General features: G+C 44.1%; 1 protein-coding gene across 1 annotated transcript; it reads left to right on the top strand.

Annotated features, from left to right (window-relative positions):
• Positions 1 to 8,209: 8,209 nt before the first annotated feature.
• On the top strand, positions 8,210 to 104,260 carry Rpsa2 (ribosomal protein SA 2). Its single transcript, XM_060366327.1, is given in 7 exon segments — positions 8,210 to 8,618; positions 14,393 to 14,459; positions 103,412 to 103,563; positions 103,566 to 103,703; positions 103,706 to 103,786; positions 103,789 to 104,055; positions 104,058 to 104,260. Coding segments are annotated over 7 exon segments (1,317 nt in total).
• Positions 104,261 to 144,179: the final 39,919 nt, after the last annotated feature.

A 144,179-nucleotide genomic window follows, 5' to 3' on the forward strand; every position in this document is an offset into this window, starting at 1 on the left:
CCATTAAACACATACCACCCAGGCCTCCATCCTGGACTTCAGGTGTTGCCTGCAGCTGCTGGAGAAAGTGGAGCTCCCAAAGGCAGCTCCATGTTGCTGAGAAGGTGACAAAGATGCAACAAATCTGACAGAGGTGGAGAAAATACAGGAAGAATATGTTCTCAGTGAAGATGCCAGCATGTCAGTTGAAACATTGCCTCTGTACTCTTTATGTTGCTGGAGCCTCAGTTGGGAGAGTCCTGGGCCCCAGCTATCTCATCAGCTTCATTTTAACAGATTGGATGGAGACTTGAAGAGCTGATTTGATTGCCAGTAGACTAATGACTTGCTCCCAAATCCCAGTGAGCCAGATAAGAAATTCTCAGGAGACTCTTTTTTTTTTTTTCCCCTGGGAAGACAGGAAGTGCCACCATATTGGATGGTTAGACATTTCTGTGCAATATACGAGCATCCCATATATGCTTCAGAGGTACAAACAAGTCCCCAATTTTGCTTCTCAATCTGGAGTTAAAGGGTCCGTCACCACAGAAGGTACAGATGAAGTCAGATGTGTGAGTATATATACAGGCTTTCTGCCAGAGTTCAGAGTTCAACAGGTGTAAAGGAACTGAACAACCACTCAAGATAATTACAGTCAGAGTCTGCTCTGGGGGTGATGGTGCTGGCTTGCAAGTTGTTAGCATCAACCCAGAGACTGTGAAACATTTGGGTAACTGAAGTAGAAAGAGTTGTCATTATGGATAGAATCTTTCTTCCCAGTCACAGGACACTTTGCTCTGGGGCAATAGATGCAGGTAAATTCATCAGTGAGAGGCTTTGTAGCATCATAGGGACATTGTCCAAGCTTAATTACCAGTGGGTTTAATGGAGAGCTCTCACCCAGTGCTCTGACAGGTGATGGAGTAACTGGGCCAGTATCAGTCAGACTTTATTTTCTGTAGGATTGGGCAATTTGATTGCCAGCAACTGAGAGCTAGGAAGGAACTGGCTCCATTCCCTGGCTGAGGGATCTAAAGACTGGGTAAACATTCATGCAGCCACCAAAGCTGAGCCATGGTCTTTTTTCTTTTTGATATAAAGTTATTTTGTAAAGTGGACAAGAGTATATATTCTGCAATAAGTAATATTTTGCTGGGTGCGTTGGTTTTATGACATACGGCCTCTGTGGGAACACATACTCACGTGGGACCTGCCCATGTGAGGACTGAACTAGAGGCATCAAGATCTGACTTGTCTGGGCTCCAGTTAAATTGAGATCATTCTCTCATTTATAGCCAGTTGGGACCAGTGTCTAAGAGGTGGCCTGAGAACCATGAAGAACCAGAAGCATCATTCAACATCAGTACGTCCCTTATCTCTTACATAGCTGCAGGCAAGTGTAGGGGTAGAATGGACCATCTTTATTGGTCCAAAATCTGAATTAACTAATGCTTATTGGATGGTGAATTATAACAGAAACTGTTAATGTGTGGGAGAGCCACATGAATATCAAACAAATTCATTATGATCGGTGCTATTACAGTGAATACCAAATGAGCTCATAATGATGGGACAATGAAAGTGTTACCAATAGATTTTATTTCTGTAACAAATCCTCCATGTAAAAGCCCCTCCTGTAGTGTTAATTCTAAGATAAGTTTGCATCTGAATATTAGCCTCATCCAGGAAACTATGGGTTTCAATAGCCACACCATAATGCCCAAGGATGTGCTTGGTTTTTTTCCACTTCCGTGGTCACTCAGAAGACTCACATCTTACTTCGAATGGTCAATCATTTGAAATCCATTCAGTATTCATGCTAAGAACTGTCATGCAACAGGACAAGGTGAGAAGTCTCATTCATCCATACAGGTGGGGCATACACTTCTGAGAGTGTCCTTTTCGCCCATCAGACCTGTAGCCCAATTTAACAGACACACAAAATAAAGCCTCCCTGGAAATGAAGGCTTGAATTCTCCTGAAAGACATTTGGAATCTTGTGAGGTTACAGGTTTTAAATCCAGTTTTTCCAGTCAGTCTTAAAAGGGGTGCAGAGGTGTCCCCTAGTGCTGCTCTGGGCCACAGCATGGCAGATGCAATTGATTACAAAGGTCATGGTAGCAGGAAGGGCAAGATAAAGCGTGTGGTGAAGAGTCTCTGGAGTTCTAAGAGACTTAGGTGGGTTAGAAGCTGGAGAGAGACACAGACTCAGAGATAGAGATAGCAAGACAGAGACAGAAAGGGAGGGGGTAAGGGAAGAGAGAGGTAGGTAGGGAGGGAGAGAGAGAAAATGAGAGAGAGAGAGAGAGAGAGAGAGAGAGAGAGAGGAGAATCCATAGCTAGCTTACAGTTGAACCCTGGAAGGATCAGGGACAGAGAGGTGATTCATTCAATTTCTTACAAGCAGATCATGGAAGAACCAAGAATTCAGGGCTGTCACTAACCCACACTAAAATTGTAGATTCCCTCTCAGATTGCAGCCAAGTTCAAGTTCTCAATAAATATTTGAATGAATGCATTTATTTTATTTTTGTATATATTTTATTTGCTCTTTCCAGGGACCAAATGTTGGAGCCCAGAGATTAACAAGGCTTGTATTGCCTTGCTTCTTCCTGCCTCCCATTCCACCAGGATGCTCATTCACTCTCAGAGAGGTAATGAAGAATCTTTTAGTGCTCCCAAGCAGCCCCTGAAGAATCCTGCAGACCCTTTGTGTCAGGGTGGTTAGCACCGAAAACAACCCACTTGGTTCGCTGTTGCTTGTACGCCGAACGCCTTATGAAGGACAGAGCAACTTAGCAGAGTCCTCATTAAAAGGCATGACTTAGTTTCTCTCTGGTAAAAACAGGAGTGCCATGTAGTCTCACCTTCAGAGTGCTCTAGATGGATCACAAATGCTTGTGAGCATGCAAGCACACACACACACACACACACACACACACACACACACACACGGGTGCTTTCCCACACATACCATCTTAAACCAAATTTCCAACTGGCTGATTCCCAGGCTTACAGTTAGCTCTCTATCAAGAATTAATGCAACATCATGCACACACCATTACTGAAAAATTCTACGCTGTTTTTTGCCAAGTGTCCCTATATAATAGTTTTATCACAAGTCTGACAGCCTCCATAAAAATTCCAGGCATTCTATATCAACAGCCCTCTTTGTACTAAGTTATTAAACATTAAATTTTTATTCGTCATTTGTATTCTGTTATGCAAAATAAGCTCCTTGATAAGATGTGTCTTCTTAATTGGGCCCTTGATGCTTCTTGGATCGGAGTTGTCAGATTAGCTGGAAGAAGAGGCACTGCATTGAGCCAGCGAGCTACCAGGAGACCAATAGCTTTGTAACAACGATATTAAGTTAGAGGGGCCAAGTGGAGGGCAGCACCAGGCTCAGGTGAGGGTTTGCATCTGTGCATGTCTTATGCTCAAGCACTTTTCTCCTGGCATCAGCAGGGCTGATGGAAATAGATTTGTTTGTTGTTTACAGCATGCAGCTGTGGGCAATGCTGCACGGGAGTTGTATAAGATTGAAGCAAATTTGTACTGAGACTAAAATATTGAGCTTTGCTCCCGTCAGCAGTCTCTGGAATCTTATTGTCGAAAACTTTATCTAGTTGTAACCTTCCCCAGGGTGATTTTCATTTGCAGCTGCCCTGTTCTGTCTCTCATCTCCTGTCCCTCCCCCCCCCTCCCCGACCCAACTGCCACTGTAGCTTTAGTACTTAGCCGGAGCCAGCCAGCCCTAGGCCTGAGCACAGGCTCTTCCTGACAGGACCACACAGAAGGACCTGGTGACACGGCCGCCATTTTCTCTCTTAAGCCAGGCTTCATGCTGCCTCATGCAGCTGGCGCCTGCTGCCTCTGGTCAGCAACCTCTTTGCCCTTCTGGATGCTGGCTAGATGGGCTGTGGCCGTCTAGAGGGTCACTCACCGGCCAGTCTAGCCTAGGGTATTCGGGCAGAAGGGAGGGCAGCTGATAAAATGTTTGTGTGCCTTTGAAAAAAATATTTTGCTTTTACCATGTGATGTCTATTTTGGCACCTGCAAGTTTCTCTTTGTCTCAGATGATGTGGGGAAGAAAAGAAAAAAGATTTCCCCACCTCTGCCACAGCCCAAAAGAGACAAAATCCAAAGCCCAAATTTTCAGGGATCGTGGGACAATGCCAATTGGATGAGGTGGGGTTATTTGCCTCCGTGGTCAGGTACAGATGACCTGGGAACAAGATGAGCTGATTTTTTTTTAAGAGATCTCCTTTGTGTCTTTGAAAAGCAGTATGTGTGTGTACATACATGTATAAGTTAGTCTTTATGTATGCCTGTGTGTATGTTCTTATGCATATATCTGCATATATCTGTTTTCAGGTATGTGTATGTACGTGAGTTCACTTATGTCTGCATGTATATGTGTGTCTATGTATGTTTATGTACATGTGTATTTATATATGTATGCAAATTTGTGTATCTCTGAAACTGTGTTTTTGTGTATGTCTCTGTATGTATCTGTCTGTGATTCTGTGTTTCTGTATGTGTGCATATCTATCTATCTATACGTGTGTCTGTCTGTATGAATAAATGTATGTATATGTATATGTTTGTATGCAATTTATGTGTCTATATGTTGTTATTTGTGAATGCCCCTCTATGTGTACACGTATATATGTGTATCATTAGGTATACACATGTATGTGTCTGTGTGTGATTCTCTGTCTCTGTGTACAAGTATGCTAGCAATCTCTGATGCCCCGGAACATGGTATTTTTAGCTTATGCCATGATACTCAAGATGTCTTTGGGGATTGGCTAAGTCCTCTGTGGCTGACACTCCTTGGCCTGGCAGGACAGAAACTCTCTGGCTGAAGGAAGCTTCCACTTGTGCCGAGATGAGCCCTGCCCCTCAGACCCCACAGGAGGACAGTGGTACTCGGCCATTTGTGCTTCCTCAAAGAAGTAGGGGGTGTGGCCACTGCGGCTCAGTGGTCCACAGCTCCCTGAATGGAGACTTCAGCTCTGTCTGAGCTTCTGCATAGAGTAGGCTCTGCTTCCTGGCCACCCATGCTGGCCCTGCAGAGGACCTTCGGCTTAGGCTGGGGTGCCTATAGCTTATTTTGGCTCATAATTTCTGAAGTTTCTAACCATGGCCAGCTGTTGTCACTGCATTTGGGTCCAAGGTGGCGAGAATGAGCTGGAACAAAACAGTTTCTCTCATGGTGGCTACAGAGAAGGCAAGAAGGGACAAAGAACAGATTCTCAGATTGCCTATTTCCTCAAACTAGGTTGGTTTTTGGTTTTTTGTTTTTTAAACTAGGTTTTGTCTTTGGAACTTGACACCATCTCCCGATAATGCCCCCCCCCAAATCATTAATGGGCTAAGACATTAACTAGCTCAGAGTTCTCAGAAGCCAAACATCTGTCCATGGGTGGATTCACTAGGTCAGCATCCCAAATTCCTGTTTTTCTAATCAGAGTATCAGTAAATTACCCCTGGAATCAATGTGGTGAAAATGGGATTATAAAATTCTATGCCCTCCTATAAGTCAAATACTTTGAGGTTTCAAGAGATAGAAATTCAGTACCCAACACACATGACACAGACCCAGACAGAACACCACACCTGGTTGAAACAGCAACTGACCGCTGGTGGGGTGCCCAGCCCTAAAGGATATATTTATAGCATAACCATACATCTGAGTGCCAGAGAAGACCACAGACAAGGGCAAAGAAAGACTGTAAGAACCAGAGGACCAGAGTGTCTCCCGCAAGATAGTGACGTCCATACATAACACGGAAGCTGCACCCATTACTTCTCAACAGTATGATTACCTGAACAAGACCTGTGCAGCCACAGCACGAGCTGACAGGCCAACATGGATGTGGGAGAAATAATGGGAACCCACGCCTAGATAAAGAGCTACAGGCAGTTAACCGTGGCCGAGGGAGGGAGGACAGGCTGTTTCATGTGATGGGCACTGAAATCGGTTATCTGATGTCCAGGGGTCAGCCCTAAAGACACATGTATACAACTAACGCTGAACGGATTTGGCAGGGGTTGCATTTATACATTTTTTTATGTATGTAGACCTGTAACAATAAAAAAATCCAAGAAAGAGAAAAAAGAAAAAAGACACCAAGTTAGAAGGAAGTCAGTGAGGTATGGGGAGGGGATCTTGGACAAGTTGTTATAAAAATACATTGTAAGAAATTCTCAAAGAATGAATGAAATATATTTTTTCTTTTATTTATTTATTTATTTATTTTAATTTTTATTAATTACACTTTATTCAGCTTGTATATCCTCGTGGCCCCCTATGTCCCCCCCTTCCAATCTGACCCTCCCTCCCCCTTCTCTATACATGTCCCTCCCCAAGTCCACTGATGGGGAGGTCTTCCTTTCTTTCCTTCTGATCCTACTCTATCAGGTCTCATCAGGAGTAGCTGCACTGTCTTCCTCTGTGGCCTGGGAAGGTTGCTCCCCCTCAGGGGGAGGTGATCAAAGAGCAGGCCAATCAGTTCATGTCAGAGACAGCCCCTGTTCCCATTACTATGGAACCCACTTGGACACTGAACTGCCATGGGCAACATCTGTGCAGGGGTTCTAGTTTATCTCCATCAATGGTCCTTGGTTACAGTATCAGTCTCAGAAAAGACCCCTGTGCCCAGATTTTTTTTGTTCTGTTGTTCTCCTTGTGGAGCTCCTGTCCTCTCCAGGTCTTATTATTTCCTACTTCTTTCATGAAATTCCCTGCACGAAAAATAATATTTTTAAAAAATAGAAAATAAACTGAAATTTGTTTTAACTAACACAAAGAAAATCCCACTAGTGCCATATCCAGGTATAGGGACACTGGCTTCAGGAATGGCTGGGTCCAGCGAGTATCTCTCTGCTGCTCTTCCCCATGCTGCAGTGTCACATCTGTGAGTCAGCTCTCCCACTACAGCAAGCACCAAGATGGCCACCAGCAGGACTCTAGCTGAGATCTCACGTTTGGATCACCATAACTCAAGGGTGGCTATAGAATCTCACTGTGGGACCAGACTCCAGAACATACAGAGAGTGATAGAGGACTAAGATAATCATGGCATGGATAGGAAGAAGGAAGACAGAGCTGTTGTGACATTTGGCATCCTCAAGCCTTGAGGTGAAGCTCCTGCCATTCTGCCTGTGTTCTGGGACTTTTCAGAGTCATTCTCTCACCTTCCTTCACCAGACAACAGTATGAACCAGGCCCTTGGGACCCCATTCCATCTCCTGAATGTATTATGTCATTTTAGGTTACGAATGTCTGTCCGTGCGGGTCTGCTGACATGTAAACTCCTGCCTGTCCATGGCTCCCACTATGTCATTTTTTTTTTTTTTTTTGGCCAATCCCCAACCCTGGCTATCCTTAGAAGCCACAGACAGCCTACCCTCAAAATACCCAGCTGGAGAGTGCCTCAAATTCACCATTCTTCTGCCTCAATCTCTTGACTCCTGGGACTACAAGCCTTTTTCACCATGCCCAACTTCCCCACCTTCAGTGATAAGAGGGGCCACTGCTGCCCTCTGCACACTGTGGATTCCCGCACACGCACACACACCATTGAATTCAGCATCACTTGAGCAGCATAAAAAATCACACAGACTAAAAACTCAGCCAAATAGATGGTGTGTCCCTAACCACTCATCTCTGAGCTAGCTTGAGTGGAAAGGAAATAAGAGGAGCATCCAGAAGACTCAAGACCTTCAGCCTTTTCCTTCTCTGATAATATGACAAGATAGGGGTGGCTAGCATACTTGCAAAATTAAGAGCCCCAAATTGCCACCAAGGACAAAGAGATTCTGTGGCTTGCATTATTAGCTCCCACCCAGGTCCAGAGTCGCTGGGGAAATGTGAAGCCTTCATTCTGCAGGTCTCCCTGCACAGAGACTACGAGAGTGATAAAAAGACAGACATTATCTACATTCTAAATACATATAGGTTAATGAAAAGATCACTATATTCTGGTAATCCATAATTCTCCCAAGATAAAGGACTCCCTCCTGTATATTCGAGAGCCAATAGCCACTTGGTTTGGAGTGGCCTTAGTTTCAGCTCCTGGCTGTGTTTTGACATTTCAAATTTGTAGAGGTCATGTGTGCAGCGGGAATGGCTTGCTAGAACACTGATGATAATATTCCTGGCAGGCGCAGGCTCTGGAAATTCCGGTTTCACGATATCTCATTATCTGCAGGTGCCATAATGGGAAAGGGAATGCAGAGCTGTCAATCACGGAGGAACGTTTGGAAACGCCGCAGCCGCATAAAAGCTTTCCATGACTTCGCCCCTCTGCTCAGTGAAGGCGCTCAGAAAGAGCGCCTTGCAAGCAGCCAGGCTGCATCGAGCAAATTGGCACGAGCACGGTCATCTGATGGAGCTGGTACCACTAAAAGCCCCACTTGTCCCCACGTCAGGAAGATGCCTCTGTCTGCAGAGGGAGTGCAGGTTCCCTACACCATGCCGACCGCTGACATCTCCCTGCTAAGGCCATTACATGAGGCGTTGTCTGTGACCCACTACCAAAAGCCTAGAAGCTGTTTAGCGTTCCCTGAAGTCTCTGAGAACTCGTGTGAAATAGCAGGGCCTGAGACAGGACACTTGAGAATGAAAGGTATTTATAGTTTTGGGGCACTTGCAAGTTAGGTACCAGCAAAGGTGAGATTAAGGGGAGCTGGGAGCCTGGGATGAGGCCAGGATGCTTGGACTGTTACACCTTCTGATCTCTTCCAGAGATTAGTTTGGGTGAGTTTCAAAAATTCTCAAAAGACGGGGTAGAGATGGTTTGGTGGTGAAGAGCACTGGATGCCCTTGCTGAGGACCTGGGTTCGATTCCCAGCCAGCACACAGTGGCCCACAACTATCTGTAACTCCAGTTCTAGGGGATGTGACCCTGTCCAGTCTCCACAGGCATATGTGTACATCCGGTATACACAGGCATTCACGAAGGTACAGGCAGAACACACATACGCCTAAACAAAAATTTTTTAAAAACTCAAAAACCAATTACAAGAGGTTTTTCTTAAAACATAATTAGATGTGAACAATTATTTTAAAAATCGTTTTAAAATTAGTGTTCAGGGCTGGAGATATAGTTAAGAGTATAAACTGCCTTGAAGAAGACCCAGGTTCAGGTCCTAGCATCCCTGCTTAGTGGTGCACAATCTCATGGAGTGCCAGCTCCAGAGGGGCCAATGACTCTGGCCTCCTTGGGCATCTTCACTCACATGCATATCCTCACCCGGGCACACATATACTCAATTAAAAAAAAATCTTTTAAACAACGAAAATAGATCAGTATCCAGCCAGACATGTTGACCTGTGCCTGTAGGGCCGGCACTCCGGAGTCTGAGGCAGGAGGATTATGAACTCCAAACTTGCTGTGCTGTATAGCATGACCCTACCTCAGTGTCTAGACAGGAAGCTGCTAAGTGGAGCACCACAGCGTAGGCATTCAAGGCTTCCCCAGCGTCTCTCTATGTGGTGGGCTGGCGCGCTGCTCTGTTCCCTCGGGGACACGAAGGACAAGACGCAGAGTTCAGGAGTCTCCTCAAAGGATGCATTTATCAAAACGTGGATGAATGCACAGGGCTCATGGCGACAGAGAGCAGGGGCTGTGGACACACACAGCACCCAAGAAGGACAGGGCTCCCGCAAAAAAGCAGAGAGCTGAGTGGGGGCCCTGTGAGTGGAAAGGGGTGTTTGTTCCTCCCTCCCTCCTCTCTTCAAGTAGCAGCTGCATTCAGCTCCAGTGAGATTTCAGCAGGAGGAAATGGCTGGCAAGACTGGCTAGCTTTGTTGCAAAGTTGGACATTCACACTTTCGTTTTCAAACTCTACACACAGTCCCTGGCTCCCTGTGAAGACTCATGTGTACATATGGCTCATCCTGATCATATTGACCCCCCACAAGGCTTTTCATTTTAAATCATTCTGGCAACTTATTTAGATTTTCAGGAACAACACAAGAAAACTTTGTGTCTTGGTTGTCCAATTGACAAGGTCTCCAGAGACAAGTAGAAGCCTTTCTCTGACAGCAGGACATCAGGAGGCAATGTTCAGAACTTGTCAGAACCACATGACAAAGCTTTATTTTTGTCTACAGTGGGAGAACTTTACTTATGGGATTAATTTTCCTTTCTTACAGAATGAATCCTTTTGTTCTCAATAGAGTCTGGTCTCTTTCCTCCCCACTTCCTCCTCTCTTTTCTTCCTCCCTCCCATCTTTTTCTCTTCTCCTATCCTCCCCTCCTTCTCTCCCTCTTACTTCTCTGTCCAGACCTTTCCTTTGGGTTGAGGGCTTCAGCTATGGCTTTGTGCTCTGCTGAATGGTGCTGGGACAACACTAAAGCTAACCAGTCTTAAAAGCCTTCTTCAAGATCCCACCTGTGGGAGACATTTCCTAGATAGGAAGAGCAGCTGCCATACTCACAGGAGCCCCCTTTTATCCCGGTGGTTAGTGGGTAGGGGTTGTTGCAGATGGCATCTGCCCTTACCAAGACTATCTATTCTTGCCTGATGTCAGAATAGCCAGGAAGTAGCCACCATGGAAAATGATGGAAGATGCACAAATGGCTTCCCTCAGCAGTGATGTGCTTAGGACAAGGTCTCTGACTGTAGGGCAGGGGAGGGATAGAGGTGAGTAGGGACAGGAGATGGGAGTGGCCATGTCACCCTTCTTCACTTGATGATGCAGAGGTAGGGGTGGCAAAACCAGATCAGTGCTCAGCCAAGTGAATGGAGGACAACAGACGCAGGATGACACTTCAGACCCAACACTGAATTGTCTTTAGGCCTCAGTTTCCTCCATTGTAGAATCATCTTAATCATCCAGTCTGGCAGAGTGAAGTCCTAATTGGCAGAGATAATATAATAATACATGGAGGACTTAGTCCAGCCAGGAAATGTCAAAATTATTCAATGAAGAAGAAATAGAAAATTCTTTGTGTTAAGTCCCAAACCTAACATCTGGGGGTTGGAGAGATGTTTCAGTGGTTAAGAGCATTTACTGCTCTTCCGGAGGACCCAGGTTTGGCTCCCAGCATCTTCATGGTGACTCACAACCACCTTTAACTCCAGTCCCAGGAGACACAATGCCCTTTTAGGGCCCCCACAGCCTCCTGTATAAATGTGGCGCACACGAACTCCCACAGGCAAAAGCATACACATGAATAAAATATAAATCTTTAGAAAATAGAAGAGCTGTCTAAACAGGACCTGACATGTATCAGGAAGTAGTGAGTTCTCTGCTCTCAGAAGTGAACAAGCGGAGAGGAAGTGGCTAGCTGTCAGGGTGTCAGTGTCTTGGTGACTTTTCTATTACTGTTATTGACACCATGACCTAGAGAAGACAAGCTACAGAAGAGTTAATTGGGACTTACGCTTTCAAAGAGTTAGAGTCTATGACTGTCATCGTGAGGCCATGGCAGTGGCAGGCAGGCATGGCACTGGAGCTGTAGCTGAGAGCTCATACCTTCTCCACAAAGGTGAGGCAGAGAGAACAGACAGGGAATGGCATGGCATGAGCTTTTGAATTTTCGGGCCTACTCCCAGCCGAGAGACGTACCTTCTACTGCAAGGTCTCCCCTCCTAATCCTTCCCAAACCAACTGGGTTCCGAGTATTGAAACACGCAGGCCTCTGGAACCATTCTCATTCAAACCAACACAGTCAGAACCCCTTTGTGCTAGACCTGGGCCTAAAGAGCATCTATGTAACTTCATTCTCATTCCATACCGGGCTACCAGCGTGCTTACTACAGGCTCAGGCCCTGCAGATGTCATGTTGCAAGTGTGTGTTGGTGCCTCTGGGTGTGTACACGTGCCCCTGCTAGTGCACAGATGCATTCCTGAACAAAACAGCCAGTGGTATTTCTGACAATTACGGGTTGTGTGAATAAAATGAATCCGGGAGTAAAAGTGTTACCATCATCATCACCATCATCATCATTCTTATTATTAGTTGTTGTTGTGCTAGTGAGGGAACCCAGGGCTTTGTATGTGCTAAACTACCTTCCTAGCCCGATAATGTCATCTTAAAATCCAGTATCACAGAGGCCGGACTCCATAAATGGGCAGCACAGGAAGCACCTGAGCCCCCATTCTCAAGCGTAGCAGCACAAGGCCAAGGATGCCACACTTGTGTCTCCGTTTCTCTGTGGGCAATTTTACCCAGAGTGTGAATCCCTGAAAGTGGCTGGCATGGGTGCCATTTTGGATCACTTCATGGTGAACCATGGGTGAACATGGTGAATGTGATTACTTTTATTGGAGAGAGAGGTGGTGTCAAACATGCTCCTTTATTTATTTTTAGAACGGATACTTACTTATTTCAGTCGTGTGTGTGTGTGTGTGTGTGTGTGTGTGTGTGCACCTGAGTGCATACTTGTGCTCTGAGTACCTGCAGGAGCCCTCAAAGGCCTGAAGGGGAAGTACGCCTCCTTGAAGTGGAAGAGGTGGTTGTGAGCCTCCGTGGAGGTGTGATGGGAATGGAGCCCAGGCCCTCTGGGAGAGCAGAATGTACTCTTCACCACCGAGCCATCTCTCCAGCCTCTTTAGACATGTGCTTGACTCGCCCGTCTCCAGTTTCTTAAGCTCTTTGTCTCTTTTTTATTTTTCCCTTGAATCTGGACTGTCCTCCAACAGCCCCAGTATCAAAGATGTGGTGCCCAGTTTTTGTGCTACTAGGGGGTGGTGCCAGCTTTAAGAGGTGGAGCCTATTGGGGGCCATTTCTTAACATCTCAGGGGTTCAGGGCTTCACAGAGGATTATGCAGCACGGGCCCCTCCCTCCTTGTTTTGCTTCTTAGCCTGGAAGCAAACAAACTTTGCTTTCTCTCACTATCCTGCCTTGCAAGATATTCTGCCTGACCACACAGGCCTAAAAACAATCAAGCCAATGGGCTTTAGGCAGAGAGTGCCCCTCAAGCTGCAAGCTGAGGTAAACCTTTCTCTTTACAAGTTGACCCTCTGGGATTGTTGGTCCTCATTTTCAGGAATGCGAAGCTGACCGTACCCTCACTTACCTGGTCCTACTGTCCAGCCTTGGGAAACACATTACCTCCTCTCAGCGTCTATGAAAGAGTGTTGGGCCTCAGTCCTAACCCATGGATCTTTGCTGGCTCATCAGAAGTCAGAGACAGCAAGGATCTTCTGAAGCTCCGAACCTGCCCCGTTCTTACAGACAGCTGTTGGGTTTGCCACACACAAGCATCTGAGTTCCTAGGAAACCAAATAAGAAAGTACTTATTGCTTTTTCACCCTGTTGGTTGGCTTTGACTCCGAATTTCAAGCAAGCATCCTTCTGCTTCAAGCTGTATATACAGTTTGGTCTTAGATTTATTAGCTAACTTTTATCCAAGAAGAACCATCCTAGGGACCACCTTAGATGTTTGGCCCACATGAAAGTTTAGGGCATGGTTCCCCGCACCCTGACCCATCCATCCTGTCCCAGCCTGCTTTTGCTGCTGATCCCACAGCTGCAGCCCCTTTTTTCCCTTGCTCTGCTCCTTAACTTCACTGGAAAAAATTTAAAAGCTTTCCATGGCTAAAGATAATGTTTCTACTTTTACTTCATTGTTTTTATTTTCTTACTTAGGTATTTTTTAAATCTTTGACAGGCTGCGTGTTCCTAAGACAGTCACTGAACTTTTCTCCACTCCTTCCCTTCCTTTCTCTTTTCCCTTTCCATCTTCCTTCCCGACCTTCCTTCCTTTCTTTATCTCTCTTTTTCTTCCTTTAAAGAAGAATGGAAAAGAGCAAGGTAGATGGCCTAGCAGTTAATATAACTTGGTCTTAGGGTATAAAGTATGGATCCCAGCAGCCCTGGAAAAGAGCTATATGTCCCCAAATCTCCTGGAACACCAGCTCCAAGAGATCTCACACCCTCTTCTAACTTGGGTGCACGCACCAGCACACACGTATGCACATACATTCATGAAGACACACAAACACAACAAGAATGAACAAAATAAACCTTTAAAAAGAAAGAATGTGAAACTCCATTGTCAGTCAGAGAAACAAGACCAACTGCTCCCTTTCCTTCACCCTGTGTCAGAAAGAACAGCTTCTGGAAAGCGAGATGGGGCAGCTGGAAGTGACTCTGTCAATTCTCACTCAGGCTTCCCACATCCCAATGCCTCCAGGCACTGGCCTAGTCTTCCTTTGCTGTCCTCCCCCTAAGGGCATTCACACCTCAGGGGGAAATCCCATGTCTTACTTCCACTGGGGATCAGGGAAACTCCCCACATTATGAAAACCTCCCCATGGGGACCAACTGACACATATTTTACTTTTAAATGTTTAAGCTGATTGATTCTTTCTGACAACGTTTTCTTACAGGCTTTCTCCACCTAATGAATCTGAGCCTTTGCGAATGGCGTGTGATTGACAGAGCCACAAACTGACAGCTTCGAGTTTCCTCAGAAGACTGGGGTTGATGGCAGCCTGTTTGGGCCCAGGTGAGGAATGAGGGAATGAGGGAGGACCGTGCTTCCATTTCAGAGCATGGCCTTGATTGCTAGTTGAATCTCCCTTAAAATCACTGCAGACTCTTGTGTATTCAATAAACATTTCTTGAGTCTCCAAGACTTGTTCCTGGGCTAGGCCAAGATACTCCATGAGTTGAGTATGCTTTTTTGCTATCTTGGAGTTCTTGAGTGCAAGGATGGGGAAAAGGGAGGCCTGGTTCCCCAGGTCACTAGATGCAACTATCCCTGGGCTTGACTGCAGCAGAGGAGCTGCTAACCAGAGGAGCTGCTAACCAGAGTAACCCCCAAAACAACAAGACCACAAGCAGGGAAGAGTGGTAGGCGGTGAAAGGTACTGGCTCTCATTTATGATTTTCCCATGAGGACCCCCCACTCAAAGTCAAGTGTTCTGCCATGGATGAAGGTCAAAGAATATAACTATGATGCTGAGACTGGATGACCACTGAGGTAAACCATCAGGAGAGTCCATGAAGGCTGTGTCAAAATGTTTGGGATTTATCCTACAGCCAGGGTAGTTAGTAAGCACTCCCAAGGAACGGGATGACAAGTGGGAAATCTGGCTTACAAAGACATTTGTGCTACACACAAGATGGCAGGCTAGCGAAGGGGAGTCCAGAGAAAAAGCTGTGAAAAGGAATCTTAAATAAATCAATGGGTGAGTTAGCTTTTGTGTTGCTGTGAACAAATACTTACAGAAACAGATTAGAGGAGGAAGGCTATGTCTTGGCTCTTGGTTTCAGAGGGTTCAGCTCAGGGTTGCTTGACCATATGTCCTTGGTGCTCAGCAAGAAGTCTATGGGAGACTTTAAAGTTAAACCATAACTATCAGCTTTCAGAAGGTTTATTGAGTGGCCCTATGGGTCTGGGGAGCAGTTAAGGTGAAGAGGGTTCTCCTGTTGGAGGCAGGTAGGTGCTTCTGTGTGGATAGAAGCACATGAATGTGGGTGCCTAAAGGCCATGGATAGGCATCCAATCCCCTGGAGCTGGAGTTACAGGTGGCTGTAGGCGGCCTGATGTGGGTGCTGATTCAGGTCCTCTGGAAGTGCAGCATTTGTTCTTAGCCACTGGAGTGATTTTTCCTTTCCCCGAGGATGGATGTGTTGAAGGAGGTGCCTCTGCAGTAGATGTGTAAGTTAATGCAGCACTAACAGATGACACTGCTCTTTTCTCTCATCTATACACTCAGGAACCAATGCGTTTGGTCATGGTAGCATTGAGGAACACAGCTATAACCCAAAGGGGGTTCAGGTTTGGATTTAAGCCACTGGTGAGGGCTGAAGACTCTGCATATTCCAGGTAGCAGGGAGACCGGCTTGGATATTTTCACATAGTTAGGTAAAACGCAGCCATGTTAACTGGTATTGACCCTGTCCTGGTGTCTGACGGCAAATAGACGGCAAATAGCAGCTCCTTCCTGGCCATCACCAGTATTATTTTACCATGTCCTGGTCTGGTTCTTTGGCCAAATTGCAGCCATGTGTCCAGTCAGGCTGAGCATCTGCTTGGTAAGAACAGGTCTGTTGCATGTAAACTTCCCACCTGAATACCTCCGAGCTCACAAACCCCACAAAAGTGTCCATCACTATCCCCAAATAGTGGAGACCAAGGACCAAGCCTGGCTCTGCAGACTTTGAGTCATTCCCTGCGCTACAAACTGAGTGCAAATCCCCAAGACAAGATCTCTGATGTTGACCCGTGACAGGAGTTTGGAGCTCTTCCTACATTTGGGGAGAAGAAGGCAAATTGTTACCTTGGATGAACCATCCCAAGGCCACCCTGCTATTGTGTTTTAATGGATGGTCTTTAGCCCCACGTTTCATTTGTAATAATCCCCCCCCAGTGGTCACTTCCTTCTTGTAGCAGAATGCTCCTGCTGCTTATCACTGTTTAAAATATGGTATGGTCAGCAGCACCCCTCCACCCATTCATGCTCAGTAGGATTTCATCTAGAAATACAGGCAGGAAAAACAAACAAGCAAGTAAGCAAACCAACCAACCAACCAACCAACCAACCAACCAACCAACCAACCAAAACCCAAGAAGTGTCCAGGGATCCTCTATCATTGTTCCAGGAGATACTGGAAGCCAGAAAATTTCTCTGAAACTTTCCTCTAAGGAGAATAAAGGGAAAGTGGCTTTTTTTTTCTGGGGCCCAAGGAAAATTCTGGGGCCGGTCACAGCCTGTATCCCAGGCAATAGCTCAGAGAATGACATGGCAGAGCAGTAAATTACAGAGTCTTCCAGGAATGGTGCCAGAGAACTTGACATTTCGCATTCCCTCACACATTGGCAGCTGTCAGCACGGGTAACAAAATGCAGGCACTACCCACGGCTCAATAGGTAGCCTGTCCCCCAGAATTTAGAAACACCATCTCTATCTTTGACAGTCTGGTGTCCGGGGTCACAGCTCCAGATGTAGTTTTGATAAGACTGAATAGCACACATGTATTGGGAATGGTGTTTTGTGAATGTACACATTGGTTTTAGAATAGAATCGAGGAAGCTGACAGCTTGGGGCTGCACAGGTTTGGCGTCAGAGCCTGCATTCTTCCACGTGCGTTCCCTCATTACTAAAATAGGGCATTGTCATTGAGAACGACGTGGAAAGTTCAGATAAAAGACGCACAGTTGATTTGGAAACATCCATCCTGATATAATTATCGTGCTTCATTACAAATCTTTTGAGAGAGAGATAGAAATTAGATGGTATTATATATAATTGACAAATATGTAACTAACAAAAAATATTGTAAATTTAATATACGTACAACTGAGCCTGCTTTCCTGCACACAATGCCTCCATCAGTCATAAGAAGTAGCAAAGCTTATTTGGGATAGGCTGGCACTGTATTCATGAGGACTGGGTTGACAGGTTATTAATGGAACAAAATCATTTTTACTCAGCAATAAAACACCCATTCATTCACTCAATTTCATTTTGACTTCTTCTTCTAAATCACAATTAAAGTAATCAAAAACTGACCCTATATCCCTATCTTTTTAAATAACTCTTTTATTCTTTGAACCTTCCCTAATTTTATACAGTACATAATTGACCCCTTTTCTCCACTGTCCACCACTGCTTCCCCTCTTCTCTCTCCCAGATTCATACAACCTTTTTATTAACTGTTATTAATTATTCCCTTAGTCCTGTTAGTGTTGCCTGTGAGCACACAACTTGTGTCATCCAAAGGGGCATGAACAGCCTACCATGGCCATTTCCCCCAAGGAGAATGACTTTCCCTTCCTCAGTTGCCATCAACAGCCAGTATTTCCTCCCATAGGAGTAAGGCTGGGGACTCTCCCTCACCCATGCTGGAATTTTGACTGGCTTGGTCTTGTACAGGTCTTGTTCAGATATCCACAGCTGCTGTGAGTTCATGAGTGTAACACCCTGCCAGGTCCAGAAGGCAGTATTTCATAGCACACTTATCCAACTTACAGTTCTTTCTACTCCCTCTTCTGTGATGTTCCCTGAATCTTGTATCAGAGGAGATTCAGATAGAGCAGGCATAGATGGCTGAGAGCTCAATACTTAGTTACTTAATATCAGCACCGCTCATAAAGAAGTTTCTCTGGCAAAGGTTCAAAGCACCACAAATTCACTGGTAGAAACAAAATACTAGAATTCAGCTTTACAATGTAGCTATTTAGCAAAATGACAATAGTAGGTTGCCCCACTAGGGCTTATAATATCCCAACTTATGGGCTTTTTGCTAGGTTTACAGTATCAGATATGAAATCGCTCCTGTGAATCAACCCATAACTAGAAAGCAATGGGTTACCTCCATAACCTTCATGCCACTGTTGCACTAATGAATATTTCTTTGCCAGCAGTTCAGTGTGGTAGTGTGCATATCACCTCTGGCAGTATGTAAGCCAGCCAGCAGGGAGGATGTTTCCTGGCCAGTCACATCTTGCTTTCTTTACATCTCTGAAAGTTTGTGGTGTCTTCAGAAGTAGTCTTGCCATCTCGTTACAGTGTATAATCAATATTAATGACAATGCCCTTTGCTGTTTGGATACCTCCCTGACAAATCATTCTCTTTCCCATAAGTAGTGATGTGCAGCTTTGTGGGGAATGTTTTAATCCACACTGGTAATCTTGATTATAGTATGTCCAAATATTAAAATGATTGCCAGCTTGTCTTCTAACCACATCAGAGAATGTTAGGAACTAGGCTGCATTTTCCATTTGATGGAACTTAAGAATAGATTAACCCCCTTTCCTCTCTAAGGAAAGATAGGGGTTCTCTTGAAAGACAGCCTGAAGCTTTAGGCAGATTGGTGTTCAGCACCTCAGAGAAAGTCCCTCATGCACTGGTCACCTGAGTCTCTTAGAACCACGGAAGTTTTTGGCCCATCACAGTGACCTGGCAGTTTCTGCCACCTTCAGTCATCTGTCAGAAAGGTGGAAGTCTGTCTTTTTGTTCAGAGACATTGACTTCACCCTGAACAGCATCGGCATCCATCTCAAGGAATTCTCATCGACAACTGGGGTTCTGATTTTTAATTAGCATTCTCCCTTCCCTGGTGCCCCAGTACTAATGACTCACCAGAGGTGAGGGTCTGACAAATGGATGTGCTCCCATCCAGACTGCATCTGCTGTGCGAGGCAGTGTCAGCAACCGTCAGAAGCTACTTACTAAAAGCCGGTGTTTGGTGGCAGTGCCGACGCTGAGAGCCTGTATTTGCATCCAGCACTCAGCTCACCAGCAGGGACCTTGAAAACACTTTCTATTAGATTATGGGTTCTCCCTGAGAAAGGAGGACAGTCAGAAGGGCTTAGCCTTGACTGGGTGCAGCACCCAGGTTCAATGATTCTTCCTCCTCTGCCCTCATCACCATCGGCAGGGGCTATGTGACCATGCAAATTCTCTAAGCTCTTCTGTGTTCACCCATGAAACTCTCACTGCTGCCCAGTGGGTGGGAGCCAATGGGTCTTGTCCATAGATACAGAGTTATGTAGAAAAGTGATGCTGGCCTGCTGGTGGTGGCGCATGTCTTTATCCCAGCACTTGGGAGCCCGAGGGAGGTAGATCTCTGTGAGTTGAGGCCAGCCTGGTCTACAAAGTGAGTCTAGGACAGCCAAGGATATACAGAGAAACCCTGTCTCAAAAAAAAGAAAGAAAAACAGAAAGAAAGAAAGAAAGAAAGAAAGAAAAAGAAAGAAAGAAAGGAAGGAAGGAGAGAGAGAAAGAAAAAATGAAAATGACAGAGAAGAGAAGCCGGATGTATCTGCCTGGGTGGATTCCACGGTTCTAAGGTTCTAAGAACTACATGCACTCTGCCTATATAGACTACATCAGTATTTATATGCTTACATGAATTTCTTTTTAAATTGTGTGTTTTATTAACATTTGTTTATTATTCAAAATGATAGGTTTCATTATGGCAGGTTCACATGTGCCATGAATGCTTTAACTTTACTCCTTTACCTTCTCTTGTCCCTCCTGCTCCCATTCTCTCAGTTGTTCTCTTACTCTTCCCAAATGGGTCCCTCTTATACTTTCCTGTGTCTGTGTATATGTATATGTCTGTGTATATATTCCTCATAGAAGAGAAAATTTAAAAAATAGTATATGTGTCTTTCTAAGTCTGGCGTATCATCTTTTCCTATTACTATAATAAAACACCATGACCAAGGCAACCTGAGGACCAGAGTTTATCTTGGCTTATGGTTCCAGAAGGATAAGAGTTCCTGATGGCAGAAGAAAGACAGGCAGTTTAAACAGGAAGCTGAGAGCTCACATTTTGAACAGCAACCATGAAGCAGAGACACCAAAATGGAAACTGGCGAGGCATTCTTACACTCAAAGCTTCCTTCAGTAACATACTCCCTCTAGCCAGGACATACTTCCTAAACATCCCCCAAAGGGTCCATCCACTGGGGTCCACATGTTCAAATATGGAAGCCTATGAGGATCATTCTCATTCAAACCACTACAATGATTATCTCCAGTTCCATTTGTGTGTGTGTGTGTGTGTGTGTGTGTGTGTGTGTGTCAAATGTTTATTCTTCACTGCTGTGGAATAAATTGTATTGTATATATGTATATATAATACTATATTTTATCTATTTTTCTAGTGATGGTCTGGTTCCATGCACTAAAGCGTGGTGTGCTGGCACATGCCTTTAATCCCAGTACTCAGGGAGGCAGAGGCAGGCAGATCTCCATCAATTTGAGGCCAGCCTGGTCTACAGAGTGAGTTCCAGGATAGCCAAGCTACACAGGGAAACCTTGTCTCAGAACAACAACAACAACAACAAAGTGCTTCAATAAACACAGATCTTTCAGTAACTCTGTGTGCTTACTTGATTTCTTTTAGATAGATACTCAAGAGTGGTACATCTAGACCACATAGGAAATTCTGATTTTGACTTTTTAGAACTCTCCGTAGATGGCCACACAGACTGGATTAAAGTGTGTCCCCACAGGAAGTGTATAGAGCTCTTTACGTCTGAATCTTTGCCTCCTTGATGACAGCCATTCTGGCTGGAGAGAGACAAGCTCTGTGCAGTAGTGGCATGTGTACTGTCCACAGTCTCGTCTCACACCCTTTCCTGTCTTCCTCGTGTGTCTGTGTGGTCCTGTAGCACATACTCTATTATCACAGCGTGGTAGCCCACTCCACAGCTCTTAGCCATTATCTTACTTTTAGAAGGTATCAGTACTTTAATTAAAACCCTGGCCACACCTTGGTAGTTGAATTGTAAGAAGGGGGAGTCTTTGGGGGCCTGACATTAATACCTTTGGCAATACTGATGGTCAGTAAAGCAGACTTCATGCTTAATCCACCTTTGCTGGAGTGTTCTGATGGTTACGCCTCCCCTTAGCACTGAGTGGGTGGCTTGTTGCAAACAGGGATGGTGCCCAGCAGAACAGACCTTCCAAATGTCTCTCTTCTGCCCAACACTCTGCCAACCATTGGAGAAAGATAGAAAGAGAGCAGGCACCTTGCAGAAGGGGTATTTCAGGATCCCGAGGACATCTTGCTGGACATCATTTATCATCAGCATTTGCTAGTACCCGAACCATGCCAACCTCCACAGGATTTTCAGCTTTCTTTGTAATGCTAAAATCATTTTTGGGGAGAAAAATCTGCTTTCAGCTTTTGGCATATACACCTTTCCAACATGAATATCATCATGTAATATGTGCAATTGTGGAGCCATGTGGAGTATTTTTCCTCACTGAAAAGGTTTTAAAGTCAGGAAGCAGTAGGGGAGGTTTTGCAGGGATGAAGGACCCTCTTCCAAGCCAGCAGTCCACCCAAGGTCAGCCAACTATGGGAACAGATAACTAGGCTCTTGGAAAGAAAGCACAGATCCATTACTTCCCAGGTCTATGATGAGGTGTTAATGCCAAGAAAGATGTCCAGGCTGCTCTTTGGGAAGTGCATGTTAAGATAAGAGTGGGGTCGAACCCCAAGGCCTTGGCACACTTCTGCTGTAGCAGCCAGTGCTCAGCCCTCAAGATGTACTGGGAATATTATTTCCAAAGCACACAATTCTGGTCCTACAATTGCGGGCATGAAGTTTTATTCAGACATAAGTTAGTGTTCACTCAGCATCCATCATAAGCAAGGCTCTGGGTAAATCTGCTTTGTTCCAGAAAAGGCATGCGTGGAAGTACTGATCTCATTAAGGGTTGCAGTGATAAGTGTTCATATGTTATGTTAGTTTCTGAAGCATCAGGATGAAGATCTCTCTCTCTCTCTCTCTCTCTCTCTCTCTCACACACACACACACACCCCACCTATTGTGACATTATAGTATTCTAGCCTTCTAGAACTGGTTCAATTTAGCAAATAACCTTCTTTTAAAAGTAGATTCATTTTCCCATTTTAAATTATGTGTATGTGTGTGTATGTCTATGTGTGGACATAGGCATGTGAGCAGGGAGCCCACGGTGGCCTAATGAGGGCACCATATCTTCTGGAGTTGGAGTTACAAGTGCTTGCGAGCTACCTAACATGGGTACTGGGAACTGAACTCTGGTCCTCTGGAAGAGTAGGGATCATTCTTAAATGCTGAGCCATCTCTCTAGTCCCCGAATAACCTTTCTGATATCTCTATTGAGGTTTCTTTTGACTCTAGGTCAGCAAACCCAGCCTTGAATCTTGCTTTTCATTGGTTTCCAATAGCCAGTTTAACGGCCTTCTTACACTGGCTTCAAATTAGCATGGTCTCTTTATTACAGCTTACCAGAGCATGACAAATCTGTGCATCAGGCCCCCACCTCAGTGCGTTGGTGTGGTAGCCTTCTGTCACTATGACAAGTTACTTGAGATATGCAATTTATAAGGAGGGAAAGTGTGCATTTTCATCACTGTTTGGCCCACTGAGTGAGTTTGTGGTGTGTGTACGTGTGTGTGTTTTGAGGGGGGAAGATATATCTACGAAGCCCTTCATGACAAAACTATGTGTTGGGTACGGGAGGTAAAATTATTTACCTTATAGAGCCAGGGAGAAAGAGCGAGAGAATGCGAAAGAGAGATCTAATACCCCGTCTGGGAACATACTTCCGATGACCTCACGCCTTCCCACTGAGTCTTCCCCTTAAAGGCCTATCTCTTTCCATTAGTGCCTCACGATGGGGACCAACTCGCTAACATGTTGACCTACGGACCTCTGAGGATGAATACTTGAGATCCAAATTACAGCACCTAAACTCTGAGGAGGGGAATTTATTAGATGCCACATAGTGACGGCAGCCACCCTCCATACCGCAGTCTGCCTCTGTGGCACAGAATGACACTTGTGAGAAAAATCACTCCCTCGGAGTCTCCCCTGTAGAACGCTTCATCCTGTCATCCCCACAGCACTGACACTGTACTCATGAACACCCACTCGGGTGAGCACAACGTCCTTACCGTTCACTGCCGGGGGGAATGTTCACCCCGAAGGCCAGCCTGGGCAGGCGCGAGAAGACAGAACCGTGGGAACAGTGTGCGCATGTTCACAGCATCTGAGGGTATTGATTTGCTCCAACCGGGCCACTGTCAGTAGAGGGAGCACAGGATCCACCGCGTGGGTTCTTTCATGCGAGTGCGCACCCTGTTCCCAGCGCTCTCAGGGTGTAGACTTTAGTTCCACACTGAGCCCAGCAGTGCCAGAGGCCGACTGAGCCACTCCCGTGGTGGTTCTACCTTCTTGTGCCTGCCCAAGCTGGCCTTCGGGGTGAATATTCCTCCCGGCAGTGAATGGTAAGGACAAGGCAAGCACCAGGTCTCAGGATGGCAGCCATCACTAGCAACCTCACGGAAGGTACAGGAACCAAATGCCCTTACCTAACTTTAAGTGGACAGGCGATCCTGCTAGTTTAACTTATTTATCCTCATGACACAACTCAGCCATTACCAACACTCCAGGAGATTTTATTATACACCACACTGTGATAGTAGCCATCTACCATACCACGGTGAGGGGAAATGTCATTTGACCTTTGTGGCAGGGAATAAGACTTGTAAAAAACTTACTTCTGTAGGGTCTCTTAACTAATGAGAGACAGGTCTGAAGCACCAGCAGTAACTATGTGGCCCTGTTGTATTTCCGTTCCGTGACATAGTACGAGGCTCCCAAAGCCCAGCTAGCTAATGCTAATAGCAGGGACTGTGAATCACTTAATTTGTGTGTGTGTGTGTGTGTGTGTGTGTGCATGTATGCACGTGTGTATGTGTGAGTGTGTGTGTTTTAGAATAAGCTATAAATGGGTGGCATTTGAAATCAAAATCGACATCATCGGAAGTATAAAAATAATGAGGTGGGTGGTAAATGGCACCTCAGAACATGTGAGCAATTTGCACAAGGAAGGAACGGGGGGCCATTTAGAGCCAACAAAGAAATGGCTTCTCTATAGGCACAGATAAAAACTGCCGCATTCAGCGTTAGGGGATGGCAGCTTCTAAGCGCTTCCATTTATTGTTAAAGCCTCTTTTTGATTATGGCAAATAAGTTTCCCTTTCACGGGAGACTTTGCTATAAAAAGGAGGGAGAAAATAAGCTTTGTATTCTGTGGCAAACGATCTTTTCAGAAGCGTTGTCCTTGGGGCAGGGCACGTGCTCTGTCTACATGCTCGGTGGCATTTGTTCGAGTCTTGCGCGGAGCGGGGGTCTCCTTGGCTGACCACTGAGGCAGCTTATTATCTCCCAGAAGCGCATAATACGTTGCGCCAACCAACTGCATTACAGCAAGCCCCTAAATTGTATTTGGACAAAGAATAATTGAACACTGGACAGAATAACAAATGCCCTGGTCAAGTTTGCTTCATGGGTTTATCATGTTGTATTAACATGATAGAAATATGAATACTTAAATCTTATCTCTGGTACACTTTATAACTGCATTAATCATTTACCGTATTATATATTTTTCATGTCAGTAAGATTGGGAGGAAAAGATTCAATTTCCACGGCACAGTCAGAGTGTTTCAGATAAGTAAGAGGCCAGGATGAAACCGTTTCAACATGGCTTTCAATTGCAGACCCTATAAAGAGAAGGTTAGCATACATCAAGCAATATTAAGCGGGATCCTTTCGCCTTAGGGAAAATAAATCAGCACATCATGCTGTGCCGTCATCCTGTTGGCCTGAATCAGATAAACACTTAGAGAATTTTTTTTTTTTAAGTTATGTGTGATTTATCCAAACTGGGCTGGTGAGACTTCCGTTTGCCCAAACCTGATGCTTGCTCTTGGCGAAGCAAGTCCGTGGTTGACTTCCAGTGCCTGAGTGCAGAAAGCAGAGAGCCCAGTGGCTGTGGGATCTCTGACCTGCTACTGCACAGCTCACCACTGGAGTGTTTTCTCCTTTCTCTGGGAATGTCAGTCCCAGGGAGGCATAAAACGCTTGGTGAGCCTTGTAGAGCCTTCAGTCAGGAGTAGGTGAACAGGAAGTTATCCAGTTCTGCAGGAAAGTGATAGGTAGTGCCCTGGTCCCCATCTGGCTAACTCCTCCAGAAACATGGCAGGCTCCCTCAAATTAATTTGCAACACAGGCACTCTCTCTTTAGACAGACTTGTTTTTCCCCTAATTCCCAGTTTTGAGCCAATCTGGAGAGGGGCTAGAGTGGGAAGACTTGGCCTTAATTCAGTGTGTGTGTGTATACCTGTGTGTATGTATGTATATATGTGTATATGTTTGTGTATGTATGTATGTATGAACTTAGAAACAGAATGTATTTTAGCCCAGGCTGGCCTACAGCTTGGCATCCTCCTGTTTCAGCCTCCCCAGCATTGGGGTTACAGTTAAGTGCCACTATGCCTGGCAACTTAGTCTTTTTACCATAACCATCTTGAAATTCCTATTTGCTCCAGCTCTCCCTGGTCCCTTTCTAAGACATCCTGTGAAAGTCTTGTCATCCGTGCGCCCTCGATTCCTTCCTCTTAGCCCAGCAAAGTGAAGAAGAGGTCATGACACAGAAGGACTTATTTCTCAAAGTTTGGATGGGGGGGGAATCAAAACAGCAGGCCGTAGAATAGAAAGGTGAACAGCAAAGACACAAATCACTTCCCAGTCACAAAAATTGCCAAAAAATAGCAGCTTGCAGCTGTGCACAGCAGGGACAGAAAACATTAAACACATGTTAAATAACAAATAGGAGACTTAAATACAGCTAAAAATGGACCTTATTCTGAATAAATCATGCAAGCTGCATCTTAACCATCCTGAGGAATGTAATGGATCATGTGAAATCTGCCAAATTTGTATTTAAAAAAAAAAATCAATAGCCTGTGCCTCCCACTTTCCAGTGGCATGCTGTTGGTTTGGGAGGATGTTCTCCATTTCCTTCCTTTCCTTTGTCACCCAGCACCCCCACCCCCAACCCCAGCAGCATAGGACCACAGCTGGGTTTAAGAGATTTCGCTGTAGTCAAAGACAAGCAAGACATGCATTTGAATAAGTCTAGGTTTTTTATTTTTTTTAGGGGGGGAGTGGATGAAAACGATTTAGCACTCATTCTGCACTTCTTGAACGCCTCCACCTTGTTCTGTCTTTCTTTTGGGCGTGTGAAGGCAAGTGTCGCTCAGGCTCATCACTCCAGCATCGCTTTTGTTTTAACTTTTAAACTGCGGAAGATCCTCTCAGCCATCTTCCACATCCACTAAGGTACAGACAGCTTTGGGCACCAGGTTTGAAGGAGTTTTCTCTCTCACCAACTTCTCTGCACGGGGCACGAAGGGACACTGCTTTTTTTGGGACAACAGGGCAAAATAAGTCTCCAGGCAAGAATTTTCAGATCAATCCAGCCGGCAGATTGTCTTGTCTTGAAATGTCGGTGGCCTGTGCATCGCTGTCCTCACATTGTCGGCAGGTCCCTTGGCTCGCCATCATGTGGAGGGTCACCTTTTCATATAGCCTGTGTGTCTTTGCAGATGGGCAGTGAGCAGCGACCAGTGGGACATATATACACACACACATCATGTGCCCACAGGCTGCAGGCATGTACACCCTTACCCATTTCTTGGCACAGAAGGGTCATGTGCAGTCCGGTACTGCTGGCTCTCATAGAATTCTATGGCTGTACACACTTGCTTGTCACAAGCCATCAGTAGTTAAGAGTTTTGACATGAGTTGTGGAGAACATTGTGAGACTGTATGCTTGATCCTAGCAGGTGGAAAAAGGCTGAGTGTACTCACCCTGCTCTCCGTGCCCAACATTTTGTCCCAAGATTTTCTTTTCACTCGTGGTAATATGCTCTTTGCATGAACAGAAAGACATGTCTTTGAGGGCAAAAACGTATGTGTACGAAAAAGAAGGAAGGGAACACTGAGGGGGAAATAATTGAAAACACAGAACAAGCAGGTCCTTAAAGAAAGCTTCTGAGAGGCCTGATCTGTATAATCAGGGAACTTGACCCTTACCCTGGCTGCTCTGTTCTGACTGTGCCCAGTGGTATTTACCCCCCAGCCCTGCTGGAACGGCATTGTTAAGGACAGATGATCCCCTGACATACTTCAGGAAGAAAGCATCATGCAGCCCTCTGCTTGCTGTGTTCCAAGGGTATGGGTAAAATTACAGTGGTATCGGTAGTGATGTCCAAAAGAGGGAAAGAGATGTAAAAGAGGAAGGAAGGACTTCTGGGGAAAGAGATGAAAATTAAAGTAAAAAAAAAGCAGGAAGGAACGGAAGAAAGAAAGGCAAGGTTGGAAGAAGGGAGGGAGGAAGGATTTGCTGTTAATGCAGAATCGACATAGCACCAGCTTGCCCGAGAAATACTGTTTCCAGGAGAGAAGTCTATGGTGAGCACCACAGTACCATCATCAGTGGGAGGTGGGAGGAGAGGGCCAAGTCCACCCAGGTGAGCATCCTGTCTTCCTCCAGGGAAGCCCTGGATCCAGGCTCCTCAGAGCTGTGGCTGAGGAAAGTCAGAAGGCAATAGGGCTTGCTCCTTGGCAGTCTCCTCCCTCCCTCTCCCCCAAAAGTCCCAAGCTGCCAGCCACATGCCCTCTCACCAAACTGACCCTCAAAACACACCCTTTTGAATTTTCCAGGGGCACAGAATTTTACGTTGCGGCAGCAGAGAACGTTTCTCTGCAGCATTTGGCCCACCTCAACGCTGTTTTATTTTGATACCATTAACAAGAAGAAGAAAGGATTACATTTGCAGGAAGAAAAAAAAAATCTCTGAACAAAGCTGTATAGATTAAGGCAATAACGTCTGAAAGGCTGCCTCACTGGGACTCAGTTTCCAGTCTGCCCCCTTTTGTCTGTGACCCCTGGCCCCACCACTGTACCTTGCCTAAGCTTTTGTCTGACTGTGCTGGTTTCACCAACTTAGGGCTTATCTTTTTGTTTTGTGCTTCTTTGGAAAAGATACTCGTTTCTTTTCTGCAACCCCTCCTCTAACTTGCCCAGCATGATCTTGTTTTATTTTTAAGCCATCAATTACTCAAACTTTGGGTGCCTATCTATCCTCAGCCATCTGGACCCCATACCTTATTCTAAAGCATGTTCAAATAATGACAACCTTCTTTTCTCAATTAATTTATGGGCCGTGGGGACCATTTTTCATTTGTTATCATGCACTTCCATTTGATCTCCCATATCTTTCTTCAGCATCTGCAAGCATGGTATATAAATCTTCTACTCCCGCATTGTCATGGTGTCCGAGATATATAGGTACGACTCCCTATTAGTTCCACAAAACTGACCTTAATTTCTAAAAATGGTATCAGATGCGAATAAAGTTTGGTAAGATGATTTGTTTTGATTTACTTCATACCACTTATCTTTGAGTTTTCTTTCTACTTTTCTTTTATCTAATTTAGGCAGTAGAGCCTTGCAAGCTGGGTTACAGTTTATCCATTACCTTCCCGCCAATGCTGCTCCTTAGAGAGAGATAGGGCTGGGAGATTTGGGCTGTGGATGATAATAAAGTGGCCCGTGGACATGCCTTAAGCCCGTTTCTGTTGTTTTCTGCTTTGTTCAAGCTGACCTCTAAGCTTGACTATCTTTTTTATTTTGTTTATTGCAGAAATGTGAATTTTTTTCATATGCCATGATGATTCTAATGCATGTTGGATAGGAGACTTACACACAAAAATTAAGCGTGGAGATCCAGACAGCCTTTCTCTTCTATAACTCAGGTGATGATGGGAGTGGTGGAAAGACGCAGAGCTCTTATCATCTTTAGGGGAAGCTGCATTTGGATTACTTAAGGTTTGTGGCTTCTAGAATCTCTCTCTCTCTCTCTCTCTCTCTCTCTCTCTCTGGGTGTGTGTGTTTTGTTTTACATAAACACACTTCTGCCCAAACTAAAGAATGCTAATTAAGCAAAAACCATGGCCAGATGTTTATTAACACTCTCAGGTTCCTGGGATTTGGAGAATATGCAGTTTTCACAAACTAATTTAAAAAGGGAAACACCTTTATTGGAATAACAGCCAATTATAGTCGCCGACTTTGCCCATTCTCTTCTCTGCTGGTGGAGTCGGGGAGGGGGGCATCTCTCCTAGTGGAGAGATAGATGGCGTCTGCCCACATCCTGGCATAGCCAGCTCCGCAAACATGCACACCCTCTCTTGGGTGTGGCCTTTCAACCACACACCAGAATTGCTCTATGTGGAGTCGAGAACCACACCCATGCAGGCACACAAAATGAACCATGGGTGGTTCCTGTCGGCTGATGCATTTGGTTTCTGTTTTCTGTTTTTTGGGTTTCTCTCTCTCTCTCTCTCTCTCTCTCTCTCTCTCTCTCTCTCTCTCTCTTCTTTGCACGGTCCATTCATCTAACATTCTCCTATCTGCCTGGAGACTTTCAGAGAGGACTCTATAGGCCAAGAGTATCTCCAGAATGCCAGTGAGTGGTGTCACAGGGAGAGCGGCTGTCAGGCCTCTGCGTGGTGACTTCAGTCTGAGCCCGGATTCAAACCGTGGAGCAATAAAACAGAACAGCACCATATAAAACTCTGTGTTTCATAAGACAAATATTGCCGTATGCATTCTCGTCCCCTGTACTCTGTTAACTGTAGGAAGAAATAGAAACAGTTTTAGTGACCCCCTGGGACCTATAAAGGCTATTTCTGAGTCTGAATCTTGCTGTTTAATTTAATCATTTATTATATTAATATTCAAATGGGCTGCATCTTATTAGCTACTGCAAAGATGTTAGTATGTCTGAAATAAATACCTAATTATGCTTTTGAAGAGAGGGCTTCTAAAGACTTGGGTATGTTTGTGCCTAATAGAACAGTTCATTTGCAGGTTTTTCTGCAGAAATCAGCAGTTTGAGGCTTCTCCCCCCCCCCCCCTTTCTTTCTCTTTTAAGAAAATAAAAACAGGGATTGAAAATCTGAACAGGGGCTTCAAGAGCAGTCCTGGGTTCTCCTGGCTTCCAAGCAGCCTTGAAACTCTGGAGGGGGGTTCTCTGCGCCCGGGTGAGCGTCCACTTCCAAATGACCATTGCTCTCAGCTCAATGGCACATTAATACAATTAACTGTTTTAATCAGATGACCATGAAATTAGATATGTTCTTATTCAGAGGGGGAAGGGAACAAATGAGGAAATATATATTTTGAGCTCAATATGCTAATATTTTTTAATGTGACGGGTTTCATTATTTTCTATCTGCAGTCTCTCTAGCTTTCTCCCTCCCTCCCTCTCTCCCCCCTCCCTCTCTTCCTCCCTTCCTCCCTCCCTCCCCCTCAATTCCCGGTGCAAAATCAAAATCTTATGTAGGTCATTGATTTTTACATCCACAGACAATGGACACCACCAGCAACTTGCAGAAGCCAGCCCACCCTGTTTGGGGGTCGGGAAGCAAGGCATAAAGCCACATATGCTTGGCGGGGGAGGGGTGTGGACTCCCAGCCCCGTGGCTTGGTGGACTCCTCCTGGTGCATCTGAGGCCAGAGCCTGGCAGGATCTGCGACGAGTCCATTTTGCTAATGCTCAACATTAGCTTCATGAGGATGGATTATGCCGCTGGCATAATATACACAAACGGTGATGATAAATTCTAAACTAAATGTACACACTGCATTTGGTGCAGTGGAGAAATTAGTGGTAAGTGCAGAAGTTACAGTCTGAGAAACTAGGAATTACACGTTACTATCTTTCTAAAGTAACTGCCACTGGTTTCGCCATCACTCTCTTATTTTATTTTCGGAGATTACTAAAATGGTGTGTCTACTAACACCCAATTATCTGCTTCACTATCTTCTTTTCCCCTCCCCTCTAGATAGATGTAAGAGCCAAAGGTTAAAAACCGGGGTCTGTGGCCAAGAGACTTCTCCTACGGCTGGAGGATGCCCCTGTTCCTCCTTGCTGACCTCCACTTAACCTTTAAATTGACCTAGAACAAGTTTATTTCCTTTCTCCTCACATGGATGCATGTCCCACGAGAGGGGAACCTCTTTTCCTAGGTGGATAATTATATTGCCGCTGAGATGGCCTTTCAGCTGCATAGTGTTCCCAGCTGGGATGGCCACTGGCAAAACCCTGCCCCGTCCCCCTCCATCCCTCTGAAATCTTTCCTTCGCACCTGCTGAGTGCTGGGTCCCACTAGGCTTATGGTGTCTGTGTGGTCCCTGGAGATTTGCTATAGAGGTGAAGGACCATGACTGAAGGGAGACTGGACAGAGTGACAGTTAACCCAAACACATGAGTATGTCATCATCATTTCAGGCTGTCCTTGCCCTAAGTGATGTGATTGGTGTGTTCTCTTATCTTCTGTGGAAGGTGGCCGACTGACTGTTCAAGGGTGGGGAAAATCCACAAAATGGTTCCGGGAGTGCTCAGCCTGAGCCAAGCCCTAGTGATGGGCTCTGCAGGCCGGACACCCCCAGAAACCTGAAGGAAAAGTGGCCTCTGCAAATGAATGTCCAGCGGCTTAATCCCGTGCAGGAAGGGAAGAAAGCAGGAGACAGGCATGAGCCCGTTACTACAATGGAGACTAGAGCTGCAAGCCTGTGCAAAGAGGGCTCACAGGCTGCCTTGCCCCCAATCCTAAGGCCAGCCACACCATACCACCTACATAAAAACTTCCGAGAGCAGCCGGGCGTGGCGACAGGTGCGCTTGGAAGGCAACAGAAGCAGGTGCATCTCTGTATGTTTGAGGCCAGCCTGTTATATGCCCAGTCAGGGGCTATCCTTTGACCCCCCCCCCATCTCAAAACCAAAATCAACCAACCAACCAACCAACCAACAAATGAATACTGTCCCCAGGAGCTGAGATGCCCCCTGGTGGTGAGTCTATGACGTTCACCTAGAGGCTTCCTGCATCTCTCACGGTGCTTTTCTAGGGCCAGTTGCCCAAGACTCAAACATGAGTAGGGAACAGAAAGGACACAGGGTCTTAATCGTAACCGAAGCTGGGATGCAGAAGGGTAAGGGGTGGGGTAGACAGTGCCTGTCTTAGGGTGTCCCTTCAGACTTCTGGCTGAGGAGGAGCTAACAACTTTGAAACCTCATCATTTTCCAAGAGCAAGCTCACGCCTCCCGATAATAAAGCCTGGGCCGCTATCCCAGTCACCTGATGTGTTAAATAGCTTATTTCACTTTCTGGACTAACTGGTTTATGCCACCTTGCTAGGGCTGAGTGTCCCCACCGTGTGTGTCTGTGTGCGTGTGCTCTCAGAAGTTCCCCCAGAACCCAGACTTGACTTCTCTGTTTTGAGTAGCACCTACCCCTTTCTCTGTCTATGCATACGTAACCCTCCAAAACTGGTTGCTGTATTTACTGTTTGATTCTGAACTCACCTTCACTTGACCTGGAATTTAAGATCTTCAAATTTATTTTTTAAATTAGAAAAAGAAAGACATTAACCTTATTCTATGATTTTTTTTTACAAGGTAAAAATGTAGGGTCTGATTTTTAAGATTATTATGAGTTTTAAGACAATGAAATCAGAGCATTTTTACCAGGGAGAGGTCATTGTAACTACCGTGACACAGGTCACATATATCCCTGCAGCCACCCTGAAGGGACCCTGCTCTTTCCTGAGTAAACCACTGTATACCCAGAACATCAGGTGGTATACAGCAAGTACTCAATACATGCTGAAGTATGAATCCTGCCCCTGCCCCCACAATGGTGTGTGCTGTCCCTTGCCAGTAAAACAAAACAAAATGAAACAAAACAATTAAACCAAACCAACCAAATGAAACAAAACAAAACAAACAAACAAACAACAGCAACAACAAAAAACAAGAAAAGTCTGACCTAGTGGAGTGCCCAGAGTATTTAGTTATTATTTCACCCCCTAGAGAAGGAACAGATGACCTCTAGTGTTGGAACGGATGAAGGACTCCATGGACAAAGGATCTGGACTGGGGAGAAGGAGGTATTTCAGGAACAGGCAACAGGGCAAAGGTATGTAGCTATGGAGACTGCAGTGCATTCTGGGTCACAAATGGTAGGACTGGAAGGTGGAGCCTATACAGAATACAGAGGAGAGTTCCCCGGGGCTCCAGCCTCCCTCCTTTCCTCTCCGGCTTGTGAAGATTTTCTTCAGCAATCTTCCCCAAGAACAGTGTGACAGCTGCTAAGTCCAGGACAGGAAGGAGGCCTGCTCATCCATTCCCAGGAACCTGGCAGAGGGCTTGTCCCTAGGCCAGGGCCTGGAAAGCATGTACATCTTCGCAGCCTCAGCACCAGCAATGAGTTGGGTACTGTGATTGTAGCTCAGAGGTTCCAGGATTCTTTGTTCTATCTATCTGGAAAGGAGAGTGTGCTGGATTAGTCAAGGGGTCAGTGATCATGAAATGTGAAGTAAGGAACTATGAAAGCAACAGCAGGTGAGTTTTATCATTCTGAATACTCCAAAGTGATGAAGGCCATTTCCAATATGATCTAATGTCCTGAGAAGTGATGGTAACTAGGTCCCAAAATCCAACCAGCAGATCCACACTGGATTTCAAGAAAGTATTTCTAGAAAAAAATATCTTGAAGTTCTGATGACGGTTTTTGTCACCCAAGTAGGGGTAGAAGCTGCAAGTATAGTATTGATTTATTCTTGGAGCTAATTTTTAAATAAAAACTGGGAAGCAAATGTCCAAGGACAGTGACTCATGGGCAGCCACTGGGGTTGACCTCTGCTCCTAGAAGGTCAGCTCCCAGGATGCACTGTAGAGTGGCTAGTTGAGCCCTGATAGATTCTCTGCTATCATCATCAGCAGCACAGAATTGTAGACACTCAAGGGTGCCAGGTTATAAACTGGTTAGAATTCATGGGTCACTCTGGGCCCAAGAGTTTCCTTCTATTTACCACAAGGGTATGCAATATTCTAGAAGGCTGGCATGCTGGGTGAGTTTGGGTAATCAATACTTTACCTACATGGCTTTATCTATCCACTTATTTATCCAAACATATGTCTGTCCACCATTCTACACATCCATCCATCCAAACACATCTATATACCCATCCATCCATCCAAACACACACACACACACACACACACACACACACACACACACACACTCACACACACACACCAGTCAATGCCCACTAGTCTATCCAAATACTCATCCATCCATTCATCCACCAATCTATTCTCCTAAATACATATCCATCCATCTATCTATCCAAACATACATCTATCCACCAATCTAAATATCCATCCATCCATCCATCCATCCATCCATCCATCCATCCATTGTCCATTTCTTCTACTCCTTAAGAGGGTAGGCTATTTATAATAAAGCCTATATTGGATGCAAGATATTGTGAAGGCTTCACATGAATTAACCCTGCAACCTTGCAATGGAAGAGGCCATAGCAGTTCATTAGTAGAGGTGACTGTGTTCTAAGGACAAAAAGAAACCAATGGCATTAGGATGAGGTACCAGGGAGATAGATCAGAAATGAGACTGCAATCAAAGAATGAATCTAGCTCAAGGAACGAGTTCTGAGCATCCACAGAGCCTAGGTCCAGAGATGGGTACAGCATCCATTTAAGAGGCCTGGGTCCCGCTTGATCCAGTACAATAGTTTCTAGGTGGGGGTTTCCATTCTTGGGTAATATTTTTATCTCTAGGGAGGGGCTCCACCCACCCTTCACCCAGTAATTTAGGGGAAGCAATGATAGAGCTTGAAGTGACAGGGGGCTGAGGAAGGAGCGCATTAGAAAACGTTGTCCCCAAACCCAATGAGCCTTTTCACCCGACAGAAGCTAGTCCCCAATCTTGGTGGGCTTCTGCAGCTGGCTCCTTTGCATTTGTGTTCATTATCACAGCCTGCCTTTTCTCCCTCCCTTTCCGACACTAGATTAGACTCTCATCAAAGGTCCGGGAGGGGGTGGTGGTGGAGGAGAGCATTTATGCAGATCAGTCTACATTCGGGCATCAATGGTTAACCCGGTAATATACACTTGTATTATCCTCCCTGGAATCCTTGGAGGATCAATGTATGGGTTTAACTACCACACACCGACAAAACATAGATTGGCGGCACTGCCTTCGAGCAACCACCGGAGCCTGTGTATATGTTTCTCTCATTATTTGGATGTGCGTTTGAGTGTTATGATCAGTGATTCAGGGCACATGATTCATCAGGAAGACGTTTGCTCGGCAGACATGTGAGGAGCTGTCTGCCTCTTCAATCTCACTGACAGGGCAAAAATGCTGATTTATAGTAAATCATTAAAATCTGCTTATTACGGCACGGCTTGTTCTTCTTCTCCAGTTGGAGCCTGCAACTTGATCTGCGGCATGTCTCTCACAATTTTATACTACAGCAAGCAGTTATTTGAACAAGAGAGGAGCATTCCTTAGTCTTTATTAGTGCCTATGAAAGGATATTTTGTTTAAAGAAGACTAATTAAGAATGCAGACGATTTGCTTGCTCAGTTTGGGTGGGTGGGGGGAATAAAGATTTAAAACGTCTAAGAGGAACAAAGAATTACTGTACTAAAACAATACTCCAAGATGAAATTGGGTGCATATTTTAAATAGTTCTGAAATAGCAGTTCCTATGGTGTTGAGGTGCTTGGGCAAGGGCATGGAGTGGTCATCTGAGAGGCTGGGGGTTCGGAGCACAAGGAGGTCTCAAGCATAAAATGAAAACCGGGGACAGGATGATGCAATTGTTAGGGCTCGAGGCCAATGTTGTCACAACAGTCCTGTGGCTTTTAAAGATCACCTGGGAAGTTTTGTATTTTGAATTTAAGATTTGGTGGCAGCCTTCGAGGAGACTGTGCTGCATGCTAGGTAAACAAAGAAAAGGCACAAAGAGGTCTATATTTTGTATGTGTTACTTACAGTAAAAAAAAAAAATTAATTTGATGCCTGGGGACAGAAATCCTTGCCACTGAATTACAAAGAAGTGAATAAACGGACTCAAAATGAATCCATCCAGATCTGTCCCCTTAATAAGACTAATTCCAGAGAACAAAGAAGACCATAATGCATTTTAAATTAAGTTGGAAAATGCATAATTTATATTTGTTTTATTTCTTCATATTTTAACACAGGTGCGTTGCAGAATGCTAAGAACCGCAGAAGGACATGCTCTGTCCACGCTTCTTCACTTTTTCAAAAATCAAAAGGACTAATATCTCTCTCCTGGTTAGGGCAGCAAGGGCAGAATCTGACAGAGAAGAGGGACATAGCAAAATGAAAGTGAGAGTGTGTGGTTAAAATTGATCCTGAGGACTCCTCACTCTTAATGTATCATTCCAAAACATAAATAAGTAAGTAAATAAAGAAGGAAAGAAAACAAAGAATTAATGAGGCTAAAAATCATCTTTTCTTTTTTTTTCTTTTCTTCCCCCTCAGGTTGGAAAACTCCCTGTAAGATGAGTGGAGAGACCTTGTCCTGCACACCCAGCCCAATGAGGGAGGGCCCAGTGGCCAACAGAAGTGACCCAGTGAATGGAGAAGGGGAGTTCATTTACATACAGATTTTTTTTCTGGATTGGGTGACAAATGTTCTATTCCCCAACCTAGAACCTGCTCCCTCTGCCTTTAACCTCTTTCCTCTTTGTCCCAGCCCAGCTCACCCCAGATCCTTCTCTCATGGCTCTCACACATAAGAGGCATAAAACCATTGTTTTGGGTGGAGTTTCACTCATTCATTCATTTTTAGCTCCGCTCACTATTCATTTTTAAGGCCCAAGTAACAAAGCGTGCCTGTATGAAGATGGAGCAGTGCCTGCTTAGGTCTGTGCTTAGCTGTGGAGCTGCTAAACTAAGTGACCTGCTCTTCCAGGGCAGGGCAGTGTCACAGTCCGCTGTTGGTGACGGTGAACCGGTGAAAGGTGTTGAACATATCTGTGTCCCTGTGTAGAAGTCTGACTCACATCTATTTTAATCTGTATCTGTGATGGTCCTACGTCATGGCTCTAAACTAGAGCAAAAAGCAATCAGGTCCACCTGATGTAAGCAGCCAGACGCTCACGTGTAAGCAGCCATCTGTAAGTACCCGCTGCGTCTCAGCTCTAAAAACTGTAGAATGGACCCATTCTTTGTAAAACAGAACCAGTGTGGCCGCAGGACATGGACCACTAACTTATCAGTGACAGCTCAGAAGGCAGCACCATCACCATGTTATTATAGTAAGCCTTTTGGATCTTGGCTCCTAGGCTTTGCCCCCATCTCCCCAAATAGGCAGATGAGCACATCTTATGCATGTGTCCAAATAAGGTGTTTGCTGTGGTTTGTACATGAGACCTCCTGACGTGGTCCTGTGTAGAGTGCCTGGTCCCTAGCTATTGTGGGAGATGATGAAGACTTTAGACGATGGCGTGTAGCTGGGGGAAGTAAGTCCCTCAGAGGAAGGCCTATTTAGGTTCTCACTGGTCTCCAGCCCCATCTCCTTCTTCTTTCTCTGTGTGCTGAGGGAGCCTCTGTGTTTGCTCAAATACTACCACGCTGTTCTTCCCAGGCACACAAGGTTGAATAAATACGAACTGAGCCCTCCAGAGCCGTGAGCCAAAATTAATCTTTCCTTGAGTAAGTAGTTTTGGTCAAGAAACAGAAGTAACTTACCCAGGGTGCTTTGGGGCACTGTTACAGGACAGAGGGTTTTCTTCCCCCCTCAGCTCTTGTGGGAAGGCAGAAGTATAAGCTGCCTGTGGTGGAATGTAGAAATGAGGCCTTTGGGCAGTGATTAGATTAGACCATCAACTGGAGACCTGTGATTGACAGCTCATGGCTTTATCAGAACAGGGAGAAAGCACCCAGATGGAGACTCCCAAATTCCCTAAATCCTGCCATATTTTGTCCCCAAGCTCTGCCAGCAAAAAACCATCATGACAAGGGCCTGACACTTGGCAGATCCATAACTCCCAAATGGCCCACTTTCTTTATAAAGTAGTTCACCTCTAGTTTTTTCATTACAGCAGTGGCAAAGCTGACAAATACAGGTACTGACTTCTAACCTGCTAAGGCTGTCTTGCTTCACTTTCTGAAAGGTTAAATGAGCTCCGGCTTAAAAATAGGAGATTCCAGCTGGCGGGGTCTGGGGCGCTGGTAAACAAGACTGAGTGATAAACTGGAAGTATTTTTATTCCTGCCTGATCTTGAAAGTTGATTGACTGCTTTGGATCAAGTCCTGGTTCTCTTTCCTAAGCTTTGGTGATCCATGCCAGTTATCTGACACTCTGAGTGAAGGTTACCGGGTACTACCTGGGCTTGCTAAGTCACGTGGCCATCACAGCCCACCTCCCTCCTCTCTTCCATATCACTCACATCCTCAGATTGTGGCCTTGCCTCCTTCTGTCCTCCTCATCGCTTCTCCCCTGTAGCCCACCTCTTCAACATGGCATATTGTAGAAAGAGAAATGGAGGCAGCAAGTGCCCAGGGACAGAAGAGGGATGTTATAGAGAAATTAACAATCTTGGGACCTGGCCTGAGCTCCAGGGATTTTCCTGTGGCTGGAAGTTTTGCTCAGCCTTTGCCTGTGTCCCTTTATGGGCCTGCACACTGTCACCTTCCTATCTGAGTCAAATGTAGGGGGTAAGGTGACACGGACAGTGGCTTCAGAGAGAAGTAAACATTGCCATCCCCCAATGCAGCCACCAGTGGGCTCTGCATGGTCTTGCCTGGACCTACTCGCCATACCCTCTGCTCATCCGACAGCATGCCCTCTCCCCAGAGAAAACAGCTGACACGCTTGTACACTGGCCATCGGCGGCCAGCGGAAGGAAGCAGGACACGGTGCCGGCATGTTCGTGGAGAGCGCCATGTGTCAGGTGTTGCCTCATCACTTCCCATGTCCTCCCACACTTTTACCTCAGCAACCTGGCCATGAACGCCTTTCAACCTTAGGACACAAGGAGACACCAGCGACTGACCTATCTGCTCACTCCAGCACTTCTCAGGTCCTCATGCTCCCAGATGTGATCCCAAGAGAGATTTTTATAAAGAAGTTGCAATCTGGCATTGCAGTCCTGGGAAAGACAGGTGTCTGTGACCTCAGAGGTTTCGGGCAGTTCTAGAGGATTCTGTGCACTGCTGACTCCAAAGACAAGGCATGAGTGTGGAGCATAGTGTGCTTAGGGAGGCAAGTCTGGTTTCTTTACCAACTCAAGCCCTAGGGGTCAACCTTTAAAACAGAGACGAAGTGAACCATTGAGACAGCTCAGGGGAAAATGGCCCTTGCCAACAAGCCAGACCTGACTGAATTTGATTCCCAGGACCAACAAGGTGGGATGAGAGAACAGACTCCAGCAAATGGTTCTCTCACCATCATCCTACTTGTTCATTGTTTGTGCAAACCACACACACACACACACACACACACACACACAAATAAATAAATAGACATTTTAAGTGTAATTTAAGAATTGGGAGAAAATGAAACAGCAGTGAAGAAACCGTACGGATGCAATCTGAGAGCATGGTTCAGTATCATGTCTCCCACTGCCCGTCTTGAGCTCTTGTTCCCAAGGCAGGTCTCTAGGGGCGGGCCTGTGGAGGTCACAGCCTGGCCCTGGGGTTCGGTTCCATCTCTGCCTCCTGGCTCACAGCATGCTGTCAGGAGCCTCTACCACATCCCCACCGTGAGAGCTGCCACACTTCTGAGCCACGATATATCAAGAGTCTCTGAAACTGTGAACTGAGGCACATGGTTCCTGCCTTACCTTGTTCCAGTCAGGTAGACTTTGGAAGTTGCAGTACCTCTGCTGCTGCTGTGGGGCTTCCAGGGAGCACTGACGGGGTCTTTTGTTGCTTATTCTCCTCACAGGCTCTCTCCTCAATGCCTGGACCACCTACCTGTCTCTTGACCCCTCCCTGAAGTGTTTCTTCCAGCACATGGAGCCCTCTTTTACCTGATTTTCTAGAGAGTTCTACTCCACGCACTGTATTATCTTATTGTGAGCTTTTTCTGCTTTCTACAACACATAGTCGGTCCAAAGGACTGACTCTCTGGATGCTGATCCAGTGTCCCTTGATTAAGGATGGAGGGCTTCTCTGTCATGCAACCTTCCAGAATCTTGTCTTTCATCCCTCTGCATACAGATGCCAGGTGGTGCTAAGGCCAGAGAAACACAGAAATCCCTGAGTCAGGAATAGAGGTTGCATGCCGTCAGTTGAGTGGAGTGAGTTTGGGAAGGAGTTGGTGGGGCAGGGGCTGAGGTGGCCTCCATCTAGGTGATGGAAGCAGTCATCACCTAGGCCCCTTGTCGATTGTAATTTCCAGATACATCCACCAGGAAGTTCTGCAGATAACCTCCACAAACTGGAAGCATTGTGTAGCACATCTCGAGAGAGCTCCTTGTTGCTTATTCCTACAGACAGCGTCTTGCCGTTAGTCCACTGTCTGTAAGCAGACTTGGATTCTTGAATCTGGTAGATGCTTCCCAGCTCCCCACTTACTCTCCAGGTCAGACATCAGTGCTGCCTGCACGGATTGCCTGTCTAGGATCTGCTCGGTAATCTAATTCCTCTCCATCTTCACCGCAGCCTGGGATTTTAGTCCTGTGTCACCACCGCAAGAGTTTGTCAACCGGCCTCTGTGTTACCAGTCACCCACCCAGCTGCCCATGCCATAGATGACTCTCACTTTTGTCACACTTAACTGTAAACTGGCTTGAAACCTCCCCTTGCCTCCATTGCACACAGGTAAAGGACATGTGCTGATCTGCTTGCCCATCCCTGCACGGTATCCACAGCAGATTGCATGCTTCCCCCATAGCTCAGAATCCCCACAGTGTTGGCCCTGGCCCTCCATGAGCACTCCATTGCCTGGCCCACTCTTCCCTCTTCTCTGCCTCGTAGTCTTCACTGGCAGCTAATCTCTTGGCTGAAGGATACATCCTAGCTGACATCTCCTGCCCTAACCCAGCCAGAGATGATATTTCCAAAAAAGAATTAAAAAGAAAGCTAAGCAGATGGGTTGGGGGGGGGGAGAAGTGTGTGTGTGTGTGTGTGTGTGTGTGTGTGTGTGTGTGTCTTACACAGTACGTAGCAATCTGAGACAGGGGGATCATGAGTTTGAGGCCACACAGTGAGATCTTTTGAAAAAAAAATAAATCTGTGAAGACTCACTCTTATGCACACAACCTACTATAATGTTGCTACCTGGTCACCTGTCTGCCTTGCACACTGAATGTGAGTGGTTTGTGGAATGAACTAGCAATACAGCATTGCATTCACCTCCTTATATATCTACTGGAATAAATAACTGAGGTCTCTCTTCATGCTGTGACTTGTGTGTGTGTGTGTGTGTGCGTGTGTTTCTGTTTAATGATATTTCCCTGCTGTACACTGGTTGAGAGCACTGTGAACACATAGGCACTGGGAATCAGGGTGTGGGTGCTCACTCGCCTTTATCTGGAGAAGAGAATGAATGCACATCTTTCATCAGATTCTCAAAAGGCCCATGACCTTCCCCACACTAAAGAAAAATTAGGTAATTAAAGCCGTCCTACTGGAGGCTTTCTCATTAAAACCCAGAACAACATCACAAATATTAGCCAGTAAAATAACATGTAAGAAATAAGCAAGAGGAGGCTCTCTGAGAAAATGGGGCAGTCATATCTGTATGTGTCAGTAAGACCATTGTTTTGCCTAAGAAGCCTGGGTTTTTACTTTATAAAATTTGGACCCCAAAATGTCAGCATGTGTCTTACAGCCAAGGACACCACACCGAGTGTTTCTTTGGTCTTCCTAAAGTATTTAAAAGAATGAGCAATCTAAAAGTTAATGGCATCTCAAAGTCATAGAACGAAAGTAGCCAGTTAGGGAATCAAAGTACACAAATCATTACAGCTCTCTTGTATGCCCAAAATAGACAAACAGAAAATTAAGGAAAGTAGAATTTTATCTTACAGTAGCATTAAATCGTCATTAACTGGAAATATTTTTAATGTACATAAGTAAAATTTAATGGTAAACATACATAAGAAGAGGTTTAGAATGATTAAATATATCAAATCTGACTAGGAAATATATTAGCTTTTAAATATTATACCATTTCTTCCCCTAACCATTTATAGTATTTATGAAGAAAACAAAAAAGCTCCTACAGTGTTTCAAATTAATTATTTATTGATACCAGTGATGAACGAGAACTTGAAACATTAATCCTAATACTTACATGAATGAAAAACAGTGGCCAACACTGTTTACTTATTTTTAATTAATGTTTTTATTGTAAAAGAGCCTTTCTATGTAGTCCAGACTGACCTCAAACACAAGATCTTCCTGCCTCTACCCTCCAAATGTTAGCACTACAAACATGCACCACGCTTTTACCCATAGGACACATTTTACAAAGAAACACGTGCTAAAATCTACAAGGTACCATTATACGGCTGAAACTAGTGAGAATCGGCACAGTAGGCCATTCATGAACTGAACCCAACATCTTTTTATAATTTGTTTTTAATTTATATATTTACTTTCCATCCCTATCATATCTTCCTCCCTCTTCTCTGGCTGGTTCCTCCCTCCCACCTTCTTCACCCTGTCCCCTCCACCACCACCACCACCCCACCCCAGCCTATCAAGTCACATCAGGACTGAGCTCCTCCGCACCCACTACATCCAGGCAAGGCAGCCCTTGCACAGTGATCAAAAGCAGGCAACAGAGCCCATGTCGTAGACAGCACCCGCTCAACATACTAGTGACCCACGTCACAATCATGCTGCCTATTGGTTACATATGTGTAGAGGGTCTAAGTCCAACCATGTGTGCTCTTCGGTTGTGAACCCAATATATTACATGCAACATCTCACGCTATTGTGTCCAAGATACATTAGCAATTAATCCGACTGGCCTTGGTCTATGAGCTAATTACAGGAGACACCTCCCCTCCCTAGAGGGAATGTAATGGATTCGTGTGACACCGAGAATGCTATTAGGGATCATGAGAAAGAAGGACAAAGTACACAGAAAACAAGACATATGTGAGGAGGATTAGGGGGAAATGTGCTTTCTCCAACAGCGGCTGTTCACATTAAGAACTGAAGTGTGAAGTCCAGTCGAGTCAAGCTCCCATTGTTGTATCCACGGTGCTCACAGGTAAGGACCAAAGCAAACGCCAGTCTTACCTGGGACATCTAGCGAACTGGTGTGTTAGGAATTTTCTGCTGCTGTGATAAAATGCCATGACCAAGAGCAGAGAAGCTGATTTGTCTTATGGTTCCAGAGGGCTAGAATATTTAATGGTAGGGAATGCACAGTGGCAGGAGCAGGGAGATGGCTCATCAAGTTTTTATCCAATCACAGGAGCAGGAGAGAGGGAACAAGAAGTGGGGCAAGGCTGTAAACCTTCATAGCCTGCTTCAGTGACGTACTTCCTCTAGCAAAGCTCAGCCTCCTAAGGTTCCATAACCTCCCAAATAGCACCACCAACTGGGAAATACATACGATCAAATACATGCCTCTAGTGGAGGGTGAGGCATAGAGGGATGGGGTGTTTTCATGCACACAACCACAACCAGCTCTCAAGCCATACCCAGGAAATTCTCAGACACTGGAGCCTCATTCAGACATCATAAGGGCTGAGGTGGAAACTCTTTCTAAAGGCATGAAATCTGAGAATGGGTGACAACGGCCAAAGATGAAGGATGCTTAGCGAACGGGGATATGATAGAAACAAAGCTTAGCATCTTGGGAAATAAAGTAGGTTCCATGTAGACCGGAGATGAAAGCATGGACCTTTCAAAGAACTGGAAGAGAGCACATCATAGAGTGGAATTTGTCTCTTCAAGCACAGAGGGAAAAAAAAAAAGTGATGTAGGAACTCTGCTCTACTGAATTAACATGTAAAATTTCAATCCATCAAAAGTGTCCTTGAGTCAATTAAAAGCAAACAAATCTGGAAAGGAATAGTTTCAACCTCTACGATGGCAACTTTCTAATATCATAACACTTCAATATGTGCTAGAATTTATCCCAGGGAAAAGATCAGAAACAATTAAAACAGGGGAAGTGAATAAATTATGACTCATCTATACTAGAAAACATGTTTTTGAAGAAAATGTATTGGCACAGGAGAACTCTTAAAGTCTTAAATACAATAACACAAGATTGGAGTGATACTCAATGTAAATGATGCATTTTTTATTTCTATATCTTTATCTAGTGATTTGTCTCTATGTATATATGAATGTATAGATGCAAACACAAAAATCTAACCATATGTTAATAGATGCTGACAGTATGGGTGATGTTAGGTTTCACATTATCTAAATTATCCTCAGAGAGCTTCTGCATTTTTCTTCTGTTGTTATTGTAACAAATGAGCACAAATCTAATGGATTAAATTATTTGTTGTTTTATGGTTTTGTGGATCTAGCAGCGGTGCATTCCTTCCTGGAGGCCCCAGGAAGGAACTAGTCTCATCCTTGGCCGTTGTCTATACTCCTTGGCTCTGTTGGCAATTGTCCTTGTTCAAAGCCAGCAACAGGCAAGCCTATTGTTCTCATGATGCATATTCTGACCTTTCACCTACCCTCAAATCTCTCTCTGATCCACTCAGAGATGTTATTTGTAAAACCATGGCAGCTATGTGGGGTCCACTAATATAACACCAGATTCTAGGTATTAGGTGTCAGGAAGACACTATTCTGCTTGCCAAAGCTCATTTTTTTTTTTTTCGGTTTTGAAACCCACACACTTTCTATGAAACGATGCAAAAAGACCTACTTTATGTTCTTCATTGTTGCCATACTGAATTACTTTGCTGGTTGCCAGCAGCTGAAGCCTGACAGAAGCAGCTCCTGCAAGGAAGGCTTATTTTGGTTTGCTCTCTCAGAGGCTTTCGGTCCATCACAGTGGGTAAGACCTGGGGAGGTGGCCCCATGGCAGGGGTAGAATGAGGAAGTAGCACATAATCATCATGTACATCACAATGGATGGGCAGGCAGGAGGACCTGCCGCTCAGAACCCGAAGCTCCACCCCCAGTGGCCTGCCTCTTCCGTGTAGACCTTGGGTCTCAAAGGTTCCCTGGTCTCTGGAAATAACACGTGTACTTAGGGGATCAAGTGTTCCAAAACAGGAGCTTGCGGGGGGGGGGGGTCGTTTCAGATGTGAGCCATGAGAGTCACCATCGGGGACAGTTCTTTATTCTTAATTATAAATAAGTATGTGGATGTGTGCGTGTCTGGCCGTGAGTATGTGCATGTCAATGAAGCATCCACAGAGGTCAGAAGAGGGTGTCAGGTTCGCTGGAACTGGAGTCACAGGAAGTTGTGAGCAGCCCAATGTGGGTGCTGGGAACTGAAATCAGTTCTTCCAGGGGAGCAGTGAGTGCTCTTACTCAGCCTTCTCCACCCCAGAGTCGTTTTCTTTTTCTTTGTCACACTCAACATTCAAGTCCTTGCAGAAAAATTTATAGAGACAAAATGTAGTCTACCGCCTGGATTTGTAAATAATACTTTTTTTGAACTTTGAACAACTTTCTTTTTCTACTTTTTTTTTTCTCAGTGTTGTCTGTGTTGTGCTCAATAGCAGAGCTGAATTGTTGCAAGGGAAACCATCTGGGCATGCTGACCCTTTACAGGAAGAAGCTAGTCACCCCCACAGTACACCACATTTCACAATCTCTAATGAAAATTGTAAGTGGGCTAAGCAGTGAGATTTCCAGGGCGTCTACCCATTCATTCCTTGCCTTTCAGGGAACCAGAGAGAACCTGGTGTGGTGCAGGTATGTCCTCCATGACCACACTGAGTCTACCTTCTTTTCCACCTCCTGTTGTACTTCACATCTTTTAAAGTAGCATCAGTCCCCAGGGGCACACTGAATCTGTCACAAATTGGGGGAAACAAAACAAAACAAAACGAATTAAAGTCAAAGTGGTTGCTGACCTGTATGTGTTTGTACCAGTGAGTGTTACTGATGCTGGGGATTCAGGTTCTTTGTGTAGGCTGCATCTCATATCTGTGCCTCTAGATGATGGCCACGTGGGGGCCATGGCCTGAAGTGGAAGTTTCTGGTTTCTCTGGGACACAGTTGTGTCATGTGACTATGTTTTTGTTTGTTTGTGTCCCAAGTGTGGGATGTGGGAATGTTTTTTACCTCTGCGGAAAACAGGCCTTCGTGAAAAGGGTGTTTAGGAATCTTAAAGAAAGTAGTTGTTTGGAAGTCTAAGCTGACAATGGCCCACCTTTGCAGGCAGATTGAGCTGCCGATGCGAAAGAGAGCAATGGCATCTAGTTCATCACATATCTCACGATTACAAGGATCGCAGTCACAGTTGGTCCTAAGTCCCTGCCAGGCTAGTCATCTCCATTTGCACTATTCTCTCCTCCCTGTGGCCTGGGTCAGAGGAGCTGTCACTAACAGAACAATTTTTTTTTAAAAAAAAGGAAAGAAAAATATGACGTATAACTTCATTTTAGATATTACAATTGAAAACACTGGGGTACACATTTGCATGCATGGTGGCACACATGCCTTTGTCCAGTGCATTGATGTTCCCAGCTTAACTTACTCCTACTTACTGAACATTTAAGGTTATAAAATATGCACTTGCATAAATATGCCATACCAAGCGTCCTTGTCATCAATCACTTCATACTTCCTCTTTCCTCTCTTCAACTCAAGTGGATGGACATGAAGTTTTTAGTTCTGGGAAGATGCACAAGTCTTTGGATGTCTGATGACAAAGTGCCCTGAAGAAAGCACACCTGTGCTCACCTCTTCTGGGATATTTAGTGGCCCTTAAGAAAAAAATTACGGCTTCCACCACAACATTTGGATTTCAAAACCCTTCACAAATAAACCTTCAGTTTTCACTTCAAAGCTATCCTGAAAAAACTATGAGTTTTTAGAAAGGAAAAAGAGCCAGGGGTTTACCCAAAGTTTTCCCCTATAAGAAGAGGCCGGGGCTTTGAAACATTCATGTTCAAGGGGCAGTCTGGTCACTTTAAGGCCTTATTGTCCCCAGACAGCCTCCCCCTCCCAACAGACACATGAAAATGTACACACACCCCACATAATTTATTCATAGCATAAGTAAAAGTTCATTTGCAGTTGCTTGGCTGGCAAAGGATGTGACATTGTGCAGGCATTTAAATATTTATTGATTTTTCATTGTATAGGCTGTGCTGGTTGTTAGAGTGCTTGCCCTCAAATTCACTTCTCACCCATCTGTGCTACTCTGTTACCTGTGGTCTCCTTTCCCAGGGTTCCCCTCTTCCAGTTGCCTGATGGGTTTGGGTAGTGGGAGGCCTGGGTGGGAGAACAAGAGAAGGAAGAAAAGAGGAATGTGGCTTTGTCCTTCCTATAAATGCTTATCAGACCTCTGCTGTGACAGCTTTAACTGGCCGAGTCCATTTTGTGGTCCCAGGTGTGCTGGTTGGCCCATGTATTGGGTAGTTTGATGTCAACTTGACATAAGCAAAAGTCATCCGAGAAGAAGAAACCTCAATTGAGAAAATGCTTCTGCGGGTATCGGGCTGTAGGCAAGCCTGTAGGGCATTTTTTCCATTAGCGATTGATGGTGGAAGGCCAAACACATTGTGGATGGTGTCACGGCTACACTGGTGGTTCTGGATTCTAGAAGAAAGCAGGCCGAGCAAGCTATGAGGAGCAAGCCAGCAAGCAGCATGCCTCCATGGCCTCTGCATCAGCTCCTGCCTTCAGGTTATGCCCTGTTTGAGTTGTTGCCCTGATTGCCTTGAATGATGAGCAGCCATGTGAAAACTTAAACCATATTATCTTTTCTCCCCAACGTGCTTTGCAATGATTAGGACAACCCACCTGCTGGGGTAGGTGGTATCTCCTCCTTTCTGCTGGCCTGGGAATGCTGGAGGATTTTTACATATGTTCATCTGTGGCATCTTCATTTTCTTGTGCTGTCTTCTTATTTTCAGGGTCCACGAAGCAAATTCCTTGGTCCTAATGGGCCTGAGATTTGCTTTTCTTTATTTGGGTGTGAGGCAGCTGATTAGCTCAGCTCTGATTCTTTGAGCCAGTCTTTAAACCCATGCATCTCTATATGCCATGGTTTTGAATAGTGGGTGGCCTGAGGCAGGACAGCTAAAGTGGACAAAGGGACACCGCATCACCTCCATCTGTACCCTCTTGGCAGCTCACCTGTCTGCTTACTGTTGTGTCTTGTCCTCCCACATCTACCCATCGATCTACTTTATTGCTTGGTTCCTCATTCTGTCTGTCTGTCTATCCATAATCTATCTATCTATACATCCATGCATATACATCCTATACATCCATTCTTCTATCCTCCCATTCATTTCTCCTTCCTGCAAATAAACATGGATTGCTCACACGCTAGGCTTCGGCGGGATTTTTGGAATCAGGTACGTCTTCGTTCTTGTTAGGGAATAAGATCTTTGGTAGGAGCTTATATCAGTGGAAGAGATACCCTGTATAAACTCCACTACAGTAGAAGGTGATGAGACCAGAGAGCCTGGATTAGAGTAAGAGATGAGAAAAATAATTGCATAAGCCACAGGAGATGACTCGGGAAAGCCCTTGCTGCACAAGCTTGAGGACCTGAGTTCAGATCCCCTACACGGATGTAAAAAGTCAAGTGTGGTATCTATAACCCTAGTGCCAGTAGTGGGAGACAGGGGCCTGACTTCAGAGCTTGATGCCCATCTAATTTAGTTAGCTGGTGAGTTCTGGGTTCAGATTTTAAAACTAAGGTTGAGAGCAATAGAGGCAGATGCTCAATGTTGACTTGCGTTCATATAAACACGCTGCATGTACATGCATGCACACACATGCGCTCACACACAATTTTTAAAAATTAGTTCTAAAATGTCTGTTGAATGAATGTGTGGACAAACACTATCGTGGAAATAGTAAAAAATGATCTTGGGTTTGAATACACATGGCTCAGAAGAGCAAAGAAGGGGATCAAGGGAAGGCTGTGGGAAGCAGTGTAAATGATCATATATATAACATACATGTTCCGAGGGCAAGACACACTTCTCAGAGGACAGAGCAATTTGGTCTGGATTGGGAAGAGTCTAGGGTGAAGCAAGGATGGAACTGAGGGAACTGAGATAGCATGGAGGCTGAGGAGCAGGGGTGCACACAATAGAAGAAAACAGGAAAGGACACCTTCCTGGCATCCACACCCCTGGTGTTTGTGCACCCTTTCAAAAGTGCCTTTTGGATATGGACCCAGGATGAAGTGTGACCCATGCCCAGGCCTTCAGGTTTCTCCCGAAATTTCACTCTTACCCAGTCCTGAATGTCACCACGCCTTATCTTCACATCCTGTGGCAGTTATCATCACAGAATAAATCCCTCCAAGAACAGTTGCCAGGCCAAAGACATGCTTCTTTAAAGAAAAAAAAAATTTTAATTTCAGTTGACAAACTGCCCTCCAGAAAGGAGTGCCAATTTACATTCCCATGACAATGTGTGAGAAAGTCAATTTTCCCACATCTCTGCTATTTTGGGGCTTTTGTCAAACCTTTCATCCTTTCCAATGTGATGGGTGAAAAAAAAAAGATGAGTCATTTTTATTTTTATTTAATGGATTTAATTACTAATGAATTAGGACACCCTTCTGAGTGTGCTGAAGTTTGTGCATTTTATTTTGTGAGATGACTCTCGGTGTTGACTTTTTTTTTTTTTTCTGTCTGCCGAGTATATTACTTCTTCATTTTAGTTTAGCAAACTCCCTTTTCTGTTTCTTTCTTCCTTCCTTCCTTCCTTCCTTTCTTTCTTTCTTTCTTTCTTTCTTCCTTTCGTCCCATGTTAGGGCTGGCAGCCTCTTCTCTGCAATGTGTACCACACCCCTCCCTTTGTTGGTATAACCCTAAAGTTTGTGATTCCATTTTACTTAAGTCCACGGGTGATATTAAAATTAGGACAATGGACTATAGAACATAAGGGCTACTTGTACCCAAGCCTAATACATTTCTTCTTTATACGATTTTTCAGGATTTTAAAAACACTATGCTGGGTTTGGAAGCTAGGGCCTTTTGCATGCAAGACAAGTTCTCTCTCGCTGAGCCACACCCCAGCCCAAGCATCTAGCTATCTCCCTCTTTCGCATTTCAGAGAGTATCTCCCTGTGTAGACAAGACTGACAGAGATGTGGGGCCAAGTCTCACCTCTTAGCCACCTGCCTGCTCCTTCCTCTTTTATCTCTGACCTCATGGTCTCAATGCTCTGGGTTCCCCTCCATTTCTCTTAATGTTTTGAGCGCTCATGTCCATGGGTGTCCATCTGCCAATCTCCATCCTCCATATAAATGTATATGTTCAAGCTCAGTCTGGAACATTTTCAGAGGCCAGGAAGCCTCACAAGCTGGAGTGACAATGCCCTGTGTGAAAGGCACAGCCGCTGGCTATGGCTGGAGGTGAAACCCCAGGATGTCACATTCAGGAGATAACAACAGTAAGACCCAAAAGCCTTGGTATGGTGGGAAATATGATTTTTATGTTTTGTCTCAAATTTGCATTTTAAAATTTATTTATTATGTGTTTGTTTGTGTGTGTGTGTGTGTGTGTGTGTGTGTGTGTGTGTGTCAGGGTTTCTCTGTGTAGCTCTGGATGTCTTGGAATGTACTCTGTAGACCAGGCTGGTGTCAAATAGCAGAGATTGCCTGCTCTGTTCCCAAGGGCTGTGATTAAAGGCGTGTGCTACCATGTCCATATATATGTAAGTATATATGGATATATATAGCCATATATGGACATATATTTATCTATATATGGACATAGATATAGATATCGATTCCCCTAGCTCCCAGATCCTTACCACACATGCACACTTTCCATGGCAGGATGTGACTTTGAGAGCTTAGTCTAAAGTGTAGATTTCAGTGGGACTTCTGAAGGCTTTCTGTAGCTGCAGCCCAGGGTCTGGCTTGCCCCAAAGCCCAGGGTCTGGTTTGCCCTGCATCCCCTGGTGGGAGAGTGGCAGGGAGAGACAGAACTTAGACCTGGCTTCTCACTGTGTGCCAGAGAACCTCAGTCTAAGAGGCACTGGCAGAGAGAACATGGATGTTTCTTCTCTGGGGATCCCTGCTCCCTCCAAGCTAACCTTACCACTCATTGGAACACAGCAATGCTTGGTAACCAATACCTCATGCTGTGCTTCCCATGTCACTGTCCTTCACCACATGCCGCAGAACCTGGAAAGAGCACCTTTTGCCTTCTCTCACCAACTGGGCAGGAGATCCTACAAGCTGGTGGCCTTCTCCGCAGCGAGTCATCACAGTCACTGCTGGGCTCCTCTGTCCATCTCAGCTTCAGGCACAATGCCCTTCTCTAGGCTGGGGAAGGGTCTTCCCAAGTGGCCTTAAAGCTGAGGCTTGGGGGTGTTATTAGGAAGTACTCTGTGGCCACCTATAAGATCCATGTTGTCCGGGATGGCTGTGTCCTCATCATGCTCCTGCTTTCCCCACTGGGCTGGGGAGCTGAGAAAGGATTGCTAATGCTCTAAGCCGCCTCTTCCCACACTGGGAGGCTGTACTGTCCCTCTCTTGGCTGATATACAGGTTAGGAAACTCAGCCCCTTTGCCTCCTACCATAGCAATTTCATGGACTCTGCACTCCTTGGTTTTCTAGGTCCTTTAGCTGAGTCCAGTTCCTAGCCACAGCCAAACTTCTGCCCGCCTGCCTGCCTGCCTGCCTGCCTGCCTGACCGCCTGCCCTAACCTGTTCCCCATCATGGGTTTCTTTCCCCTAGACTTTCCAGCTGAGGCTTTGCAGCTGGGAAATGCAAAAGACAACCGTGGAGTTTATGTTCTTCCCTCCCGCTTCTGTACATCCTGGTGCAGGACTGGAACACAAAACCCTATGAAAACTGGCTATTCATACTATGCATTGAGTGGGGATTAGCCAGCAGTGAGGCAGTGGGGTAGGCCCTTGGTCTTCCAGATAGGCGGAAGTCTGAGGCTGGCAGTGGGGCACAGAAAAGGTTATACAACAAGGTGTGGTACCTGACCGGGAACATACATGACCCTTGCTTCGGGCTCTGAAGACATGGTGAAAGCGGGAAGCTCAGAGAAGCCCACCTGGCACATGGAACGGAAGCATCTGGAGCTTGTTATACAGGAGTTGGCACAAGCTGGGCATTCTTCCAAGCTCACAGGGTTCCAGAGAAATTCCAAATGAGGGACGCTTATGAAAAGCGTCTCTTCAGATAAGCCCCCACATTTCCCCCCAAAGGGTTCCTTGGGGTTGCCACCTAAGTCAGATTTCTACACAGTACCTGTTTATATCAGGGGTGTGTCTGACCTCCAGGAGAAGGGCAGTGGCTGTCTATCCTGTGTCATTTGGTGACTTTCATGATAATGAGAGCATCTCCTCCAACCCCATCCAGCCTGATCTATGATATGATTTCCTCACAGGCTCTAAGGGCCTCGAAGACAGTTCCACTCTCCAGTACGAACTTAGTGGCCCTGTTTCAACTTTTTGTGTTCACCTGAGAGTCTGAAGTCACAGAGTACTTGACCGCTCTGCTAGGGAACTGCTAGGGGCCTGCCTCCCCCACCCCGACATGTGCCCCTTAATCAAGGCACACTTCAGCCTTTTCCCAGATATGATGCCCATCACCTTGGCAAAGGACATGCCTGACTCTCTCCAGGAGAATGGACTGCCCTCTTTATGGCCATGTTTCTTTGGCTATTTTGATTTGCATATTTGAAAACAACTGAAAAAGCAATTAATTCAAATCTAAATAACTTCCATGCCCAGAATTATGTTTATGGGCTTCCGGAAGACAAATTTATGGGGACGTCTGGGGACCAGGCTTCTGACACCGAACGAGCATCAATCTCTCCTGAGACAGGATGTGGGTTTATTTCTAAGACTCACATGGAATGAGGGAGCAGATATGGAGTGTGTGAGGCCTAACGATAATCATGCCCTTCAGCGCACTCATATCTCCATGCTGCTGGAGGTGGTGGTGGCTGTGGCCTTTCTTACAGTTCTGAGTGCTGCTTCTCCCAAAGGACCATCTTCCCTCAGAGAGCAGACACCAAGTTGCTTACAGTCCCAGGGAGGGGTCTAGCATGTTCTTTTTCTTTCTTTCTTTCTTTCTTTCTTTCTTTCTTTCTTTCTTTCTTTCTTTCTCTCTAGAAAAATTTGCACGGAAAGGGCAGACTGCCAATGCAATAATTGAGAAACACCTGGTGAAAATGTCTATTAAATGATGATCGCTTTCTCCTCCCCAGTCCTTATCCCCTAGAAAGAATAAAAAGGGAAGCATAAAAGAAGCCATGGCAAAGACAGAGGAATGGGGGAGGAGCCGACAAGAGAGGCGAGTGTTAGAGCCAGACTGATGTCCCCACTGTCCCTGGCATTCTGAGAATGCGCAGAGCAGAGCTCTGTAAAATACTAGGAGAGCAACCAGGACCACTGAGCCGCACAAGGAAGACTATGCCCAAAGTCAAGTTGAGCTTGATTCTTATTCAAAACAAAGCAATCGAGTTCCCAATAGTTATAGCATCCTCTGGGCTTTCCCCATCTTCATCTGTTTTGCATCATTCTGCAGTCTCCTTCCCCTCTGAGCTTCCCCTCCATCCCGGCTGGTACCCATGGGTGTGGCATTAGCAGACTGTGAAACAGTTCATTGCTGCTGCTTGAGGGGTCGCACATTTTTTTTTTCTTTCTGGGTTTACTCCATCTCGTTAGCATCAATAATAGACTCCCAAGGTGAGTGGGACTGTAAGGTCGAATTTCAGGATCTGCATGGTGTGTTTCTTCTCTTACAATTGACCTGGGGTTCATTTGACTAAAGACCTCTCTGATCTGGATGTCATTCTTCAATTCCTCACAGAACTTTGAGGGCATCGCTTTAATTTCAAACATTACTTACTTTATTTCTGTTACTTCCCAGTACATATGACCATATGCGTGATGACAGTCAGGGTTTTGCTCTCTTTAGGGTCCATTTTGTTTCTGGAGAGTTTTGAGTTCAGTTCCCAAGGATGCTGCCATGGTATATCCAGATACAGCTATCTTTCTTACCCCTTATCTAGTGTTTGAGAAACACTTCAAACTGAACAGTTAGCTCTACAAAACTAGGTCTTTTTGTTGTTTGTTTGTTTGTTTTTGGTTCCCCATGAATTTTTATTTTCTTATGGCTTATTTTCCCAAGGTGATTAGAGCATAACATCAATACAAGAAATTGTCTGGATTAGATAGGCATTGTGTTCCTTCAAGCTGCTTCTTGTAAATGATACTGTGAGAGATCAGTACAACTTTTAATAACCAAACATATGTCATTCTTAAGTTCTATCCTCTCCAAATCCTAAACAACTTACTGATACCCTCTGTAACTTAGATTTAAGATTTTATGGTTTTTTCTTTATCTTTTCTTTTGTTTTCATTGTTATTTTGCCAAAAACAAATTCCACCCTTTGTAAAGGCTATCCAAAATATCCTCTTTTCTTTTTAACCCTTTGCATCAAAAATGCAGCCCCTGAAATTGTGCCTATGCTCCAGCGGCCTGTCCTTCATGTAGAAAATGAAATAGAAAAGAAATAATAAGTAGATATCTGAACTTTGTCTGTTTTAAATCTGATTTCTTCTATTTTTATCATTCTTCACTTCTAAATTTCTTAATAATCAGGAGGAATACCTCAGGCTGTTTCCACTGAGCTTTCATTTTTCTTGTGGAGTCAGTTTGGAGTTAAATTAACATTTCTGTGTGGACATTCTTAAAATAAAATGAGCACACAAACAAACTTACCACAGTACCTACACAGAGCACTGCTTTCACATGAACATCCTTTCTGGTTGTTGGCTTCCTATGGTTAACTATGCCTTTATCCTCTATTCCCAGAAGCGGTAATAGCTTCTCTATTACTATAGCTTTCAATATTTGACCCTGTTTGTCATGGAGATTATAATACTTGACCTTGTGAGACCAGTTTTTTTTTTCATTCAGTATTCTGAAGGCCGTTAGATTTCTGCATTCATTTGTAACGTGTCTTGTTCATTGCTGACTATTATCTCATTGTGTAGATGTACCATAGTTTATTTTTTTTAATCTATTTACAAGGTGGATAACATCTTGCTGTGTTCAAATTTGGAATGGATATAATAGTTTTTTTAATAAATATTTATTTACAAGTTTTAATTTTTTTCAGTAAAGGCTTAGGAGTGAAATTGATAAGGTTATATTTTAAGTATATTTCCAGGCTGACATGATGGCTTAGTGGCTAAAAATGCATACTACTCTTTCATAGGACCCAAGTTTGATGTCTGGCAACAACATCAGGCTGTTTATAACTTTTTTTAAAACTCCAGAACCAGGAAATCTAATATCTAATATTAGAGATATTAAAGATATCTAATATCTGTTCTCACATACACTTGTTTCCACACATATCTATACTCACTGCGCAAGCCCACACAGACACGTAATTAAAAGTGAAAGCAAAATTCTTAAGTGCAATTCCAAGTATGTAACAGACTAGATACAATTACCCAGAGTCATTTTATCACCCTGGAGTCTACAGCAATGTAAAAAAATTCTAGGTGGTTCTCATCTTTATCGAAATCTCCTATTATATTCATTTTTAACATTAGTGATTCTAATAGATGTGCTTAAACATACATAGGTTTGGACCAAACCAATGTAAACACACCAAGAACAATCACCATTACAATTGCGTCCATGCTGCCATAGACTAAGAAAAGAAATAAGTATTTGAAAGATCAGGGAAGATGTTTAAAACAATCATAGATGAGATTAATTAAAAGCTCAAAGAATAGATCCAGGAGATGGGCAAGTAGGTGACAGACAGTGTGGAAAAGGGAAAAACAGATATATAATATACAACTATTAAATGGATCTCCAGGAATGCCAAAGAAAAGTATTTGTAGTCTAAAGTGTCTATGACCAGAGTAGAAATCGCATGTCTAAGTTCTCAAGAACTTAGAAAGCATACCTGCTCCCTTTACATTTCTTCCTAAAGAACCATCATGAACACTGCAGAAGGCCACGGATGTTCTACAAAGTCAAACTATTGAAAGCCATTCTACTATTGAGTGTGATGAGGAGGGGGAGAGAGCATGTCACAGATTGTGTAAGGAGCCAGAAGAGCCCAGAGGAGAGCATGGTGGGGAAGTGGCTTGGCCTTACACCTCTACGTGCAGAACTCTGAGGAAGAGACAATGAAGGGAGAGATGGGTGCATTTGGATGAAAGGACACGAAAAAGAAAATTGTCTTGATGAAAAGAAACATCTCAACAGCAAAGCAGAAAATAACGTGATTAAGCTGCAACATAAGGAAACGGGGAGAACAACAGACAGGGACCCCAGTTCACGAGGTAACAGAAGCTGAGGTCTCTGTGTCTCCCTGGTGCAGCTGAGTGGGTTATAGCCCTTGCCTGGCTGCAAGCTGACAACTTTATCAGTCAAGCAACGAAGTCCACTCATGGGCTCTTTGCAAGATCATCCAACAAAATAATAAACACTGAAAGCATAGCAACTGTATGCATGGTTTAAAAAAATTCTTAATTTTAAGAAACTAGCTACCTACTTGATATGCTGGAGTGGGTGATGTGGGGGGCTTCCCTTCTCTGAGGAGTAGGGGGGGATAGGGAAAACAGAGAGGGAAGATGGGAGGGGGGAGAAGAGGGAGGGGTCCAGGACCAGGATGTGAAATGAATAAATAAATTAAAAATTTAAAAAGTTGCTACCTTTTCCCTAAACTTGATCTATACATTTAATGTAATGCAATCCAAAGATGTCAAAACGGGTGGGCATAGATTTTATCACTTTGACAAGGTTCCTGGAAAACGAGAGTGCCAAGCATGGCTGTCATTCTTGGCTGGAAGGACTCGCCCATCCTCCTATCTGCAGCCAACATCACACCGGCTCCTAATAACTCTTTGAAATCTGAAAGCTCAACACACTAGAATAGAAAAATCCACAAATAAAATGTATTATTGCCGAGCGATGGAGGGAAGCAGATTTTTAAAATAAATAGTTCTAGACCAAAGTGATATTCAAGTGGAAACAAAAATTAAAATTTGATCCCCACATCTATCTTTCCACCCCCAGATACCAACTTTAGGTGGATTATAGAGCTAAATATGAACAGCGAAACCATGAAACTCGTAGAGAAGAATGCAGGGACATATGTGCAAGTTTTGCTGTGGGAAAAAAAAATCTCTGAATCTGATACAAACTATAATAATATAATAAAAGAGAAACAGATTGATACATTTTATCACATTAAAAATGTGAAGTTCCATATAGAAGCAGGACTTAAAAGCAAAGCCAGGAAGTGGGTGCGTTAACATTAGCAACAAACATGATTAGCCAGGATATTCTACCCAGAATATGAGGTACACATGAAAATTCATTATAGGTGCAGATACATGCATTTAAATACGACGTGGGAGGCTTGGTCTTGATTGTTGATTTGATGGATATAGGGTCTATTGGGGACTGTGAAACACACCTAGGTGTTCATGGGAGGAGTTTTCAGGGTGGATTAACTGACATGAATGACAATGAAGGGAAGGGAAAGGCTCTCTCTAGAAGTGGGCAACATCTTCTAACAGGCACCTGTTGGAACAGAAGGGAAAGTTGGCAGAAGGCTGTGTGTCTCCAGAGAAAGCCTCCATCCCCTTTTTGAGTGAGTGCTTCTATTCTGGGCCATGGACCACTAACACCATTTAAATGGTAATAGTAATAATAATAATAATAATAATAATAATAATAATTTCTAAGCTGTAGCAGTAACTCAAGACAAAAGTAGAGTGTGTTTCCAAAGCAAAGCCATTTTAATTTTCACTGTAGACATGGCAAAGAGAGAGGTCACCTTCATGGGACCTTGAGGAGAGCTGGGAAGAGAGCAAAATTCAGACACAGGCTGGGAACAAAGAAAAACCTGGGCCATGAAAAGAGACTCCACTATATCCCTATATGTTCCCTGCTCAAGAAAGGAAAGGTACATATCCAAAGGGTGACAGAGAGAGCCACACATACGGTTATCTGTAATTATCTGTTAGTTGGACTAATGCATTAACAGAATAGTCCTTGGGCGGTCCTGAAACCCAGACTCCCAATTCAGACCTCTGCCTCCACTCTGCTGAGTAAGAATCCTTAAGGTCTAAACTGTCCAGTGAGGCTTCCCAGCAGCTACGTCCAGGCGACTCTCTGAAGTGGTTCCCAGCTCCATTCAATCTTCACCTCCCACTTTCACCCATCTGCAGACAGCCCCCATTACCTATGAGCACCTTGAGAAAGATAAACCTTGGGAAATGAGTGGAGAGATAAAGGATGTGTGTGGAGAGTGACAGGAACAGGAGAGGACTATGAGAAAGAGGCAGACGGGCCTGGAACTCTGGTGGAAGAGTCAGTAAAGTGGGTAGCTGTAGCTGTGGTGGCACGGAGAAGGCACATACCTCTTTCTTACAATGGAGAAACCCACCAAGTGTCTTGGGGAAGCACTGCCTTAAAAATAATTGGGTACCTACTTTAAAACTTGTTGAGGAGTGATTGTACTGGGACACCCAGGTGGCACACAGAATTGTTCTTTGCATTGAGATAACTCCCAAACCATTACATTCAATGTTCAGAATCTATCCAGTGTGGAACTCTAATGGGCACGAGTGAAATAATGAATGGACACCTGAAGTGATAAAAAAAAAAGAAGGAATGCTCCGGATGCACAAGCCAAGAAGGACAATGCCCCGGAAGGATTGATGTGTTTCAGTGTTCCACAGAGCTGGGAGGGTGATGAAGGCCATTTGGAAATGAGGGTGTGGGAGAGCAGCCACCTTCGAGAGTGACCAAAAGCTATCTGTCATCATGGTATCCATCATCATGGTATCCGTTGCTACGGAGACACAGACTGAAGCATCTGCAGCTGACTGTCATCTGCAAGGAAGAAGTGACTCTCTCACAACTCACTGACGCTCTTGGTGGGAAACATTGCAGGCAAGTTTGCCCCTTTCATCCTTTTTAATTTTCTGTAGTTTTCAAGTCACTTCCATGCATCTTTTCTCCATCAAAATTGAAATACAGATTTTTTTTTGTGACTGGAAAGTATAAAAGAGAATGGGAGTATAGTGTCAAAATAGAGAAAGAAATGGCCTCCATGTTCCTGTTGCAGAGAGAGGTCTATATTTGCATTTTGGATTATGCCATTTATTATTATGGTGATGATAAGGGAAAGGATGGAGAGGGAGGGTCAAGAGGAGGAGGAAAATAAAAAGTGATGTGTGTGTGTGTGTGTGTGTGTGTGTGTGTGTGTGTGTTATACACATGTTTGTGCATGCTGTGTGTAGTGTATGCCCAGGCCTGGTTATGAGGAGACCAGAGAAGGTCAGGTGTCATTTTCTCACCTGAGATGCTGTCCCTCATTCAACCTAGAGTGTGCTGGTTTTCAGTGAGGCTGGCTGTCCAGCAAGACCCAGCAATTCTGCTGTCTCCATCTCACCTCTGCCCTGAACCTGGCACTGGGGTTACAAGAATACATGTCCAGGCTCAGTTTTTAGGTGCATGCTTGGGATCCAGGACCAGGAGGACCTTGTGTTCGCATGACATGTGTTGTTACCCACCATTTCCCCAGCCCTTTGGCATATATTATATTAGAGTTCTCAAGATACAGGATGCATTGAAGGGCCAGCACCCTCGACTCCCTGCTTTTTGTCCCCATTGCCCTTACTGTGTAACTGAGTTCCTCTCCTAAAGCAGCAGTTCCCTCCCTGTCCCTGGGAGGACCTTAGCAGGACCCCAGACCTTACCACAACTGATGCCATGTTACAGGCACCATCCTGATGCTAAACCTAGCATGTTGGCCAAAATGGAAACAACCGTCTAATCAATCAATGACTTAGTTCCAGGAAAGTCCCTAAATGCACCAACTTTGCCTTTTTTTTTAATTTTTTTATTTTTTGGCTTCTGTAGTTCTCATTGCTAACAGTAGTGTGACAACCAGGATGTGGCTGTAGTGCATAAAAGTCAAAGGGCTGTGAGGCTACACGATTTGGTCAAGTTTCCCGTGCTGCTGTCGTCTATCAATAAGGGCTTCCTTTTCAGCTTTAAGGGTGTTTCCGTGGTGGTCTCTGATGGACTCACCTTGCAACAATCAGCTTTGAAGGGAAAAAAGGGCAAAAATAGTGTCATACGATTGAGCTTAAATCTCCACACAACTTGTATATTTTTGCTTGCTGTCTTTGGCCTTGGCTTGTACTAGAAGAACATGCCTCGGTTAGCCTCCACGACCCCTGCTCCAGAGAGCAGAGGCCAAAGCCAAGCGGCAGAACTGATTTCCAGGATCTGAAAGGACCAGGGGCAAACCTCCAGGAAAACAGATGGCAGCACATCCCTGCAGAATAAGGCCTTGGGAAATAGTGGCTGTGTCAAAAGGCAGATTGTCACCTCTGTGGTGTGTCTAGATACCTCCAGTTGCTATGGGGTAAGGTGTGGGAGGAAGTTGCATGCTAAGCTTGCACCTAAGTGTGATAGACTCTGTGGATTGTGGAATCAAAGATATTCAGAAGGGCTGGAGAGATGGCTCAGAGGCTAAGAGCACTAGCTGTTCTTCCAGAGGACCACGGTTCCATTCCCAGCACCCACATGGCAGCTCACAGCTGTCTGTAATTGCAGTTCCAGGGCATCTGCCACTCTCACACAGATATATGTGTAGGCAGAACACCAATGTATATAAAATAAAAATAAATAAGTAAATTATTAAAAAAAAATTGGCCAGGGGTGGTGGTGCATGCCTTTAATTCCAGCACTCAGGTGGTGGAAGCAGGTGGATCTCTGTGAGTTTGAGGCCAGCCTGGTCTACAAAGCAAGTCCATGACCAGCCAGTGCTATTACACAAGGAAACTCTGTCTCTATAAAAGCAAAAAAAAAAAAAAAAAAATCTTTTCAGAAGAAATTTGCATCTGTGTTGAATATGTGTCATCCACTATATAATATCAAACACAGCAGTTTCTTCTCAGGGTATGTGCACATTTATGGTACTGGTGATTATGTAATACATACACACACACACACACACATATATATATATATATATATATATATATATATATATATATATATGGATCCCAAAGAACCATTCTACCTTAGCCACTTGGGCTACTGTGTGTGGTCTCTGTCATCCCATTGCTATGATAGTCTTGTATACTGTTATGTGGTATATAACATATACACATGCATATACATACATAACATATAACAGATGCACGAAGGAAAGGCATCCTTAGGAAAAGTGTTTTGCTGATCTACCCAGCCTTGCTGTATGGATTGATTCTGGGCCCAGGAGTCACGAGCTCAGCATTAGTGGTGCTGTTTATTCTGTGAGCCCCAGCAAGCTTGGGGGTATGTGTGGAAAGATTCCCCAGTGCTCGCAAAGGATCCAGGTTCAGTTTGCAGCACTCACATAGCTGCTGGCAACAAACATGTGTTAATTCCAGTCCCATGGGCCTGATGCCCTCCTTTGGCCTCTGTGGGTACTGCAGGCATGTAGTGAACCCACATGCATAAAGGCAAAACCACCCACATGCAAACAAATTAAAAATCAAGCTGATGCAGGGAGGGAGGGAGGGAGAGAGAGAAAGAGAACGCACGCATTGGCAGGAGAAATCACTGGTCTTGAGAATCCTGAGGGAATTCATTGTAGGGGTTTACAGTAAGAAAATCTGGGAGCCTCTGAGGCTGGGCTATCTGGTCCCCATTGTCCAATATAGTAATAACTTGTTATGTATGACAATAAAATAAAATAATATAAATAAATTAAAAAAAATCCATAGGTTCTCAGCCTTCCTAGCCACCCCCCCCAATCCATAACAGCTACAATGTGATGCTGACAGTACAGGGGTGAATGATTTCTGTGGGCACAGAGGTTTCCCACTGTTCTGTGTTGGCTGAGAGCAAATGGTCAAACAAGCGTCTCCTGCCAGGATGCAAGGAAATAGGACTGGATGTGCCCTGTTTGCTATGGTCCTAGAGGACCAGAGTCAGAGTCAAGGGACCATCCTTTCCCATACCACTTTTCACATGAAAACACACACAAATTCTCTCCACACGGACAGTGCCTCCGCGACCTTGTTTTGACGTGTCCATCGAGTTCTATTCTTATTACATGACACTCACCCACCAGAGAGAATGTCTCACCCTTTGGGGAAAAAAAAATTACTTGCAAGAGAAGCCCAGATGTGTGCATAGGGTTCCCTGCGACATCCAGTCTTAGTACATTGAGTTTAATCCAAATCTATTTTGCAAACAGCGGTTTCGATTGTTGTAAACTGCAGAACACATGGAGGATCCCTGGAGAAACAGATGTTGGATCTTCTGATAGCAGAAAAACAATCCAAAAAAAATTCTAGTAAATATGAACAAACTTGACTAATAGAGTGTTTGGCACTTAAGGAGGTAGGCATGCACCATGCATGTCATTTTGGCGTTCTAAAATAGTGGCATGAGTGTCATTAAAGAAGAAATATTCTTTTAAATGTCTGTTATTTAGTTTTAAAATGAAAAATATTGAATAGTTAAACTTTATTAAGTGTAAAATTGGTTTTCGGTGTGCTTTGGAATGGCAGCTACCGGGAAGAAGACTTGAGTCATTGAAAGCAGCTGCTCCCAGAGAGGGGGAGGGGCAGCGGCTAATAGAGCAGGTTCAAAAAGGAGCCCAGTGCGTGGGTCTTTTTGGCCCCAGAATGCTCTGCCCTTTGTGCAGGATCGAGAGGACAGAGCCCGGCTTCCAAGGACCATGGCTATGTGTGTTACTCAAGCTCGATATCTGGAAAGTGTGGGGGTCAGTCCAGAGATGTGACTGGGTGCCAGCGTTCTCTATCCAGTCCCGGTGTGTGTGTGTGTGTGTGTGTGTGTGTTGCACTTTGTTCGTGTACAGCAGGAAAGAAGTAAGGGATGGAAATAATTCAGAAGGCCTTGTTTTTCTTTGCCTGCTTGGGATAACCTTGTTTCTTACTTTCTCTGGCCCTTCTTCCTTTTCTCTCTCCATTTCCCTAACTTTTTTCCTACCTAACTTCCTTCCTTCCTAATTTCCCTTCCTTCCTCCTTTTTTTTTTTCTTTAACTTTAACTCTCTCATTTCCTCCTTATCAATATTTACAAGTTTGAGGAGCTGAGAGCACACAGTTGCAGAATGCAGTGTTCCTGTCCCTTTGCTATTGGATTTGAGAGCCTGAGTCTGTAAACAGGCTTTGCTAGTTAGGGACGGAGCCAGGAGGCCAGGATAGCCATTTAACACAGGTCACTTTGGCACCCCTCAGAGTAAGGAGACCCAGCTCACAAGATAGCCCCTGTCTCCCTGTCACAGCAGCAGCAGCAGTGACCTGCTCAGAACCGGCCATCATGAGTACTGTCCATACCATGAGTCCTTTATGGTGCTGTGCTCTGGCTGAGGCTGCAGCCTCCCAGAAACAGGGCTGTGAGTGTGTGTGTGTGTGTGTGTGTGTGTGTGTGTGTGTGTGTTTCCTTTGTGGAGAGTCTGCAACCAGCACCGTTTCTTTAAGTTGCAGAGTCCATCAGTTCAGATAGATGCATAGAGAACATTCAGAAGCCCAGGTAAGAGAGCCATGGCTACGGTTTAACTAAGGTCCAAATACGTCCCTCAAAGGTTCATAGGTTAAAAGTCTCATCTCAAGAATAGAACAGTTAAGAGGTGGTGCGTCCTTTAGAAGGTGAGGGGGGTAATGGGAGGTCACTGGATGTATCATTAAGGTAGGTAGCTCCTTCTAAGATGGTTTTCATAAAAGATCTTTTTCTTCCCACACGCTATGGCTTGTCTCACCACGAGATCTCTCCCCGTCTCTGCCAAATGCATGTCCAGCGTGACATCCATCCTTATACCTACATAGATGTTGAATTTCCAGTCTCTCCAACTGTGACTTAAATAAACCTCTTTCCTTCATGAAGATGCAGCTTCAGGCATATCGTCACAGTGCAAGAAAACAGACCCAAGCAGTTGTTCAGGCAGCTTGGATAGCTGTACACTTGTTAGTCCTCTTTTTGTATCTACCTCCTGCCCCTGCCCCCCAAATCCTATTCATAATTGTTGCCAAGTTAGCGGTGAAATCAAGTAAATTTTTTATATGGCTTCTTTCACGTCAGGACTTTGACACTGTGTTGATGGTTAAGTGACAGCAGCGAATTCTCAGTAGCTTGTTTTACTAATAGGTTTTGTCAAGGTACTTTTTTAACAATTCCCTTATTTGTTCATCTGTCCATGTTCATATGTGTGTGTGTGCCTATGTGTGGCATGTATGCAGGTGCCCACAGAGGCCAGGAAAAGACTCTAGAAATGAAGTTACAAGTGATTGTGAGCTTCCATGAAGATACTAGGGGTTTGTGTCCTCTAGAAAAGCAGTATGTGCTAACCACAGAGCCATCTCTGCAGCCCAGTCAAAATGAATTTACCAATCATTTGCCCTGTGCTATCTCCATCATGACAGAGGCTAAATTTTTCAAAGCATACAGTACTCACTTCTTGTGGAAACACAAACAAAACAGCCTATCCATTCATTATGGATCTACGTTCACATTTTCATGAATCGTTAGAGTAATAATTACCAAATCCCTATATTAAAGAAAAACAACTCAGTAAATAATACCAGATCGCATCGTTATCTACACATGTGTTAGCTTTCTGTAAATACAGAAATTTGATATTGTCATTGAAATTACTCACTGCAATTGAAATGAGATAAATAATAAGCCCTGTGGCATTTGTTCATTAAAGCGCTATTAAAACAAAACGTACTCGCTTCTGCTAGTGCTTGTGGTCATTCAGAACTGCTTTGCATTGACTTCTAATTAGCAGTGAACTTCAGCCTGGTGCCAGCCCAAATCCCAAAGTCCATGTTGGTACTCTCTGTCTAGCTCTGAGTGAAAGAGAGAAGCTGTAGTCTGGGGATTCGAAGCCACTAGAGGTGGCCTGGCTTCCTCATGCAGGGCTCATCCATCCCAGAGGAAGCATCTCTTGGCTTGACACCCTCCAGTCCACCTGCTAACCACTGTGCTCCAGTCAGTTCATCTGGTCAAAGCACTGGTGTCCTATTAGTGTCCCATTGGGCCTGCTTTTGAGTTCAAGTGCATGTGTGGGCATGCAAGTGGAGAAAGGTTCATGTCCAGTGTCTTCCTTGATCACTGTCTATCTTCTATACTGAGACAAGTCTCTCACTGAGCTCACACAGCTACAGTTCAGCTCAAAGAAAGCTCTCTCTCCCCCGTCTCTCTCCTTCTCTCCCTCTCCTTCCCTCTCTCTCCTGCCTGCTGGGACTATGGGTAGACTGCCATGCTCACTTGGGTTTACTCTGGATCATTTCTTGGGAATCCATATTCTCCATTCCTCATGCTTGCAAAGTAAGTGATTTACTCCCAAGCCATGTCCTGAGCCCTATGGTTGAGGTTCTTTTACTTACTTGATTTTACAGGTCTCTCCCTCTCTCTCCCTCCTCCCGTGTGTATGTGTGTGTGTGTGTGTTTCTGTGTACACATGTGGAAGTCAGAGGACAGCTTATTGGAGTAATTTCTCTCCTTCCATTGTAGGTTCTAGGGATAAAACTCACGTTATACAGCTTTGAAGCTAGTGTTTGTACCGCTGGGCTTTCCAGCCTGTTCCTAAGCAGGGTTAATTTCCAGTTGATGGCCCTATTTTGGGAAGCTTTGGAACATTATGGACAATGTAGCATAGATAGACAAGACAGGTCACTAGGGGTGAGCCCTGGGTGTGCCTGGTCCCCAGTTCCTGCTTTGCTCAGCCGGTCTGCTGCAGAGTGTGTAATCTAGTGAATCACCATGCGCCAAGGCTCACCATCATACCCTCCTCATGATGGGCCGAGGCCCTCTGACACTGAGCCAGAAGAAATCTCCCCTCCCTAGAGCTGTTTATGTCAGGCATTTCAGTCACGGTGAAGCTGAAGTAAAAGTCAGCCACCAGAAGAAGCTATCACTGTGGCTACGAGTTCTTATGTTGAAGTATAGCTATCAAATTCAAATGATTTTGCTTTTCTGTTGCTTTTCTGTTGCTTTTCTGTATTAAACGCCATGACCAAAAGCAACGTGGGGATGAAAGGGTTTATTCAGCTTCTACATCACAGCCTGTCACTGAGGGAAGCCAGGGCAGGAACCCGGAGGCAGGAACTGATGCAGAAGGCGTGGAAGAACACTGCTTACTGACTCCCTCGCTCTACATGTCTCTAGTCTGCTTCCTTATACACCCCACGCCCCCCTGCCTGAGGATGGCACTGCCTTCCTACATGCATCATCAATCAAGGAGCTACTTCAGACTTGCCTTCAGGCAATCTTATACGGAGGCATTTTCTCAACCCAGAATTCCTCTCTTCATGTGCCTGTAGCTTGTGTCAGGTTGGCGAAATTCTAACAAAGACAGGTGTAGTTCAGCTTACAGGTTAGAGTGTGCCACCAAGAGAAGCTCAGGGCAGGAACCAAAGTGAAAAACCTAAGAAAGTGTGCTGCATACTGGCTTGCTCCTTGGCTCGTACCCAGCCAGCTTTACACTTCAGCCCAGGCCAAAAGTTGTGACTTGGGATGGTGCCACCCACACTGAGCTGGGCCCTCCTATGTCAACTAAGAACCAAGAAAATGACCTCTCAGGCATTCTCTAGGGCCAGTCTGATGGAGGCATTCCCTCAACTGAAGTTCTTTCCTCCCAACTGTGTCAGGTGGCAGCCAAGAGTCTATCACCAAAGGATGGCCAGACTTTTGAGTTCAGTACTTTTGGGACTTGCTGGCATTCGGAACTTTTCCTAGGACAGGCACAAGCAGTTAAGGAATCCTTTGACTTCCTTGCCCAGCCTCTGCCTTCTGTTCTTCCCCCTCCCCAGTGAGGTCAAGGCCACAGCGGTAGCACATTCTATACAGATTTGATACACACACTAGCATGAGCCTGGTGGGAGATGGGAGGAAGGAGGCAGCTTAGCCTCCCTTCATATTCACTGAACATCTTAAACCACTTCAGGGGGCTCACGAAAGCTGGGCCGAGCTTTGCCAAGCATGCTTCCCCTTCATTTTCAGACCCAAGAGTATTCTACAGGAAATGAAACCCACATGTTCCCAATCACTTACACTTAAATCATCAAAATATTGCCTTTTAGGGGCTTTGTGTGTCATGAAACCTTCTGAACCTTTCTCCCAGTGGTGTGCGCTGCCTAGGGGGGGAAGATAAACAGGAAACATGATGTGTAGAGGGCATCCCTGATGACCTGGGCTGGGTCTGTGGACCACAGACCAGACCCTCCTCCTGCACGGGACTGGAAAACCTGGGCTCTGCCAAACATCTGGGCTCCATTCCTGCCCTCTGTCAGTGTCTCCCTCTGAGATGTTGGGCACAGCCATTTAACCTCCTGGGGCCTCAGTTTCCTCCTAAGTCAATGGGACTTTTTAGGAGACTAATTTGATTAGAATCGAAACATAAAGAGGAAAAGATTCTTAAGAAGATGTGTCCACACAACACCATGTGTGGCCCTGATTCGTTTCACATTTCGAGCTGACTACAATTCATTTCAGCAAGGCGTATTTGACTTTCCTTGGGCTTGCATTGGGAAATCGCCTACGATGCTGGGAAATTGCCATTTCATTGTTTTCTTTTCAAGACCTTGGTTGTATCTTTTAAAACTGATACTGCATCTTTGAGGCACATCCCTTTTTCATTCTTCTGTAAAAATAGTTGCCTTATTCATACTGCTACAGACTCTTTTGAATTAAACTGTTCCTTCCTTTAACGAACTTTATTTTTATTTTAGGTGTATGTATGTGTGCTTGCTTGTATGTAGGCATTCCACGTGCATGCAGTGCCAGTGTAGGTCAGAAGAAAGCTCTGTATCCCCTAGAGCTGAAGTTGCAAGGGGCTGTGAGCTGCCAGGTAGGTGATAGGAATCAAACCTAGAAAAGCATCAAGTGTGCTTAACCAGAGAGACATCCATCTAGCCCTCTTTTTCTTTTTAAAATTGCTGTCGTGGAGTTATAAACGGATCGGTTTGGGTAAGGTTTCCCACATGTGGATGATGTGATTACATTTCTCACTGCCTCTCTCACACCAAGACCTCCCCACTACCACTGGTCTTCCCAAACACCTCCCCCCCTCGACTTGCATGTCTTTCATTCTTTTTAAAACCTAGATACTGCACATAAAACTCTGATTTTGGGTTATTTTGATCCAGTTCCATCCGTTTTCATGACATGATTTCATTGTTCTGTGGGGCTGCGTATCTCCACTGTGCACGGGAGAACCACATTTTCCTTGTCTATGACCCTGTCGATGGACACCTAGCCTGGTTCCATACATTTCTTATTGTGGCTATTGTAATAAAATAAACTTAGATGTGTAGGTGTTTCTACTGTACGCTGAATTTTATTTTGGGGGGAGTATATACCAAACCATATAGCTGGATCACATGGAAGCTCTATTTTTAAATTGTTGTGAATCCTCCTTACTGGCTGCACTCTGACACTCCCCCCAGGAGTAGAGAAAAAAAATTCCCTCCGAGTCCTGTTTTAGTTTTCTCTTTGTTGATAACCATTCTTACTTGGGTGAGATGGAATATCAACATGGATTAGGTTTGCATTTCCTTGATGGTTAAGGATGATGGACACTTTGTCCTGTGTGTCTTGGCCATTTGAAAGTGGTTTCTCATATAGTTTACTCATTTGTTGTTTAATGTTTAGTTAGTTATATATTCTAGATAGTAATTCACTGATGGATAGATACTTGGCAAAGTCTTCCTCCTACTCTGAGGCTGGTCACTTCCCTCTACTGATTTTTTTTAACTGTGCAAAGGGCTTATAATTAAAAAACCTGTAGGTTTTTAAATGTACAAACAACAAAACTTCTAACAAAGAAGTTAGATAAATAATCCCTTCACAACAGCCTCAAAAGAATACAGTAAAATAGGAATAAAGCCAGCCAAGGTGAAAGATCTCTGCAATTAAGAGTGACTGTGGTGAAGTAATTGCAGAAAACACTCAAAGATAGGAAGGCCACCCATGTTCATGGTCCAGTTCTCCTGGACACAGAACCCTATTGTTAGGGACACACAAGTTCTTTGTGTAATTTTTCTTCCTAACATCTTAAAACATTAAGTTTTTGCATGAAAATAAAAAGAACAGACTTTCCTCTTCCCACACTAACCGCTATTAGGTTCACAAACATCTTATTTTATTTTTCCACTACTGCTTCCTCTCTGTCCCATTCCCAAGGATTGCAAAGCAATCAGATATCAATATACCAGTTCACCTACCAGGACTACATTATTATCTTCCCTTTGTGGAATCTGGGGGTAAAGAACATGGAAGTGAAAGGGGGCTGTTGGGCATGTCGGGGAGGAAAAGGCGGAAACCAAAGAGGATGAGAAAGAGTGACAGAGGTAGATGTGATCAAAGGACTCTATGCAAGCTAATGTCATGACGAAACACTTCCTTTGAACAAAGAAAAATTTAAAGAAGGATATACTAAGTGGGTGGACCTTGAAGGGCAAAGTTAAGAGTCGGCTCCTGATCAGCCATGCTCAACAACACAGGCAGATGTCTTCACTCCTGAGCAAACCAGAGTATGGAAAATGTGTGGTCTTTGGCCACAGGCTGTTCTTGACCGTGAAACGATTCATTCTGTTATAAGGACAGTAATGAGAAGTGAACACTAGTAAGAATGAAGTCGAGCACCTAAATGCCTGAACTTGGGTTCATATCCAGAAGAGTCACGACATGACCTGATGTTGTTTTGTAGATGTCTGAGGTTCCCTCTGAGATGCTGTAGGACCTAAAAACAGGAAGGATGGAAGAGAAGGAAGGAAGAGAGGGAAGGATGGTGGAATAGAGGGAGGAAGAGAGGGAAGAGAAGGGAGGGAGGAGACCTAAGGTCCCCTGAGGGTTCTGCTTTCCCATGTCACTTGGTGGTAGTTCTTCTTGGGTCTTTATAAAAGCCTGTATTCATCCTCTCCTGCTGCTCCCCTACTTTCTAAATCAAGCTTGCTTAATCAGGCCCTTCATAGGGGCACAGGCTGTTGCTCTCTACCATGAGATGACACAGCCAAAAGCAATGAAAGTACTCGCCAAAGCCTGAATCTTGATATCTTGATTTCTAGTCTCCAAAATGTCAAAGGAAACATGCTTCAGGTAACACAAAATAGACTAACATGGCTAGAGTCATAGTTTTTGCCTTTGATTGTATTCTGCTACCCAAACTATTCTGTCCACAGAAACCCCGCACACAGACAAATTATACAAATACTTAAAAGTATATTTCAAAAAGGCCAGAATCTTTCTCATTGCCTTGTCCGAAGTTTATATAATCTTTCCTTTGAGTTTATATTTCAATAAAGAGGGACCAAGCGTTTAGAAGAAGGAGCAGAGAATAGAGTGAGAGATAGACAGTGGGGTAGAATCCCAAATCTGGGCTTATTTATAAGGCATTAGGTTGTGTAATTTAAGGCAGGCCCGAAAAGTCTGCTTGCTAGACAGAGTCTGTCTCATGGCTTTGGTTCAACAATTTTAACATAAACCACCAAGCCCTTTAATCTGTTTTTCCTTTCTTTCTGTTTTTTTCTCCAGGACAGTGAACCCTACTCCTGGACTACATCCTAAACCTTCTTAAACTTGACTTCAGCTCAGATGAGCACCTCTTCAGCTGTCAATCAATATTCTCAGAAGGTTCAGACAAGGCCATGAAGATCAGAGCGTAGGCATCGCAGGCAGATTGCATGCTGGAGGGGCCACAGCCCTGTGTCTGTGTGGATGGGGTGGAAGGACTGTGCGTCTCTACTTCCCCTTTCTAGACTACTAACTGACCTCACAGAATGGGGCTTCTGCCACAGACCATCTTCAAAGCCCCCCCACCCCCACCCCGCACAGTGAGGCAAGCTGACGTACACACAGAAACCACACCTCATCTTCACTGGTCATGAGAGACACTTGCGATGCAGAGCAAGGTCCAGTTATTAGAGCAACAGCTTCATCCCTGTTCTGTACTTGCAGCCTCCCACCAGGCAGAAACAAAAGGATACTTGGAGGAGAAACGAGTCTTATGTCAGAGCTGCATGGTGTGCACTGGATGACTCCCAAACTTTCCAAACAGTCACAGCTGAGTTTATCCTGCTAAATGAAATGGATATATACAAATAATTCTGTTAATTGGAACAGCAAATTTCCTTGTGCTTCTCTATTACTCCCTCCCCTCTCCCTACCTTGAATTGTGGTGGGTGGTGAACACGTGCCTGCGGCTCCTTCAGGAGGCCCCCGTCTCTGTTCGCAGCAGTGACTTTGACATCACAGGCAGCGCGCTGACCACGTGCATAAAACGGCGGCTGGAGGCTAGAACGTGACTTCTGTTGTTTTCTCTCAAAGGCCACAGCATCTGGTACAGGCTGTGCTTCACAAGTGACTTGTCAGCTGGTGCTGATTGCGCTGTGCACCATTCCGGGACACACTCATGTAGGTTGGGACTCCTGACTCGGCTTTCTACCCCAAGGACTCCAGCAGAGAAGATTGGCAGGTTGCTCATGGGGGCATGCATGTATCCATGTGTACACGTGTGGAGGTGTGTTTCCTCACGAGCATACCCACAGATTGAAGTTGGATATGTTCCTCTATTGCTCTCACCATTTTTTTTTTTTTTTTTGAGATGGGTCTCTTATTGTACCTGGAGCTCACTGATTGGCTAGATTGATTGGCAAGTGAACCCGCCTCCACCCTTAGGAACTACTTTGCACCTAGCACTGGGGTTACAAACACGTGTCTCTATGCCTGGCTTTTACACGGGGCTGAGGATCCAAAGACAGGTCCACGTACTTGACTGGCAAGCCTTCGACCCTCTGAACCATCTCCCCAGCTGTTTGCTGCTGTCTTGACTTTCTCCATCCGAGTTGTAGAAATCCCCATTGCACAGGGATGATTGTAAGGACAGCTTGGGGCTCTCCTCTTCCTATAGTAAGCTGTAGGGGCACTGTAAGCACTGAGGAGGGCTAATGGCCACACCATCGTAAGCAATTGTGCTTCCCAAGAGGCATTTGGGCTGTGTGGGGACATACACTTGCAGAGTCTTGGTAACAGGATTAAAGTGCCTCCTACAGGAGGACCTTTATAGCATTGAGTGAGGAAATTCCAGGACAAAAGAAGAAAGCAAGGAATGAGTTAGCCTCAGGTATGAAACTTGCGGTGAAAGTGACCTCTGAGACTCAGCTCTCATCCAATCAGGAAAGGCCAGTTTCACAGGGACAGGGCTTTCAAGGAAAGCTCCTAGCAAGCTCCTACTCCTACTCAAGAGCAAAGCTCCTACGCTTCTACTCCCCAAGAACACAAAAGAAAATTCCATAGCCCATGTCTTAACTGTTCCAAATTCCACAGTATACATTTTGTGCAATAACATCCCAAGAATCTTCTACTGAGGCTAGGGTTCAATAACCAATCCAGAGTTCCCATTTATTTTCAGATATGTGTATATGTACATGTGTGTCCCTGTGGAGGTGTATGCACATGAGTGCAAGTGGGCATGAAGGCAAGAAGAGGGCACTGAATCTCTCAGAGCTTGAGTTCTAGGCTGCTGTGAACCTTCAGATGTGAATACTGAGAATTGAACTTACATCTTGTGGAAGAGCAGTCTTCTTCACTGCTGATCTCCAGTGCCCATAATTCCCATTGACAAATGACTAATAATTTTCCAGTGCATCCAGCATGAACATGGTCAAACAGAACTCGATATATTAGTAGCTGAGGTAATGCTACTGGCATTTGCTCTGTCTAGTCATACCCTAATCACTTGCCTAAAATCTATGCAGTCTCTAGGATGGCCATTGACAGGGAATCATGGAGATGAGCTCTGACAGCTTAAACAGTGTCCTTGGCTACAGATCCTTAGCAGTGTTCAAGTCTAGTGACACCAGAACGACATTTTGTGGAAGCTCACTTATTTCTTTTCATCTGTTTGATGGCCTCTTCCTGCTGCAGAACAAAGTGCAAACCAAGACTTCTCATGAGGCCCGTGTGCTCATGATCACCAGCTAAGCATCTCCAACTCTTGACACTGGCATTATACTCCAGTAAAATTGAAAATTATGTATGGTAGACCCTCCCCCACAGCTTTATAACCTACAAAAAGACTTCAGAGGCATATGTGCCTCTTCTAATTGCCTTGCTTTTCTCATCTATAGAAACTGAATTATGGTTTTAGTCTAAGTATTGAGGGTTGAGAGTGGGGTAATAGAATTTTCTACTGTCACACAGAGAAATTGTGCCAACTTGAGACAGGAACCAGAAGACTCAGTTCAAAACCAGCACATTTTTGTTGCTGTGTTGGGGCTGGAACCCAGGACTTGGGCCTACTAGGCAAGTGCTCTACCACTGAGCCATGGCCCCAGCCCCTCACTGGGGGATTGTAGACAGGTGCTCTACCACTGAACCTCCAGCTCCTCACTGGTGGGCTCTAGGCAGTTGCTGTACCATTGAATCACACCCACAGGCCCTGATTAGGAGATTGTAGGAAAGGCTTCTGCTACTGAGTCATGCCTTCAGGCCCTCACTGAGAATTCTAGGCAAGCACTTGACCACTGAGTAGGATCTCTGTACCCCAATGCATTTTCCCATTCTAGTGGCCCCTTCTTCAGCTCAAGGCTAAAGGAGTGCTGCTTCAGAAGCATAGTCTTTGTTCTTTAACATAGATGTCAGGGCAATTGTAAGGAAGGTGAGAGAGAAGTAAACCTGACTTTGTAGTCACTGTTCTGCTCTCTGGGCCCAGTATTCAGGGATAGCCATCATTAGGGTCACTCATCTTCCCAGAGCTCAGGAGGCCTCTCGGCGAGAAGCTCTGTCCTGGGGTTGGATAGTGCTTTTGAGTCTGTTTCTGCACCAGGTTTGTCTCCACATGGCTGGGTTTGCAGAATCCAGCTCTCCCTCCCACAAGCCTCTGCAACATGATGCTCTTTGTTTCTTTTATCCTCAAGAAAGCAGAGCTAAATGTTAAGGCCAGGCTGGCCGAAGGATGGAGGATCCATGTACACTCTTGACATGGGATTCCCCTGCTGTTTCCTGCCGAGTCAGCACTCCAGGAAGCCTTATGGAGTTATGCCCTTTCCTGGAGGCACCGAGAGCTAGGAGCCAGCATTCTTCTGAATACATGAGTGTGTCAATCTGATTTTCTGCTCCGGGAATAGGAAGTAAAAAACACAAAAACTGCTGAATGTATAGAATGTTCTGAGAAAGAGTGGTGAGGTAGAATAGATTAGAAAGCAGTTTTGAGTGCTAATTATAATTGAAATCAGTGACTTTAAGGGAATTGGGACAGGTCCCTAAAGATATCGGCTATGGAGAAAAGAGCATATAAGAAAGAAGATGCACCAGGCATGCTTCCCTGGAACCAGGAGACTGTAATCACGAGCAAGCTAAGGGAGACTATGAATGAGCACGTGGACCACCTGGGTTTGACTTACACGTGCTGCACAGAGTCAGCTATTGTAGTGACCTGGTTTGGGTTCACAATATGTACAAAGGGAAAGGGACTCAAGCCTGCTGGTCTACCTAATGGGAAGGAATTCGGAGAACCTGGAAGGGGCTGGATGCCTATTCATTGGGAAGAATTTGAAAACCGTTGGAAACATTTGATGGGTCCTTTGCATTCCTGGTCTACTTGGAGCATGTGGTACCTCTTTCTGGCACATCTTTCCCGGGAGAGGTAGAAGCTTATGGGTCAATGAGTATGGAAGGCTGTTGTCTACATCCCCTCGGGTTATCAGAGACGGGAGCCCTGCTAGGAGCTTCACTGCAAAGGAAAGAGGAAAGCAGCAAGCTTCAGCCATGATCATGCCAAAGGCCAAAGCAACCCAGAAGGCAAGTGGGTTTGGACCATGAAAAGCCACGGGGAATCTGAGTTCAGGAAGAAGTGAAGACAGAGACCAGACTAAGTAATGTTAATAAGAGTGCTGTTCCTCATGTTGAACAGTGAACACAGTTCATGTGGCACCCTGGTTGCATGGCTTCAAATTGGTCCTCTTAAAAATACATTGTATTGCCTCTAGGCCTGGAGAGAGGAGGTCAGGGGGCAGGCATAATGAGAATAAAAGCAAGCAGAAAAGTTATGGCTGATGTTTGCCCGACATTAATTATACAACAGAGTCTTGATAGAATGTCCTGTGATCATAGCAACAGACCTACTGTGCTACAGACTCAATGATAAAATTGATTAGCAGGTAAGGAAAGTAAGGCAATAAGACAGCAAGGAAATGAGGAAACTAAGGAGAGAGGAGGATGGAGTAGGTGGGGGTGGGTTGGAAGAAAGGAAGGAAAGAGGAAGGAGGGAGAAGGCAAAAGAAAAGGCCAGATTAAATACTTATTTATGGTTATATGTCTAATAAATAGTGAGACAATTCAAACCCAGGCAGCCTGAAACCCCAGAGTGCAGTTTCATCTCTGAATATGAACAGCCTGAAGTTGGCAGGGATGTTTGGTTTCTGTAGCCTACGAGCTCAGGGTTCCTCCACGGTCAGTCTTCCACTGCTCCTGTAAGATGAATAGATCTGAGCCAAGCTCCTAGTTCTCCCTGTCATGAAAAATAAGGGAGACACTGGTCTACCTTCAAGTTCCGTGCTCTTGTAGATCCCTTTTTTGTGTTTTCCAGCACTTTCTCTGACATTGGAGAATCCCTCATAAGGATGTGAACTTGAGGCTCCGGGCTCAATGTCACTCAGTGGGTTCAACTATCATTCTGTCAAAGACTGTAGAGGCTTAACTTGCAATCACTTTATCAACACAAAGGTGCCGTTGGAGCCCTGATAAGATCATTCCTTCTGGAAAATTAGAGGGAAGCATCCTAAGGAGGGGTCTCCTTTGTTCTCTGAGTAAGATAATATCCGTCTGCATTTACATGATTCTTGGTGGCTCCTGCCACTGCTCACTGGCCCATTGCCAAAACTAAGTCCACAGGACTTGGGTATCAACATGCCATCTGACCTGCACCATGAAGCATTTCCTTTCAGGGTCTTACCAATGCCTGCTTTTCCAGTTCTCACTCTGCATCTCCCAACGTCTCCACATATCTTTGGGGAACGGCATCTGCATGGGCAACGGAAGGGGGTTCCCTTGATCCTCAGCTCCTGCCTCATCTTCTTCACATGTTCCCACAAAAAGAAAAATCATTGACCTGGCTCACTTCTTGAAGTTTGTCACCGCATCGAGGGAACAGGACAGATCGAAGGATGCCTGCTTGGCAAGGTACCTCCTAGCTGTTGGAAACACAGATCCAGATCCCAGCTACCCTGTTCACAGCAGCCGGATAATGAATGGAGGAAATGTAGAATGCACGAGCAAAGCAAAGAATAACATTCTATCATTTTCGGGGAAAATGGATGAAACCGAAGATCATCCATCATGTTAGGTGAGATAAGCCAGACTCAGACCAATACTTTGTGTTTTTCCACATATGTAAATGTGTGTGTGAGAGAGAGAGAGAAAGAGAGAGAGACGTGAAAGTAGAAGAGAGATGATTTAGGAAAAGGAAAGGAAATAGTAAGACATGGTTGAGTCAAAGTACATGAATACTTAAGAGAAAAATTCCTTATGAGAGCCAGTGTCTTATACAGTGAAAATACACTAAGAAAAAACTAGGAAACAAGGCAGTCCTGTAGTGAATGGAGTGCTATTTTGATAGTTCCGTCCTCCCTGCCTTAGGCCTCTAAGACGCCCATGGCACATGCTGTATCTACCACTGAACTGAGGAACGAATACAGCTGTGGCCATGCCTGTATGTGAGAGACTGGCAACATGGCGGGTTTATAACAGAAACACCATAGTACATAATACATGTATCATATGTATTGCATGTTGTACATCCCATATAATGCACATACGTAACGCTCTTTTATTGGTTCTTTAGGGATTTTTGTACCATACATTTTGATCATCTTTACCCCTCCCCCAACCCCTCCCAGATTCACCCCCCTTTCCCTACCCATCTAATTTGATGCGCCCCTGCTTTTGAACCCACTAAATCCAATTTCTGTTACCTGTGTACTTTTGGATGGGTGGAGGTTCACTGGAGCGTGGTCAAACTATCCGAGGCCACACCCTCAAATGCAAAGAAAGCTGCCCCCCCCTTTCCCAGCAGCTATCAGTGGCCAATAGCCCCTACTGCAGTGGTCTGTCTCATTGTAACCAATCTGGAGAGAAGAGAAGTCGGAGGACAGCTGCTGGTTTAATTCTTCAAATTCCCACCCACCTCCCTCCTCTTTTATGAAAAGAAAAAAGGCCACGTGATTCTGTTTTCTTCATCCCAAGCAATGAAAAGGCAGGTGACACCCTCTGGCCGAAGTGTCATGACCCGCCTGGTGTCCTCTGTGGTGTGGAGGCTTTGTGACCTTCCTGGATTGGTGGTTTCTGGCATCCTCCCAGCCCTGGAACTGCTCGACAACCCTAAATAACCCCACTTGTGCACCATCTGACACAGAGAACATTTCCCAGATGAATTACCCATGCACAGATAATCAGATAAATCTTTGTCTTGCTACCTGCAGTCAGGATGCCCTGCAAAGTTACACAGGTCACAGCACAGATCAAATTAAGGCCCAGAAGCATGGGTGGCAGGCACAGCTCAGCCTTGGGTCTCCACCACCGCAAACACAGTCTGTTCTTCTGGCCACACGGTAGCTTCGAGGGCCAGGTCATTGATTGGCAGTCCTACTACCCAGGTGAGTGCCAAGGCAGAACATCCAGGTGGGGTGGGGGTGGAGAAAGGAGGACATGAGCCAGCTTCCCTTGTGACATGAAAAAATTACTTGCCCCAAACCTGCAAGCTAAGGGCAGAGTCGCATCTACTGCTACCCACAGTCTGCTCCACCCCCGATAGCAGGGGCTGCCTCTCTCCTTTCTCCTGACAGAGAGTACGATCACAAATCCAGAGCCAGATGGCTGCTTTATGTTTCTCTTTTCTTTCTTTCTTTCTTCTTTTTTTTTTTCAATACTAAAGCTACCATAAAAAAGCAAAGTTGAACAGACAAAGCTAATAATATAATCATTCAAAACACCTGCAAACAGCGCAGATGGGCAATTTCTGTCTGCAGAGCCACCAGCGAAAGACGCCTCCCCATATGGGCAGTTCCAGAAGTCGCTTTGCCCAGCTCTGTCCCTTACCTTAAGAAAACCTGCACACAACATATGCACGCTTTTTATAGTCAAGCTAGAGACCGATGGCTGATTATTTATGTCCTTCTGCCAGTCTTTGAGTCGCACAACCTGCAAGGGATCTGTTCACCTCAGCTCCCCAGGTGCAAAAAGACCCAGGGGGAAGCCAAGGACCAAGGTGTCCAGACTCAGAGTCTAGGCACAAACGATGGCTATTGTCTGAGGATGCCTCCACCCACCCCCCTTCCCCATCACCTCCCTGCATCCTTGAAATAAACAACCTTCAAAAGCCAGGAACCCTTTCTATTGAAAGCACAGAAAAACTGAATTGGTAGAGAAAGAAAAAAACAAATCCTATGCAGAGCTGGTTTCCTTGTGAGCCTCCTGTACTTCTTGTTCCCCTCTTCCCAGCCACCTGCAATGCTACTCAATTCTGAAGAAGAAATAGGAGCTGGGGGTCTTCTGCAGGATGCAAGCCTTATCTGCTCTACAGGGTCAGCCCTGGGAATTCAGCCACTCCCTCAGCCCCACCCCTGTTACACAGCCTGGAAGAGAAAATTTCCCAAGCAGCCAGAGGGCTGGCTAGCTTCCTATGCACTGTAGGCTTGAGATTTTTCTCAAGGTCCTGCCGTCCAGCATTGGTTGTTTCTGTGTCTCATGGTGCCTGGTTCTCTGTGGGTGAGTTGCAGGTGGGTGGGTGGATGAGGGCTGAAGGGAAAACTTAGCTGCTCATCATGGGACAGAGGTTAAATTTGTCAGACTGAGAGTATCCCATCCACCAGGAGAGACACTTGAATGACACAAGACAGACCAGTATCCAAGGAGAAGAAGGCCAGATTCCAATTGAAAAACCCAGAGAGGGCTTTGTTGCTGCATGTATGTGGAGTGATTTTTCTTTCCTTTCATCATCACCTCTGTCAAGAGGTCTGAGTGACATTATGTCTCTCCTGAACTCACTCTTCACACCACACACAGGCAAAACCCAAGCATCCCTCATTTAGTATTTACCAGGAGCTTCCATTGGCCCAGGACAGGACTATAAAATCCTTTATGAGGGAGAACTTAAGACATTTGGGGGCATTCAATGGCAGAGGAACCAAATAAACACATGCTAGGAATGTGTGCAAAGAGAGCATTCATGATCTCACATAGAAGTCTAGAATAAGGAGATGCTCACACTTGGCTAGTTTGTTGATTCAATAAGATGAAGTTTTCTTTTCCCAGTGCTAGCATCATTGAAGCTGCCTTTTCCCTCTAGGCTTGGACTCCAGGATGGAAGATTTTTGTGGAAAATCCAAGTATTGTCTTTTCACTCAGCAGTGCTAAAAGTTCCACACCCCCCACCCCACCCCCACACAGACACAGATACCACCACAATAGGAAAGCCTCCTTCTTTGTTCCTCCTTAAAACCTAGGAAATACTTCTGAAAATCTCTCTGCCCAGTCCTGCCCTGTTACAAGCAGGTTCTACTAACATATGTTTGGGTAGCAGAGTGTCTCCTGATTGTTACCCAAACCAGCAGAGCAAGGAGGATACATTACCACTATTCAGACTAGAGAAAAAGTAATCTCGTGTGATTAGGACGGAGGCCAAGTCTCCCACAGGCTTAAGACTGTGTTTAGTGGAACAATATCAAAGTTTTAAAGATCCCCTGATAGATGCCAGTGTCTGCTACATGGGCTCCAGGTCCTGACAAGTATCCACTGCCTACCTCTCTCACTGTGATCCACGGGCCTGCCTCCCTGCCACTGGACCATACGTTAAGATGAAGGTGAGCGTCTTTAGTGGTGACTTTTGTTTAGCTGTGACCAAAATACTTAAGAAAGGTTAAAGGAGGAACAATTTATCTCAGCTCATGGTTTCAGAGGGTTCCTTCCCAGTTGCTTTGCCCCTGTGCTTATGATGCCATCAAAGTGATGGAGAGTGTGTTATGGTGGTTGTTCTTCTTGTTGAACAAGAAACAGTGTGAATGGACTCACAGGAAAAGACCAGCAACAATAGCTTCCCAAAGACCCACGCGCAACGAACCACTTTCTCTAGATAGGCTATACGTCCCAATTCCCCAGAGTCACATGATAGAGCACCAAAAGCTGAGGTTCAGGTACAGAGCATGGGACCACAACAGCTCATAATCCAAATAGAAAGAAAAGACTCCTGGTAATGCAGAGTTATCAAGACAGGTCCCATGTCTCTAGAGTGATGGCTAGAATTCAAGAACCACTGAGGGCTAGTTGCTAATTTTCTAAGCATCTGTCTCTGTGTGTAACATAATTACCAACTTGCTTTTCTGACCTTCTATAGAACCAGTTGTAAAGATATTGTTTTTGAGATTAAAATGTCTGCATTCGGGGATGCATAGCAATTAAATGAATGATGTGATGAGTTTTGACAAGTATAGCTAATATTCACACCCAGAAAAACTCAGGATGCTCCCATTCCTCTAGTCTAGAAAAATCCATTCTGTACCCTTACAGCCAATGGCCACTCCTCAGGCAACCACTTCTGTGATTTCTGTCATCACAGATTAGTTTTGCTTCTTCTAGCAGTTAATTTAAATGGAATCACATCATATTCATTAATTAATGCTAGCCCTTTTCACTTAAAGTCGTGATATTTGTTGAAAATTATCTACATAGCTTGTCTCTTGGTATCTTACTTTGAAATCAGTAGGTAATTCAGCATTGCATAAACATAGAAAATGAGATTGTTTCTCTCTTGATGGATATTTAGGTTGCCCCCTCTTTGGGGCAATTTTAAGTGTGATCAGAATCCCTCTGTCTTTTTGTAAAGAATCAGTGTTACGAGTTGAAGTGCTCTCTAAGTAGTTCAGTGTTATGGATTCTGCCAGCAATGCATAAGGGCTGGTTTTGTGGTATCCTACCCTACATCTGGTATCCACTGAGTGTTGAAGTTAGCCATTCCACAGGATCAGCAATTAGACTTCATTGTGACATTCACTTGACTTTTATCAAGGATTACTAATAATGTACCTGTAGTTTTCTATGCGTTTCTGTGTGAGGTGTGTGCCCATGTCCTTTGCCTGGGTTGTCATCTTTTGACTACTATGATTAATGATATTATGGCTTGTCACTCATACTGCATGTATGATTAACCCATATAATGCAGTTACCACAAAAGGACGGTTATAGGGATTCTTTATCTGTCGTGTATGCTATTCCACTGGCATAAATGTAGTCATATAAATATATGACTGTCTTCTCACACATGAGTCAGTTCTCAGATGTCATTTTTCTTGTAGCAAATATTCTTTTTTGTTGCATTTTCAAGCTGTAAGCCCCCAAGTATTCTCCATTGCCTACGTGAGTAAAACTGTAGGTCTTATGTTGTTTATATTTGCACTAAACCTCTATTAAAAGGCATGCAATGTACACCTTTAATCTCAGCATACAGGAAGAAGAGGAAGGAGGATTGCTGTGAGTTTGAGGCAAGCTGGTCTTCATAGTGAGTTCTAGCACAGCCAAGGTGACAATAGTGAGGGCATGTCTTAATATAAACAAACAAATGCCACATTTGCACTTACTTTTCCACTCCTAAAACTGTGTATGATCTTGTCTTGTGTTCATTCTTGTCAGAGATTTCTGTGTTTTAGTCTGAGAGGAGAAAGAGAGAGAGAGAGAGAGAGAGAGAGAGAGAGAGAGAGAGAGAGAGAGGGAGGGAAAGGGAAGGAGGGAAAGAAAAAAATAGAAAAAGACAGACATAATTTTGTTTTTTTATTGCTTTCCCGTTTTCTCCCTTTCCTATTATCTGTATTGATTTCCTTTTCTATATTCTTTTATGTACTCTGTTCATTTTTATCTTTTTCAATATTGGGCTTATCTCTTAATTTTTAGGCTTTTCCTCTGTCACAATTGTGTGTGTGTCTATGTGTACACACACATAAAATTTAGAAACAAATTTTTATCTCAAATTAAAGGATAATTTTTTAAATTAAACCTTATTTTTATGGTTGGTTTTTAAACAGATTGCCTTATAGAAAAAAAAATGATCTTTATGAGAATGAAGACCAAAGCATGTTTTGAGATATCTTCTCAGACTGAAACAGGGTCATTTTGGTTCTATTTCACATATGTTGACAACCTTGTGCTTTCTACAATTGTTGGCTGTGGGGTTCTTTGTCTATTTGCCTAGTGAGAAAGCGTTAGTTGTAATGAAATAATTAAATTCTTACTGTTTTTCACTTCTTTGTCATCATTGAGCATTGCATCCAGTATTACCCTCCTGTGAAGCTCTTTCTACATATTTCTTTGGGGGAAGTTGTTTGTGAATTCCAGTTGCCTCACAAGAGAACCCCTGTCACCCCTGGCTCATGGGAAGTTAAGCTTGAGTACTTGTGGTGGTTTGAATGAATAAGCTCACATATTTAGTCCATGGTCCATGGAACATTTAAGAGATGGAGCCTTGCTGAAGGCAATATGAGGGTTGATAGGCTTTACTCCACCTGCAGTTCACTCTCCCTGCCTCTCATTTATGACTGAAACTATGATCTCTCAGCTTCTAGTTTCAGCCACTTACTATCATGGCTCCCCATTAAGGTAGTTTGAATGAGAATGTCCCCTCTATGTCTCTTGGTGGGTGATTGGGGAGGATTAGGGGTACGACTTTTGCTAAAGGGGTGTGTCACTGGGCATGGGTTTGAGATTTCAAAAGACTAGCTCTGTTTTGAGTGCCAACTAAATGTTTTTTTTAAAACTAAATTTGTAGTTTTGTCTATCAACTTGAAGGACAGATGATAGATAGATAGATAGATAGATAGATAGATAGATAGATAAGCTCTCTGCTTCCTGCTTTATGATTTGCTGTGTGAGCCCCCAGCTGCTTCATTCACCTGCTGCCTGAAAGCTCAGTCCTGCCATCCATCAATGGATTCAGACCCCAAGAACTGTAAGATCCAAATAAACTCTTCTATAAATTGCCTTGTTGATGTTTTTTTTTTTTTTTTATCACAGACATAGAGGGGTAACTAAGACAGCCAGTATATGGATTCTCCCTCTGTAACCATCAGCCAAAATAGATACTTAACTCCATAAGTTGCTTTGGGTAAGTGTTTTTATCATAGCAACAGAAAGTATCCAATACACTCTCTCTCCGAGAAGTCAGGGCAGCAGGATCAGCTGGGTCATTAATAGGCAAGTAGAAGAGAACTTTTATGATCCATCATTGGGCCAGCTTTCTAGTCTCTACACATGGTTTGAATTTAAATATATAAATATAACATGCATATATATATATATATATATATATATATATATATATATATATGCAGCCATGTGATTGATTGACACCTTTCAGCAAGCACGCTGTGCATAACAGGTGTGTGGGGAGAGTGAGTAAGGGAGATATGCATCAATAAATCTTAAAGACAGAGAAGAGTGTCCACAGGTAGGAGACTCCTAAGTTTGATAAAACAAAGACCTGTGATTTTTGTTTGGTTTTGTAGCTGCTGGTGTTTGTTTGTTTGTTTGTGACAGTCTCTCCACACAGCTCAGGCTGGCCTACAATTCATGATCTTCTTACCTCATTATCCCACGTTCGGAGATCACAAGTATGTACTGCCATACCTGGGAAGGCCTTAGTCATTAGGGTCACCCTTGCAACAACATTCCAATTTTCCTCTAGCAATGCCTATCCTCCTATCCTTGGTACCTGCGATTGAGGTAAGACTCATGTTATTTCTTCACTGCAGAAATAGGCATGTGGCCTTGCCCTGTACCATCAGACCACTGCCCCCTTTATAAAAGGGTTGAGGCAGGAAAAGTGCACGATTTGAGCGATATTTAGAGACTCAACATCGGACTATTAGAACTCTTGGGAAAGATGTTTTTTAGGTTGGGTTTGTAGATTTGCAGCTTATGGTTTAAGACTTAACAGAGTTACCGCATAGGGTAATTCTATCTGAGAAGAATGGAGCCATTTCAGAGGAAGTGGGACTGAGAAATAAGGGCTGGACCTCGGTGACGCTAGGACTTTGCCTTGGTGACACTGGGACTTTGAAAGCTTCCCTTAGACCAGCGGTTCTCAATCTTCTAACGCTGTGGCCCTTTAATACAGTTCCTCTTGTTGTGGTGAACCTCAACCATGAAATTATTTCACTGCTACTTCATAACTGCAATTTTGCTACTGTTATGAATAGTAATGTAAATATAGGATACACAGCCCCCGTGGGGGATTGCAACCCACAGGTTGAGAACTACTGCCTTAAGCGTTTTAATAAAATAAACCAACAGTTTGGGTTTTTTATTTGCATGTGGGTTTCGGTTGCGTAAATAAAGAGTTCCAATGGGTTTCAAAGCCTGGCCCCAGACCATGCCATGGGACAGTGTCTTTGGTTAGCTGACTACAAAATGTAATTCTATCCTTCTCCTTCTACACAGACCCTCGGGACATGCTTCCTGGGCCACTTGAACCTGTCCTGTTATTACTAAATATGGCTTCCCCTTCAGGTTTGTCAGCTGCAGAGCTGGGCAGACTCAGGCACATCCCATTTCCCTACTAGGATACCAGTCACTTATTTTTTTTTTTTATTGTTCTGTCTTTCTTTTCCCCTCTTATAAAAACAGCTACTTTGGAAGCTTAATCCACTGTTATTCACTTAGCTTTCTTCAGCCCTTCTTCATCTCTAAATGCTCTCTGCCTCATCAACGGAGCTTCCTTTTGAAAATCATGGAGAAAAATCACAGAATGCAGAGAAACTGAGTGCGTGGTGCCTGCCCCAGAGGACACATTTACAATACAACTCCTGCACCTAAGGCTCAGGAAATACTGAGGAAGAGGAGGTGTGAAGATCAGAAAAGAAAGAGGACCAAGAAATCTGCTGTGAGATTGTTTCCTACAAATGACAGGGAAGCTATCACATAGCAATACCTCAACAACATGACTTCCTAAACAGAACCTGAGCAGGTTCATGGTGATAGACATGCTAATGTGAAAGGGGGGATTTCACAGAGCCCTAGCCCAAGACAAAAAACAAAAAACCCTACAGGAATTGGAGGAATGAAGAAGACAGTCTTCCTGGGGATAAGACTGGAGTAGTTATCTAATGCCAAGCATCCAGCTCTGATAGCACATATATTCAAGTAACTGGACTCATACAAGTAACTGGACTCATTGCAGTGTGTGTGTGATATGTATATATACATATATTTGTATATATACACATATGTTAGTTATATACATATATATCTCATATTATATTATGTGAATGTATTATTATATACTATATTATATACATAATTACATATGACATATTATATATAAATATATAATATTTTTATATAAATAATATATTGTGTGATATATATAATGTATATAACAGTTAAAGAAAAAGAACCTATGAATTTGAGAGGAAACAAAGATGGGTGCATGACAAGGATTGGAAGGAAGGAAAAGGAAGCAGCGGAAGTCACATAAGTATATTTTAATTTTTTAAACTAGATTTGTAATTTTGTCTTGTACCATGATATATGAATGCATAGATAGATAGATAGATGATAGATAGATAGATAGATAGATAGATAGATAGACAGAAATAGATGCATAAGCAGGTCAATAATGGACTTATAGACAGATATGTATAGCTAGGTGGTCTCTTGTGATTTTTATTTAACCATCATATATTTACTTATTTTTAATAGACTTTCATTTTTGAGAAGAAATGTTTAGGCAGCAGGAAAATGGGGAAGGCTAGGCCTGGCAGACATGTACAGTGATCCCAGCAAGGCTAGGCCCAGCTACAGAGTGAGTTTAAGGCCAGCCTCATCACTTGGGGCGAGTTTGCTCAGAATGATAAGTGGAGTAGAAGGGTTGGGAATAGAGCTTAGGGTGGAGCACCTGCTTAGGGTGGAGCACCTGCTTAGCAAGCATGAATTCCTCCAAGACAAAAACAAACGCATGAGATGCAGAAGACGATGTATGCCTGTGCTACTGCTATAAACCATCACAAGTAAGAGTGTCATCCAGGACAGCCAGGTAAGGAAAATGGGAATAAAATTTAACCGTCTGGGAAAGAATAAGGACAAATACCACATTTTGCAGATGATGCTATGGTGTCTATCTAAGCCCTTAAATATCACACACATACACACACACACACAGACTTACACATGCATTCCCACAAACTCAAAAAAAAAAAAAAAACCACACACAAGCAAATAAGTAAATAGAACAACAATAACAAAAAAAAAAAGAATATGAAAGGAGAAAAATATATTTGGAAAACATATATCTCATTTGGGACTTCCACACAGCATCTGTACAAAACTCATGGCATAAAAAAAAAGGAACCAATTAAAAATTGAACAAAGGAGTTCAGCAGTTGTGACAGAATGCAGAAGATTTGAACAAGCTCAAGCCAGACAAACTTTCAGCATGGGGAGGGGAGGTGGGCACGAAGTCCCACTCACAGCTGAGACGCTATTGGCTATTGACAGCTGCTGAGAGGCGGTTTTCTTTAAGGACGTGGCCCCTGTGAAAGTACAAACGCTGCAGCCATTTTGCTCAGTAACCTCTCTCTCATTAGAGAATTACTTCAAGAACTTGCAATTCTCCTCCCAAGTCAGTTCCCTACATTTACAAATGTATGTCAACACTAGCACTTGTACACACATGTTATAGTGGCATTATTTATGATAGCCACGGAGTGGAAACAGCAAATGCCCATCCAAGGGTGAGTGGCCGCATAAAATACAGCACATCCAAAGGTAAAATACTGCAATTCAGTCATAAAAGGGAAGGAAATGCTGACGGACACATGCTGCAGCATGGACAGACCTTGGAAAGAAAAGAGGCGCTTTATGTCAAGGGAGCATAGCCATTGAAAAGATGTCAGAAGGGTGATATTGCATGGCACTCTTTAGAGGGTATGTCCAGAGTAAGCAAGATTTTTTTTTTCTATTTACATTTTTTTTTTTTTTTGAGACGGAGTCTCTCTATGTAGTTGGGACTGGTCTGGAGCTTGCTATGTACCAAACTGGCCTCTGATAGCACAGAGCTCTACCTACCTCTGCTTCCCTAGTACTGGCATGAAAGACATATACTACCACGCTCAGCAAGAAAGTAACTTACATAGGCAAACTATATGGCATCCAAATTGTCTCAGTACCCACATAGGAAATGGACGTAGGAAAAACAACTTTCAAGAAGCAAACACACACACACATACAAATATTCACAACTGAATTGCGATGGGCTGTGTTGTCATTTCTGTGTGGCAAAAGCATGGCACTAAATATTCTTTTGTAACTTTGTAACGTTATCAGTTTCCCGGGCATTACTTCTCTATAATACGCCCCTTAATCTGTCTAAGCAATCCTGCCCAAACTTCACGTTGATTCTAACTTGCTGCTTACCAACCACACTGTGCTGAATCTCTTAGCTAACTGAACCATCAACACACATCCTTGAATGGCCAGAACTACAAACCCTGAGCCCTTTCATCAGTTCATTTTCCCCATCGCCCTGTTACAGCCTGCGGTAACTGCTTGAGAAGAGTTTTGATTTTGTTTGGATTATCCTTTCCGAATGTGGATGGTATGTATGTGTAATCTGCATTCCTAAGCACTGAATCTGCACAATGACAAAAAAATAATAATAATTAAAATTTGGTCTGTGATGAAAAATAACTCCAACTCCACTTGTCAGTCATCTGCCTGATTGGTCTAATCCACTATTGATTTTAGCCAGAACATCCCAGAAGACTCTTGTCAGACACATGGAATATAGCTTAGCTGGTGTCTAACAAGTGTCACCCATATGGATTGCCTAGTCACAAATCAGGTATGGATTTTAAAGTATTTCCCACCAACTAGGCATCTTCAATCTTGTGTGTGTGTGTGTGTGTGTGTGTGTGTGTGTGTGTGTGTTTGAGACAGGATATCACTGCATAAACTGACTGTCCTGGAACTCACTATGTAGGTCAGGCTAGCCTCAAACTCAAGGAGAATGATCTGCTTTTGCCTTCCAAGTGATGGGATTAAAGAGCATGCCACCATAACAGACTATATTTGAAAGAGCTCAGGACAAGGCTGCGTGAACTTTTCAGTCTCACAGACCCTTGAACTTCTGAACCCTGAAGGGATGTGATTCAGCCTTTGGTTAATAACCTACCCAGTCAACAAATGATGTGGAAATCCATACACCAAAAGGAGCAACTCCAAAATGCAGCTGAAAGCTCTGAAATGTATCTTTGGACAGAAATGAGGATTAGTGTGAACACCAGTGAATTACACGTAAAAGTTGGCAGCTGTGGGACATGGATGATAGCTACATTAGATACAAACATTAAGTGTAACCGGAGGGATGGTGGGTGAGAATTCTTTTGGTCCCATTTCTGTACATCTAGAACTAGTCTGAAATTTTAAATGTTTAAAGTTAACACAAAGGAAATGGCAGGTTGATGCCTTGCTCATGAATGTCATTGATTTATCCACTCATTGGTTAAGAACTAAAGAGTTGATGAATGAATGAAACACCTCAGTCCACTGCTTGTCAGCCTTTCTCTGCCTCATCTTACCAAGATACACCCCTGGCAGAAACAGGAGTGTATCCCTAGCCTAACCCCCAAGACGTTGTAACTCTCCTATGCACCCTGAAAATCTGGGAAGAGGGAGCCTTGAAGCCTTTATTCCTAAGCTTGGGGCAATCAGGGTGGCTCAGCAGGGGACGGCACTTGTTGCCAAGCCTGATGGCTCAGTTTCAATCCCCAGGACCCTGCATGATGGAAGGAGAAAGCCGACTCCTGGGAGTTCTCCATTGATGCAATGCACACACCTGAAATCATTGTATAGAATACATTTGCAGATCCCTGAGTTAATGCCACACATCCACACAGATGTGAAAACTGGGCTTCTGCCCACAACAAAGGGGTCTGCATTTTTTTCATCCTTATTCTTAAATGACCCATACGTTTATTACTTACGATGGCATTGCTGAGCCGAAAACGCCTGGCAGAAACAATTTAGGCTGGCAGAGGCTGGTGTTGTCTCATGACTTTGGAGGAATGTCAGCCCATCACCATGAGAAAGGCAAGACACTCCATGGTGAGTGGAGGCAGGACGCTGGTGCTTGGTGGATGGCAGGAAGCAGAGGAAGCAAAAAGAAGCAAAGGAGGGCAGATCCCACTGAAAGAAATGACTTTTACCCACTAGCAGGCCCCACTGCTTCTGAAGAGTGCCAAAGCTGGAGGCCAAGTGCTCAAAATATGAGCCAGTGGTGGCATTTTACATCCAAGCCAGAAAAGTATTGTCTATCACTTGTGTGCGCTGTCTTCTATCCTGGGGGTCTTCAGGGCACACGGGCTGAGGAGGCAGCATTCCTCTATGCTTTTTGGTCCTTACTCCCTAGGCAGACTCATCGCTGTCCCCTCTTAGTTATCTAATGAGGCCACTGAGCACATCTCTGAGAGTCTGTTTGCTAATTGAGATTATAGTTTCTAACAGTGTTTACTAAAAGGGGAAAAAGAGGGTCTTAGTGGTTCTTCAGAGACTTCCTGCCATGCCGTTGCTTTAGCCTCAAGTACCCTGCCCTCTCAAGATCCTTCATTTTTACAAAAAGCAACAATCATCAGCATAATTATGAAATGGAAACTACTTTCTTTTCTGCCTGTGTACCCTGTTTTCCTCCAAGCAAGGGCTCCGCTTTCATCTGGTACATAAAAGAGCAATGGTTCTCTGTTGAAGGAAGACACATGGACTATCTAATTAACATTAAAATGCTGTCTCTCATCGTTAGCTTCATTCACACTGGAGGTGTCAGCTCACCAGAAAGAAGCACAAAGGCAATGACCCTAATCTCACATTTTTTTTCTTAAAAAGAAAGAAAGAAAAGAAAAATTAAAGAAGTCCAAAGAAGCATAATATGGTCCCCACTTGCAGAACCCCATGGTGGCTGAGCCCAGTGCCTGAGGGTAACCTCCCACATCAACTTCAAGTAGTTTGTTGTTGTTTTTTAAAGACATATTTATTTTATTCTGCATGTATGGGTGCTTTGCCTGCATGTGTTTTGGTGAACCACATGCTTTCTACACCCATTCAGGACAGAAGAGGGTGTCATGGAGTTACAGATGTTGTGAGTCGCCCTGTGGGTTCTGGGAGCCGAACACAGGTCTTCTGCAGGAGCAGCAAGTGTTCTAACCACTGATCCACCTCTCCAGACCGACCTCCCCCCCAAGTGCTTCCTGACACCTAAAGCCCCAACACGAATATGCCTGCCACCATTTCTGTGTGTTTTTCTACCTTTGAATATTGCCAAAAGTACTTGTACACACCATTCCAGAGGAACAGAATTCAAGCTATTATTCTCTGAGATGCAGGCATTGTGGTTCTTATATTCAGCTTCAGAGCAGTCGCTTTGTAGTTACAAGTGCGTAAGATAAGTGGGCTCTAACCTCCAGCTGGGATGTATTAGGGTGCCTCAGAGACACAGAGAGGTCTAAAAAGGGTCTGGAATGGAGTCTCAGAATGAGTAAGAAGACATCTGATATTAAGGACTTGATGGGGCCAGATGACATCGCAACAGCCATGACTGTGTGGTTTCTATGGATACAGCCCTATCTATTAAAGTAACATCCCTTGCATGTCCTCTAATGAAGGGGCTCTCCCGCTGCTGCCAAAAGTCAATGACATTGTTTTTTTTTTGTTTTTTTTTTTTTTTTTGTTGTTGTTGTTGTTGAAACATGTTGTCATGTAGCCAGGGAAAACCTGGAGCTTTCTATGTGACCGAGGCTGGCATCTTCCTATCCCGGAGTCCTCCTGCTTCCTCCTCCCAAGTGCCAAGGCTACAGGTACACCACACGTCTGGCTGTAATGACATCCAGCTTCTAGCTCCTCTGGACACATGTTACGGTAAGCAACCTGTTGGGATCATTGACTGCTGTGATGTCTCCTGAGAAAGCGCCCAGTTCCCAGCAGAAGCAGTACAACATATTTTCAAAGCACATAGCAAGAGCACTCCAGACACAGCACAGTCCTCCATTGTCCTCAAGGATGAAATTCCTAATGAAGCTGTGGCAGTGACACGTTCCATCAAGATACTGCAAAATGAGGGCAATCATGCCTACAGCCATAGGTTCCACTTTCTTGTTGTGTTTCTCTTATTCTGATTCCCTAGTTAGAATATTTTTTCCCAACATGCTCTCTGAGCTTCTATGAGAGACCAGGCTGAAATATCGATACTAACAATACTCTAAGCTTTAAGGCTGGTGTTTAATAAGCTAGTAGAAATCCTAAATCAGAGCTCTTCCCCAGACATTGGAGTTTGCAGATTTCTTAGGCTCTTCAAAGGGATGTCTCCAGTGCTAATGCCATCTTTAGAGTCCATAGATTTTTTTTTTCTAGATCCTAATCTCAATATTGAGTTTCTGGGTCTTCCTAGAATCCAGCTACATGGGAAAGCCCTCCAGCCATCTTTTATTTCTTTTCGTTTTTCTCTTCCTCTCTTTTTACTCACTTTTTTCCTTAATTTATTGCTTGAAACTGTTGCTGATGGTACGGAGTAGTTACAAAAGTAACCCCAATTCTTTCTCCCTTGTGTCTGCAGTCCTGGAATGTAGTTCTGTTCCTCTTCCAGTAAAAGACAGAGTCTGTTTTTCTTCCCCTTGAATATGGATAAGCTATGTGTCATGGTTCACATAATATAAAAAATGAGAGGGTGCTGAAGTCCAGGAATAGGCTTCAAGAGAGCTCATATGCTTTCAGTAAATTTAGTTTGTTCCTCCTTCTCTTCCTCATCCTATTCTTCATCTTTCTACTAATCTTCTTTCTCCTCGCCTTCTTTTTCTTCTTGCCATTTTATGTATACGGGTGTTTTGCCTATGAGCATGTCTATATACCACATGCATGCCTGGTGTCTGCTGAGGCCAAAGAGGGTGTCAGATTCCCTAAAACTTGAGTTACACAAGGTTGTGAGCCATTGATGTGGGTGCTGGGAATTGAGCCTGGATTCTGAAGAAGAGAAGCCCTCTTCTTAGCAAGTGAGTCATCTCTCCAGCCCAGCTTTCAAGATCTCTTGAGAAAGGTTCCCAGGCCTTTTTGGTAGAAGATAAGAGAATGAACAGAACAAAGCCAAGTTGGTGAAGCCCTTTCATCAGCAGCTATGCTCTACTGACCAGCTCCTCTGGTTGGTCCTATCTTACCTGAGCAAAACTACCCACCTGAGCCCTAAAAGCATGAGAAATTACATGCGGTCATGTGTAACAAACCTTCCCATTAGTAACGGCTATGACTTGACAGCTAACAGACACAGTAACCAGCATCTGAAATTGAGCAGCAGTGTCTTTGGGACAGGGTAAACTACAGGGATTGGGCAAACAGCTAGGCAAATTGACAAAAGCAGAAAAAATGTTTAGTAAATGATTCAAGGAGAAAGAAAAATACAGTTGGTTAAGAGATTACCAACTGCAATATATCTATATCTATATCTATATATATATATATATACATGTCTGTGCTAATAAACAAAAGCAAATATAGTTGTTCTACTTGTAGATTTTGGAAAGATGGTATTCAGGAAGTTTTGAACATGGTATCTGGTTTTGCCTGGGTAATACGATAGGAAACAGAAAGGAAAAAAAAATGCTAAGAAATGTTAAAGAAAACAGTGACCAGTTTACAGTGAAAAGTTTTGTAGACTTTAGAGGATGGTAAAGTTATTGGATTAGAAGATAATTCTTTTATCTCCATTCTCTCTGGTAGGAGAAATATTCACAAAATATGCAGCATTTATGCTCCTGGTCATGTGAGATGAGGAAGCACGTTTTACCTATTTCTTCTGCTTCTTGCAAATATTAAGTCTAAGCAATAACACGTGGAAAAGCCAGGTTATAACGCTGACAGCAAAGCTGAAAGATGGGAAAGAAGACCAGTTTTCAAGGCACCATCTAATGGGCGGCCTGGAGAACCATCACAAGATGCATTTTGTAGTGAGTCTCAGAAAGAGAGAAAAGAGAGAGATAGAGAAGTACTATAGAATAATAATAAGAAGTAATAGCTAAAACTTTCCAAATTGACAAGCACAAACTTCAAAGCTAAACAAACTCAAAACAAGAGGGAGAAAAAAAAGAAAAAAGAAACACACACACAAATCTATGCCAAGATGCATTATAATTAAGTATCTGAAAGTTAAACAGACGTAAAACTTGAAACAAGCTGGAGAAATAAATATATTGTTCATGGTAATAAAATGAAAAGCTCAACAGACAGCAGATTTCTCTCTAGAAAGCAAAAAGTTTGGCAGGAAGTGATGTAATTTTTTCAAAGGCTAAAGTCGTTGTCAAACCTTAAAATGTACGTTGAACAAAGAAATTCTTTAGGAATACAGAAGAAATAAAAATGTGATATTAGGGAAACTAAGGAACTTAGCCACAGAGAGATTCACTCCAGTGGGAAATTCACTAAAGAGAAAGAAAACAGTGGGAGAAGGCATCTTAGAACCAGAGGAAAACAGAAAAAAAAGTATGGAGAAGACAAGGATGTGGGCTAATAAAGTATATTTACTTCTCCAAATGGTAACTTAGGGAAGACCAAATTGTATTCCGCAGTGTGACATGATTGCCAATGTATGCAAGCAACATTTATGACTAATGTAAATGCTGAATGATAAGGGAATAAATTGTAAGATGTCCACACTTTGTTTTAGCTGGCAAATGCAGATATTAGATGTCCTATTTAGTTTTCATTGTGGATTCGACCACATAGAGTTCCCTGGGAAGAAGGGACCTCCACTGAGGAATTGCCTGTCTTTACAGATGATTGGTGTGGGAGAGGCTCAGCCCACTACCCACTGTAGGTGGCCCTATCCCTAGGCAGCTGGACTTACCTGTATAAGAAAGCCTTCATGTATAAGAGCCACAGAGAGAGCCAGTAGGCAGTGTTCCTCTATGTTTTCTGGCCTGATTTCCCTCCTTGATGGACTGTAACCTAGAAGCGCATTTCTTCCTAAGCTGCTTTGGTCATGGTAGAACACAAGTACATTTAACGAGAAATACTACACACTAAGCACAACCATGGAAAAAGCTGTTTGTCAGACACACTGTAGATCACGGGTTCTCAACCTTCCTAATGCTGTGACCCTCATGTTGTGGTGATGCCCAACCATAAATTATTTTTTGTTGCTGCTTCATAAATGTAAGTTGGCTACTGTTATGACTCTGTAGTGTAAACATCTGTCTTCTCTACTGGTCTTAGGCAACCCCTGTGAATGGTCATTCACCCCCAAAAGGGGTTGCCACACCCCTTTTGAGCTGAGAACCATTGCTGTGTCTCAAAATGAAATACAAAAATAGATAGATAGATAGATGGATAGATAGATAGATAGATTAGATAAATGAATAAATAGAAAAAGCTAAATGAAAGCTTAAATACTTCACAGAGAGGTCATAAAAATAAATATTGTTACAAACAGCAAAATAAAATAACCAGAAAGAATAAATAAAAGATAGAATGACTTATTTAAAATTAATATATCAATAATTATATTACATATACATGCTCTAAAATTAGCATTCAAAAGACAAAGATTGGCAGAATAATTTTTTAAAAAAATATAGCAACTCTGTGTTGATAACAAGAGATTTACCATATTTTTATTTCCACTTATTTTTCATATTTGCTTTGGGGAGGGGAACAGGGTTTCTTTATGTAGCTCAGACTAGCCTCAAATTTACTATTCTGCCTCATTTTCTGAGTGCTGTAATTACAGGCGTGTGCCCCATGCTTAGTTGAAAATTACTTTAAATATACTACAATAATAGATACAGATTTTAAAATAAAGTATGCAGGAAATACATATTAGATGATACGGGTTGAATGAAATGTTCCCCACAGGCTCATACATTTGAACACTTGGTCTCCAGCTGGGCACTGTTTGGGATGTTAGGGAACCATTTGGACATGGTCCTAGCTGGCTGGCAAAAACCACTAGATATGAGCCTTTGAAGCTTAGCCTCCGCTTGAGCCAGCCACAGTAACTAGATGCCTCACACTCTTGCTGATGGTGATGGAGCCATGCCTTTCCTACTAGGACAGACTGATGTCTCTTGAAACCATGAGCCAAAATAAAATCCACCCTTTTAAAAAATATTTTTACTTATTTTTCCATTTATTTATTTATTTATTGCTTTGCATCCCGATGGGAACTTCCGCTCCTTCCTCTCCTCCCAGTCTCTCCCTCTCACCTCTCCTCCCCCTATGCCCTCCTAAGGATATCAACCCACCTTGGCATATGAAGTTGTAGGAGAATGGGGAACATCTTCTATTGAGGCTAGACAAGGCCATCCAGTTATGAGAAAGTTATCCAAAGGCAGGTACCAGAGGCAGAGACAGCCCCTGCTCCTTCTGTTAGAGGTCCCAAATGAACACCAAGCTGTACATCTGTTACCTATGTGTAGGAGGCCTAGTTCTATCCCGCGGATGCTCTCTGGCTGGTGGTTCAGTCTCTATGAGCCCCTATTGGTCCAGGTTAGTTGATTCTTTAGGTTTTCTTGTGGTATCCTTGACCTCTGTGGCTCTCTAAATCCTTCCTTTCTCTCTTCTATAGGATTCCCCAAGCTCAGCCTAATGTTTGGCTGTGAGTCTCTGCATCCATTTTCATCAGCTGCTGGGTGAAGACACTCATATGACAGTTATGCTAGAATCTGCAAGTATAGCAGAATATTGTTAATAATGTCAGGGATGAGCTCTCTCTCATGGCATGGGACTCAAATTGGAATAGTCATTGGTTGGCTGTTCCCTCACTTTCTGCTCCCTCTTTATCCCCGACCCTCTTATAGGCAGGAAAAATTGTGGATGGAAGACTTCGTGGCTGGGTTGATAACCCCATCCTTCTATTGGAAGTCTTTCCTGGTTACAGGATGTGACCTTTTATGTTTCATATCCCCTATAGCAAGGAGTCACAGATTGCTGAGAGTTTCCATCATCTGTGATTTCTAGCTTGTTCCAGAGATACCTCCTCCCCCCATGCCCACCCACTTCCCTTTCTGGCCACCTTCCACACCTTTGATTCCTCCTGTTCCCCTTACCACCCCTCTCCCACCCAGTTTCCTCCCTCTGACCACAGCAGATGCCTTTTTTTATTTCTTCTGAGTGATATTTAAACATACTCCTTTGGGCCTTACTTGTTACTTAGTGTCTTTGGGTCTGTGCATGGTTATCCTGTACTTTATGGCTAAAATCCATTTATAAGTGAGTACATTCCATGTTTGTTTTCTTGGTCTGGGTTACCTCGATCAGGATGATATTTTCTAGTTCAATCCATTTGGCTGAAAATTCAGGATGTCCTTGTGTTTGGGTGAAATGTTCTGTAGATATCTGTTCAGTCCACTTGATTCCTAATGTCTGTTAGTTTCATTATTTCTCTGCTTAGTTTTTGTCCTGATGACCTGTCCATTGGTGAATGAGAGGTGTTGATGTTTCCTGTTATTAATATATGTGGTTCAATGTGTGATTTAATATTTAGTAATGTTTCTTTTACACATATGGGTGCCCTTGCATTTGGAGCATAGATACTCAGAATTGAGACATCATCTTGGTGGATTTTGTTTTTCTTTTGATAAATATGAAGTGTCTTTCCCCATCTCTTCTGACTATTTGTGGCTCAAGTCTACTTTGTTAAATATTAGAATAGCTACTCCAGCTTGCTTCTTGGGTCCATCTGCTTGGAAAAAAATTTCAGTCCTTTACTCTGAGGTAATGTCTATCTTTGTTGCTGAGATGTGTTTATTATATACACATATATAGCACCCATTCTGTCAATCTGTATTTGTGGTTTTTTTTTTTAAATTGGGGAATTAAGTACATTGATGTTGAGAGATAGTAATAACTAATGACTGTTAATTACTGTTATTTTGATGTTGGTACTGTGTGTGTGTGTGTGTGTGTGTTCCCCCCCCTTTTTTTCTGGTTTTGATGATGTGGGGTTATTTATTTCCTGGGTTTTCCTGGGGGTAGTTAGCCTCCCAGGGTTGGAGTTTTCCTTCTAGTATCCTCTGTAGGGCTAGACTTGTGGAAAGATACTGTTTAAATTTGGTTTTGTCATGAAATATCTGTTTTCTCCAACTACGGTGATTGAAAGTTTCACTGGGTATAGTAGTCTGGGCTGGTATCTATAGTCTCTTAGAGACTGCAAAACATCTGCCCAGGCCCTTCTGGCTTTTAAAGTCTATGTTGGCAAGTTTGTTGTAATTCTAATAGGTTTGACTTTTATAAGTTACTTTGCCTTTTTCCTTTGTGGCTTTTAATATTCTTTCTTTGTTCTGTATATTTAGTGTTTTGGTTAGTGTGTGGCAGGAGAATTTTCTTTTCTGGTCCAGTCTATTTGATATTTTTGTAAGCTTCTTGTATGTTTATAGGCATCATTTTAGGTTAAGGAAATTTTCTTCTACAATTTTGTTAAAACTATTTTCTGGGCCTTTGAGCTGGGAATCCTCTCCTTTTATTCTCATTATTCTTAGGTTTAGTCTTTTCATACTACTATCCCAGACTTCTAGGATGTTTTTTTGTGAAGGACTTTCTTGATTTAACATGTACTTTAACCAATGTATTGATTTCTTCAGTTGTATCTTCTACACCTGAGATTCTTTTCTCCATCTCTTGTATTCTGTTGATGATGCTTACTTCTGTAGTTCCAGTTCTCTTTATGAAGTTTTCTATCTCCAGGAGTCCCTCATTTTGTGCTTTCTTTATTGCTTCTATTCCCATTTTCAGGTCTTGAACAGTTTTATTCATTTCCTTCATCTGCTTTACTGTATTTTCCTGTATTTCTTTAAGGTATGTATTCATTTCCTCTTCAAAGGCCTCTATCACCTTCATAAGAATATATTTAAGGTTATTTTCCTGTGTTTCATCTGCGTTAAGATATCTAGGCATCTCTGTAATAGGATACTGGGTTCTGGTGGTACCATCATGACCTGGCTCTTGTTGATTGCATTCTTACACTGGCCTTTAACCATCTGGTTGTCTGTAGTGTTGGCAGACCTCCAGTAATTCAGGCAGAATTGTGGGCCAGAAAATGTAACACAGGGAAGAAGGTGTGGTTTACCACTGTTGGGAGTACTTTAGGAGAGCCAGCAGACAGGGGATCAAGAGGGAGGGGTCTCACCTGGAGGTCCATGAAGAAAGCAGGCCTCTGGAAATGCAGGTAGAACTGTCTAGGAAATAGAGTACACAGGGGACAGGGCAGTGCTCACTGCTGCTGTCTTGCTCAGGGGGACCTATCAGGCCTGAGACTGGGAGGGCATCTCACCCAGATGTCCTGGGTGACAGCAGGCCTCCAGGGATGGAGGCTGAGTTGTGGGCTGGGGAATGGAGTACATGGGGAACAAGGCAGAGTTCGTATCTGTTGGGTTTGTGGGTGTGTGGGTGTAGGTATGAAGGATGGGGTGAGGATGGGGGGACACAAGGATATGACACCCCTTCTGCTCTTAAGTTGCTTCTATCTGTTATTTTGTCTTAGTTATGAAAAGAGTAACTAACAGAATGAAAAAAATAGGGTTTTTTTAGATTATAATATAATATAATAATAATATTTTCTCCTTCCCTTTCCACTTCCAGAACCTCCCATGTGTCTATCCCTGCTTTCTTTCAACTTTATGGCTTCTTTTGCTTTAATTATTACATATATATGTGTATGTGTTTATATATATATATATATATATATATATATATATATATATATATATATTCCTAAATAAATAAATACAATATGCTCATATGCTCAGTCCTTATAATGGTACTTACATGTATGTTTTCAGTGTTCACCATTTAGTATTGGATAACCAATTGGTGCGGTGTTCCCTGAGAAAGACTATTTCTCACACTCTCAGAATTCCTTAATTGCCTGAAGTTCCTTGTAGAGGTTTGAGGCCTCACGAGCATTCCACTATTGGTATCGTCTTTCTTCAGCTCTTGTTTAGGCAACCTCGTTGGTGAGATGCCATGGGTGTAGCTTCTGATATTTTTGGAACACTACGCTTCTCACAGTGACTCCCTATTCTTCGGGCTCTTATACTTTTAGCCTTTCCTCCAAATGACATCTGAACCTTAAGTGCAGAAATTGTGCTGTGGATGTATCCATTGGGACTGGGATACCAGCCCAACATTTTATCACCCCTACCACCACCACCACCCATACCATCATCATCATTATCATTTTCATCATCATCATCATCATCATCATCATTGTTATCATTATTGGGGAGTTGATTTGTTTATATCAGACACCCTGTGAGTAAAATTTATTCTTTCTAAAATTCATAGCGATTCCAAACATGCGGAAAATAAATGTGAAGCAGAAATTGACACAAATGGGTGAGGCCAGAAGCTCTGTGGATTCTTAAGCCAATGCATTAAACATCAGTCAAAATCAACTTTTTCAGGATTTTGGTAATTAATCGATGGATTTCAGCAACCCAGTGTTTATGCAAGGAAGTGGCCAAGTGTCACTGAGATCAGACCAGCAAGCCTCGAGCTTCTGTAACTTACTTCAGCTCTATCCTTCAGTTTAGAAGTGTTGAGAAATACCAACCCACATTACCAATGCCAAGGGAACCAGAAGTCAAAAAAAAATCATCAATTGTAGAAGAGTTGTATGTGTATTGTTTTTCCCTTTTGGAAACATGTTAGAGGTGAACCTGGTGACCCTGCACAGGGTGAACAGTACTGTACCATGGAACTACACCACCAGATTGCTGTAACCTGGCTCTTGGCAGGTAGGGTCTTCCTATCCAGTGTAGAATGGCCATGGCCTGTCCATCTTCCTGACTCCACCTCCTGAGTACTAAGTTTATAATTATTCACCACCACACCTGGGGAAACCTTGTTTTTATTTGGCTGATTTAGAACTTGTGAATGCTAAGTCTCTTTTGTGGGGATATTTGACAGACACATTTATAGGCAGGTATTTTAATATTGTGAGTGTCTGAGGCAATGAATGAAACTAACAGTGAGCAATATAAAAAGAAAAGGACCCTCTATAAATTTTTGAAAAGTTGTGACATTTTCTTACAGACTTCAGAATCCAGACACATATATGGCACTGTGTGTACTGAAGAAAAACCCAAGAAGGCCTGCACTCTCACCTGTGGGTCCTTGTGACTCTGCCCAGGAAGGAAATGAGGCCAAGATGTCATTTTGCTGGATTGTGTGTTGAAGGCATATTTCAACATCCACACAGAGCCCATAAACAAAGATTATTGATTCAAAATGTTTAAGGAAAGCTCTATCCAATTATATAGCTGACCACTAAGCTAACTGAACTGAGACCTAAGTGGACACACAATAAATAATGCAGACTTTACAGAGGTACTTTACAAAACAGGGAGAAAATCACTAAGCAACTGTGATCAGCATTCAAACCCACCAATCCAGAGAAGAAGAAGGAGTCTGATTTCATGAGTTGTCAAACCATAGTTAATGTGTTTTAATTTTTTTTTTCTTATTTAGTTTTATTTTCTGTACGTGCATGGACCTGCTTGTCTGTGTCTACACTGCATGTGTGCAATGCTCGTAGAGGCCGGAAGATAGTGTAAAACCCCCTGGGACTGGAGTTACAGACGGTTATGAGGTGCCACGTGGATGCTGGGAACCAAACTCAGGTCCTCTGGAAGAGCAGCTAGTGCCTTTAACAGCTGAGCCATCTCTCCAGTCTGCAATGGATGGTTTTCTATTGCCAACCACATGTCTAGAAGACAGTGAGATAACAAAGAAACAACTACCATGAAAAAAACTATCAAGGAAAAAAATTTATTTATGAGGGAAAGATGTACAGAGAGAAAGAGAGAGACAGAAAAAGCAAGGGGGAGACATAGACAGACAAACAGAGAGAGAGTGAGAGAGAGAGAGACCCATAATGCAGAAATTAATATAACTCAGAAGATAAATGCAGAAATTCAGATAACTACAATTGAAAGTTTATTATTACAGGCCAATACTATAAAAATATTAAAGGGAAGTTCTCAGACTGAATTGAGAGAACAATGAATAGTGAGTTGATACATGTGGTATTAAAGAATACTGGTCAAGGTATATACATGGGTAAGTGTAAAATTTGTAAATATTTTTACTGCAAGTCTTTTTTTCCTGATCTGATTGAAAAGATAGCTATAGGAGATGATAATAAATATCTTTGTTACTGCTTTTGTCATGTATTATGATATAACTTTTGATGTTATCAGCATCAAGGAGGGGGAGTGGAAATCATAGGAAAAGAATTTTTGCACACTAGTTGAACTAAATTGACATAAACCTAAAGAGCCTGGTGTGACTTTAGGTGACAGTTCTTGAGAAGCCACTAGGAAAATAACTAGAATATATGGTAAACAAAAAGGCAATGGCATTGGACTGGTGTATAAGAATATTGATGTGTCTAAGACATATAATGGAGGAATTATGGAACAAAAATAAGATATATATAGAAGCAGAATGACAGACATAAATCCTGTTTACCAGTAGTTGCATTAAATGTAAATGGATTAAGCTCTCAATTAAAAGACAAAGATTGACAGAATGAATTTAAGCGGGAAATTAACCAAACTATCTGCTGTCTGCAAATAATTTGAAAGAAAATAGATGAAAAAAGAGACTAATACAGTAATAACCAAAGAGAGCTGGAGTTCTTTTACATTAACTTGAGGAAACAACAGACTATATGAGGCAGATTTACTTCTGATATGGCTGTGATCTAGAAAATATAGAATCCACAAAAATATCTTAGAAATGTGAGCTCAGCAAAGTTCATAACATACAGAAACTACATCCAAAATTCAATTGTATCTTTGGGAATGCAGAGATAAGTAAATTATAGGCAGATTATTCTAAACTTTATCTGAGAAGGAAAAACTAAAAGTAGTTCATTTCTAAAAGAGAAAAATAAAGTCGAAGAATTCACTGTCAGGACTTAGTATGTAACTATAATAATCAGTTGCAGGTTGTTGGTGTAGAGATACAAGGATATACCTGTAAGACAGGGGAAGATCTAAAAGCAGTCACTCAAAGTTCAGTCAATTAATTTTTTTAGATTTATTTTAATTGTGTGTGTGTGTATGTAGGGTGTGTGTGTGTGTGTGTGTGTGTGTGTGTGTGTAGTTTTGTACAAGTAAGTCCAGGTGACTCCAAAAAGGCCAGAAGAGGGCATCAGTTCCTCTAAAGCTTCCCTTACAATTGATTATGTTGAGTCACCTGATATGGGTGGTAGGAAATGAACTCCAGTTCTCAGCAACTGCTCTTAGCAAATGAGCCCATTCTACAGCCCACGGCCAGTTGATTTTCGTAAAAGATACAAAGGCAATTGAATAAATAAGTGGTCCTATAAGCACATTCATATAAATTCCACCAGCACCTGTATATCACCCATCCACCAAACTGCTCACCCATACATCCACCCACCATCACCGTCAATCCATCATCCTCCATCATGCACTCATGTATAATCCACCCATCTACCTATAAATTTACCTCCCATTCATCATCATGCATCTATAACCCACTTATACATCACCCATCCATCACCCACCCATCTATCTATCCATCACCCATCCATCCATCCATCACCCACCCATCCATTTTCCATCCATCTATTAAAGTATTACATCTTACAAAATATTAATTCAAAATTATTCATGTATTTAAATATAAAATTCTATCTTTAGAAATACATATGATAAAATCTTAAAAACTATATGATTTATCAAAAAAGCAGTAAGTTGGATTTTACAAAAAAAAAGTTTTGTTTTGTTTTGTTTTTTAATTTTTTGAGATAGGGTTTTCTCTGTGTAGCCTTGGCTATCCCGAACTGCTAGCTTTGTAGACCAGACTGGCCTAGAACTCAAAGTGATCTGCCTACTTCTGCCTCCTGAGTGCTGGGATTAAAGGCATGTACCACCACGCCTGGTGGATTTCACAAACTTTTAATGTGTTTGCCTCATGCGAGATCTTGTTATGAAAGTAAGGGGGCTTTCTGTGCTGCCCAGGGACTGGTCTATACAGCGTTGTTCTTGATTCTCATCATAACTTAAAGGGAAACCTACACAAAGTCTGGAGCCTTCAATGTCCTGCAGATGAAGAAGGAGAATGTCCTCAAATTCCTTGCTGCAGAAACCCACTTAGGTGGCACCAACCTTGACTTTCATATGGAACAATACATCTACAATCTGAAGAGGACCAGGGAAAAGCTAGGACTACTGTTGCCATTGAGAACCCTGCTGATGTCTGCCTCATTTCCTCCAGGAACTCTGGCCAGCGAGCTGTGCTGAAGTTTGCTGCTGCCACTGGAGCCACTCCAAATGCTGGCTGCTTCACACCTGGGACCTTCAAGCAGCTTTCAGGAAGCCATGGCTTCTAGTGGTGACTGATCCCAGGGCTGACCACCAGCCCCTCACAGAGGCCTCTTACATCACCTGCCCGTCATTGCTCTGTGCAATGTGGACATTTCTCCTCTGCGCTATGTGGATATTGCCATCCCATACAATAAGGGAGCTCACTCAATAGGTCTGATGTGGTGGATGCTGGCCCAAGAAGTACTGCGCATGCGTGTCACTATCTTCCGTGAGCACTCACGGGAGGTTATGCCTGATCTTTACTTCTACAGAGACCCAGGGGAGACTGAGAAAGAGGAGCAGGCTCCTGCTGAGACGGCCGTGGTCAAGGAGGAATTTCAGCGCCAGTTCCTGAGTTCACTGCTGTTCATCCAGAGGTGGTAAACTGGTCTGAGAGTGTGCAGGTGCCCTCTGACCCCATCCAGAAGTTCTCTCCTGGAGACTGGAGTGCCCAGTCAGCCACTGAGGACTGCGCAACAGTTCCCACAACGCAGGCCACTGAGTGGGTTGGAGCCGCCTTGAGGATCCTGAGCTCCTCTGCAGACACCTGAGCAAAGGGGGGAAGGACAGAAGGAAAATAAAGTTCCTAAACGCTGAAAAAATTTATTTTCTGGAAACTTAAATCCTAAAGTAACCATGTGTGAGCACTGACTTAGGAGGTGATGGAATCATGAAGTCAGTCCCTCAAGAAATGACAGACTTCACCACGGGCGTTCCTACACAGCCATGGTTATAAGTCAAGTCCCTCACTCTTGCGTCATCTCTCCTGGTTGTGTTCATGTGTCCTTTTGCTTTCCCACCTTACAGCACAAAAGCCCTCATTGGGATGGATGCCCTGAACCAGCCCCCTGCCTCTGGACTTTCCTGTCCCCAGTCATAAGCCAATAAGCCCCTTTTCTTTATGGTTTACTCTGTGGGTCACTCAACTCTCGTCAGAGTCGTTTCTTTTTGTAGTAGATGCCAATTAACACAGAGACCCACACGTGCAGAGAATGGGAGACACTGGGGGCACTCAGCCCTAAATGAGATGTCTTCATCAGGGATTGATGCAGAAAAGGAAAAGGAATAGTAAGAGCCAGAAGTGGTGGAGCATGCCAAAGAAAGACAGGGCAGATGCACGTATCGACTCACAGAAACCATGGCATCATGCTCAAGACTTGTACAGATTCAAACTAGGCAAATTCCCAGCACAGAAAAGGGTGTGTGTGTGTGTGTGTGTGTGTGAGGTTGTATGCCATTTTAGATGGGGAAAGACTGTGAGGAGAGGCTTGGCATGCATAGTCTGCTCCCATTCTCCTACTCATGTTCCCAAGCCCTCAAATGGGACCCAGAAGCCCCTCTTTGGCTCACTCACTCTGGCCAAGTGATGGCTGTGGAGGTGGTGTTGTGACAGTTCTGGGTCTAGTCTCTTTGGAACTCTGTCCCCATGTGGTCAGACTGGGAGTCACCGTACAGCGACTGAGAGGCCACAAGGAACTGGAGAAGCAGAGACCAACACAGATTAGAGAAGCATGGATGAGTTTGTTGGTCTCTGCCCCAGCTCTCTAGAGCTACCCAGCTTACTTAGAAACAGAACAGAAAACTTAAAACTAGTTTATGGATTTCAGCCCTAAATATTCCCACGTGCATTAACTGTTTCATTACAGCATTTCGTAAGTGCATGTGATACAGGAATGCGTCATCTTTTGGCTCTGCCCTTCTCTCCTCTCTCCCCCTCCCACATCTTTAGTAGTCCTTTCACTTTTATTTCTTATTTTCTCCCTAGCTTTCATGTGTTTCAGAAGACATCCAACACCAGCTTTTCACTTAATGTCCAATTTCACCTGTTTTTCGGAAAGCAACATGATGTCATTTTTATTCTCTGAATGGTTGAGTAAAACTCCCTTGTGGATGAATGAATGAATGAAATGCCATAGAAGCATTTTGAAGTTTCACTTACATTCCAAAGAAGAGGCATGTTTTTCCAAATCAAATAGGCAGCAAAGCCAGGACAGTTCAACATCCAGGCCTTGCAATTCCACATCAAGGTCTACCCAGATTTGAGTGATGGTGATAGCTGTGGTGGTGGTGGTGATGATGATGATGATGATGATGATGATGATGATGATGACGTAGTAAAAGGTAAGAACAGCCATGAGCTTGAACTATGGTATAACAAAGGTTTCACGTACCTACTAATCACTTCTTGGGTGCTCTTTTGTTAGAATTATTTATTTTATTTAATGCATATGAGTGTTTTTGTCTGCATGTGTGTATATGTACCACCTCTAGGCCTGGTGCCCTCAGAAGACAGAAGGTGGTGTCTGCATCCCGAGGAACTGGAGTTAGAGTTAATTATGAACCATCATGTGAGTGCTGGGAACCAAACCAGGGTCTTCTGTCAGGGCAACAAGTATTCTTAACTCTGGAAGCATCTCTTCAGCTGCAGCTCTTGATTTTTCCAGAACTGCCAAGCCCCACAACCCTCCCTGATGAAAGGGTTTCATAAATGAGGGTAGGTCCTTAGTGCTCAGATGTCCCATACCAGGCTGAGTTCTTTGAGTAGAAACATGGCATCCTCCAAGACTGGGACATCATGACTCTTGCTTCATTTTATCCTCATGAAACAGAATGCAGGGCAGCCTACCCTGAGGACCGCACCTATGAACAATTTGGGAAACATCTGTATGCTCTATCTTCGAGCCAATTTTTCAGTATAAAAAATTGATTTGTGTAATTAGGCAAGTGTTTTTTTTTTGAAGGAAGATTTTGCATGTATTTGCAATATAATTTTCTTTTTCTGTAACTGTTAATTGAAAACATTTATCAGGTTTTTAAGCCGAAACAAAGTTAACTTTGAAAAAAAAAAGGTGTGAACTGCTCATTTTTTATGTAATCTCAATGTTGTCTTTGATGCTCTCATTAATGTCTTATTTACAATCAGGGCTGAAGGCTTCTCAGCTTGGTGTGTGTGTGTGGTGGGGGGAACAGCCTGCTTTAACCCATAGCAAGATATAAATTTCAGATCCAATTAATCCAATCACTGTCTCTGCCCTCTGTTTTCTCATATCACCACTCCAGGGGCATCTGTGCCAAAGCCATCATGACAACATCCAAGGGAAAATCTTAGTCTGCAAACACAAAGTGTTTGGTAGAAAACAACAACAACAACAATCATAACAGTAACAACAACAACAATCATCATCGTTGTCAGCAGCAGCAGCAGCAGCAGCAGTAGCGTTGGTCTTTTGTTGTTTTTTGAGATAGAATTTCACTATGTGGCCCAGGTTAGCCTTAAACTCTTTGTCTCAGCCTTCTAAGTGCTGAGAGTAGAGACATCTGCCCCCACACCTGGCTGCTATTCTGTAGTTATACACTTAAGCCCTTGAGATGATACCTAACTTATTAAGGTTTTGTTATACCATGAAATATGTAACACTCTAAACTTTTCAGTGAGAGAAACTGTTTCTGTGATTTAATAGCTTTGCATGATGTTTTTATATAAATATACAATTAAAATTTGAATTTCTACTTGACAGATACTGAGTGTTGCTTAGCTTACTAATAGTTGGGTTTTTTAAAACTATTTGTCATTATTACTTTATATTTTGGTTAGGTATGAAAGATACATTTCTAGGTATTTTATGAGTTTTGTTCGTATTTTTTGTTGACTCACATAAATCAACCTATAATAAATTTTACACGGATGTTAGGAAACTGTTTTCTGTGTGAGATAAAATACTGTATTCACATTTTCTCATTTTTTTTCTATTGATCTGTCAAAGACAAAAGTCAGACAATATCATTATTGTTTTTTTTTTCCTTGTTTCTCCTCATATATCTAAACAGACTCCTATTGGAATAAATTCCTTCCAGCTGATCACAGTAATGACTACTGACCTCATTTCCTTTCTTCCACATTTGTGGCATATGCATGTTCATGTAGGTATGTGTGTAAAGTGTGTCTGTGTATATGAGTGTGTGTGTCCGTGTGTGTATGTGTGTGTGTTATAGAGCAACCAGTATTTCCTACCAGACTCCGCTTTGAATAGAAAGTTGTCCATGATGTTTTCCATAGCTCATTTGACTCTCCGTCTTTCTTCCTGGTGTCAAACATGGCAGAGCCTTCTTCTATGCTGTGGCCTATGGGAGAGCCATGGCTCACCAGGTAGTGAATCAAGGACATGCACACTGGATCTATTCTCGTCTCAGCCTGAAAATGCTGCGACACTAATGTTGACTCAAGCTTGGTTCTTGGTTCCCCCTTAACTATAGTTCTGGCTCTAAGAGAAGCATAAAAATAAGTTTGCAAAAGATGCTGTGATCACTTTGTATTCAAGATGGCCTTGCCCCAGGAGTCACCTGCATGACTTTAAGGTGTTTTTAAAGAAATCACCCTAACAGGTAGCAGCTGTGATCCACTGCTCAGAGGAGACACCAGGAAACTTGTCTTAGACCTGAAAGAAGATGGCTGTCTTTTGGCTGGACACTCAGCTTTAGCCTTCACAGTGAAGTGAAGACTACTTCATCCTGCCTTGCCTTAGGCAGAGGTGGGCCAGCCGAAAGAACAGCAAAGCAAGCTCAAGCCAGTGTCCAAACTAGAATTTGACCCCAAACCCAATAAAGGGCCAAGATGCTTGCTTCCCCATATCCCTTCCCATCTCCTGAATATTGAAGTCTTGTATTACCCTTGTGGTGTTTTGAAAGAAAATGGCCCTGATGGGTCCATAGGAAGTAGCACTATTAAGGGGTATGACCTTGGAGTAGATGTGGCTTTGTTGGAAGAGGTACATGACTAGGGCGTGAGCTTCCTGGTCTCAGAAGCTCAGTCCAGTTTATTTCCTGCCGCCTCCAGATGTAGAACTCTCTACTACCTCTTTAGCAACATTGTGGGGCATGTGGACTTTGTGACAGGGGAAACTGGCATGGAGCTAGAGTGAGGTCAAACCATGTCCAAACCCTGAAATCTCAATCTTGAGACCAGCAGGAGTAAGGTTTGCTACCTCCCAGTTCTGTGCCCGCACACAGTCTTGTGAGCCCCACCCTTGGAATTCTCAAGGTAGTCACACGTGGCCTAGCACCTGGAATTTATCTCCATTCAAATGAAGCATTCCAAGCACCTTGGCCCCAGCCAATGATATTCCCTCACCTGAAAACCCCTACTCACTTCCCCAAGGTTAATGTAGCCCTTATTGCCCCCAATAAAGAGAACTGTATCACTGGAAGAGCTGTATTGCTGTATCACTAAAAGGGTTGCAACACAAAGAAAGCTGAACCAGAGATAGCGATCCACACACCCCTCCCCAATATGGATGCCCCAAAGCGAAGAAGCCAACCTTAGGCTCTGGACCAACACACCATGTCTGCCTGCACGCCACCATGTTTCCCACCATGGTGATAATGGACTAAACCTCTGGACTGTAAGCCAGCCACATTAAGTGTTTTCCTTTATAAGAATTGCCAAGGTCATGGCCATGGCGTGTGTGTCTTCACAGCAATAGAAATCTTAAGACAGCCTTGGTGCCTTAAGATACAAGACTGTAAGGGCTATGTTACATTTTAGTAACATTCCCACTGGAAGAGGTTACATTCCACTCCAGTCCTCAACCAACCTTTGAGTTCCCTTAGTGTTATTGATTTATTTATTTGGTTAGTTAGCTAGTTGGTTTGTTTTTGTTTTTTTGAGGCAGAATCTCTATGCATAGTCCTGGCTGTGCTGGAACTCACTGGCCTCAAACTAAAAGATCTGCCTGCCTGCTTCAGCTCCCTGAGCACTGAGAGGATTAAAGGAACAGATCACCTAACTTATTTTTAAAGATTTCTTTTCTTATAATTGAATACATGGTGCCCATTGGTTTTCTTAGATCCCTTGGGGCTGGAGTTAAAGGAGACTGCAAACTACTTGATGAAGGTAGGTGCTGGGAATCCAACTCTGGTCCTCCACAAGCATACTCAGCATACTCTCCTCAATACTGAGCCATCGCCCCAGCACCTGCCTTAGCTTTATCAGTCAGAGTGGTCACCCTGCTTCCTTTCCGCTTGTGTATGTGCCTGCTATCGCAGCATGGCCTTCTCTGTGTATCCCCCCAAGTCCACTCAGAGGGTGCATGGGAGGCTACCTCCCCTTTGTCTAGCCCAACTGACTCTACTGAAGTTTGACCTTCTCAGCAAACCTCCATTTCCCCAGTCTCTCCATGAACACCATGTAGACTGTACATAGAGGTTGTAGGTTCTCAAATCCCCCAAGACCTCTGCCCTTACCCGCTGCCAGGATTTGCTCACATGGAGTACCTGCCTCCTTGACCCTAACTGCCACAGGCTGCTAAATCAAGTCTTGGAATATTTGTTTCTCTTCTTTCACTCTGTCCCTCTCACATCCGACCCACTCTTAACCTTCCCCAAAAGAATTGCCATGGCCCCGGTTTGATTTTGTAAAGATAATCACGATCCTTTCCACTGGGAGAAGGCACCTCTGATTGTAGTTTCTGGTGTGCCTCTATCCTCCTCTGCCTCAGCAAGACTCCTTACTCCCTGTAGGGAGGTGTTTATTTATACTTTTTGGCTCAAGTGCCACATTCTGAGACTGACATCTGCTTCCGGGCACACACCCAGGCTGTGTGAGGTGATGCCTCCCTTCTCAGCTAGGGCTTGCTCTGCTTCCTTATCCAGACTCCATCTATTTTAATGTACAATAACCACACTGCATCAGTTGCTACCTGCTTCACCACACGTCTTACTTTGTACCGTCTGGCACCTTCTGTCATCTGCAAAGGGGGCTAGTGAATGAGGAAGCAAACTCACAAAGACCCCCGCATCTCCACTCTTACCCGTTAGCAGAACCTTCTAACTCAGAGAAGCCAGGAGGGCAACTGGAACATTACAGCTTTGCAATCCAGTCCCACCTCTCCTCTGGAGGCTGAGTCTGCCCACAGCTTGGAAGGTATTTTAGACACAACTCTAGCCCTGCCAAATAGAATTAAACTGAGCCAACCTTGGGCCATACTGTGGTTGCAGCAGGCAAGGGAAGGAGCTAAGGGTGGAAGTTCTTTGGGTTCTGCGGATTCTGAAAAATAAGATGTCTTTTTCATCAGAATTTTTAAAATGTGTTTTATAAATAGTAGACTCTGGGATACTATCTGACAGAAACATCCTTTTTCTAAGGATGTTTTCTAAGGTTTATTGTTATTTAAAGCTTATTTGTGTGTGTGTGTGTGTGTGTGTGTGTGTGTGTGATATGCTTGAGTGGCCAGAAGAGGGCATCAGAAGATCCTCTGGCGTTGGAGTTAGAGACAGTTGTAAGCTGCACAACATGGGTGCTAGGAGCTGAACTCTGGGCCTTTTTCAAAGCAACAAGTGTTCTTAATTCTCGAGCCATCTCTACAGCACCCTAAGACTTTCTATAGAAAGTGAGAAAAGGAGGCTGACTTTCAGGAGGCCTAGAAAGCAGTGACTGGCCTCTGGGTTCTTTGAGAGTAGATGTTTACTTACACCCATCTTCATGTCCTCAGAGGGCTTCAGGATGGTTCATTGCCACCAGTCCGAGCCTGAATCATTGTTATGGTTTCAGTTCTGGAGGTCTCCACGGGCTTATGTGTTGAATATTTGGTCCTGAAATGGTGGCACTATTTCAGAAAATTGTGAAAGTTTTCAAGACAAGGCAAAGAAGTAGGTCACTGGGGGTTAACCTTGAAGATGTATTATCCCTGGCCCCTTTCTTTCAGCCCTGCTCCTCTCTCCCAGTGTGTGTGTGTGTGTGTGTGTGTGTGTGTGTGTGTGAGAGAGAGAGAGAGAGAGAGAGAGAGAGAGAGAGAAAAGGGGGGAAGAGAGAGAGAGAGTTTGCTATGAAAAACATCATAATCACAGGAACTTAACAAAATAATTTAGTTCTAGCTCTTGGTTCAAGGGAGAGCATCCATCATGACAAGGCAACATGGCAGCCATATTGTCCAGAGAAGAAAGCTGAGGGCCCACATCCCCAAGCACATACATGAAACAGAAAGAGCAAAGAGGAAGTGTAGCAAGATTATAAATTCTCAAAGCCTACCTCCGGTGACATTTTCCTTCAGCAAGGTCTCATCGCCTGAACTTCCCCAAACACCAGCTGGGGACCAAGAGTTCAAATATCTCAGCCTATAAGGAACATTGTCAATCAAACCACTTCTCTCTCTCTCTTTTCTCTCTCTCTTTCTACCTCCCTTCCTGCCCCTCTTTCTGCTTTCCATCTAATTTGAGGTGATGGATTTCTTCTCCCCTCTACACTCACTGCCATCATGTTCTGCCACATATCCAGGAGCTAGACAGCCATGAAAAGTACTCTTGATACAGTGAACTAAAATAATCATTTTCTCCTTTAAGTTGTTTCTATCAGGTATTTGGCTCATAGCAACACAACTGAGCCAAAGGCAATTCCTCTGAGTTGGAATCTTCTTGCCTGTGAACCAAACTGATTAGGGTCATCCTGGAAATTGTAGAATAAGGAGTTGCCTTTGGCACAAAGACCAAATCCAGAACCTTATCCTCAAGGGTCCAAATTAGAGGTCCAGGAACGTCTGCTTCCCTTGGGCCCAATGTCTCACATCTTCATTTGCCTGCCCACTGGCTCTTGTGGTTTAGGTATCAGTAGCTGAGAAAACACCGCTGGTGCACATGGAGTTGTCATTTGGAGACAACTGAGCAGCTCCCAAAGCTTCTGCAGTTTAGACTTCTGAATGTTAGAACTGGACATATTTCTTGACGTCAATGTCAAACAGACACAGGTTTTCTGATGATAAGACGCAGAGGCCTGTTGGCAAAATTACAGACAGAAGGGGCTACCACAGAGCTTATAGAACTATGGGTCAGGGTGTCTGAAGAACCAGGCTAAACAAAATCTGGTCCTGCTAGCATGAACTTCACTTATAGTAATTCCAGCCAACATCTTTCCAACAGTCCTGAAGTTTAAGGAGAAAGAATACAATTGCCTGTCTTCAGGCCACACAACTTGACTGTTGACATTAGCAAGGAAAGAATATGCCTGCAGATGTGGGCTCAAGGGTCTTTATTGTTTCTGTGGAAGAAGACCAGTGGATCTGGATTTCCTGTTGCTCCAAAAACTGCATCTCGTAAGGGAAAGGACCTTCTTTCAGGGTTACTGCCACAGGCCGAGCATACAGACCCAGGGATTTCTAAGTTGGAAGCTACTACCTAAAACAGGCAATGCCCTTCTGTTTTGATAATAGATGCAGGACAGACTGGAAAGTGAGACTTGAGTTTAGGATTCCCCAAAGACTGTGGTGCTTTGGCCATGCATGGAGATATGCCAGGCCAGGCCCTTGCAGCTCCCTGTTCACTCTTTCCTGCTGTGCTATCCACTGTATTGTAAAGATCCACCCCCTTTCCTTCACACATATGGAAACCAGGCTGGATGTCCAAACTCTGTCCACTCCACTTGCAAATTGCAGACCCTTGGCCATGACTCTAAGCCAGGGTGTGTGGTCTGCAATTGGGAGGCTGGATCCAAGGAGGAGGTCAGTGAAGATCTGGAAGAACGAGTGGGCTTTGGGCCATCTGGCAAGGAGCCCACAGGGCTGCCACGGTCTGGAGGAGAAGGCCTCTTCTAGCCATATCCCACTATTCTATAGGGAGCTCTACAGCTGCCCTGGGAAGGCAAGGCTGAGGCTCTTCTTGCTTAGACTTAGGAACCAAATTATACTGATAGAGGTGCTGGGCAAACAAACAAATGAAAGAACTATTCATCATCTAAACACGAATGGTTTGTGGTAGGAGTTCCTCTTGTCTTTTTGCAAACTTGGGGAGCCTGGTGGACCTCTCCCTGCTGTCTTTGGTTGTCTGTGCTTCTCCAGCCTTATCCCATGCCCTTTCATCTGAGCTCTTCCAAACTCCCTCACACAGGGTTCCTGGCCATAAGCTGGGATATGGGTCTCTGTGGATGCTCTGTGGATACTTTCCTGCCACCCACCCGTGCTCTTAAGCTCACTTCAGCTTTCTTTCTGCCAATCTCAGAAACTCTCATGAACCTTATTCATTGAATCCCAGAGGGGGCAGTTTGAACTTGATCTTAGTTCCTGTCCCACAAACCTTCCCCAGCCTTACTTCTGGGATCTCTCTCCTCAAATGCTTCATTTCTATGCTTCAAATAAATGTGTACAGACGCATATGACCTCCGCACTTGGGTCCTTTCTAGCTCAGTGCTCAAGGTCCAGCTACACCCCATGTCTGATAAGAATATCTTCTCCCTCATTTACAGTCCTAGTGCCATTAGAGCCCACAGGCATTTCCTCAGCTGACTCCCAGTCCCAGGACCAGCATAACAAGGTGGTTGCTGTAGCAGGCTCTGCTTTTCCATACCCATACCTTTCCAGGTTCTGTCTTTCCACACCCATATATTCCCAGGTCCTGCCACATCCATACCTCCCCAGGGCCTGCCCCTTTACACCTATGGACCCTCAGGTTCTGCTCTTGCACACCCATAAGCCCCAGCCTCTGCCCTTTCACACCCATGCACCCCTAGGCTTTGACCTTCCACACCCATATACTCACAGGGTACATGCTCCTCCCTGGAGCACTCAGTATTATTATTTTTTTTCATATTTCCTTTACACCTGGGACTTTTTTTAAAAATGAATCTCTTGCTGGAGTCTTCTGTGTTATAACTAGCTCAAGCTGCTTAGCTTGAACTATCTAATTTCCTACTCAAGGCCATGGTGAGATCTTTCTTAGGTGACTGCCCTTGTGGCTAGGATAAATTTAAAGCCTGATATATATATGTGTGTGTGTGTGTGTGTGTGTGTGTGTGTGTGTGTGTGTGTCTTTTTCGTGTAGTGGAGGGTTCACTTCAGGCAGAGGACCTCCCTTATTTCTGAAGCAAAGGCAGTTTTCTCCTAAGAGGAACATCTGGCTGCAGAGGTACTGGGATTACAGATGTTTACTACCACATCCTCCTTTTTATGTGTAGTCTCAGCAGTGGAACTCAGCTTCTTATCTTTGGCATGGCAATCCCTTTATGCAGGGTCATTCCAACCAACAGAGAGAGCTGAACATAGTTGGGAGTGACTGTAGAGCCGCAACAAAAGCATCTTTGTGTTCCCCTTGACCGTTCTAGAGCTATATGCACCCATCCATCTCTTCTTTCACCCTCCTTCTCTCAATTCCTCACTTCCTTTGTGATTGCTTTCTTCTTCCTATTGTCCCTCTTCCCTTTTCCCCTTCCTCTTTGCTTAAAAGAACTTACTGTAAACCGACTCTGCCCGGCAACTTTTGTAAACGGTGCCCAACATTTATCACATTTGTGTTCAATATTTTTCTTACATATAAAGACCTGACAACCTGCTCCTCTATGATAGATGTACTTATTTTTCTAAACTATCACTAACCAAGCATATCATTTTCATACAGTAAGTGTATATTCAATTTTCTACAGTTTTGACTACTAAACAGGCTTACTAGTGAGACAAATGACAGATATATTGCAATATTAGCAAAGGACCCCTTAAACCCACGTAAAGCTGCAAAGTTGATGTTTATTCCTATTGTGCATAGCTGAGAAGATGTAGCATGCCTGGCTGGTGGAATGTGCAGCCTTGTGTGTACCCTCTCTTACTCCACATGTGGTACCCAGCTGGCAGGTCCTGGCGCCAAAGGCCAGGGCAGAGAGCTTGCCCATATGCATTCTTCATTTTGCAAAGTGTCCTATCATCTTTGTGATCCCAATCCCAACAATACCAGCTACTGCCAGATCAACTCTTCCTAGCTCAAAGGAAGCTTCTGAATTGTCACTGATGGACTAGTGTCAATCCTGTGAGACATAGTCCCCTAACCTCAATCAGGAACATTTATAATGCTCTACGGCTGAGTCAAGTGCTCCATTCTAGCCTTTTCTTTTCCCAACTTTTCTACACAATCATAACTTGAGTTTCTACTATGGAACACACTCAGCCCCACACTCATAGACCTGTCCCAAACTTTCAGAATCATCACCCCCAGTGTCGAATCCAAGGGCTGGGTGATTTAAAAGCTCAGAGTAAAGCCTGAGCACCTCCCTGGTCAGGGAGAAGAGAGTTATGAAAATGGAAGATTGGGAAGGAGGCAGACTTTGAAATGGACTCCGCATTGGTTCTGGAGCCTTGCTGGGGTGAGAGAGTCGATAATGGATCTGCTGCAATTCAGCCACAGAGATGATGTACGAGACTCATCTCCTGACATTGAATCAGGTCACTGGGCCCATTGGATGTGATACAATGTCAATGGAACTGTTATGTGTTATTGATGTCAGCCACGGAATAGATAAAAACATTATAAAAATAGCTTCTGCCGCCATTTACATTTTTTTTTCATAAATGGTGAAAAGGCATCAGTCCTCCACTCCTGGGAATGAGGCAACAAAAGTTTCATCCTCAGAAGACTGTAGGATCTGAGGAGGTCAGAGAGGGGCTGCCTACCCCACAGTAAAGCAAAGGCAGACAATGGATGGGAGGAGGGCTGCCAGCTCTTCCAGGAGAAAAAGGGAAGAGAGTAGGTGTTAGCCATGGTAAAGTACAGGCAGAGTGAGGTCAGTGTCTTGCATTTCGTTTGGCAAACATGCTTAGATTGCCCAAGGGCTAACAATCCTACCTGTCGGGAGAGCTACTGTGAGTCAGATCTAGAATGTCTCTTATAGGTTTATGTTTTGAAAACTTTAATCCCCATCTGGGTAGTGATGTTTTGAGAGGCCATGGACCTTGAAGAACTGGGGCCTGGCTGATGGAAGCAGGTAACGGGGAGCAGGTGTTTCAGATCTATGCTCTGCTTCCTGATTAGCTCGTACGACGCAACTGAGCTCCCTGGAAACTGTGAGCCAAGATGAAAACCCCCCTTTAAGAAACCTCTCAGTGAGTAACTATCACACAGTTTATGGTCTATTATACTCTCAGGGTTCTCATCTGGAAATGGGAAGTCAGTCTGGGACATGAATAAGATGCCCAGGTGCCACTCAACACACAACCTTGTTTCTGGGTATGCTTTTGTTTTTAGGGTCAGCTGAAGGGTCTTGGGCCTTTACCATCCTGCCTGCATTGGGTTATTGTAGTTTCCTGCTGACTTTAATCACAGAGACATGTAACACCAAAAGGTTCCCTGAAGGATGTTTGGGGAATTTCAGAGTACACTAAACTGAAGACCAGTAGCTATCCAGTAATTCTCTGTAACTTTAGCACCAGATTGGGACTGCTGAGACATTCAGTCTTATGAATTAACAACTAGTGGATTCTTGAGTTTTCTGTCAAGAGACAAACATTGTTGGACCACCCAGGCTACAGCCTGTACACACTCTAATAATAAACCTCATATATTTATATACAATACATATAAGTATATATTTTATAAAATTAAATATATATCACTCTATCAGTTATGTTCCTTTAGAGAATTATGACTATTATAGACTTTCACATGACAATTGCATACAAAAACCCCATATCTGTGTCAACATCTTTGTCTTCTTTGAAGTTCAAGGAAGTGCTATCCTAGGGCGTCCAGCTTGAAGACTCCAGGAGCAGGTCGGCCATGTGCAGCTCTGTTTCAGTAGAGACAAGCTGATGAGGACCAAGGTGCTTTGGGATCCATGAGCCCTTCTGATAGAGCTTAATTAATTTTTTTTTCTGTGTCAAGATCTGAAGGTGCTACCTGGCTTCAGGGACTCAGTGCTGCAGACTTCCTTCATGGCCAGCCACTCCCTCCTGATCTCCAACTACTGCTTCCTCTCCAGACCCTCAGCTCCACTTTCTGTCCACAACAGAGTCTGCTTCATGCTATTACAGAGCTCATTCTTTTCCTTCGTCAATTTATCAAATACTAGATGCTAGGACAACCAACCAGCACCATTATTTTCCTTAGTTTTCCACAAAGTGTCAAAGTTTTATGGATAGAGTCACTAAATTTCTTCCTTCTCACAACAGGTGAATAATTGTAGGTAAAACACAGGATAATCAAATGCATTTGTCTAGATAAGTTTGTTGAATAGTTCACACGATGGGTTTTTAGTGCTCTCCATGCTTCTAGGAGAGGCTTCAATAACCGTAGGTGTCACCAAACTAGAAAGTCTATACTTTAAAAAGTCATCCTTGTACTTCTGCTGTTCTAGAACTACTCTTTCCCACAGTCTATATCAGGGTCCTCTAAAGGAACAGAACCAATAGAAAACACACACACACACACACACACACACACACACACACACACAAATAAATAAAAAGAAAATGAATTACTTTTAAAAACAAATGTGAAAAAATGTAAGAAGAAGTATGTTAATTAAACTGCACTTCACATTTCTGTTACTACTGAGAAAAGAAACACTGAGCATAGAACTCAAACTCACATTCTTACAAGGGTCTAAAGTTGAAAATGTATAGAATAATCACAACCAAAACCTGAACAGTAGCCCTGGCCATCATTTAGAAGGTTTGTTACAGTGGTAATGTAGCTCAGTATATAGTCCTGAGAATATTCTGTTCACTCCAAGAGAGGGAGCATGAGCAAAATTGTCACTACCATCCTGTGAATTCTCATCACAGGATGAAAAGTAAATTTGAGACTACTGAATTGGAAGCTATCAGTATCGTCTCAAATTTTTAAGGGGGAAAAAAAAACCCCAACATATTTCCTAATTTCTTTCACTGAGAGGAATTAGAAGCAATAGCAACCATTCAGTGGGAACGCACCTACAGCCCACATCTTCACTTCTAAATAGGCAGGCATGCAGGCTCCTTTGAAAGAAGCCAATGGATCAGAGACAGGAAAAATACTACGTATGCTGGAGAGATGTCAGCTTTAAAGCCAGCAAGATAGCAAAATATTTCAATAAAATGCCAACCCACTGATCAGTATGGATAAGAATTACACAGATAGGAAATTTCCATGTCCTGGTCCACAGTCCGCTAGCTGATTCAGGAAGGGGAACAACAGTGGATGTGGGAAAATCTCCAAGTTGAAACAATCCTGGGAATAACCTTCTGACAGTCCTGGTCACACTGGAAAGGACTGGCAGTCACTCCTGAGCCAAGTGACCACCTGAGAGCTGTACTTCTTATGTATGGCAATAAGTACGGGAGCAATATTCTTGACCAAAGTATTTTACCTCAGTGACGATACAATCTGGGGGCAAAAAAACTATATGTGAGCTGTCCTTCCAGATAAATAGAGTAGTTCTTAACATAAAACACAAAAACAGTATATATTACTCCCTCCCTGCTACTGTCCCTGGCCTCAGGCGACCATCTTCCACCTCACCTTCAGTGGGATTGCTACTGGGGCCACCATTTGATAGCAATAAATGACGGTGCTGAAAACCAGGAAGTGAGGCCTTGTGAGGAGGAGGGGTTCACCAGTGGGACTGGGTCTCAGATGGTCTTGTCCTGTACGGTCTCTCCTTTCTGCTTGATGGCTGCCATAAGGTAAGACGCTCTCCTCTGCCTCCCATGCCCTGCCCTTCCTCCATGATGCTCTACTTCACCACAGGCCAAGAGACAATGGAGTCACCAAACATGGACAGAAACCTCAGATCAAAATAAATCCTTTCTCCTCACTTATATTTTCTTCTGGGGTATGTGCAACAAGTTTGGCACTTTTTAAGTCATGGTCATGGGCTCTAATCTTCTGACGCCATGAGCCCCAAATTAAATGCTTTCTGTAATAAGTTGCTTTGGTCTTACTATGTCAATAGAACAGTGACTAAGACTGTCCCTAAGAGTATAGATAATAATCTTTGACTGGAGAGCTTCAAAAGCTAGAACGATGTCTAATGTTTTCACCATCAAGAAATGCTAGATAAGTGAGGGTACAGGTACATTTAATAAGATTAAAACAATGCACAATGTGCATATATGTATAATACTATTAGACATCACATGGAACTTCATTATTACAGTAAATTTCATATTTTGTGAGGCAGTTAAAAATGCCGGAGAAGTGGCTCAGCCCGTAAAAGCACTTGCTGCTCTAACATGAGGCCGGGCGATATGTTTCCAGCACCCGCATGGTAACTCACAGCCTGTTTTTAACTCCAGCCCGGGGTACCTGATGCCCTCTTGTGGCCTCCATGGACACTGCACTCATGCACATGACATACCCACATAGACACACACATGCACATACATAGGGTACATTGTAAGTAGAAGCAATCACGTATGTAGACAGAGGCATTATCACTAGGTAGCTTCTTATCAAAACAACCACACTGGGGATAAATATAGAAAACTGAACATTAGCTCTGTGGTAGGTAATGAATCCCCATTCTCTTGTGTGATCACAGCACTGTGGCTGTGTGGAGAGGGATGCTCTCAGGATGAAAGGACAAGCATTGTCTACATGGAGGCATCACAAACACACTGTGCTTCAGAAGGACATGAATGAATAACGGTAGAGACATTTTTAGACAAACAAAAACGCAGAGAACATCTCACGAACAGCTCTGCACTACAGGAAACGATAAAGGGGCCTGTTCAGGCAGAAAGAAGAGGGTTCCAGATGGAAGGTCAGAGATGCAGGAAGGAATAAAGAACTCTGGGAAAATCTAAATGAGGAGCCAGCTATATCAAAAATAACTGCAGTGTCTTGCAGGGTTTTAAATGTATAAAGAATCCTCAACGTTGATAACATGTGAGTTGAAATTGGGCAAAGGAGCTTAAGGATTTGTTGAATTAGGGGGAAAAAAAACTTGTAAAGTTACCAAATTGGCATTAGATTTTGATCAATTAAGGATGAAAATTATTATCTCCATGGTGAGGTTTCTCAGCTGTACTCGCCCTAGTTTGCAAGTGTCTCCGGGTCCGTGTGTCTGCTTAGTTTGAAAGTCCCCCCTCCTCCTGCAACAAAGAAACAGTGTGAAGAGGTGGAATCATGAAGAGGTGACTGTATCGTGAGGACTGCCATGACTGGGCTAAGGTCAATGCTAAGGCTAAGGCTGAGTAACGTGGGAGTGGGATCCGATAGCAGGAGGAGGCCATCCCTCTTGACCTTTCTCTGTGCACTGTCTCATCCTTCTATCTTCTCCCACCGCATGAAACATCAAGACGGTGGCCTCTCCCTCCTGGATTGTGTAACTTCAGAACTGTAAGGAATCAATCTACTCTATAAATTATCCTGCTTGCGGGATTGAACGTGTAGCAAGGCAACACCACAGTGTTCTTGAGCTGTGCCCTTTCATGATGGGTTATTTTGGAGAATGCTGCACCATGTTCATCTGCCTTTCTGAACTGTTTTGTTCTCACCATTAACAACACCCACCCACACACACACACACACACACACACACACACACACACTATAAATACTTCCACCACTGAAATGTCAAAAATGGTATGTAGAGGCTGGAGAGGTGGAGGTTCTAAGTTCCTTCTGCTTCTCCAGAGGACCTGAGTTCAGATCTCAGGTCCTGTGTTAGGAGGATTACAGTTGCTTGGAACTCCACTCCGGGCATCTAACACCTTCTTCTTCCTTTGGTAGGCACCTAAACACAATGTGCCATGAGCACAGACATACATAAATAAAAGTAAATATTTATTTAAAATAGCTCCACACATGGCTAAGCATTTCTTAGAACTTCCCGAGTTCCCAAGTTATCAGAGGCAACACAAGCAACCAAGGAAGAATAATAAATTAACATATCCCTTCCAAACTACAGAAGAGACCAGGACAAGATGAGTAAATGAAAGAACATAGACTGCTTGGAGACAGACAGAAGCACATAGTTCGACAGTCCACTTAAACTTGAATGCGATCTTCATAGATTAAAACGCAAAAGATAGGGCTAGAGAGTTGGCTCCACAGGTGAGAGCATTTGATGTTCTTCCAGGGGGTCTAGCTTCAATTCCTAGCACCTGTCTGGAAGCTCACCATTCTCTATGCCTCTCTGCATACATAGATACATGCAGGCCAAACAATCATACATATAAAATAAAATTAAAAAAAAAAACACATATATCTAAAATTCAAATGATTAAACATTTGAGTAGTCAAAAATAATGACTGCCTACCTGAAAGTGTCTCCTGAATTCCTAAGCCTCCAGGTTCACGTCAAGAGTTGGGTTGGAGTTAGGACTTCCCTATCACTGGCTATGTGAGTGACCATGGATAGGTCAGCAGCATTTGCTACTTGCTGTTGCCTTCTCAGGAAATGTCTCTTTAGAACAGTGATTCCACCCAAGCATCTGATCCTATGAATACTACAATCCTTCAGTGTACATAAATGCACACACACACACACACACACACATGCGCGCGCACATATCATGCCATAAGTGCACATCGACCTACAAAAAACACACAAATTAAATGAAAAAATTAAAGTGCATACATGTGTGTTTTATAGGTATAGAGAGGTAGATAGGTAAATAGATAGGTTATAGACATACAGACAGACAAAAGATAGGCCAACAGACAGACAGGTATGTGTTTGTGTGTGTGTCCCTTTAGGAAAGGGAAGACTGAGCCTTGGACATGGCAAATGTTTGGCACATCTAAGCACTTGTGCATTGAAAATAAAATTAAACAAAAAGGAGAGGATGAAGAGGTGAAAGGGGAAGATAGAAGGGGGAAGCAAGGGAAGAGAGAAGTTTCTTGGAGTCAGTAATCAGTGTGTCTGTGAATGGTACAGAAGTGAGGCAGAATCATAGGTGCTGGAAGATGATGTCAATGAAGTTTCCTGTTCTGATGATCCTCACCTGGACCCTGTGGTCTGTGAGCATGGCTGACCAGTGGTCTCCTGAAGTCTGTTTGTGAGGAGATTCTGAACTGTCCCCCACAGGCTTAGGTTTGGAATGTGTCTCCTTCAGCAGACACTCTTTGGGGGAGGCTGTAGGTTTTGAAGGAGCTGGCAGAAAGTATCCCACAAGCAGGCTTTTGAAGGGTATGATGCAACCACTAGTTCCAGACTCATTTTCTGCTTCCTGGTTTGTAGCCATGTGAAAAGCCGTCACCTCATGCACTTATGGACACGTTAAGTGAGCTACTGGGCTAAGCCTTCCATGCCTCTGAATCAGTGAGAAAAAAATAAGCATGACTTGGTCACAGTGATCCAAAACAGCTAATGAAGGTTAATAAAGGAATAGTATGCCTTCTGGTTTGCTTCGGTTAGACCAGTTACAGAGAGGAGCAGATGTTAGTATTTAGACAGCCTGTTTCTGGGTTGCCTAGCAACCTATGATGTCATCATGTGTCCCCCGCCAGGTATATGCACCTGGCAGGCGCAGTTCAGCTGCACAGAAGCTATAAATGGAGCCCTGCCTGTTACCTCACTCTCTTGCTCTTTCTCTTTTGCTCTTCCTCTCTCTTGCTTTCTCCTTTCTCTGTCAGTAAGCCCTATTCCTCCTTCCCTTCCCCCACCATGTCTCCCTCTTTCCTTTTCCTCTCATCTCTCCACCTCCACCCAACAAATCCCTTTTATATAATATCTGTTGTATGCGTGGCATCATTTTAAAATAAATACTAACAGCAGAGCTTCAGCTCCATCAAGCCTGGGGACACAGCGTGTCTTAGTCACTGTTCTATTGCTGTGAAGAGATACCATGACCACGGCAACTTTTATAAAGGGAAATGTTTAATTTTGGCTGGCTTACATTCCAGAGATTTAGTCCATTATAATCACGGTAGCAAGCATGGAAGTGTGCAGGCAGGCAAGGTACTGGAGAAGTAGCTGAGAGTTCTTCTTCTGCATCAGCAAATGACAAGAAGTGACTGTCTGAGAGGGTGTGGCTTGAGCATCTGAGACCTCAAAGCCCACCCCCAGTGACCACACTTCCTCCAACAAGGCCACACCTCCCAGAAATAGTGACACTTCCTGTGGACCAATGGGGACCATTTGCTTTCTGTTGCTGTGATGAATTACCACTGAGTCAACCACTTGCCACTTCATGTTCTTTTTTGTTCTTTATTGCCTAGATATGTTGATTGCTTGTCTGACATGAGTTGCACCAGGCTAAAATGCAGGGTGCCTCTAGATCTGCATTTCTTCTGGAAGCTCGGGTGGGTGATGTTGCCTTGCCTGTCCTGGCTTGCACTGAGCATTTCTCAGCTCAAGACCCCTTCCTCCCTTCCACCATCTTTAAGAATTGGCAGGGATTGTGGTTAAGTCTGTCTCATATCCCAACCTGACTCTTTTGTTGACCAATTTCTTTGACCTCCACCATCTCTCACTAGGATAATTAAGGACCACATCCCAACCTTGCTTTAACCATGTCAGCTGACCTCTTCCTGGTGTTGGTAATTAGGCTGCGTGGCTGCTGCCTCTGAGCTGATGCCTTCTTCTGGAGGGAAGCAGAGTCTTAGATAAATCACAAGAAATTTGTAAGCTTCAGGAAACACCTTCTCAAGATGATGTAGGCAGTGAACAATTGCTGGGGGAGATGAGCTTCTTAGGTGGAGCTACCTATACCTTGTACACGAATTCTAGGGATATCTATTCCATCATCTGTCATCCTTGTCGGTTTGTGCTTCTTGTCTATGAGTCACGGATGCTCTGATAAGTAAGCCCTCACCCATATTCATGTAAGTAACTGCAAAACACCACACTTGGTTGAAATGATTTCTTTGGTTAGTCCTGCTGCCCTATTTGTGCTGAACCAATATTTGTTTACATCTCTCTAGGAAAAGACATACAGCCCAATGGCTCATAAGAGAGTGTCTTTCTGTCCTTACTCTGCTTGAGTCTGAGTCTTGGGACAACAAGTTCGATGGACCAAATTCTGACTATATGCCCACACCCTAAATCTAGATTGACAGCCTCACCACCATGCAAACAATGAGGGAGAGGGTGCAAAAAACAAACAAACAAACAAACAAAAAAAAACAAAAACACAAAAAACAGTTATGTCTGCAGCAAGCATGGGATAGAATTGCTTGCTTCTTATGGAAACCCAGCAGGTGAGAAAGCTTCATTAATTAACCCTTGTTCAGTGGGCAAGAATAGATCATATGAATGTATGTGTGGGGTTGGGCGAATGCGAGCCTTTGGCTTTTTCTGGAAATAGAAGAAAAGCTGTGTCCATGCATTACCTGTAAGATACACTGGATTTTTAATTTTCAATGTATATAATTACGGCAAAGTATAACAAATTACCCATGGTACACAAAAGCTTATAGGATACTATTATCCTTAATTAACGGGCAAATGCGTGTCTTTTATTCGATGAAACTGATTTATTGTCTTAATTTTCAGATATTCTGCTTCACATTTCCATGAACCCATCGTGTGCCCATAGTAACCAGCTGACACCAGGCATGTACAATCTCCTTTATGACCTGAGCCTAATTAGTTTTTTATTGTCATCTTCCAACTAGCACTTAAACTGTACAAACAGGGGAGGCATGACTCCCAGCACCAATGATGACACGCCAGCCCTGGCCTTGCAAGAAACAGGGTGTATTTACAGCAAGAGAGCGGCATCTGTTGCCTCTTTCTTCTCGATGCTTCTGTAAGGGGGGCGGAGTGCAGGGCTCAGAGGGGGCGTTGGATGAAGCCCCAGCCAGCTCCACCTTCCTTGTCATGACTGCACCTCACCTCCTGTCCTTCACCACCCCTATTAGGCTCGGCTAGTTAAGTGAAGGAGAGAGAAAAGAGCTGAAAGCTGGTGGGTGTTGGAGCTTCGAAGTCCAGAGATCTCCGGCTAATTGCTGGTCCTAACAGGCACAATTAGCTGCTACAAGCCCTTTGAGATGGCCCAGGGCCTTTCTCAGGTAGCAGCCATCACCAGATAAAGGCTGAAATGCACTCCATTTAGAGAGACACTTGCAGACAGGAGTGTCACAGCCTGCCAATTACACTCTCCCTGTACACAGTCACTTCCCAGGGAAACAGAACCCAGAGGAGCGCCCGCATTAAAGGGACACCGTGCAGGCTGCTCTCAGCCCCCAGGAAGCTGAGCTGCAGGGATGATAGCAGGCTGGGAGGTGGAGTGGGGAGTGGAGTGCAAATTAAAACCTCATTGATGAGCTCCTTCGAATGTTCTATTTCAGGGATATGTGCTACTTTCTACATTCCTTTTCCTTCTCCTGCAAACTTTCTGGCATAAACCACTACCCCATGTTTTTCCTCTCTGTACTGGGGGCATATTCAGGCAAAATTGTACAATTTAATAAAAGTGGCTTATCAGTGGGAAAAGAGTGCTTAAGTAGGAAGATGCATGTACATATGTGCACGTACACACACACACACACACACACACACTCATAGACACACTGTGCTCCACTCACCTCTAATTAAATAGCAACATCTTAGATAGCTGCATCTTTCATACGGGTTTGGGTTTCAAGACACGGGTAAGACAAAGATCACATCTTGAAGGCAGTACTGAACGCATATCCTGCAGTCCTTCCACAAAGCACAGCACACACCGATTTATGTAGACAAAAGCATCCAGCAATTTCTGTGTTTAAATGCCAACACAATTATGAAGTCTAAACTAAAGCCTACAAAACTCTAATATCATTTCTGTGTTTTATCTCATAAAAAAAAATATAAAAGGTTGCCCCATGGGTTTGAGTTTCCGTTATGTTAAAGTTCATGTGGCTGCAGACGATGATATAAACTCTTGTCCAGATTCAGTTTTCTCATGGGCACAGGAGGGAGTTGGACGCTGACAACAATGTCACTGCCAGGACTGATGTTCCAGATCCCACAATGTCCTTCCCTGGTATGTGAGCCGCCTTGTTGCTGGATTTCCTAGCCTAACCTTGATTTTGACACTCAGACCCCGAAGACCAAGCAACCAGGAGCTTGTCCTGCCCTCTTCTTCTGTGAAGCTCTTACACGGGCTACACACCAGGCTGGGCTGCAGAAGTCATGCACCAACAGCCATACGGTTGTAGACAACGCTGGAGTTCAGGGTTCCTGGAAATCTGAATGGTAAGTGGGTCCCTGAGCCTGAAGTGTTCTGCAGTTTGGGAGCAATTAGAAAGCAGCTAATTGGTCTCCGAAGGCAATAGGATAGACTTGGTGCTATTAACAAAGATGTCTTCCCTCTCGGCCCTCCACAGCCTGGCATGTGTCAGACCTCACTTGGGAGCAGTCTTCTTCAGAGAGCATTATGAAATTCCCGCACACGGCGTACCACTAGCCTTCGAGGGAGTCCTTGGGAGAGATGTCGCAGTGTGAAAGGCGAGCTTCAGACAGTCACCAGCCCTTCGGACAGCTGGGATCTACTCCCATTTGTGCTTTTTCTTTCCTGTGTGATACTGGGTGTCACTTGGCCTCCCTGGGCTTCTCTTCCTTGGTTTTCCAAATGAGTTTATGCTTCCTTATATTATTGGTTTCTTCCAGCTTTCTATATTTGAAGACCCTATGTTGGCGTGCCTTGTTTCTCTAAAATTCTTTCAAATTTTGACCAGGATGAGTCTCTCATCCTGAGGAGGGAAAAAGAGGAGAGGAAGGTGGCAAGCATTTGTATTCATAGAAAGATGGCATCACACTGTAGGAAGAAACATTCTTGGAAAAGGTGGTGAAGGCAGATTCCTAGTCCCTTTGTCACTTGAGCATTCATCTCTGCTTCAGAAGGCAAGTCCCATTGCTCTCCCAGGTGTTGCCCACCTTAGGGGAAGATGGTCTTCCGTGATTGGCGTAACCCATTGTTAACCATAGTTTAGACACCAGGGAAAAGGTAACAGGGGAACTTGGGGTGGGGGGTTAAGTAGTCCCTTTCTTAAACAATTCAGGCTAATGATGGGGAACTTTAACCTTATTATAGCACATACTGTGCACAACACAAAATGGAGCCTATGGATAAATGTATGGATTAAAGCCACGTGGGTGTGTTTGCTGGCTCGCTAGGTAAGGAGCTGGTTGCAGAGGCTTAGGACTTAGGTTCAATCTCCAGACTTCACATGGTGGAGGGGAAGAACAGACACCCACATACAAGCCCTGGTACACGCTACCTACCTTCATCCACAAAGCACACAAACACACACGCTTACATATGAACACACAATAAATAAACAAGTAAACAAATAAATGTAAAACCATGAAACTTCTAAAGGAAAATGTGAAAAGTTTTGTATCTTAGGCAAAATTTTTTACAAGAAATTTCACAAAGGGTAATTATACTATGAGAGTGAAAATCACGGGGCTGGAGAGAAGGCTCAGCACTGTCTGCTCTTCCGAGAGACCCAGCTTTAGTTTCCAGCACTCTCAGGGCAGTTCACCACTATCTGTAACTCCAGCTCCAGATGATCCAACACCACCCCACAGACATACATGCAGGCAAAGCACCCATGCACATAAAAATAAAGATAAATAAACAGGGTAAAAATCACCATTACTCAAACTTTATAAAAACTAAAATTCTTTTCTGATTGAAACATCTACACAATGGAATATTACTCAGCAATGAAAAAAATAAAAAACAAGGAAATCATGAATCTTGCAGGCAAATGGTGGGAACAGAAAAAGATCGTCCTGAGTGAGGTATCCCAGAAGGAGAAATACACACAGGTTATGTACTCACTCATAAGTGGATATTAGATATATAATATAGAATAAACATACTAAAGAAACTAATCAAGAAGGAGGACTCTGGCTAAGATGTTAAACCCCCTTTCAGAAAGGCAAAGAGGGTGGACATTAGAAGAGGGAGAAAACAGGCAACAGGATGGGAGCCTACCACAGAGGGCCTCTGAAAGGCTCTGCCCTGCAGACTATCAAAGCAGATCCTGAGACTTATAGCCAAACTTTGGGTGGAGTGCAGGGAATCTTATGAAAGAAGTGGGAGATAGTAAGACCTGGAGAGGACAGGAACTCCCCAAGGAGAGCAACAGAACCAAAAAATCTGGGCACAGGGTCTTTTCTGAGACTGATACTCCAACCAAGGACCATGCATGGAGATAACGTAAAACCTCTGCACAGATGTAGCCCATGGCAGCTCAGTGTCCAAGTGGGTTCCATAGTAATGGGAACAGGGCCTGTCTCTGACATGAACTGATTGGCCTGCTCTTTGATCACCTCCCCCTGAGTGGGGAGCAGCCTTACCAAGCCACAGAGAAAGACAATGTAGCCACTCTTGATGAGACCTGATAGACTAGGATCAGAAGGAAGGAGAGGAGGACCTCCCCTATCAGTGGACTTGGGGAGGAACATGAGTGAAGAATGGGGAGGGAGGGTGGGATTGGGATGGGAGGAGGGAGGGAACTACAAAGGAGATACAAAGCGAATGAACTGTAATTAATAAAAAAAAAAGGGAAAAAGAGAAAATCAAGAGGCAAGGATTTATAATATCTATCCACAGAACTCACTAACAGAGAGACAACCAACCTTTATACAGGGTGGGCAAAAGAATACTTAAAATCTGCTTAAGATGGTTTTAGAAACAAATGTATGAGAAGGGATTTGAGCTCACGGGCCATTTCAAGAAGTGTGAACACAAGCCACAACTAGCAAACACAAGCCTCCTGCCCTTTCCTGCAGTAGAAGAGCTCACTCTGAGGAGGGTTGAGAGTTCAAAGCCAGCCTAGGTTATACGGGAAGATTTTGTGTCACCAAGTAAATGAGTGAGTAATGAATGGATGAGTGGGTAACATAGCAAAGGCTGGTAATATTAAAGTTTGCAAAGATGCAGGACCTCTGTAACTCTCTCATATTGTTCATAGAACTCCGAGGTCACACTGCTCAGCGACTAGCGTGCGACATTTTACCCTTTATGTTGTCAGGAGATATGATCACACTGTGTTTTCAAAAGCGTTTTTTTTTATGGCACCCATCTGTAATCCCTACTGCACTAGAGACTGGAGCATGAAAATAGGAAGTTTGAATTTAGCCTGTGCTCCAGAGACATTTGGAGGCTAGCCTGGGCAACTTAGAGAGACACTGTCTCAAAATCAAAGGTAAAATGGGGCCAGGGGGCTGTGGCTTAGTGGTGGAGTCTTTATCTGGCATATAAGGCCCTGGGTTCACTTTCCAGCCTTGATAAATAGAAAAGCAAAAGCACTCTTCTGGAGTCTGTGTACAGGATATTGTGGGTTCATAAGTGAATGACGGCTGTTTGTGTGTGTGTGTGTGTGTGTGTGTGTGTGTGTGTGTGAAAATCCGAGGAGAGGTGGTGTTAATTGGCATTTAGATCAGAGTGCCTTAAACTAAAAGGTTCCATGTGAGGATCTTTAACCCGGGAGAAGCAGCTCACTGTAGTTCACCATTTTTCCACCTCCAAGGTTGTGCAATGCATTTGGCAGCCTGGTGGAGGATCCCCAACTGAAATGCCCCATGGGGAATTCCACACTCCCTGCTCCTTCTCTGGTGCTCTCTGGTTTACTATGGCTTGGTATGAAATGTATCCCCCATAGGCCTGGGTATCTTAAAGATTTGGTCCCCAGCTCGTGGTACTATTTTGGATTGTTTGGGAAATGTTATGTATATTCCCCCAAGGATATACCTCCAATGACCCGGACATTGGAGGTATATCCTTGGGGGAATATAATTCCTGGTCCCTTCCTATCACAGTCTCTACTTCCCGCTGGCCACATGGTAAAGGAGCAGCTCTGTCTCATGATCCCACCATCAAGGTGTTCTCCCTGAGCTCAAGGAAACAAGTCACTATGGACTGAACACTCTGAGTCTGTGAATAAAATGAATAATTTATCATTAAGTACATTATATCAGATTTTTGTGTCATTGTGATGCAAAGCTAACTAATATGGGGTTCTTCCCCCTTGCACCTCTGTTGATTCCCTCCGGGGATGAATTTTGCCTCCTTTAATAGCCTTATGATATAAAAGGGTTTGGGCTTATATTCTCTCAGAGCTCTGGAGCCACTTGCAATCAAGCAGTCTGCCATTTAGATCAGAAGAAAGACTGGAAGACACATTAAGGTCTGCGTGAGCCCTTTTCCCATCTGAAATCTACTGGGCTGGATAACAAATCTTAATCCCCAAGCAAAATCTTTGGAGTGGAGGAGTTCTTGGGGGACCCACATAAGTGACAGCCCCTTCCTGCTGCTTTCCAGACTACAGCCTGTTCACCTACACAAGACAGCTGACCTTGACTTTGTATCCATCATGCCCTTTAAGGGAAACAATGGAATTGTGCAGGTCTATTTATCTCCTAATCCTGGTCTCTGGATTTCTCTCTTGAAATTCCAAGAACCTTAAAGAGCTCCAAGAAGTAGCTGCCACTAGAAGGAAGGGTTGCGGAGCCCCAGAACTCAGACCTAAGGGTGTTTCAAGAATTATCCTATGATTTTTATAATCCATGGGAAGAATCCTTTTGACTGACAAGGCTCCAGGCCAGAAACTGAATGGTTCTTCTGGGCTTTCCCAGCATGCCATCCCTTCCTGCCCTTATGGTGGCATGAACACCTCTTTGTAAAGATCAGAGGGTGATTTCCTCCCAATGTGGGTTTGCTATGAGGAGAATGTTGAAATGACAGACTTACTAGGGTTTCCCACTTTTTCTACTAACCTCTCCCTGAGCAATTTTGGAATAAGAGCAGAGAAAGGGCCCACTGTGAGTTAACAAAAGTGGATCTTTCCTGGGCCTCCACTGTCATCGTTCAGAAGTCCTGCCATCTGAGCTTCTGCTGTGAGGGGCATTAGAACCTTGAAGAATCAAGAACCAAACTCAGGAGGTCAGAATAATACATCACCAAAGCAAGAGACATTGATTGAAACACTCTCCAAATAGGCAAAGCTATGGAGGGTCGTATCTGGATATGCTCTAACAGCAAGTGGCTACAGGAGAATGAGACTCTCAGGACAGGCTGGGAGAACAGCTAGGTTGAATCAGGGGCTTGACAACATTGCCTTTACTCTTCACTGTAATCTCCATCCTTGCAGTGGCATATTTTTATAATTGTTCTACTTTACTATGAATTATAGTAGTTAACTTTTTAAACACATTTTTTAAAGAAATTATGGTTATTTGTCTTTATATTTATGTCTATGTGTCATATATGTGCAGTACCTGGAGGGGCCAGGAAAGGGATTCGGATTCCCTGATACTGGAGTTCACAGACAGTTGTGAACTGCTCTATGGATGCTGGGAATCAAAACTGGATCCCACACAAGAGCAGCCAGCGCTTTTAAACCATAGCCATCTCGTCACCACCACTCACAGTTGTTTATTTCTTACTGTGCCTATACTTGTGAATTAAAGTTTAGATTGGGTATGCACACATGGGACAAAAGAATGTGTAGACTTGGATATTTTCAGTGGTTTCTGGTATCCACTGGGGGATATCTTGGAATCCATTTGTCACAGATAAAAGGAAACTACTGACTACCATTTTCTTCCTTTTGTAAGAATGACAAAGGGCTGGGGATTTAGCTCAGTGGTAGAGTGCTTGCCTAGCAAGTGCAAAGCTCTGGGTTCGGTCCTCAGCTCTGAAACACACACACACACACACACACACACACACACACACACACACACACCACACATGGGTCTAAGAATGGCAAACAGTGGTTAGTCCTACATTTTAACCCCACACTGGTACACTGAGCCTGCTTTATTATCCTAGCTCCCAGCCACTGCCAATCTGGAGAGCCAATCAAAAATGCACATTGCCAGTCTACTTGACAAGACTCTCTGATAAATTTCATCCAATAAGCATGTGTACCCAGGAATGATTACCCCAGGAGATGCTGAGCCAGAGGCAGGATGGTCCACATGAGGAACTGCAGGTTTAGGGGCTTTGTGGTCCTTTCCAGCTCTGTCATTCTCCTGTGTTCTGACTCTTTCTTTTCTATAAAATGTGCTCTTTGCCTGTGCTTTGGAGAACAGCTCAAACTCCACTTCTCTCCCCCAGTCTTTGAGCTAGATCTAATCACAGGACCATTTCCTTGTCTTCCATGACTTATAAAGAATAAAATTAGCCAAATGGATAAAAGCTTGTTGTAGAAATATGTAGAGCACTTCAAAGTCTATTTATCAAAAGACCAGCCATTGCATTATACAATAGAATCTCCAGGAGCACAATGACTGTGTCATTTAATTTTGAAGAGAAACAATTTTTTAACTGATCTGTGAAGCTATAACCAGCAGCTGGAATGATGTTATGCTGGGCATGGCCTTGTTTGTAGAGGTAGCCAAGTTGAATGCCATCTACCCTTGGGGTACTCTCCTCTTAATACCAAGTGCCTGATCGTGAAAGGGCAGAGGGGTTGTGCGTGTGGACCATCACCTTAACTCCTGATACCACAGATCCTAAGAGGTTCACAGCGTGAGGCAACATGATCCCAATTCAGCAAAGGACGTCCCTCACCAGATGTCAGTGTAGAGTATGATAGAGTTCACTGCGGCATCATCATCATTACCACTCACATACAGGATGTCACCAAGATGAAGAATTAACATAGCAGGAAGCAGGACGGAGATGCTGGGAGGTAGCACTTTGAAGCTCCTCTAACGATCTCTACCACTCACAGGTGTGTGGTGCAGGCCTGTCACCCCAGCACTCGGGAAGCTGAGACCGCCAAGTGCAGCCTGGGCTGCATAGCAAGCCCCTATCTCCACACCTCTCTCCCAGGGATCTTTTTTTTTCCTAGTCAACAAATGTTTCCGGAGCATCTGCTTTTCCAAAAACGGTCTTGTTGTTTCTGGGTTCTACTATCAAATTCTCAAAGAAACAGCTGCATGGGGGGCGGGCTACAATTGTAGCAGGAAGTTCCCACTTCCGTCTGCATTAGTGGCACTCTAGCAGTATTCCTTTTTCTGTCTCGTTTCTAGTCACCCAAATCTGCCAGGCAGATCCTGCCTCTCAGAACACCCTGTGCATACTCATTTGGAAGTCATCAGAACTCGTTGTCTTGTGGGAGGTATTTCTGGACTGGGTATCTGTAAAACATTGCCCCCATTTCCGGACTTGCCCCACCCCACCCCACCCACCAAACCACCAAGTCTCATTGAGGCATAGAGATTTGGTAATGGATTCCTTTGATGACAGCCCCAAGAGAAGCAAAACTATACAGATCAGTTCCTTACATTCTTATAGCACCCAGTCACATATCCCAGATCCAAGGATTTAAAAGTGTATATATGCATCCATACATATATACAAGCATACGTGTGGAAACACACACACATACATACACAGTGTATATATGTATGTATTTATGTGTGTGTGTGTGTATATATATATATATATATATATATATATATATATATGCAGTTTGTGCAGTTACCTTTCAATCAGCAAAGCAGATTCAACAAGTCATCATGTTAAGGCTGGAAGTGGGACTGAACGTTGGCTGCATGCCAAGATATGGAACACGCACAAGGAACGTGTGAGACATGATTTCTGCCTCCTGGCAGCCCTGAACTGAGCTCTCAGACTTGAGAGACTGCTGGGCCATGGCAACCAGTCTACCTCCATCCCAACCCACACTCGTTCTGGGAAATGACCAGCCATGGGAAACCCTCCACCTTGGCACTCAACAATCCTTCTCTGGGAATTTCCTCCAACCGCCACTGATCAAAGATTGCCGACTATACCTGAAGACTGGTTAGGAAGTCTACTCAGCTTTGGAAATGTCACCTTCATAGAATCCTGCCAGTCATGTACTCTCTCTTTATTTTCAATTTAGTCTCAGCAAATGGTCAAATTTGGCAACCTCATTGGGCCAAAAAAGAGCCTAAGGGATAGTGAGACAACCCCCTGAGTGAGTTGGTGATGGCTTTCAGAAACAACTATATTATCAGGGCTCTGACCTAATGGATGAATTAATCCCTTTATGAATTCCAATATGATGATATTACTAGGAGATAGTGAAAGGTTTAGCATCGGGGCTAACTTGGAAAAAGCCAGTCACTGGGGCTATATCTTGGCTTGGCATCTTCCTGTATAAACCATTCTCTGCTTCTGCCTACCATGAAGGAAGTCCTTTGGCACACATTCCTGTTACCATAATATTCTGCCAAAGTGCATGGAGACAGATGGCTATGGGCAATGCACTTTGAAATCATAAGCCAAAATAAGCAATTCTACCCACAAAGTCTATTCATCTATTTAACACCTCTGAACCTTTGTCAAACTAAATTGGCAACAGGTGGGCTATCTTGTTTTATATTTAAGATCAGATAGAATATTAAACTTTTATTAGGCTTTGTTATATCTTAGACTTAACCCACATATGATATAACATGGAGCAGTAACTGTCAACATAGAACCATTAGGATGGTGTTTTGCAAGTACTTGGAGGTAGGTGAGAGAAGATAAGCTGTGTTAATGTAAAGAATTTCATGAAGGATGTCAAACTTGAGGGGAGTTTTGGATTCCAAGGATGAGAAAGAGAATCAAAGAAGGCCATGGAAAGTGAGCAAACAGAAAGTGATAATTAGAGGGCTTAAGGATAAGGAGGCCATGGCAGTGGAGTAGAAAGGGCAAGACTGTGTCCTCAATCTATAGGATGTGACCTATATATTAAAAAAAAAGGACACTGAGGAAATTTCAAAGCAATAGATTAATATACCTGGCTCCAAAAAGAATTAGGACTGTTTAAGGAACAGCATGAAAGCCCTCAAACCACAAAATCTAGCTTGCTTTTCTGTTGCTATGATAAAACATTGGCTGTCTTACTTTTCTGTTGCTGTGATAAAATGCAATGACCAAGGCAACTTATAAAAGAAACATTTAATCAGGCTTATGGTTTTAGAGGGCTAGAGTCCACAAAGGCATGGTAGCAGGGACAGTTGAGAGCTCACATCTCGAATCAGAAGCTGGAGGCAGAAAGCACACTGGGAATAGTCTTGAAATACCTAAGCCTACCCCATGACACACTTCATCTAAGAAGGCCACCCCTCCTAATCCTCTGCAAAGAACCACCAACTAGGCACCAACTATTCAAATGCCTGAGGCTTATGAGTGACATCCCACTTAAACCACCACACTGACCCAAAGCAACTTGGGAAAGAAAAGGGTTTATTTACAGTCCATCATCAAAGGTTGTCAAAGCAGGAACCTAGAGGCAGGGACTAAAGGAGAGACCATGGAGGGGTGCTGCTTACTGGATTGTTCCACCTGAATTGATCAATTGCCTTCCTTACAGCGTCAAGACAACCTGTCTACATATGGTACCTCCCAGAGAGAGGACCCCTCCTACATCAATTAGGAGTCAAGAAGATGCTCCACAGACATAGACACAGGACAGTCTGATCCAGGCAGTTCTTCAGTTGAGGTTCCCTCTTCTTAGATGGCTCCAGGTTTATGTCAAACTGACCTACGATAAAAATCACGGCAATTACACATTGTCCATTTTCAGCCAGTAACATCTGGAGGTGTTCCCATTTTATTCTATTTTTCTCTGTCCGATTTTCATATCCTTGAAGTACAATGATGGTGGCATATTTATTTTATGTTGCTTTCTTTATTTTAAGTAACATATAAATAATAGCCAATCAAAACCTCAACCAACCAGTCAGTAAATATATATTGAGCTATTATGTCTAAGGCTAAGCATTGCTCTAGGCCTAGAGATTCAGGAAGATAAAAGAACCAAGTTTTGCTAAAGGCTGACATTCTACTGGGACAGACTGACACCTTCACATCCTTGTTGCTTCTGAGCTTTCTTGTTCTTATCATCCCCACACAGTGTTTTTCTTCCAGTGCCTCTGGCAGGATGTTCATTGCTAGCTGGTTCTCAGTCAAGTGCCTTTGTGGCACCTTTCCGGAACATTCCACAAAATGGCATATCACAGATCTGCTCCTTCCAGGACAGAATCCAGGTTTGTGGGTGGCTGTTGCTGTGAGCTGCTTCTAAAGAGAGCAGATTGAGATGGGCTCTGACATGAATTGGGTGGGCCATTCAGACAAGGGTTCTTAGAAACCCCCCTCCTAAGACTTCTGAGTTGAAAGGAGAATCTAGAAAGTACTCCATGAGCAAAGATGAAAAATAATTTTCTTAATTAAATGAAGAAATAAATGAGTGAGTGAGTTTTTCTCTTTAAGCCAATACTCTCAGGTATTTGTCAGTGACGAAAAATAAAATAGCCAACATCCTGTTGTGGACACAACTTAGCAAACAAACACAATACAGGATGGTGAATTCTATGGCAAAGAAAAGAGCAAAGACATATGCCAGGGTCTTTAGATGTAAATAATAAAGGTGGGGAAAAGATGTAGACAAAGAACTCACTAAATCTGGGTGTAGAGAAGGAGTAGAGGTTATCCCACTGGGGTATGTTTACAGAGTCTTGTGCACACATGACGTGAAGCATGGACTGTGAAGGCATCCCATCTAAATGCTGGAGTTTTTCACTATGACATTTGGCAGACTCTAGTCAACTTCAGTGGAAAAGCTTGTCAGGAGCCAGGATGAGTGAGGATCCAGTGGAAGTAAGGGGCTAGCAGAAGTTAAGTCATGCCCTACTCAAGGATTGTGTGGACCCTGGAGCTGGTCTTGCCATTCCCTGACACCTACCAAGGTTAAGTTTGAGTTGGGTCATCTGGTGTTGGGTGCCAATGAGTATGGAGTAAACACAGAGATAGCCCTTTGGGTATGGTCACAAACTTTCCAAAAGTCCACATAAATAATTCAGTGGTAGACCAGTAAGACATTTTGCCCTCTACAGCTCTATCATGGAGGACAACAGAGATGAAGAACACCCACTGGCAATGTTACAAGGTACTGAAGTCAATGTCATTAGAAATTAGAGAATGGAGTTTGGACACTATTCTCAGGCTACAGGAAAGGACACATGGGTTTTCAGTAGAGATGTGTGACCCCCAGAAGAGGTCTCCCCTATTGCAAGGGTGGCAGGTGGATTGGAGATAAGAATGACTGAGAACCCACAGTAGGTAATTATAGTGAACCAGAGGAAGGAGTCAAGTCTTAGAGCCAGAGAGATGGAAGTAAATCTAGAGAGGAGTTGAGAGATGTTAATAGCAACAGAATCAATGTGATAGGGAGATTATATGTGATATAAGAATAACCACAGGACGCTGTTCTCACTAGAGGAATACGAGGACTCCTGAGGGCAGAGCTAAATACGTAAAGGATATACTTAGTTGGCAGCCTGAGAGGATGGAGTTGAAGAGCTGGGCAGGAGAGGGTGAGCCCAAGTCAGCAGCCAGGCAATTGGTAAGCTCAGGGTCCTATAGGGTGTCCACTTTTACATGAATTCCATCTACAGAGGAAGACGGCTCAGGAGGGAGGGTGAAAGAGGGCAGGAGTGCAGCCAAAGTGGGTTACAAAGCACCCAAAAAAATGAGTGAAATGTGTGCTCGGGGCTTAGTGCCTGGGAGGGTACAACGCAGGAAATGCTGGTGAAGGGAAATAGAATGGAAATGGGCAGAGTAGAAAAGGGCATAGAATTAAGAGAGAGAATTTAGGCAGGAGAAAGAAAGTTTCATAATTCTCCTTTCCAAAACAACAAGGACGAGAGACCTGAAAGCAAGGATATGGTGCCAAGGAGGGTAGTATTTGATTGTGGATGGGAATGTAAGGGTTTGATGGGGTGTTTCCTCCCAAACTCACACAGGCTGCCATTTTAGAAGCTCTGAACATTTGAGCCAACTCTGGAGGAGTTTGGATTTTAGGTATAACTCTCAAAAACAGACTGGTGCCTTCTCACAGGGGAGGGTGAGTCTTTGTTTTCATGGGATGGAACCTTCCTGAGAGCAAATAGCATGGCCACTGAGTGCCCTCTTCTATCACAAGCTGAAGCAGAGGAGGCTCTTGACACATGATCTTGGACTCACAGAAAAGATATCCCTGTTCTCTGTTAATTATCCCCCCAACACACACACACACACACACACATGCTGCACAGGCACACGCACACGAACACACACACACACACACACACACACACACACACACACATACACACAGGAGTTATTTCACAGTAACAGTTAGTGGACCGGTGCAGGGAGGTTGATAGAGAATTCCTTGCTCAAAAGGAGAGACTTGGACACATCTAAACACTGCCAGGAAGGAAGTGGAAGCAATAATATAACCTACTTTTATTTAACGCTTAGAATGTGCTAGCAGCCCAGTGACATGTTTTCTGGGTATTAACTTCTTTCTTCTATCTTTAAAACAGCTCTGTAGGTCAGAAACCGTTATCACCTCATTTCCCAGACACCAGGCATGGGTCACAGGAGGGAGTTCATCAAGGTGACAATGCTGATTAGAAACTGGTTCTTTTAAACACCCTGCTGGAGCCCACAAGTACACCCCATCACAAGTGTGGCAGTGATGGGTCTAAGGCAGAGCAGGAACTATTGTGCACACCTAAAATCTCAGAACACCTCCTCAGGCTGAGGCAGGAGGAGCTCGAAATCAAGGCTGGCCAATGTAAGGCCATGTTAGAACCCAGCTGCTTCTCAGGCTCAGGCATCTGCAGCAGTCTCTCCCCTCTCACAGATGAGGACACTGTGAGCCTGACTCTGAGTCCTAGTTAGGAGTCCTCCAGGAACCAGGAGTTCTTACCTGGAGAAGTGAGTTTATATCGAAGTGGGTACAGATGGTCACACCCCATGATCCTTACCCCTCCCCTTCCTCTTGTGGGGAGTCACAGAGCCCGGCTGTAGGCTTGTGCTGTGAACCTCTCCCACTCTCACTAAGAAAGGCACAGGAAGAGAGTTCCACTTCTTCTGGATTCCTTTCTTCACAGCCCACAGTGTTGTCTGTCTTCGGTGCTAGGGCCTGCACTCTCCCCTAGAGCTATGCTGTTGCTTATCTGTCTATTCATGACAGTAGTAAGCCTTTTAATAAACTTTTTACACACCCTGAAAATCTGCCTCAGCGCTCCTCCAGAGCCCCCACCACAGATCTTTCAGCTGAGACTATGCAGCAAGACTTTGTCTTAGGACAAGAAAGAAAAGAGAAAGCGTGAGTGAAGCAAGAGGTTGTTGATGTCCCGGAGAAGCCAAACGAGAGAACTAGTAAGGACACTGGCAATGGCTATAGTTGATGGCTTTCTTCTTTTGTATTTTGCCCTTGAAGAAGCAAGGCCGTCTTCAGAGGAGGGCGAGGTAAGGAGGGGTTCAGGGGCTGCCCAGGGACACAGTCCAGGAATGGTTTTCCAGCAGAAAAACCTAGGGAGACTCAGAGCAATTTAGAGGCTCCAGACTGGCTGGCTGAAGACCACTGAGGTGGCTGCAGCCTGCCCTTCCCGTTGCTGTTACTCCTGTCAACAGATGTCTTCAACCTTGATCCTTAAGCAAGGCTTGCTGGGGTGCCAGGCACTGGCTTCGGTTCCATGGAGCCATCTCGAGAGGCAGCTCAGAGTGACTGGGATTGCAAAGATCCAGAGCTGGAGGACACTGGGAAGAGAGGATGGTCTGTCCAGGGCAAGACAGGCTAGGTAAACCATTCTGTAGCATGAGATCACAGGCTGAGATTGGCAGCAAAGAAACGTGCCATTCTCTTTCTCGTTGAATGAGGTATTTTGGCTTTTGAATGAACCCAGCTTACCAGCCAGAAACATGTCTGTGCCCGCTTCAGTGTGGCACATCCAGCTATAATTTCTCGATGGGACCCGACTCATTAGCTGTACACCCAGAGCACCTGTTGGCGAAGGTTCAACCACCAGACAACATTTGCTTCTTGCTTTTATTTTATTTTTTTTAAGATTTATTTTTATACTTGTGTATGTGTCTATGTCCGTATGAGTATATAGCACATATGTGTGGTTATCTGTGGAGGCCAGCAGAGGGTGTTGGATGCCCTGGAGCTGGGGTTGCAGGTAGATGAAAACCACCCACCATCGGGGCTAGGAACTGAACTCAGATCTGCTGGAAGAGCAGCAAGTGCTGTTCATCCCCAGCAATCTCTTCACCTCTGACTTTTTGGTATAGGGTCTCACTACATAGTTTGGGCTAGTCTTCAACTCATTATCCCCCTGCCTCAGCCTCCAGGATATTAAATTTGCAGGTGTTTGCCATCCCACCCAACTCAACAGGGAACTGTCCTGGGTGGTCTGCCCTGTTGGAAACCGGCATCTAACAATCACTGCCCTAATTCATCCCACGCCTCCTTCAGCAACACGTGCCAGTCTCAAACACCCAGCGAGGAGATCACGGGCGTCAGGAATCTGCGCAGAGCTGGGCAAACCCAGCTGTATTTTGGATTTTTTGCCTGCTTAAAAATATTTTTCATTGTTTTGAGTTTGATGAGAATGTGTTTTCCCATTAATTTTTAAACCAAAATTGGATCCATATGTTTTTCTGATTCATGTCTGTTTAACTCGTCTCAGTGCTGGAACAGAGTGTTTGATGTCCAAGATGCCTCTTTCTCCTCTTCTTTCCCACAAGTGGAGGGAAGAGGTGGGGAGCCAAGGATGCAATGGTCACTGAATTGGGGTCCGGAATCAGACGTGGGCCTTTAGCCAGTGTTTTTTAGTTCCTTGGAAGCAACTATATTCAAGGGCAAAGGTCTTGGGTAGTTGTGTTTTTTGGTTCCAAAAAGCTCCTCTCAACCCTCACCCAAAGCACCCTTAGAAATCAGAGGTCAAGCTCGGGGTCTGGGGCTTGCAGGTAGAAAGCTTCTGTGTTTTCAGTCAGCTGGGGTGGACCAAACCAGGGGTCCACTTTCTAGCAAAGCTGAGCTCTATCCAGCAGCCAGGCAGCTTGTCCGTTTCTTAAAGGCAGGTGTGTGCATCTCAAGATCATAGACATGTAACCCTCAACTGTCTGAAGCTGCCCCACCCCAGGGATGTGCTGACCGGGCAACTCAGAGCCACCACTCCACCCCATGATTGCCCTGATGCCATGGGTACTGTGAGCCTCTCCACCCCTTTTACGAACTCTGACTGCAGACAGGTTGCAGGTAGAGAAATGGCTTGAAACACTACATATTAGACTTCGGCTGCAGGTGCCTCTTTTTTTGCATCCATGGTGGTTTTGTGTTGAGTTGTAATCTCCTGAGAATCCAAACTTCTTGACTGGTAGAGTTTGGAGAACAATATTTCACTTGGTATTGTTAGAAGGATTGATTTTTGCTAAACACATTTCTTAAGCTGCAGAATGCTAGGAGCCGTTTTGTAATAACTTCTGGTCCCTTAACTTGCTCTAGAGGATTTGCCCCTGGAGAAATGAAGTAGTGCTCATTCCTGCCCTCCCTTAGCTCCCCCTATAAGCACTCAAGCATGCACGCGCGTGCGCACACGCGTGCACATACACACACACACACACACACACACACACACACACACTCACTCACACAGCAAGAAGCCAGGAGAATGAGCTTTTCCAGCATCCCGATGTGGTGGCAAGATTTCCAAGCTCGATGAACCAATTCCAGGATTCCCCTCTGCACCCTCTCCTCTCTCCATGGGCGTCAGCCTCTCCAGTTGGTTGTTTGAATTTGGTATCTGGCCAAGCCAAGATGTCTAATTCTCAAGACTGTCTGCAAGTTCCCCACTGGTGTGATGCGAGAGCGCCTTGTTGATACTTCTTCAAAGGCTCTAGCATGGTAGGGATTGGTTTAAGAGGGGCAAAGGACCTCAAGGGCTTGCAAAACCTGTGCAGGTTTCCAACTATCAGCAGCCAGAAAACCAGATCTCTAATTCAAGGTGTGGAAAGAGTCCCTGAGCAGAAGCGATCCAGTCTCACATATGGTTTCTCTCTCTCTCTCTCTCTCTCTCTCTCTCTCTCTCTCTCTCTCTCTCTCTCTCTCTCCCTCCTCTCTGCTTCTGCCAGGAAGACGTGTAGGACCAATTTATGCACAAATTGGTCACATTTTCACACATAGCTCCAATTATCTAAAAGGGGTTTAACATTATATTTATATTGATAAGCTTAACAATGTTGAACTGTGACTCTCGGCTGATCTGTTACAATTCACATCCAAAGAGACCAGAAGGAATAATTGGACATTCTCCAGCATCAAGAAAGAGAGGCAGCCTTGAGAAAGATGAAAACTGCTGCACAAGGTCTCGGTTTTGCTGAAATTACCCCATAAATTCCAAGTGAAGGATGGCCAAGAGTACTCCAACTATTATGGACTTGCTTCTGAAACAGGGGGAGCTCCCAGGTTAGGAAGAGTGAAGACGCCCACCTTCCTCTGCATCCACAGTGGGAGAAAAATACATTTCAACAGAGCTGGACCCAGCAGCCAGGGAGGCCTCTGATAAGGCACAATGGAGTTCCAGGTTAGGCAATTAGCAAAGAATCTCTAAAATATGCATCCACCAGGCATCTCAAGAACCTTAAATACTGACAGTAGAGGTAACTGCGTGTAGCCACTTGCCTTGTCCTTGTAAGCTGTGGTGGTATATATTCTCCAACCAGCAGCCAAGTGCCTCAGCTGGGCCTTGGCTTAAAGAGAAGAATAGGAGTGGAACGCAAGAGAGTCCAGGGACCCCGATACACTATCTGGCTGGCTGGATTACCCTTCTGAAGCATATTGGAAAAAAGCTGGCAAGTTTGGGTGATATGAACAGGCAGTACCGACTGATATGATTAATTACAAGCCTAATTCAGTTAATTGCATATAATTTGCTCACTCACAACCCCCGCATGCACATTGCATTCTTTGACCCCTACAGGGTGGCCTGGGGACAGGGCATACATGAGCCTGGCAGGGGCCTCCTCACAGTGGAGGAAAGTCCCACAAAGAGCAGCTGAGGCCCGGAGATGGGCATGAGTTTCTGGCTAGCAGCTTCATTGCCACAGAGCCAGCTTTGGAGTCTTGCAGGTACTGTGGCTCTGAGGGGAAAGATGGCCAGCATATGCCTGAGATCCCCTCCCACCCCCAAGGAAACCAGGTCCACAGACTCATGGATAAGAAGAAAGACAGCCTGCCAAACTCAGCACTGTCTCTCTATGATAATAATTCTCTCCTGCCATTAAAAGGACCAAAGTTCTGTCATTCCTAGCAACATGGTTAGAACTGGCAATCATTACGCTTGGTGAAATAAACCAGGCACAGAAAGCTAAGCCCAGGCATGGGCTCTCTGAGCACAGTGATCACAGGGGTTGGGGCTAGGTGATGTGGCTGGGTAGAGTAGACAGCAGAGGTACGGGCCAGAGCCACTCAGAAGTACTGAAGCTCCAACTTGCTTTGCACAGAAGGTAACTGTTACCCACCATGCTCTGGGTAGCTCAAAAAGTGAGAAGTAAAGATTTGGTATGTTTGCCTTCCGAATGAAGAAATGAGCTCGTTTTGAGGGGGTGGATATATTTGCCTCAATTTAAAACAGACCGCAGACATATGCCTATCAAAATGTCACGTGATGTTCCACTAACATATTCCACTGTTACGTATTTATGAGTCAGTTAAAACATTTGTAAGGGGGCTAGAGAGATGGCTCCGTGGTTAACCGCACGTAATGCTCTAGTGGAGGAGCTGAGCTCAGTCTGCAGTTAAAGGACTGTGTCTAGCTTACTCTTGACCACACCTCAGCTCTGTCCCAGATTCTGAGGCTGGAACACACAAGCTGAACAACAGATCTGAGTACCTAGATCCCTAGGTACTCAGAAGGAGGCTCATCCTTTCAGAGAAGTTAGTGACATGGACAGAGGGACAGGAGAGCCATGGGCACCCTGGGCAGGCATTCTTCTGCTCGTGCTTCACCTACACACCTGTTGTAGATTTCCAGGTGTG

This window comes from Meriones unguiculatus, chromosome 14, assembly GCF_030254825.1.
Source record: "Meriones unguiculatus strain TT.TT164.6M chromosome 14, Bangor_MerUng_6.1, whole genome shotgun sequence".
NCBI classification, from domain to species: Eukaryota; Metazoa; Chordata; class Mammalia; order Rodentia; family Muridae; genus Meriones; species Meriones unguiculatus.